The sequence below is a fragment of the Hoplias malabaricus genome, chromosome Y (genome assembly GCF_029633855.1).
Source record: "Hoplias malabaricus isolate fHopMal1 chromosome Y, fHopMal1.hap1, whole genome shotgun sequence".
Taxonomy (NCBI): Eukaryota; Metazoa; Chordata; class Actinopteri; order Characiformes; family Erythrinidae; genus Hoplias; species Hoplias malabaricus.
Genome location: NC_089820.1, coordinates 67,363,500 through 67,505,999, shown reverse-complemented (window position 1 = coordinate 67,505,999; position 142,500 = coordinate 67,363,500). Strand labels below are relative to the sequence as shown.

The 142,500-nt window shown below is 41.9% G+C and overlaps 5 protein-coding genes across 8 annotated transcripts in view; 1 reads left to right on the top strand and 4 right to left on the bottom strand.

Moving 5' to 3' along the window:
* Positions 1–55,924: 55,924 nt before the first annotated feature.
* On the top strand, positions 55,925–92,173 carry LOC136679655 (cytosolic 5'-nucleotidase 3-like). 4 transcript variants are annotated; one of them, XM_066658299.1, is made up of 15 exons: positions 55,925–55,978; positions 57,495–57,556; positions 59,170–59,304; positions 73,060–73,368; positions 73,487–73,571; positions 74,127–74,476; positions 75,925–76,144; positions 85,283–85,381; positions 85,718–85,787; positions 85,866–85,912; positions 86,006–86,091; positions 86,292–86,381; positions 89,514–89,676; positions 90,189–90,389; positions 90,765–92,173. In XM_066658299.1, the coding sequence occupies exons 7-15, from the start codon at positions 75,962–75,964 to the stop codon at positions 90,864–90,866; spliced, it is 1,041 nt and encodes a 346-aa protein (XP_066514396.1). In that variant the 5' UTR covers positions 55,925–55,978; positions 57,495–57,556; positions 59,170–59,304; positions 73,060–73,368; positions 73,487–73,571; positions 74,127–74,476; positions 75,925–75,961; the 3' UTR covers positions 90,867–92,173. The 4 variants fall into 4 exon arrangements, with proteins under 4 accessions (XP_066514396.1, XP_066514400.1, XP_066514397.1 ...); XM_066658303.1 differs by lacking the exon at positions 75,925–76,144; XM_066658300.1 differs by lacking the exons at positions 55,925–55,978; positions 57,495–57,556; positions 59,170–59,304 and adding an exon at positions 71,187–71,409.
* Positions 56,517–61,978, bottom strand: LOC136679656 (frizzled-7-B-like). The gene is made up of 8 exons (XM_066658304.1): positions 61,823–61,978; positions 60,861–61,211; positions 60,179–60,242; positions 60,047–60,090; positions 59,689–59,836; positions 59,162–59,275; positions 57,519–57,589; positions 56,517–57,256 (listed from the first exon to the last, which is right to left on the bottom strand). The coding sequence occupies exons 1-8, from the start codon at positions 61,904–61,906 to the stop codon at positions 57,233–57,235; spliced, it is 900 nt and encodes a 299-aa protein (XP_066514401.1). The 5' UTR covers positions 61,907–61,978; the 3' UTR covers positions 56,517–57,232.
* LOC136678863 (sorcin-like) lies at positions 62,674–68,411 on the bottom strand. The gene is made up of 8 exons (XM_066657031.1): positions 68,193–68,411; positions 65,954–66,022; positions 65,648–65,717; positions 64,925–64,968; positions 64,109–64,256; positions 63,774–63,887; positions 63,302–63,360; positions 62,674–62,886 (listed from the first exon to the last, which is right to left on the bottom strand). The coding sequence occupies exons 1-8, from the start codon at positions 68,235–68,237 to the stop codon at positions 62,860–62,862; spliced, it is 576 nt and encodes a 191-aa protein (XP_066513128.1). The 5' UTR covers positions 68,238–68,411; the 3' UTR covers positions 62,674–62,859.
* Positions 92,174–98,042: 5,869 nt separating the features above from the next.
* Positions 98,043–120,375, bottom strand: LOC136678264 (BMP-binding endothelial regulator protein-like). Its single transcript, XM_066656248.1, has 14 exons — positions 119,860–120,375; positions 118,159–118,244; positions 113,687–113,786; positions 112,116–112,198; positions 110,181–110,271; positions 109,186–109,268; positions 107,530–107,629; positions 106,409–106,653; positions 105,993–106,097; positions 102,759–102,804; positions 101,772–102,098; positions 100,640–100,976; positions 99,693–99,823; positions 98,043–99,198 (listed from the first exon to the last, which is right to left on the bottom strand). Exons 1-14 carry the CDS (start codon positions 119,951–119,953, stop codon positions 99,017–99,019), a joined length of 2,010 nt encoding a protein of 669 aa, XP_066512345.1. The 5' UTR covers positions 119,954–120,375; the 3' UTR covers positions 98,043–99,016.
* Positions 120,376–122,776: 2,401 nt separating this feature from the next.
* LOC136678265 (nucleolar protein 58-like) overlaps positions 122,777–142,500 on the bottom strand; it is a 70,806-nt gene continuing 51,082 nt past the window's right edge. Inside the window, exon 3 of the mRNA XM_066656249.1 lies at positions 122,777–124,851. Coding sequence (XP_066512346.1) covers positions 124,583–124,851 — 269 coding nt within the window. The 3' untranslated portion in view covers positions 122,777–124,582. The remainder of the gene's footprint in view (positions 124,852–142,500) is intronic.

Here is a 142,500-nt window from a genome sequence, read left to right as displayed (position 1 = left end):
TGTCGTAAGGAGTTGACACAACAGGGATGTGCTGACACCTCACTAATGCATGATGTGTACTGTAGAGTAGAAAGATAAATGAAGAGGGATATAACGCTGCGCTACATAACGCATACGACAAGGACGCCAATTTGAAGCTAATCTACCAGGGGGAAAAAAAATGCAGGGTAATCCAGCAAGAGTCACATCAGGAAGCATATTTGTGCTGTATTCATGCGCTTATTCATCTCGCTAATTATTGCTTGTATAATGAGTGCATACCCCGAGAAGTGCTGAGTAAACACTTTTATCAGTTAGCGTGAACACTCCACTCTGTTTCTCAGCCAACGTAGGCGAGGGGGACTTTCACAAAGCCTCACAAACATTTACCTACTGGACAAGTTTCCTACCCACTAAATCCCCACACACACACACACAAACATGTGTCACCCAATGATAAAGCTAGCCTGGTCAACCTTAGCAACTAACAGTATATGGTCTAAGCTTCGTTGAAAAACACTGCACTGTTGTCGACTTCATTCTCGCCCACACTTCACCCTCACCCTCCTTATCACTCTCTCTCTCTCTCTCTCTCTCTCTCTCTCTCTCTCTCTCTCTCTCTCTCTCTCTCTCTCTCTCTCTCTCTCCGTCTCTCCTTTCCTCTGAGGTGTCCATTGATGAGAGAGTGATTTGGCCATCATTAAGTGTAAGTGATAGGTCTGAATTTTTCATGCTGGGTGTGACAGCGGTGTGAGGCTCTGGCAGGTGGAACAGTGTTCTACTGATTCTTTGCTGGGCTTTAGGTAAGAGTCAAACACACACACACACACACACACACACACACACACACACACACACACACACACACAATACAACTTAACATATTTTCAGGGAACTCTAATAAGTCAACTTCACACAAATATTGCCTCCATTCCGTGCCATATCTTCTGCCCAAGCCATATTTCAGTGTTATTTCTCTTGATATTTTGAATGAAGCTAAAGTAGTGGTTGTATTTTCTATGACTCTGCACAACTCTGTTACTGTTTCCCCAATATGATCAATTTCAGTGAAACCATAACCCGCTCTACCAGGTCTTGCATGATTGTTATGAGTCAAATATTTCTCATAATCTGTGATATAAACTGTCGGCGCATGACATTCAACATGCCGTGTCTTTAAACTTAACTTGTTTGATATTTGCCAATGTTTTCTTAAAAATGCAGTCACCCAAAAACGCCCTCAGTGCTGATGATGAGTGAACGCTATTATGTCACCAGAGTTGAATAGGTTAAATAAACTGCTGTGGAGTTCATTTTCCCAGTGTGAGGTAGTTTACCGCTTTGGGAACCACTTTAACGATGGGATTTTGGAAGCCCTTTGCCTTTGTGCTTATGAGTTCCCCCTAACTCCACTGCCGTGTTGAACGACCGACACCTTTTCTTTGTGATGACCTGAAGTACTCGTCTTATTCGTCTGTCACCCAGAAGCCCCGCCCTCTCGGAAAGAGCGGCTCGTAAACCAAGAGGCCGAACAGGGTTCGCTTTCATCTCATTTCATTGCGAGTCATTAGGACTCGAGGCTTAATTAGAGGTGAGAAGCCAATAAAGGAAATTCAAACTCGGGCCTAAATCAGGAGCGTAACCCTAGAGCTGTTTGTCTTTCGCTGCTTTTCAATAGAACTGGTCCGGAGCAAGGGCGATGAGCTGATGGAAAGAGGCCGAGGATGAATGGATGGAGAGAGGAGAGCGTGAGCGAGAGAGAGAGAGAATGGCTTAGCGGATGGAATATGATCCTGTGAAGCCACCGCAGCCCTATTGAGTGAAACACACTACACCTAGAACACCCAAGGGAGCGGTGGTCTTTACACCTCCAACCTGTTAAGACATGGATAGACTGTTATGCTCCAAAAGACCTCTGTTGGACCACACAATCAAGCGCCGTGACCAGATACGAAGTCTCCCATACACCTCCTTCACTCCAAAGTCATCCAGAATCCATCCTTCGTTTATAAGCTTTCCAGGCAATCGATCATAGTTCGGGAAATGTTCCTCAACAGATACGTCAAAGGGAACGGGACCTGGAAGCCTTCAGAAACAGATATCGTTGTTATCTGAGGGTGTTAAATGTATAAGAATGTGATTCACATCACTGTTACATGTCATTAAATATCATTTTAATTTACTGGACACAAAGGGAATATCCTGGCATTTTCATTGAACACCAGATGTGACAACACCACTTTGATGAAGCTGGTGTTTCTCGTATTTCAAAGCCTCAAAATACCAACAAACCAGTGAAAAGAAGAACGGAATGAAAGCAGAAGTCAGCTTGGCTCTTCTCTAACCACCGCTAGCCACGCTGTAACCAACTAAAGCTCACCGTGCTAGGTTAGCTTCCTTCCCCCAGTGCAGAAACACCTAATTATACTCAAAGCCACAAAAGGAGATGTGTACAAATAACCAAAGCAGTTATCTTCAAACTCCAGGAACCACAGAAACCAATTTGATCTCAGAGCTGCATGAACATGTTTACTGAACAGCCTCTAACTCTGCTGTACTTTACTGCACTGCACTTCACTACCTAGCATTACTTTATAATACTTAGCTCTATTATACTGTTCATTATTTCGCTTTACCTTACGGCACTCTGCTGTACTTTACTGGGCTTAGCTTTCTTTTACTTTAATCATTTCACTACTTTAGTTTGGGAATACTACTACTACTTTAGTAGAGATTCTTTACAGTTTAAAACTATTAAATGAACATTAACAGTGATCCAATGAGGTATTTCAACCGTAGAGAAACTCTCTCAGCCTTTTGGGAAATCCAACTGAAGATAATCGTATTTTAATATAACCTTTATAAGAATTTTACTGCAGCAAACAAAATGCATAGAATCCAGTGTTTATTGTGTCCTCCATTTTACTGCAGACCTTTTCTTTTGGAGACCCACTTTCATTTTCTCAATCAAATCAACAGGTCTATTTTTCTACACCACCATGTAGGTAGAATTTCCAACCCCGCACTAGGCACTGTGAAGTTAGCTCTGGGAACATCATCAGATTTTGTTTGATTTTGATGTGATTTTTGCACGTTTATTTTTTGTTAAATGTTAAATGCATTCACTAATTAATTCATTCATTTTCTTATATGTGAATCATCCTGAGGGTCTCAGAGGGTCTGGAGCCTGCCCAGAATCATTGGACACAAAGCAGAAACAATCCCTGTGCAGGGAACCAGTCCATCACACGGAGATGTTAGTTTTTGTAAATGAATAAAACTCAGGCACTAAAATTTCAATGCAAATTACAATATTTTTAAGTTTATTTTTGAGTTTACATTTCATCCACAGAATATGCTAATTAACCAGGGGTATTCCAGCCCTCTTCGTATGACAGCGTCAATGTTAAGTAAAGCATCAGTTAAAGGTTGCTAGGATGCACTAACTGCTCTAAAATAATGTTTAAATGCATCATTAGATTTTATTTTAACATGTTCACTAAGGACATGTACATCCCCCACCCCCTGAAATCACAACACACTCGACTGTGGTTTGTGAATCTGTAGGTTTCTTAAGAACACTCTCTTTTTGGCTGGCAGTTGTTTTTAAGGACTAAAGAAAAACAGAGGAAACCCAGCAGTTCCCTTTTGCAGGGATGGGGCTCTACTCTAGCTATTTCAACATTTTGTGTGTATTTTGCATAATGACACATGTATGTCAAACCTGTTAATGCCGAATGTATCCACACAGGGCCAAACCACAGGAATTTGATTTTCATGGATGTGAACCGCTAAATGAATGCATCTCACGAAAGATAAAGAACAAAATCACACTTCTAGATCCACGAAGTAGCTGATAAACAACCACAGGTGATAACAGTGTTGAAGCATGGAAGTCCCTGTCACTTTTGCTCTTAGACAAACGATAACACTCTTTATTAATTACTTGCATAAATTAAAGAAAAGACAGTTTGCCTGGGAGTCCCTGCAAGACCTAGACTACACATACCATCCTTAATAATGAACATTCCTCAACATATTTACTCTGTGAGAACAACACACCAATCATGTGGGTCTGAAAGGATGTGGAGTTGTCAAGAGGCCTGCACTGAGGAACGGAAATAGACTCAAAATCAAAACATGTCTAATGAAACTGAGAAGATGCTATCATTCTCAAAATAATCGACAATTCAAAGCCCCAGAGCCCAGACTTCAACAAATTTCAAGTTAATAAGACTGGAAAGCAGACATGTGACCAATTACTACAAACCGGATTCCAAAAAAGTTGGGACACTAAACAAATTGTGAATAAAAACTGAATGCAATGATGTGGAGATGGCAAATGTCAATATTTTATTTGTAATAGAACATAGATGACAGATCAAAAATTTAATCTGAGTAAATGTAACATTTTAAAGGAAAAATATGTTGATTCAAAATTTCACAGTGTCAACAAATCCCCAAAAAGTTGGGACAAGTAGCAATAAGTGGCTGGAAAAAGGAAATTGAGCATATAACGAACAGCTGGAAGACCAGTTAACACTAATTAGGTCAATTGACAACATGATTGGGTATAAAGAGCTTCTCAGAGTGTCAGTGTCTCTCTGAAGCCAAGATGGTAAGAGGATCACCAATTCCAACATTGTTGGGCAGAAAGATAGTGCAGCGAAACCAGAATGGTGTTACCCAGCGTACAATAGCAAAGACTTTTAAATTATCATCATCAACCGTGCATAACATCATCAAAAGATTCAGAGAATCTGGAACAATTGCTGTGGGTAAGCGTCAAGGCCGTAAAACTCTACTGGATGCTCGTGATCTCCGGGCCCTTAAACGTCACTGCACCTCAAACAGGAATGCCACTGTCAAGGAAATAACAGAATGGGCTCAGAAATACTTCCAGAAAGCATTGTCAGTGAACACAATCCACCGTGCCATCCGCCATCGCCAGCTGAAACTCTACAGTGCAAAGAGGAAGCCATTTCTAAGCAAGCTCCACAAGCTCAGACGTTGGCACTGGGCCAGGGGTCTTTTAAAATGGAGTGTTCCCTTTCAGAGAAGACCTAGCATTTTTCAACAAGATAATGCCAGACCACATTCTGCAGCAATCACAATATCATGGCTACGTAGGAGAAGGATCCGGGGACTGAAATTGCAGCCTGCATTCCAGATCTTTCACCTACAGAGAACATTTGGCGCATCATAAAGAGGAAGGTGCGACAAAGAAGGCCCAAGACGATTGAACAGTTAGAGGCCTGTATTAGACATGAATGGGAGAGCGTTCCTATTTCTAAACTTGAGAAACTGGTCTCCTCTGTCCCCCAGACGTCTGTTGAGTGTTGTAAGAAGGGGGGATGACACACAGTGGTAAAAAATGGCCTTGTCCCAACTTTTTTGGGATTTGTTGACTCCATGAAATTTTGAAACAACACATTTTTTCCTTAAAATGATACATTCTCTCAGTTTAAACTTTTGATCTGTTATTTGTGTTCAATTCTGAATAAAAGATTAGATGTTGGCACCTCCTCATCATTGCATTCAGTTTTTATTCACAATTTGTTTAGTGTCCCAAATTTTTTGGAATCTGGTTTGTAAAACTGAACTTTGGATTTATAGAAAAAGTTTCACAGCAGTGGGTGCACCATAAAACAGCTGGATTAACTAAATAAAGGAGTGTCCAGAAATGTTTGGACAAATTATACAGCACTCCTAAGACAAGTTGACAGCTCATTGATTACCAGTGATTTTTGGTCTCATTAATTTTAGTTACTATTTCCAGCTCCATTCACTGAATGAAAACAAATATATGTTTACACAACGTCTGTGAGAAGAACTAAATTATGAGCCATGATCAAATGATTCACTGAAATTAGGTCAAGGGAAACTTGCGTAAGAAGATTTGATGGGTAAAAAAATCTTCATGAAACTTGTGCAGAAAGTGATTCAGTTGCATTTGCACTCTTGAAAAGATCACAAACTTCTGTACAGATCATGTGGCTGTAGGACGTAGATGTAGATGTGTCCAGAAATCATTGCCATATAAAGTAAAACACTCCAGCTCTATGGGTTCACACCACAGTTGGGTCTGACATGTCCAACCGTTTGTGGACAATACTTTTATGTAGTGAATTCAGCTTCTTTACGGAGCACCTACTGCTGACACAGGTGTTCAACTGAGGAACATTAAAACAGGGAGTAAGATGTTCAAGAATATCCAAACCCTAATGTTTTCAAGTTCCCAAGTTGTAGTGATCTATAGTGGTCCTTCCACTTCCCCTTCTTTGCTCAGTGTGGATGGCTGTTGGCTTATATAAGAGACGGTCATTAGTGTTCTTCTCCAAGCGTGTTTCTGTTTTTACACTTGGTTTGGCTGCTTTGGGGAGATAGAGTTAGTGGGTGGAAATTTCTCATGACTATTTTGGGGATTTAATAAGTCAGACCTTACCATGACATCACGGGGTTCGACTTTTGACTGAATCCAAGTATTAAATGAACACTAGGTAGTACTTATTACAGCTTCAAACCATTGTGATGCTTCACTGAGCTGTAATGGGGAAACTAGAGCCTCTGCTGTTGCTTCTGTAATCTCAGCACTGCAGACACTGAACTATGTAACTTCAGGAGGAGGGTAGAAAACAGTTGAGGTGGAAAAGTCGGTTCAGGTGGTTTGGGCATCTGATCAAGGTATGGAGGTATACCAGGCACGTCCAACTGGAAGGAGGCCCTGGGGTAGACCCAGGACACGCTGGAGGGATTATATCTCCTGACTTGCTTTGGAACGCCTTAGGATCCCCCAGGAGGAATTGGTGGATGTTGCGAGGGACAGAGACGTCTGGGCTTCTTTGCTCGCCCTGTTGCCACCGCGACCCTGAAATGGAAAAGCGGAAAAGTAGATGAGATGGTAGAAAACCATACCCTCCTTCCTTCCGCCTTCCCCTTGATTTGCGGACAGTGCTGTAAAACTAAATGACACTCTGCAGCTCTGCATGTGTGCTCACTGCCCCCTAGTGTTTACTGGTGTGTGTGGAAATGTGTGTTTCACTGCACGGATTGGGTTCAGTTCAGAGAACAAATTCCTCTGTGTGCAATTACCGTGACAAATAAAATTATTCTAATTCTGATTCTAACTAATGTAGGATATTGAAGATGGCTCTTGAAGTGTTATTAATTAATGACAGTGGTTCTGTGTAGAACCATACTTTCTATCAAGAACCTTTTGTATGCTTTAAAAATGGGTAATAATGGTAATGGGTAATGTGTTATATATAACACAAGAAAAAAAATCTCATTGTTATCTAGGCTCTATGCACAGAACCACATACTACACATATACGTGTAGAACCATTTCACCATGCACAAATGCTAAAGCATAAAATGGTTCTAGATAGGACCATTCTAAACTAAAGAACCATCTTCGAGACTCAACACAAAATGGTCATGGATCATTCAGACCTTCTACACACTGTCTTAATTTAATTTCAGACTGAATGTGATGCAGTGCAAAGTCAAAACAACAACAAACATGTAGTTCCAGATCAATCAACCTCTCCACCCCACAGTGAACTCGAGAACTGCTGAACTGCTGAACTGCTGAACCAAAATGCATTTACAGTATGCACCGCATGCATATTACCAGAAATATGCAAGTCCCATGGGATGTTCTGGTAAAACAGCTCGTCTTGGTCCAAGGCATTAAACTTTGGGTTTCCCCAGCATTCCATAACGATCAGCTGGCGTTCAAACACAACAAAACCTACGTCATTCGACCAGCCACCTGAGACAGCACCTGAAATCAATTAGCTTTCTTGGTTGAAAAGCATGTGTGCATCCCCTCTTCACTAACCGGATTGTTTATGGAAACTGGAAGTCTTCTGGATGCGTGAAATTGTAATTTATCGATTGGGGAAGGCATTAGGATGGTTCCAATTTTCGGGAAATATTGATGTGGTCTTTTGGCTGTGTTGCAGGGATGGTGCCTTGGGATCAGATGTTTATTGGCATGTGGGATGTTGTGATTTAGAAGCTGAAGAACGTCTGTACACTGACAACGTCCAGCTTTCAGTTCCTGCATGTGGCTTCGGCGTGTTGGGCAACAGCTGATCAACACCACTGAACAAAGCAGAATTTCAGAGATTTCTCAACGGCAACTGGCCTCTGGGAAAACTACTCCAATGCATTGCTGAGAAAATCCATACTCATCATGAAGACGCATCAGTCATCTACGCACCTCAATCCTACGTCATAAGAGTGGTCAGTTTCCCACTCCAGGAATCTAAAATGTGTATCAATAAAGAAGTGCTCTAACTATAGGCATGGCCTGACAGTAATTCCATACATTCAAAACATACGCCTTCAGTATCTGTGTGATGCCAAATTGTGATGCAAAAATGTGTCAAATTCCAGTAGATATTTTGTAGAGTGACTAACAATGAAACTTAACATCTGTTAGAGCCCATTGAAAAGTATCTAAATGTCAACCATGCAGATGCCAGGCTTTTAATTTGTATCAAGGATATAGTTCATAAATAAACAGGGGAAATGTGATTCTGTTTTGAATTTGAAGGAAGTTATTACGTACATTTTTTAATCTATATTTATGTATATTTCCTATATTCAGATGAAGTGAAATTGGGAAACTGAATGCTAAAAGCTATGATTTCACACACAACACATAACGTAAAAGGTCAGTTTGAGGAATTTGCTTGTCGTAACCAATTTGTTACGGTGTTATTACATACATAACTATGTCATTGCACAGTGAAAAATAATGCTATATATATGATATTAAGTAGATCATTTACACATCTGTTTTATTCAGTTTCACAGTTCATCCCTTAACTATTGACCTATTTAAAACTGCAGGGTTCCAACAGGCTTGAGGTCAGTTGTTTAAAACAACGGTCACTTTTCATAGCTTATGGTCAAGTGAGCTATCTTTGAAGTACTAGGGTAAGACTGATTTAGAAGAGGCTGTTGGAAATGAAGCAATGGTGAGGTCTTCTGTAAATATCCTGAATAAAAACTGACTGCAGATTGAGGTTGAGTTACAGCAGCTGGTTTTATGAATATCAGTATTTTCAGATGGGTTTCAGTTTAATTTACATATAAATGACTATAAACATAAGGCAATGTAAAATGTCCATGAAAGATTTAATCATCAACTATAAAAACTGGCGTAAATTTTCTGTCAAAGCAGATTTGAATTATATTTTTATGTTCAATGACAATATTTGAAAAGGAAAAACAAATCACTTAGATATAATGATGCTATAAATTAAAACGAGTATTTTTGCATTAATATGAACTGTACTGAATGTACTTGTGAAACGTTAAATCATTAGCTGTTTAAAAACAGCAGTTTCACCAGGTCTAGTCAGGGTCTGTGTGTAAATGAGTAATGCATGGTACTTGGGGTCATTTAAATATGCGTAAATGTGAAAGCGTGCAACAGATGGATTAAGCCCCCACCAAAAAAACAAATCCCCAAACACCCCCACACACATGGCCACCACTCTTCTGTTGCCACAGCCAATTAATCTGGCTGAGCGCATCCCACACTAATCACTGCTGTTGTTCCGATACACTCCAGTTTAACCCCCTATTGTGTCTGTACGCGTGCACAAGCGTGTGTACGCGAATAGATATACACAGGCAGGCGAAAGCGAACTTCCTTTATGCTCCACTTCACATTGTTTTGACGTGTCACTGACTTTGTCTCGCGAACAGCATAGGGTTGGACATGTATGGTTGATTTATAGGCATCATTTCTGGCAGGGGATTTGGGGGTAGGGGGGTGATACAAGTTTTACAATAATGGAAAAATAAAAATAATTGTAATTTTCTTTGATAACAATTATTCAGTAATAAAATGTGATATAAATACAGTTTTATTTACAATAACTTCTACTGTAAATGTTTTTGTATCAAATTAGCATTATGCATTATGGAAAATATAAATGTATATTGCATTCTGCAAGACTCTCGTGAAGAATAAACCAAAAGAAATAAAGTTTTAAATTTGCTGTTTTAGAGATTTTTTATTTTTACGGTTTTTGTGTAGCATTAGCAATCTTTTTTCTTGGATTTCTTTTGACGTCTGACATTTCCCTTTTTCTCACAACCCCACCCTCGCAAACGCACACCCCCGGAACCCCCAAAAAAGCTCCCGTTCATCCCCTCTCCAATGTGCAGCCCACAGAAAAAGAGGACATGTCTGGTCAAAAATAGCACATGTGGTCAATAATGATGCTTGCATCTTTTCCATAACTGAAAGTGACTAATAAGATATTTTTGACATGTTTCAAATGTGCTTTTTGGGGACCAAAGGAAAAACTGCAAAGATTTTAGAATTTGAAAATAAGGATTTTTCTTGAATGACAAATTATTCAAGTCCTACATGTATCTAGAAGTTGGCATCATAATTTAAATTGTAACTAATGACAGAACATATAAAATATTTCTGTGCCATTATTATTATAATTTTTATGAGCTGGAAATAGTAACTCAAATCCAATTCTTCTTTTTACTCCAATATACTTTCAGAAAAATCCTAAAAAACATTGAAAAAACATTTCTGAACTTTGATGTCTGTTTGAGAGAATTCAGTTCGTCAAACCATTGATTAAAGATTGGTTTGTTTTTGGTTTCTACAAAAAATACTTGATTACTGAATCTGCCCAAAGATCATTGCTGGTTGGTTGGGATTCTCAAAACGTACCGTGAAACCGTCAGGATACTTACCTGCTCAGAAAGAAATTCTAAATATGTTTCTCTTATAACTTGAATTTTCTACTTTTTTATTTTTAAATCCACCACACAGTTAATAGCTGTTCTTTGGGGTGGATGTAGTTAACTGAATGTTCATTTCATGGCATTGGTTCCTGTTGGTCGGGTTAAGACTCATTGTATTACATATCTGCCAGTGTCAGACAATTTATGAATGCTATTGGAAATATCCCTGCTGGACATTTTATAAAATTTGTATAGGCAAAGATCCCCAAAAATTCCCAAAAAGTTCCATAAAAATGCAGGAATTTTTCATTCACATTATTGACCTTTCTAAATCATAAGTTTCAAAATATTAAAATCAACAGAACATTAATAACACAAGTGGAAACTTAGTGTAATGCCATGTTCATCATGCAAAATAGTCTTTCCATGTTTTATTTCCTTTTCTACATGATTTGATCAGAGGGAATGTCTTTTGCATTGTGTGAATGTTTAATGAGGAATGGACCAATAGGGACATGAACGCATGAGGGAAAATAAACGTAAGAAGTAGTGGGAGTTATTTTTCTGTGTATCGTAGGGTTTTAGAGTTGTGTTTTATTTTTTTTTTGCAGGTTGCCTGTGGAGATCAAGGCGAAGATTTGCCGTGAGACCCAAACAATATCAGATCAGCAAAACGCAGCCCTACGTCAGCATTTCAGTGAAGAACTACAACTTTCACTTCCTCCGGTCTGACCACAATCAAGCAAACTTCTGTGTGTACTAGCGGGACATGGATCAACATTCACTTTCTTACACTTTCACTTCGTGTTTTATTTCACACACACATCATTAGAACAAATAAAAGAAAAGGGAAAAACTTGTATTGTAGATTATGAGGCCAGTCGGTGAATGTAGCAGGCCTTCCCAGGGGATTCTTCATAGTAATAGATTGAAACAGTGCTGTGAGGATCTAATGGTGGATGAGTGTTTTGGATCATAAACAATTACATAAATGCACCGTGTTCCATCACTCTACATTCCAGTGCTGAGGGGGCTTTGTAGCACTCTATCCCATACATGGCACTGAGTGTGGTGACTTCAGGCTCCCATACAAACCTGCAAATAACCAGGTGAAGAGCTCAGAGTAGAACTGTTGCACCTACACATTGAAAGCAGCCAGTCAGTGTGGTTTGGGCATCTGATAAAGTTCCCTCTGTTTGCCTCCCACTGAAAAATATACCAGGAACGGTCAACTGGGAGAAGGCCCTGAGGTAGACCCGGGACACACTGGAGGGATTATATCTTCCAGCTGGCCTGGGAACACGTAGGGATCCCCCAAGAAGAACTGGTGGAATTTGCATGCGACAAAGATGCCCAAGTTTCTTTGCCTGCCATGTTTCCACTGTGAGGATTCATGCAAATCCAATACCATTTTTATTACAACTTTGCATGTGGGAAAGGGAAATGAACCCTTATAAACATCATCAAACTGCCTGTTACTATAGAAAGACCTGTGGCTTACATTTAAAAAAAAAAATTAATTATTTAAATTTAAATTTAATTTGAATATTTGGTCAATTTGGCCATTTATACTTTGAAACTATGTTGAATTGTGAAAGTTAAAAAAAAACATTCTGTAAATTAGAACATAAATTATTTGGGATTTTTGCTCATTAGGGCTGTTGGCAAATGCGAATCAGAATTCAAAATGTAAAAGCACTTTTAGAATGCACAGAGCTACATCTCAAATGGGTTCAGTACTAAGCCCTGTGGTACGCCACACCAAATTTTAGCTTTTAGTTTTGGAAATATTCCACATGACGGAAGGTCTTTATTTGGTGTAAAGCAAAGAAAGCCAGACTACTAAAACCCCCAATTACTTCTTTTTTTTAACTTCCTTTTGCTTTACTTTCACACCTCTTTACTTTTTACTGGAAGCAGCTATTTATGTTATGTGATATACCCTAAAATCTTATGTTTTGCAACACTGTGCCAAGCACCCTGTCATCGTGCAATGAACAAATTTAGTGAAGTAATGCACAAATCTCCAGCTTTAAGATAGTTAGACCTATAGTGTGTGTCACCGGCTTATCTCAGTTTCAGTCTAATACTGTTTCACTCTTTAGATAAGTGTCAGCTAATATGCAGCAAACATTAGAAAACACTGCTAATTGGGTCTGTGTTTTGCTTTCTTTCTTTCTTTCTTTCTTTATTTATTCATTTATTATTATTTTTTTTTGTCTTTTGCTACTATAATAAAATACATTAAAAATATATAATTGGGCCCGAATAATCATAGTGTTTAATCCATTGATCTATAGATTGTTAAAGACAAAAAGTACTGAGTTGTGAACAATGTACTCAAAAAAGCACTTCTCAAAATCTATCTTTATCTCTGTCTGTTTATGATCATATATGACATTGGTGAGACACCCAACATTATGAAACGTTAGCCCAGTAACTTTATCATCAGAAATGGACCACGTTCAAATAAATTGTTCCCTCATGTTGTGCAGCAGTGTTGGGAAATGTTGTGCTGGAGTGTTGTGATTGCACCAGAGCCCTGGACAACTGTCCATTCCCAGACCAAACAAGGGCCTGTGCGTGTGAATAAAACGGAACTCATCTCATGACATCATACTCACGCCATCTCTCTAAATAGTCTGAGTCTTTATTTCTTTATTTCCCACAAGTCTCTGCTGAAGTCAAGACAAAAGCAGAAGTTTGTACTTTTCTTTGAAAGTCTGGACTGTGCCGGCCAGAGCGGTGGATTGAAAGCCAGGAAACCTGAAAAAATTAAATAATATGATGCCAACCATGGCAACAAATATAATGCTAGCTAATGTAATGGGCAATCAATAAAATGGCAACCAAAGAAATGGCAACCAAAATAATGGTTATTGTATAACGCCAATCAATATGATCAATAGCAAACATTAGAATGGCAATCAATATAACGCCAATGGCAACCATTATAATGGCAGCAAATATAACAGCAGTAATTATAATGCCAGTCAGTGAAACAGCAAGTAATTAAATTCCAACCCACAATTGTGTACAAACAGGCTTAGCATTCTGCTGAGCTTCTTAAAGGAGCTGAATGGCTTTGATAGTGTATGACTCAACTCAGTTAGTTCATCTGAACAGAGATTTGTGAAATGCAGGCAGATGTGCAACACCCCTCATAAAGCTGTTCTTATGGCTTGTGAAATAATCAGGGAATTAAACGGTCTTATCAGCCGCTACCGTCCATAAACTCACCAGGATGGGACAGATTCACTTATATTTGTGGAAGCTTCATAGTTTTATCTGCACTTTCTCCATTCAAGGAGGATGTCTGGCTCTGCAGCAGACGCGTGGGACGTTCAAAGAAAGTCCCAATTAACCTCAATTACGAAAGCCCTCCTTCTTGGAAGGCGCCTTTTCTCCCAGACAATTTTCAAGTATCCAGCCTGAAGCATTGGGAAATCACAATGCAATGTGAAATCTGTAAAATGGCTTTTTTTTAAATGCATTTAACAACCTTTGTCTATACCTTCTCTTTACACATTAGCCACCGCTTAGAATCCAGAGATTCCGCTCATTTCAGAGGCTCCCGTTGTGAACATAAATAGTGTAAATGACATACAAAAGTGTGATATAGAGCGCTGTGGAGCAGCCCCACATGAGGATCATTAGTGATCAAGAACTAATCATCAAAATTCATTTTCTGACCTGTCTATTGCTTCTATAGTTGAATGCTATCAAATCCGCACAGCCATGTTCCTACATCTACATCCTTCCCAGTAGAATAGAAGCTGTTAGCAGAATAAATGTTCAATGGCCTGGTGTTCACAAACATTTATCTATATAGTTATAGAGTCTATAATTGTATGTGTTTGTATTGAATGAATCAATGAACCAATGTTTTTAATGTTTGTTTCAAGGAATAGAATATGGTTTGGATGAATAATAAAAATAGTACAGTGATACTGTTAATCCTTAACAGTTTAATAATAATAATAGCAATAATAGTAATAATAATAAAGCTTTACATAAGCTATGCAGTTATGACAGCGATGAACTGAAACAAAAAAACAGAACATGTCACTCAACCAGTGCTAATATTTCACGAGGAACATTTCCTCCACTAGCACCATTATCAATGTCATCAGGACAGTAATTATACGCAATTAGGCATTTGCTACAGTGTAATAACCATGTTATGAATGCATCCAGTCAGAATACAAACCAGGATGTGAACTCTTTTGGCATATAAAGTAAAAAGTCTCCACATGTGCGTCCTGTGCAGGTTTCTTGGGGTGGCAGCATAAAAGGGGGGTCTGAGGGTCTTTGGAGGAGGGAAGGAGGGGTTTGAAGGGGTTTGGCGGTTAACCCCAAACTCTGGAGGAAGAAACATCCCTCATGTGTGTGTGGGTGCTTTACGGCTCTTTCAAGAGGGGCTCCAGGGGAAGTGAGGGGGAGGAGGAAGTCCTGTAACTGCCCCCAGAAACATGTCGCCAGGAAGCAAGGAGGAGTACGGACCACCCAGAATGAGCAAAGGAGGGAGGGTGGGTACAGGTACAGGAAGAAAGTGCAGGGGAATGACAGCAGAAGGAAAAAGAGGAGGTACAGTAGATGTACAGAAATTTCAGTGTAGACACAGAAACGACTTTTTTAAAAATGTGTTTAATTAATTAGTAAAAAAAAAATATGCATGCAAGGATTCATTGGGTGCAAGTAGGAACACACCCTGGAGGGGGTGCAAGTCCTTCTCAGGGTGACACACACTCACACATTCATTCACACACTCACACCTATGGAGTCACTAATCCATCTACCAATGTGTTCCTTTGGACCATGGGCAGAAACCGGAGCTCCTGGAGGAAGAACACATTCAGCTCCTCACAGACAGTCACCCGGAGCTGGACTCCAACCCACAACCTCAGGCTCTGTTTAAAAGGGATATTATGACATCATTTAACACGTTATTTATTAATCTTTGATACGCTACAAAGTTTTAGCAGATCCAAGCAACTACAGAACTGTGAAAATATCCATAAGGAAAACAAGCTTCAGTGAAAATACAGTGTTGCACGTGTAATTAGTGACAGGAAGTGAGTGGGCTCTGACCAAGCTCCATAAAAAAACAGCAGGTTGATTACAAAACATGTGGCCCCACTACTTCAACCACACCAGTCACACTGGGAGAGACCAGCAGCACAGTCACCTGACCACCGTCCAGACCCGAGGTATCAGCTGACAGATAAGAGATCTGATGTTAGTAAATATTTCATAACAAAAACGTAAAGGTGATGGGTGATTTGGAAACATTAGAAGAATATTACATAATTCTGTTCATTTTATTCACACGACACAACCCACATGTTATCTGTCATCTGTACAAACCAACAGTTCATAGGAATCCGAACATTTTCTATCGGATTCGTTCATTCTCAGCAGAAAATACATGTTTCTCATCAATGTGGAGGAAGGTCTTTGGGCTTGTAATCTCCAATAGCAACTAGATCACAACAACACAAGGCTACACAATTCTACATGAAACTACACAAGACCACACAACACTACACTATGCCATACAAGACTACTCAACACTACAGAAGACTACCACATAACACTAGACAAGACTACACAACATCTCACGACACTAACCAATACCACAAAACCCTACACAAAACTACAGTGCTACTTAAACTACACAGTGTTAGACAAGACTACACAATAGTACAGTAGACTTTGCAACACTACACAACACACTACAGTGCAAAGCTCTGTCACTGCGATGAATTTGGGTCCTTAAAATTTATTTGAGAGCCCCGCTCCGGGTGACTGTCTGTGGAGTGTGGTGTGTTCTCTCTGTGTCTGTGTGGGTTTCCTCCGGGTGACTGTCTGTGAGGAGTGTGGTGTGTTCTCCCTGTGTCTGCGTGGGTTTCCTCCAGGTGACTGTCTGTGAGGAGTGTGGTGTGTTCTCTCTGTGTCTGCGTGGGTTTCCTCCGGGTGACTGTCTGTGAGGAGTGTGGTGTGTTCTCCCTGTGTCTGTGTGGGTTTCCTCCGGGTGACTGTCTGTGAGGAGTGTGGTGTGTTCTCTCTGTGTCTGCGTGGGTTTCCTCTGGGTGACTGTCTGTGAGGAGTGTGGTGTGTTCTCTCTGTGTCTGCGTGGGTTTCCTCCAGGTGACTGTCTGTGAGGAGTGTGGTGTGTTCTCCCTGTGTCTGCGTGGGTTTCCTCCGATTGACTGTCTGTGAGGAGTGTGGTGTGTTCTCTCTGTGTCTGCGTGGGTTTCCTCCGGGTGACTGTCTGTGAGGAGTGTGGTGTGTTCTCCCGGTGTCTGCGTGGGTTTCCTCTGGGTGACTGTCTGTGAGGAGTGTGGTGTGTTCTCTCTGTGTCTGCGTGGGTTTCCTCCGGGTGCTCCGGTTTCCTCCCACGGTCCAAAAACACACGTTTGTAGGTGGATTGGCAACTCAAAATTGCCCATGGGTGTGAGTGAATGTGTGAGTGTGTCGCCCTGCAAAGGACTGGTGCCCTCTGCAATGTCCAGTGATTCCGTGTATGCTTTGGACTGAATAAGCGGTTACAGATAATGAATGAATGAATGAAAGAATGAAAAAATCTATTTGAAGGTCAACAGTGACACTCTGAGATTCAATAGGCCACTTTGAGATTCTTGGTTTTAATGAACACAAGCATTCAGCCAGTCATTTGGATTATTATAATTAACAGTGGTGGATTTAACTGCTTCAAGGTGCACACAGTGTGAACACACAGCTTCTGTAATCTACACCACAATGCACGAAAGCAGTTGCACTTGCGTAAGGTCACCAAGCTCAGCGCTGAGTGTTGGCTAAAGGGCTATAGACGGGGCTTGATCTAATACCAGTGCCTGACCTTTGCTGAATGCAATCAAATTCCCACAAAGTCCCCGAGAGGGACACAGCATTCATTAATACAGCAGATTTCAGCCGTCCAGGAGGAGCAGGTGTGCAAATTCGTTTGGTCACACTGTATAAACTATGCATCCTTCCAACTCTCCTTCCGACAGCAGCGTGAAGAGCGGAATATTGCTGACTGCTCTCTTTTTACAAGTCTTGTGTCAATATGGTTTGCATAATGCAAAGAAGAACCAGCTTATTTTGGTTTGGAGGACTCTGGAGGCACTTTGATGAACTGTCACTGGGTAGAAAGCTTGACGTGCTACGTGTGCTGCACGCTGCCAGGGTACAACGGACAGAAGGCAACTGGAGTGCAGCCATCTCCCGTTTTCACCGTAGGCTACAACGAGAAAAAAAAAAGGTTTGATCTATAAATCAGCGATAGATTCTGTGCAGATCAAAGCTGACGGGTTGGGTAATGTCAGAGATCCTGTTTTGAAGCAAAAGCACAAAGGGGTGTATCAGTCTTTGATTGATGGATGACTGTTTTGGAATGTTTTACACGGCTGTTTAATTAAGAGTTCACCGTAAATCCTTTGAAGACGTGCACCAGAATCATTTACTGTCATTTGTTACTGGGCTTCCTGTTGAATGTGTTGTGGTTGCTCATGGGTCCCTTGTTGGAGGGGGTCTTTCTCAACACAGGGAAAGTTATGAACAGTAACAAGCAACACATTATCACAGGAGTTGAATCACACACACACACATGAGCCCTTACACGTCTATGCCTGCAGGTGTTGTGACTTCATTTTCCTGTATTTAACTCCTCTGATATTTATAGATATCATTTTATAACAAATCTTATACTCTGTTTATTCACAGCAGAATATTTTACTGCTAGATCACTCCCAGAATTCAACATGTACACATTGTAAGTATACAATGTGTACCTAATATAGCTGGCTTTCATATGAATGCCATAATGAAACATAATGAAGTATTTATTAAACGGTTAAATTAGATATTGGATCATAATCTTAAATAATACTGATCGCCCACAAGGAGAGGTTTGGGTAGGGTTAAATTAACCCTTCACACACAGATCAGTGATACTTACAGCAATACTGTTTTTTGTTTTAATTCCAATATTAGGGGGTTGCCTGTTTGTTTGTTTTGAGCAAATTAATTCTTAAGACTGGTTTCTCAGTTAGTGATTAAGCATCGTCTGGCACCACACAGAATTTTGAATTGTGATTTTCCATTGAAAGGAGCACTCTCAGGAAAACTGTAACTGTACATTTTCTTCGGGAATGTAACTGTACCATATTATTCATTCATTCATTCATGGTGCATTCAATGGACACAAGGCAGGAACAAACCATGGAGGAGGAGCTAGTCCTTTGCAGGGTGACACACACTCATACCGTCACTCACACACTCACACCTATGGACACTTTGGAGTAAATAATCCACCTTTTTGGACTGTGGGAGGAAACAGGAGCACCCGGAGGAAACCCACGCAGACACAGAGAGAACACACCACACTCCTCACAGACAGTCACCCGGAGGAAACCCACGCAGACACAGAGAGAACACACCACACTCCTCACAGACAGTCACCCGGAGGAAACCCACGCAGACACAGAGAGAACACACCACACTCCTCACAGACAGTCACCCGGAGGAAACCCACGCAGACACAGAGAGAACACACCACACTCCTCACAGACAGTCACCCGGAGGAAACCCACACAGACACAGGGAGAACACACCACACTCCTCACAGACAGTCACCCGGAGGAAACCCACGCAGACACAGAGAGAACACACCACACTCCTCACAGACAGTCACCCGGAGGAAACCCATGCAGACACAGGGAGAACACAGCACAATCCTCACAGTCAGTCACCCGTAGGAAACCCACGCAGACACAAGGAGAACACACCACACTCCTCACAGACAGTCACCCGGAGGAAACCCACACAAACACAGGGAGAACACACCACACTCCTCACAGACAGTCACCCTGAGCAGGACTCGAACCCACAACCTCCAGGACCCTGGAGCTGTGTGACAGTGGCACTACCTGCTGCATCACTGTGCCACTCTAGATTCTATAATAATTGTAATTTCTTTTTTAAGTTGTATTCATTTTTCTATTGTAACAACCCTGATATCATAACAATAAAAGAACCTTTTTTTGGTGCTACTGAGAGCCATCTGTAGCACATTCTCCAACAATATGAAGAACCCCTTCATGATGCAAGGAACCTATGAATCTTTCATAAGCCCTTCAAGTGTTCAGGGTTCTATAAAAAAATTTAATAAAGAACCTTTGCGCAACCCTCATATTTAAGTGCGAGAAGAAAAAAGTGGCGTCACTAATTCCTCAACCCCAGCACGTACAGTATGGACTGATCTGAAAGCTGACGGTTTGTTCAAATGTTTGCATTCCCACCCTCACCAGTGCCAAGTGTTGGCCAGAGGGGTGAAACATTTGAATTTGCTTGCCACTACTTTTCAGTTCAAATAAGAAAACATACCTACATATTTTCCTTTATGCTTAACTTCAACCGCCACCGTCGATTCATGTTCACACTTATTTCAAAGAGTTATAAACATCTGAAAGGTCTGATTATAACTGGGTGGGATTTGAAATTAATCCCAAGTTTGCGTTGTCACAAATCTTCCGTCTGGTATTGGTCTTAAGTTCATATTGCTATAAATGTGTGGAGTTTTTTGCATTCCCTCTATTCCTTGCTGTTCCTGTCTCAGTCGGAGCGACATGGATTTACACCCAGTCTCAAGATAAATGTGTACATTTATAACTATATAAGACCATTACAAAACAAATAATAGCTCACACAGAGTACAGGAGCTCTCTATAGATGCTGTAAAATATCTACAGCTCAAATTTATCTCCAAATACCTACAAAAAACAAAGGTTTTGTTAGATTCAGCTTCAGCACCCTTTGGTGTTTCATAATCATCATTTTCTTTGATGATATGAAGAGCAGGTTTTGCTTTGACATCATTTTACATCATTTGTCATCTCCAAATTACAGCTAGAAACACATTGAAAAGAAATATTAAAGTTGAAAACGAAAGGTTAAACTCCACACAAAGGTGAATGAGTTAACAATCACAAGTAATTAAACGTCTGGAATCGGTTTACAGTGAACACAGCTGGTGTGTTATCGGCACAAGGCAAGTGTGTGAAAACTTCCCAATGTAGATGAATGGAAAGGTGCATTTCCTCCGTTCTTCAAAGTGTTGACTGGGTGCAATATTATGAATTCGTTTGTAATTACAATTCATTTATTAACAGTTTATCACCAGTTTTCCAGTTTTGTTAAGAACACATTTGATGAGTTCTGACAAAAATGCGTGGGCTTTGGCAGTTTTCCCGACTTGCATTGTCACAAATATTTACATGTCTGGTAATGTTTTCCCACAAATCTGCTTTGTTTTAGTCATATTTTAAGCTACAGTTTGACAGAAGCCATGTGTCCGCATTGTGTAGATTACTAAAGATGTGTGGAATTGTTTGGGATCTTAATTTCCCCACGCTGGCGCAAACAATATGGATTTGATCTGTAAGCTGAGGGTTTATGGAAATGTTTGCGTTCCTCTCTGTTCATGTGTGGGACCGGCCGTGTGGATGAGAGCTCGGCAGCCCTGGAAAGTCCCACTGACTCTGACTAGGATGGCCAGTTCCACTCCCTGAGTTTGTTTCCAGCCATTGGGCGGTGAGTCACTGAAGCATCATGGAGCTGAAACACAGTCAGGTGACTGAGAAGCTGAGGGTGGTGAGGCTGATGGGGTGTGGGGCGTGAAGAATACGAGGGGCAGTACTTGATGTCTCTCTTTATCTTACTGGCTTTGGTTATTTCCCATGATAAATCTAGTTTGGAACATATTTTTCACAATCCTATACCAGTTTATTACTATACACACCTTCTGATACCAAGGGTATTACTATGTAACCCAACTATTTTCCAAAGAAACTCCTTTTTTTTTTTTCCTTGCGACATGTGCCATAGAAACATTCCAGTGGTGGTAGAGAACCATTACTGAGGTCAGATACTGATGCTGGATGATTAGCTCTGGCTTCCAAGTCATCCTAAAAGTACTGGATAAAAGTCTGGATAATACAGTTCCACAGCTCCACGGTCCAATGCCTGGGAGATTTACACTTTCCCTCTGCACTGAGCTCATGTGCAGCAGCTCCAGAGCTTATGACGTAATATTTAAATGTAAAAACAAACAAACAAACAAGCAAAGATAGTATTAACTAAGTAATATTTTAAACATAAAGAAGGCATAAGAGAAAACACTGTGGCTTGGCTCTAGTCAGAGGATGACAGTGAGTTTCCGGTTCTCTTCTGAACACTGCTGCACCACCTGTACAGGTAAGACACGTTAAGGTGGCTTCCTCACTTGCTGTGGGCGGTTTAGGTGGAAGAAGTGAGTGTGACTGAGTTACAAAATCAGTGTGTGTGTGTGTGTGTGGGTAGACGCTGCTTCCAGAAACAAGGCTATATTCCAGACAAGGATTAAACACTGGTCTATGACACATTCCTAATGGAAAATTGTTCGGAATATTATGGCGGTGTTAATGTTGCAGAAACAAGGGAACTAGTTCATTGTAGATGACTCCAGGCTAATATTTCTGCACGTTTTAGCTTTAAATTAGCGTGGATAACATATTTATTTAATGTTTTTTATTAATTGTTTAGATAGTTGTTACACAAAAACATAATGTAAACAACTTATTAAAGTATAAATAATTAAAAAAATAAAGAAGTAGTACTTAAATATTTACTTACATTATTTTTATTATTATTATTACCTCTGCATTAACCTTTACTATGAGTGATGAATATAATAATAATTGTTATAAACACATTATTATGTATTTACTGCTCAAATAAAACATAATACATTTACTATCTTTAGAACCATAAAATAAATAAGGTATTATTTCTATTATTCTAAATAATTACATTTTAAATGTATTTATATTAACTATTATTTTTAATAAGGATATTATAATAATTTAATCTCATAACTCAATAGATTCAGATTTATCTAATGCTCTAAAAATGTGTAAATTTGACATCCGTGTGTAAAAAATGTATCTGTCAGTGAGCAAAAGGTGCATAGTTCTTTATCACTTTATATTTCCCAGAGCTAGATCTAAACAATGATTAACATTTAATAATCTGCTAATATTGTAACATCCAGACAACACACTTCTTTTTAACTGTGGGCGTTCAGCACTGGAGGGTCCATGCCCATCATCACCATCCAAACATTTGTTTTGAAGTCTCTGCGGACAGAAGGGAGTGCCCTTAATCTCACCGATGTTGAAATGTTTATTTGTCATCAGGCACCTCAGGCCACAAGCAGCTGCTAATCAATTGAGGGCCCTAGAGGAATGACTTTACCTTTTGTTACATAGTTTTTACACTGTTATTACATGATTATTACAATTAATAATGTCCAATAGGGTAAGTGGAATTTAACGGCACTGAAAAACTCATTAGTATATAATAATATTATATATTTATTTATTATTATAATATAATTATTATATAATATAATAGTATTATATACTGACAACGTAAATACATTGGAATCTTACGTTATTTTTTGTTTTATTGTTCTTACATAATTCATATATATTTTTAAATAAAAAATAAACATTTTACTACTCTTTTTTTTATTTCTACAGAGTTATTCTGAATAAACTCACCTGAAAATAAATGTGTGCTGTGTTTTTGCATCATGTTTAATTCCATTTATGTTCAAAATTAAATATTGGATGCATCCTATTTGATATTTACTATAGTTGTATGTCAGATTTGTAATCGTTTGGCCGAGTATAAAGTCCCCGTCCCCATTGGAAATTACGCCTGTTGATACTGTGCACTCACTTAGTTTCATGTTTCTGTTGTTGGACTCCAAACTTGTTGGAACAATGCTAACTACTAACCTGTGGTTCATGAGTCTGTTATAAGATCCAAACACTGAGGCTGTTTTCCCCCACTTTTCACGCCATTGTTGTAACAATTCAGGTCTGGTTTCATTTCAGATGAAAAGGCATGTGTACATGGCATGTGTACATCCACCCACCAGTGACATGTTATTGATACGCTCTAAAATCATTAAATGAAACTTGCTGAGTGTCTTCTGTTCCCCGTGGTGGAGGTCAGACAGTGAGTCTTATTTTCCCTCGTGTTGTTGGAGCATGAAAACACAACATGACTCAGCCTCGTTTTGTAACTCCCTTGTTTTCTCGTCCTTATTAAATATAATTATCATCTCCTATGCTCAGTTAGGGCTTGGAGCGAGAAAAAAAAATCATAAAAGCAGATGTGGTTTGGTTACAGGCTCAAATTGACCAGAAGACGATTTGTTTCCATGGTGACAAGTCACTCACTCCTCACTGTCACTGTCAGCTGTTGGTCAGTCACCAGTTAACAATACATAGTGGTTATGAAGCTTTATACCCTGTTTATTATAGCCAGCAATAAACACCAATTATTGGACCATGAGACCTAGCCACAGCTGAAGAAACATGGTCCCGATGCCAGAAACCACCAGGGCACTACAAAGAAGGTAGAAATCAAGGAACAACAACGTTTCAGACATGATTTCATTAAAAGAACTTTTTTAAAATCTTAGAACGTAATTATTGACCAAGGTACAATTAATGCCTTTTAACTTCAGTGTTTCTACAGCAAATCAAATGTGCATTTAGCAAGAGTTTATTGCAAAAGTGTATTTAAAAGCCTGGTGTCAAGAGGGGCGATTGGGTTGGGACGGCTTAGATAACAATACTGCTGTCCACAACATGGCAGCCTAGAGTTCAAATCCCAGCTTGGGCAGGAATGCCCTGTTAAGGCCTGTAAAATTCCACTGTAATAGCATCACAACACGTTTAAATCAGTACATCACTCCAGATACAGTCCTTACAGTTCTTTTGTACAGGTATATTTATATATATATATATATATATATATATATATATATATATATAACATTATTTGACAGATTTTTCAATTTAAAACCAGAAAAGATCCCGAAATCATAGCAATTTGAGTCAGACTGGTCTCAAATATTTATTCATTCATTCATTATCTGTAACCCTTATCCAGTTCAGGGTCACTGTGGGTCCAGAACCTGGAATCATTGGCCGCAAGGCAGGAACACACCCTGGAGGGGGTGCCAGTCCTTCACAGGGCAACACACACTCACTCATTCACTCACACACTCGCACCTACGAACACTTTTGAGTCACCAATCGACCTACCAACATGCAAGTTTTTGGACAGTGGGAGGAAACCGGAGCACCCGGAGGAAACCCACACGGACACAGGGAGAACACACCACACTCCTCACAGACAGTCACCCGGAGGAAACCCACACAGACACAGGAAGAACACACCACACTCCTCACAGACAGTCACCCGGAGGAAACCCACACAGACACAGGAAGAACACACCACACTCCTCACAGACAGTCACCCGGAGGAAACCCACACAGACACAGGGAGAACACACCACACTCCTCAGAGACAATCACCTGGAGGAAACCCACACAGACACAGGGAGAACACACCACACTCCTCAGAGACAGTCACCTGGAGGAAACCCACACAGACACAGGGAGAACACACCACACTCCTCACAGACAGTCACCCGGAGAAAACCCACACAGACACAGGGAGAACACACCACACTCCTCACAGACAGTCACCCGGAGGAAACCCACACAGACACAGGGAGAACACACCACACTCCTCACAGACAGTCACCCGGAGGAAACCCACACAGACACAGGGAGAACACACCACACTCCTCACAGACAGTCACCCGGAGGAAACCCACACAGACACAGGGAGAACACACCACACTCCTCACAGACAGTCACCCGGAGCGGGAATCGAACCCACAACCTCCAGGCCCCTGGAGCTGTGTGACTGAGACACTAACCTGCTGCACCACCGTGCCACCCTGCTCTGAAATAATTAATTAATATTTTACCAAAAGCACATTTCCATGAATCATAAAATGTGTACTAACTATAACTGCCACTTGTGGATGTCTGCATGAATTTCTGCAAACCCAGCAAGGAAAAGCAACATTAAAACTTAACCCTGCCTCTTAACCCTGACCTTAAAGCTAACACTAAACTCTACAAGAAACCTAAATGTTAGAAACACAGCTACATAATAGAGAGGATGAGGTTGAGAGCTCCACCATTCACAGCAGTTTACTTATAGATCATAACTGTTATTTTGTTTTATTTTTTCAGAGAATGTGGCGTATTTATGTAGGCGTCGCTACTGAAAGGAGTATTCCACTCCATTTCTCTCGGATAAATCCCTACAATGACACAGTGGAACTGCCCGGTCCACACCCTCAGAGCTGCCCTCTTCACGCAGTCTGGAGGCTAAGCTGTAAATCCGGCCAGGATTTGTCGCCCTGTTGCCATTCTCACTCTAAGCCTGGGGTATGTCTGTGTTTTGGTAAGAGTGGCAAAGGGATTAAGCTCACTGTCTTGTACCTAGAACAGTTTCTTTCTAAGGAACTTGAAATGAGGTGCTTCTTTGTTCTACCGTGAAAAACTACTGATACATTTTGTCTTCCTAGTGTTTCTGATCACTTATAAAACCGCCTTCTGAGCCCACTGACTGTGATATTGTATATATTTGGACATTTGCCTCTTAAACCCTTTTAAAAGTACAATATGGTGGTAAGTCAGTGTATGACCACCAGTTTAGTTCTTTAATTTGATATTAAATCAACCATTAGGTACAAGATATCCCACTGAAGGTGATGATGACACTGAAGAAAATCCCATCTGTGGTGAGATTAAGTAACAGCACCACCTCCAATGTCATACAGCTTTAATACAACAGTTCTCCAAGCACCATGTATTATAACCCAACACTGTAAACCCTAATGTTTAAAGTAATTAACTGGATTGAGGGATTCTAACTTAAAATATACTGAAAAGTTTCACTCAATCAAACAATTCAATTATTTTCAACAATTTCTTCTTTTTGAGTTTGTGAAACTGCAACATTTTGATTGAGCAGAGTCCTGTTTTATTCATTCATTCATTCATTATCTGTAACCTTTATCCAGTTCAGGGTCGTGGTGGGTCCAGAGCCTTCACAGAATCACTGGGTGCAAGGTAGGAATACACCCTGGAGGGGGCGACAGTCCTTCACAGGGCAACACACACACACTCACACACACCTACGGACACTTTTGTGTTACCAATCCACCTACCAATGTGTGTTTTTGGACTTTGGGAGGAAACCTACGCAGACACAGGGAGAACACACCACACTCCTCACAGACAGTCACCCGGAGGAAACCCACGCAGACACAGGGAGAACACACCACACTCCTCACAGACAGTCACCCGGAGGAAACCCACGCAGACACAGGGAGAACACACCACACTCCTCACAGACAGTCACCCAGAGGAAACCCACGCAGACACAGGGAGAACACAACACACTCCTCACAGACAGTCACCCGGAGGAAACCCGCGCAGACACAGGGAGACATTAGGAAATATTTACAAGAAAGTCAGCTACATAAAAAATGTTAATGATAGCACAAAAATATCTGTAGACACCTACAAATATCTGTGTAACCTACCACTAACACATATAACACCACTAAAGCAAATGCATTATGGCACCAGTTATGCTAGGCTTATTTATGTGAGTTAACAAAGGGGCAATGATAACAGAAGCTCGGTAACTGAGATTTAATGAATGAATGTAATTAATATAATATATCTGTTCTACATTTATAATCCATGGCAAAGTAATGCCCACTTTAGAGTTAAATCACTTTATCTATTATCAGGTTTCATGCACATACGACGGATTTGTAAACAGAGGGGTACAGCTGGGCCTCTCTGAATTCTATATGAGCCCTAGTACAATAGTGTAGAAATGCTCCTGACACATGGAAGGTCTCTTATCCAATCAAATTGCTCACATTGAAGTAACTGCTGTGATTTTGAAAACTTTAGGGAGAGGGTCAAAACTAAACTGGCCCTTTTATTATTATTTATTTATTAAAAACAAATAAACAAACAAACAAACAAACTTTGCAGTCATATTGTTCCAAAGCTACATCTTGCTTCCACTTCAAAGAACCCCAAACCCTCGTATCTCATGTTATGAGCACGCCAACAGCTTTCCTGTTTGTTTTGGAATGGTTCTTCCTTTTTGTCTATTTCCTTTTTTTTTCCACAGCTCCACTTTTAAGAGGAAGATGGCCTTTCAAGTTATATCATAGAGAACTGATTTAACAACCATAACTGGAGTTATGATATGACAGGGCTGGTTATGACATCACAACATTTCAGAGCTGAACAACACTCGTCTACGATTTGTTCATTTCACCATTTCCCAGAAATGCACATCAAAGAGAACTGGTTGCTGGGGTAAATCACAGGACCTGCATCAAGCTGGGTTTACTCAATCAGAACTCGTCTGTCATCATCTGGTCCACCTACATCTTCATGTGATTTCAACACGGATGACTTTTTCCATAAGTGCCGTGTCATGGCAAGAGAGCCATGGTTGGGTTCTGGATGACACCTCTGCGGTATGGAAAAAGCACACCAAATTATTAGAAATGCCTCTAGATTGAATCTCAGTTCTCAGTTGAATCCCGCCCCATTATACTCAGGCCGATCCCTAAATGTGATCTGCACTCACTAGTAGCTATGTGGACACAAATGGCATGTATAATCATGTATGGTGTCACTGCACACACAGCTTGAAGCAATGGGAGGCCAGTGTTTAGGCCTTGCTTTGGTTACATGAGCGAGGGAATCCAGCAAATACCTGCACAGAGTGGTAGAGCAGCTGCACATGAGCCTTGGCAGTTAGAGGGATATAAAGCCTCCTAACGCTGAGGAGCAGTGAGAACGGGGTTCACTGGAGTGACGGAGATAGAGTTACAGCAAGTACATTGGGAATGTGATTTGGTAGCGAACTAATCATCCAACTTCAGTACCTTTGCCTGGCTGAATGCCATCAAATCCCCATATAAATGTTCCATCATCTAAAGCTTTCCCAAAAAGGAAAACACTGTAACTGAATCAAAGAAGGTCAAACCTCCAATCACCTTGATATCAAAATGAAACATTATTATTAAAATCAATTTCTGACGAGTTAAACGACCTCCTCCTTCCTTGGACAGCTGGTTTATTGTTTGTAATCTCTGTTTATTTAAGCCAACCTTAAGAGACACGTTTCCCTTTCTTTCAAGAATCGAAATAAATCAAAATCCAATCAAAGCCTAAACTAATCCAATCTAAGGCACTGTACTGAAGCAGTGGCCCCCCTCAGTGTTAAGAGTCTTCATCTCATTGTTGTGGTCACAAACACAGGCTCTTTTCAAAGAGAAAAAAAAAGCCACTAGAAAGTTCTGTCGTCTTTATTTGTTGTGTCTTCTCCTCTTCGCCGTACAATTAGAGAGAGACCCCCTTTCATCATCAGCAGAGGGGGTGGGTCTTTTGGGGTTTTTTTTAAGCTGGCGTCTCTCCAGAAAAACAGCGGGCACACACACCTGTAGCCTAAATTGCCGGTGTTGTCCCCTATGGCCCCTCCCTTTGCTCCCTTCCTCCTCCGTCCCAAACGCTTCCGTCCACACTTCAAAGACTCCCGCAATCAAAAGTAGCAGGCAGACCACATAGGCCTTTGCTGAGGAGAGACAAAATATAGTTTACCTCAGCCTGGCTTCCTCCTGCCTCCCTCACACACACACACACACACACATGCAAGGCCAAAACACAGACACCTCAGATACTGATAAAGATACACACACACACTGATATCAGACACTCAGCGACTAGACTACACTCAACAAGACCCTGTCGGAAACCACATAATGGAGGGATACTGAGCATGTGTGTGTGTGTGTGTGTGTGGTTGTGAGTGAGAGAGTGAGTGAGTGAATGAGTGAGTGAGTGTTGTCTTTCAGTGTGTGGGGTTAAAGGTCAGCTGAAAGGTGTCACAGATACAGAGTTCTCCAGTTACTTTACTGTAAGAATCTAGTGTTGTTTACCTGTGTGTGAATTCATGGCTCTGTGTGTGTGTGTTTGTGCAGTGCTGTGTGTTTACAAGAGTGTGTGGGTTCTGCAGTGTTGTGTGTTTACAGGAGTGTGTGGGTTCTGCAGTGTTGTGTGTTTACAGGAGTGTGTGAGTTCTGCAGTGCTGTGTTGTTACAGGAGTGTGTTGGATTTGCAGTGCTGTGTGTTTACAGGAGTGTGTTGGTTCTGCAGTGCTGTGTGTTTACAAGAGTGTGTGGGTTCTGCAGTGTTGTGTGTTTACAGGAGTGTGTTGGTTCTGCAGTGCTGTGTGTTTACAGGTGTGTGGGTTCTGCAGTGCTGGGTGTTTACAGGAGTGTGTTGGTTCTGCAGTGTTGTGTGTTTACAGGAGTGTGTGGGTTCTGCAGTTTTGTGTGTTTACAGGAGTGTGTGTGTTCTGCAGTGTTGTGTGTTTACAGGAGTATGTGGGTTCTGCAGTGTTGTGTGTTTACAGGTGTATGCGGGTTCTGCAGTGTTGTGTGTTTACAGGAGTTTGCAGGTTCTGCAGTTTTGTGTGTTTACAGGAGTGCGCAGGTTCTGCAGTGTTGTGTGTTTACAGGAGTGTGTGGGTTCTGCAGTGCTGTGTGTTTACAGGAGTGTGTGGGTTCTATAGTGTTGTGTGTTTACAGGAGTGTGTGGGTTCTATAGTGTTGTGTGTTTACAGGAGTGTGTTGGTTCTATAGTGTTGTGTGTTTACAGGAGTGTGTGGGTTCTATAGTGTTGTGTGTTTACAGGAGTGTGTGGGTTCTATAGTGTTGTGTGTTTACAGGAGTGTGTGGGTTCTATAGTGTTGTGTGTTTAAAGGACTGTGTGGGTTCTATATTGTTGTGTGTTTACAGGAGTGTGTGGGTTCTATAGTGTTGTGTGTTTACAGGAGTGTGTTGGTTCTATAGTGTTGTGTGTTTACAGGAGTGTGTGGGTTCTATAGTGTTGTGTGTTTACAGGAGTGTGTGGGTTCTATAGTGTTGTGTGTTTACAGGAGTGTGTGTGTGTGTGTGTGCACTGTAAAAAATGTCTTGTAAATTTTACAGTAAAATACTGGCAGCAGAGTTCCCAGGCATTTACTGTATTTTTACAGGATCACTACTGTATTTCAAATTTACAGCATATTACTGTAATTGAATAATACAATAATTTACTGTAAATACTGCGATTTACAATAAAATACTGTAGCAGACTCACTGTAAATTTACAGCAATTTTTACAGTGTGTATAAGTAGATTATATATTAGTGATAATAGTGAGACTGCTTAAACATCTCACCATAAACTCACTCAGACACACAGGTCAGACAGAGAGAGAGAGAGAGAGAGAGAGAGAGAGAGAGAGAGAGAGAGAGAGAGAGAGAGAGAGAGAGAGAGAGAGAGAGAGAGAGAGAGAGAGAGAGAGAAAGAGAGAGAGAGAGAGAGAAAGAGAGAGAGAGAGAGAGAGAGAGAGAGAGAGAGAGAGAAAGAGAGAGAGAGAGAGAAATATAAATGACATTGTTATCACAAAAAACCTTGTGTCTTAGCTTACTTTTTCAAAGTTATCCATTACATTGTCTTCCATTTTACGATGAATGAACCAGGAACAGTCTAAAATGGCTTCACTTCTATTTGACAATAAATCATTCAAGAAATTAATATTATTTTGCAGTGTTTTTTTGCATATTATGCAGTGGGTTTTTAAACAGTTGCCTGCAATTCTGGGCAATTTTTCAAAGATTTCTACATAATATTTATATGATGGGGGGTGTCTATGGAATTGCACGAGCGTGCATGAGACTGTATGTGTGATGTGTGTTGGGGAGAGAGAGTGTGTGTGTGTGTGTGTGTGTGTGTGTTTCATGAATGTATACATGTGAAAACAAACCATTTTATAAAAAAAAATATTCTTCTTCTTCTTATTATAAATATTATTATTATAATTTTAACCAAAATCACAAAGCAAATCCTTTACGAATCTAAAGCCCATAAATATTTGAAGCCTTTCACGTGTGTGGACCACTACGAAAGCAAACACATGCCGGAAATGTCACTGAAAATCATGTGCAGGGAACTACTTTCATTTCTGAGCAAGAGAATGGAGTGAAGGATGCCTTTCTGTTTTATACTGGTTCTACATACATTAGTAAAATTAGTTCATTACAGAATAGGAGCTAAAATAATGTAGAAAATGTGGTATTAGTTAAATCATTACATGTAATAAAGTAGTTATAAAGTAGAAAAAACAAACAAAAATAACAAAGTTTTATATGATTTTACACGTTGTTTATGGCATCAACATTGCACTGTTATTGGCCTGTAATTACACTGATATAAACTGAAATAATATACTAAATATAGACTGAAAAAAAGGGGATTGGCCTTAATCAAGCCCTGGACCTAAACCCACGGTAAATATTATTGACCAGAACAATCCATTGAAAGCAGACGGTCACAGCTGCAGTGGTGCCAGTCATGGTCATGTGTTCCGTCTGCAGATGTGTTTATGCATCGTGGATGTTCCTCTCACTCGGTCTCACTTTTGTTTATGCTATGTGTGTGTGTGTGTGTGTGTGTGTCTGAGGGGGGTGGGGGATTTGCTGTATGTATGAAATGTTTGAGAAGTGACCATATAAGTGTCTGAAAGTGTGTGTGTGGTTCAATGAGTGTGTGTATGTGTGGAGGGGATTGTATGTGTGATGTGTGTTGGGGACATACATGCATACCTCAGTGTGTATGTGTTTGCATGTGTGTGTGTGGGCAAATGGAGATCTTGAAGTGTCAGAACCCAGCCGTCTGCTGCTCTGTCCATTCGTATGCGCTGTCTGGCGATGTGTTTTGAATACGGTGCATGAGACACAGCCTGTCATTAGGCTCACGTTTGTACTCACGCATTCTTACGTCCGCCCACGAGTCAGAGCCGCGGGGATTTCAGCCATCGCTCATGACTTCCTCAGAATATTCGGACCTGATGAGAGCCTGATGCCTGGTCTGAGTGCTTACACCTGTCTGCTGTTGTTGTACTGCAGCATGTAAATCTAATGATGTCACTGGCATGGGTTGGAATAGAGTTGCTTTCAGTTTTTCAAACACACCTCTCTGGGCCTGGACATTGTATTCTTCCTGGAACACGTTGTGTATATTTCCATTGAGGCTTGGTACTGATTAAAACATTAAAGGCTTCTAGTAGAACACCGTATAATGTTCAGTGAAAATACAACAAAGAAATGGCAAAGGTTCACAGTTAAACTTTAATTTTTAGAATGAGAGGCCTCCAAAAAAAACAAGCTGAATGAATGAATGAATGAATGAATGAATGAACAAAGCTGTAATTGCAGGAGACCTTTTTTTTTAAGGTGGCCATATTGACTTACCTTCTTCAACCAGCAAATTGACCTTTGTCTGTGTAAAAGCCCAAGTTACGGCCGTAGATGAGTGAAGGTGACTCATGAGGAAGTGTTCACCTCCAGGTGCCACCGAGTCTGAGCGATGTGAGCTGTCACTGTGAACTGTCACCTGCCAATCACCAGGTTCAGCCCCAGTCTCCATTAGAGCGTCTCCTGTCATTAAACAGGCCTTTTAGCCTTGTATCCACCTGAGTATTACACTTTCAAATTAAAGGCTTCTCCCTTCTCTTTCTCTCTCTCTCTCTCTTGATCTCTGTGTCTCACTGTCTCTCTCTGTCTCTCCCTTATTTGTATTAGCCTCTGAAAGCTGTAATTGACCTGCATTTAGACATGTCTCCGGAAGTTAAGCCTTGATTACAGCATCCTCAGTGCAAAAATAACAGCATCAGTCCTGCAGAAACGCTGCTGCTCAGGCAAGTTCAAGGAGTAGCCATTTCTGTCAGCCACGAAATTTGGTGTAAAGTTACAATCCCTAAAACTCATCTCTCTCTTTGAAAATGTCGTTATTTAAAAGTTATTATTTATAATTGTTCCCTGCCCGTATCTCAAACCCCTTTCCTCCACTGCTCACCTGGAGCTGGAACGAGGCTGACCACTTATTTCAGTTAGACAAACAAGGGTGTCATTTGACCAGGGGTGCCCACAGGTTTGCACACAACTCTGTCTAGTCTCGGAAATGTTATGAAATATTGTATGTCTCTGCCATTAAGGCATATTTCCCTTTTACAGAAAGCATGTGATAGTCCGGACTGTTTTTGCTGTTCATTGTAGTCTCAATGAGCAAACAATACTTCCATTTTTCAGCCTTCATACTTTCACCATCACAGCTTCATACCAAGACGTTGGTGTAACACGTTATGTTTCAGTGACAGTGACCAGTCCAGGCAAATCTGTCATCGATGTTTAGACTCGACTATAAAGTTCAACAGATGGATAGGACACAGCCTCAAATACTATTAGTGTTGTCTTTCAAACTGTAGAAGTCAAACCCTTAAAAAAGCCTTAAAACTATCTCTAAACCCAAGTCTAAAACTTAAATATCATATAAATTGAGGAGACGTTGCTTTATAGAATTCTTAGTGGTTTTAGAATCACTGCTGGTGATTACTTCAATACAGAGCTGAACACAACAGAGTTCTCTGTTATAGATAACATGGGGTTGCCATATTTATTCATTCATTCATTATCTGTAAGCGCTTATCCAGTTCAGGGTCGCAGTGGGTCCACCTACCTGGGAATGGAGGGGGCGCCAGTCCTTCACAGGGCAACACAGACACACACACACATTCACTCACACACTCACACCTACGGACACTTTTGAGTTGTCAATCTACCTACCAACATGTGTTTTTGGACTGTGGGAGGAAACCGGAGCACCCGGAGGAAACCCACGCAGACACAGAGAGAACACACCACACTCCTCACAGACAGTCACCCGGAGGAAACCCACGCAGACACAGAGAGAACACACCACACTCCTCACAGACAGTCACCCGGAGGAAACCCACGCAGACACAGGGAGAACACACCACACTCCTCACAGACAGTCACCCGGAGGAAACCAACACAGACACAGGGAGAACACACCACACTCCTCACAGACAGTCACCCGGAGGAAACCCACGCAGACACAGGGAGAACACACCACACTCCTCACAGACAGTCACCCGGAGGAAACCCACGCAGACACAGGAAGAACACACCACACGCCTCACAGACAGTCACCCGGAGGAAACCCACGCAGACACAGGGAGAACACATCACATTCCTCACAGACAGTCACCCGGAGGAAACCCACACAGACACAGGGAGAACACGCCACACTCCTCACAGACAGTCACCCGGAGCGGGAATCGAACCCACAATCTCTAGGTCCCTGGAGCTGTGTGACTGCGACACTAAGCTGCTGCGCCACCGTGCCACCCTATGTCTCATATGTACACACTTAATGAATCCTGGAAATGCTTTTTAGTAAAATATGTACAGTTTCACTTTAAACATATTGTAGTCGTCAATAAATCTAACCACACCCCTAATCTCAATCTTAACCCCAGCCATTACTTTAACGGACCCTTACCCTAAATCAAATACATTTTCTTCAATGTACATTTTTCCCAACATTTTTTCCCATTCTTCAGGCACATCACAAACAATGTGTTTGGAATTAGTGAAACAGCACCAACAACGAATGTTAAGGAATCATAACACAGAGAAATGTTAGGAATATCTGGGCCCCTCCTTTTCCAATCGTATATGGAGTCATTGTTGGCACTCCTTTCCCCTGGTGTTATGTCTGGTTGTTAAATGAACTTTTGTCCTTTTCTCTTTCATTCTTACACACACATTCATTCCGTCACTCTTTCTTTCACTCCCACAATCCATCACTCAGACCTGGGCAAACACACAGCGTTGGCGTGTGTATGGTGTGTGCGCGATGTGTTTGGGTTAGGAAGGGCTGTGTTTGTGCCGAACACTAACGTGAACTTGTTTCTCAACTCGGCCTTTCACTTTTTCAGCTCGGCGCTGACTCTGCGTCTTAAGGCGGATTAGACCCGTAGGGTTGAAACGACCCGCACGCTCGTGTGTGAGTGTGAGTGTGATTTTGTGTGTGTCTGTGTCATCTTTGGTTTCTGTTGGGGTAATTATGGAGCATTACAAGCCTGTGAGAGCTCGGGGCATGTGTGTACATGTTTGTGTGTGTGTGTGAGAGAGAGAGAGAGAGAGAGAGAGAGAGGAGAGAGAGAGAGAGAGAGAGAGAGAGAGAGAGAGAGTTACACTGCTACATGTGTCTTGTAGGGCCTTGTAATGAGTGTATCATTACTTGCTCAAAGGAAGGAAATCGGGAATAATGCACTTACAGGAAGCAGTGTGTGAGTGTGTGTGTCTGCGCTTATTCACAAAACAGTGAGGCTATGAGACGTGCTTTTGTGCGTGTGTGTGTTTCCTTTGTCGGACATTTTATTTCTTCATTAACATAAGCAAGAATATTTTCCTTTGTTTGTTTTTGTTTACTGTGAATATACAGAGGTAAACAATCTCTGGCTCTGTCTCCTTTACAAAGCTGTAAGCTACTGAGGGCACATTTTACAATCCTTCATTAATTTGATTCTAGTTAAAATGGTTTCAAATAATACACTATTTATTTTTCAGGACAGATTTCTTGATATAAGAGTATTCTCTAACATTAGGAAGTTGAAGCTGAAGCTCAGGAAATTTCCACACAGAAGATGGAACTCCTCACATCCACGCAACACCTGAAATCACCAACCACTTCTCATCTTTGGGAGATAACAGAAGAGCTGACAAGATCTAAACGCATCCACAGGTGCTTGCGTCCATCCTTCCTCCGTGAGAAGGCCGCTCGTCACGTCTGGAAGGATGTGGAACCATCAAGAAGGCCTTGGTGAGAAAAGGAAGTGGACGCAAAGGAAGAACAAAGACACTGCTGTGCTGTCAGAACAATGGACTTGTCGCCCTCAGCATCACGGAATGAGTTTGAATTTAAAGTTCAGAAACTGAATCCAACTTCTGAGACTGAACTTTGAAGGTGTGAAAAGATATATGTTGATTTCTCTCTGCTGCCGCTTCATTCTGATCAGGGTCATGGTGGATGTGTCCTGAAACACACTGAACAAGGCACCCGTCCACCACAGGGCATCACACCCTCACCAGTCTCTAATATCATACACCTTGGTATATAAGATATCTTACACTATGGTATACATTATATTAAGGCTTATTATTATTGTAAATTACAGTCAAATATGTGGATTTAATTAACGCAGTGTGGTGTTGGTTTCTTACACTCTTTAAAAAATACATGTGCTACAAAGGTTCTTTGCCATCGAAGAACCAAATTTTAAATGGGTAAAGAACTTCGAGATCGAGTGATCGTTAAAATTAAAAGGTTCTTCACAATCACACGTCTCTTAAATAAGTATGGTTCTTTCTGGAACTAATAGTGGTTCTTCTATGGCATTGCTCAAAGAACCCTGCATAGAACCTTTACCTTTCAAAGTGTAGTGGTGGTCTTTGAAGGTTTTTGTCAAAGGAAATTGGCATAATTTGACTAATTGAGACTTAATATATGGTAACACAGGACTTGTTGTGTGTGTGTGTGTGTGTGTGTGTAGCATCCGCACTGACTAAGCTGTGACTTGTGTGTTGGTGAATCTCAGCGCCACTCCCTCGGGCATTGTTATTAATTTGAGATAACTTGTTGAAATGTGTTATTTTTAACCCCTTGCCCCTAAAACACACCCTCACTCACATACACACACACTCACATACACACAAACACCTCTTCACTCTTGTTTTTATAAGGTGTGAAATACAATGAGTCATTTCACCATCTCATGAAGGTACTAGCCCTAACTGTGTCAAATGTGAACCTTTATAATACTCAGTGTGGGTAACAATATGTTGTTGAGCAGTACACAGCAAATTCTCCAGTGTTAAATCAACGCTATGTGTTGAACACTATAACTGAGTGTTTACATTATTACGGTGTTCATTTAACACTAATGAATGTGCTGTGTAGTGATGTTAGCTAGCCATTTAATGTTCTCCTCTGAGCATGTTAAGCTCCATTGGCATTGTGTTAGGTGTAGTTTGAAGAAGCATTGTCTGGCTTCATTTATTTCTGAGGAAGCATGCTTTGGCCTTCTCCCTCTTTGGTAGCATTGTGTGTTTGGGTAGATCTACATGGGAAGAACTGGGGCAGCCATGGCCTGGTTAGGGAACTGGGCTTGTAACCAGATGGTTGCTTGTTCAATCCCCAGAGCTAGCAAGTCATAATTGATGTGCCCTTGAGCGAGGCACCTGACCCCCAACTGCCATGGCTAGGGCTGTCCACTGCTCACTGCCACCTAGTGTTCACTAGTGTGTATATGTGTGTTTCACTGCACGGATTGGGCTAAATGAGGAAAACAAATTCCTCTGTGTGCAAGGCAATAAAGTGATTCTAATTCTAATTCTGACTGCCAATTGGAGGATTGAAATTCACATCACATCACCATTCTATGGTCAGCAATGTCCTGCATGTCCAGATGTTGCAGACCGAAAAAATCCAACACAAAAAAAAGAAAAACGCGGGTACGTGACATGGACATAACTGAAGAGGTAAACATATGGGAACTGCCCTTTTCGCTTTTCACAGAGGTCATCACCCAACTTCTCCTCAAGTGGCCAAGAGGATTAGTGTATAACCGCATCCTTCTGGTTGCCAGATAAATCACATCCGGCCCTCTGACTTCCGGACCTGCTTGAGGACTCTTGATTAACAGGAAGAAACCTGATGTCAGCATCTGATCCTCCCACAAATAATAACAACCTCGGCAGGACGCCTGGCCCAATTAATTGTCCCTGTTTCTCAGCGGTTCTGTAAACAGTCGAGCTTTCTCCTAAACACTGACGTCGCTGGGCCAGCCGAGTGTTTGGTCTGGGCTCATGTTTGTGGTCGCGAGGCGCTAGATTGTTGTTTCCATGGATGGATGACAGGGGCCACAACTGGTTCTGCCTGACTGCAAATGATGAGTAAAGGATTTTTTTTGGATCAGAAACGGGGAAATTTGAGAATGTGCCTTGACGAAGGCAGGGAATTTCAAGCGTTTAGCGCGTCACTACCGGCCAAAACTAGCATGTGATTTAAAAAAGGTTTAGTGTGGCTGCTAACCTCCATAAATCACAGCTGAGCGCAGCCTGAGGGGTCTTCATTCTGAAACTAATACTCTCTGAGTCATTTATGATCTGGCCTTCTGCCTGGAAGTAAAGCACCAAGACTAAAAGAGTGTTTGTTTCTTTGTGTGGGTGTGTGTGCGTGTGTTTTTTCCGGTCTGTGTGTGTGTGTATGTGATACCTGTCTGGGAATCTGTCTGAAAGGTGTAGTCTGGAGAGCGAAGGGAAGAAGCGATGGCTGGAGTGGACGAGGGCAGACGGAAGGGGAAGGGGGAAGTGAACAGTTGTTGATGAGGAAGGCCATGGGAGGACTGTCCAGCAGAGGCTTTATGAATCAAAACAACAGAAAGAGCTGTTATTTTCCATGACCATCCAAAAGTTTTCTAGCCACAAGACTAGAGAAATCAATAAATAAGCAAATAAATCAATAAATACTTTTTATATAAATGTCCATCACAGTATTAACCCCTTTTTAACAATTAAACTACTATAACATCTTCTGATTTTTCATTGTGCACTAGTGAGCAAGGCATAATAACAATATAAACAATAAGGTGAGGCATTGGTAACACCGCTGTCTCATGTGTTGTTAATGTGTAACTACACCCTTATTACTGACATTTCTCTATTTAATTGAAGAAGCTAAAATCTGATATTATTTCTATAAAATGACAAATGTTTTTCACCCAAATCTAGCAACAAGCCTTACATCTAAAGGAAGTGGGTCATCACTGTTACATTCTGCTGAATTCCTGACAATGAACACTGAGATGACGCTGGTGTGGCTGATGATGGTGTGAGTGTGTGAGAGAATGTAGAAAGAAAGAAAGAAAGAAAGAAAGAAAGAAAGAAAGAAAGAAAGAAAGAAAGAAAGAAAGAAAATGTAGGACCATATACCAGTGTTTTATTGAATATGAGGATAGCAGTAAACATTGAGAATAGGGTCAATCACAGAGAGAGAGAGAGAGAGAGAGAGAGAGAGAGAGAGAGAGAGAGAGAGAGAGAGAGAGAGAGAGTGTTTAGGATACAATGATACAATGTCCTTTCTTTCCTGCGAAAACTGACATCACTTCCTTCCTGCTATTTTTATTTTTCTCTATTTACGTTTGAAAGTTTGAGCGTCTGGATCAACATTACATCGGCAAAATCCACACTGAGTCAACTTCATTCACTAATTTTACATGCTTCCATTCATTTCAACAGAGCAGAGTCAATAGAGTTCATAACATTTTTATTTCAAAATCAAATCATTCCATTTTTATTTTTTTTAAATAAAAACAATGGCATGATGTTCATAAGAAAGAAAGAAGACTTCTTGCTTTCTTTCTTTCAATGGGTTTCTTCATTTTTTCTCTCTTCATCTTTCTTCATGAATGATTTTTTGGGTTTTTTTGGTGAAGAATATTTGTAATTTTATATGAATATTACAGTATTGTGCAAAAGTCTTAGGCACCTAAGATTATTATTATTTATCGTGTAATAACTGCTCCTCTCCATAATTATGGTGCTTTATAATATTACAGTAAATAGAAAAAACTAAAGGGTTTTTTTTCTTTTTCTAGTAGTAGCTACGCGACCCTGAAATGGAAAAGCGGAAAAGAAGAAGAAGAAGAAGATGATGATGATGATGATAGCAGTCCCTGTGTTGTGATCTAGTGTGAAAAACAAAGTTTGTTTCCAGATGTTCATCTTGATCGAATGGAGTCGTTAAATAAACAGCACATTTATTTATTTATTTATTTATTTATTTTCAAATAATAGGGGAATGTTTGGGGTTTTCTATTTTTTGTCTTTGGGGATTGAACAAAAATCTCTTACCTCTCCAAAACTTTTTTCAAACAGTTGAACCGTACTTTATGTCTAATTTTAGCTTTTTGAATTAAATTCTGTTGAAGAATTTACTTTGATTTCTTCTTCCACTTGCCTACACTGTAAAAAATGTCTGTGAATTTTATGGTGGAAAACTGTAAAACCATGACAGTAAACGACTGTTAACTCTAAAAAGGTTGAAAACAGTCTCTGTTAACAGTGAAATACTTTTATCAGCCAAAATACAGTATTTAACATCTCTTTACTGTAAAATATACATTATTTCACTGTTAAACACACACACCATTAGGGGGCGGTACAAGTGTCCAAGGACTGGGAGGAGCTGAGACTCATTAGGGAGCTCCCAGCATGCTTTGCTTCTCGATATTTTCTGTGATTTTCAGAGTTTCTTTGTTTTTTTCTGTCTTTGAGACTTACTGATTGTGGGTTTCATTGGGAGTGATCACTGTGTGTGTGTGTGTTTCTGTGGATATTATGTCAGGCGTGTGTTGGTCGGGAAAGTTCACCATCAGCCTGTGTTCCGCGTGTGGCGCCAGGATACCGAACATTTCTTTAGTCCTTTCAGCAATATCTCCTTTTAAGGGCTGAATACAGGATGCAGTTTGGCTTTATCTAAATACAGCTATATCTCAGTCTCCTTTCTCTAAATTTTCACACTATTTACACGTTAATTTTATAGCAAAACAATGTTTCTTTGTTATTTTTATGTAAATACCATGTTTTTTACAGTGTATATCTGTTTTTTTAACAGAAATGTACTGTAAACAAAACAGTCCTTAAATGTAAAATTTATGATTGAAAAAACCTGACTGTATATTTTACGGTGAAATTCTGGCAACCACAGCTTCCAGTATTTTACTGTAAATTTTACGGATTTTATTTTACAGTGTATAGAATGGGCCAATGTAAATATCCTGTTTTTTATTAATTAATTATATATATAAATGTTGTATTAAATAATGGCAGACATAACAGCACCATTTCAGGCACTGTTCCCCTCACTTGACTCACTTTCACTTTCATTGTTTTGGCTGGACATAAAAAAAAGTTCTTTAACTTCAGTTTCTTGTTGTTTACATTCAGCCTGTTACCTCATTTTTATTATTTTTTTCACATGGGTCAGCTGATAATGAGTTAACAACATGCACGCACGCACACACACACACACAAACTGGCCACTTCCTCACACACATGTTTTTTTAGCTCCAGAACAAACTTGGAAAAATAAATAAGTGAAAATAATAATCATTTTTTTAAAAAATGGAATAAAGCTGTTTGTTGGTAAAAAATCATTCTCAGATGAAGCTGTGGTGACCTGGGTAAGATTATCACTTCAGTAAAAGTACCTTCCCTATATGTATATGTTGGATTGACATACTATGAGAACACTCCACTGTAGCAACACTCCCTACTTCACCCAGTTCATTGCACTATTCATTTTCATGATAATCACATCTGAATATACAGTAGACAACACTCCCCACGTCTTCTAATCCAAGGCCACAGTCAGCCTGCATTCATAACTGTTACTTAATCCTGGGTGAGCTGTTGCTTTCACTGTTGTGTTGTCTGTCAGATCACATCCAGGCCCCGAGGAGCATCTGTGCACTGCCCACAGGAGGCCAGCTCCCAGCCCAAAGCATGACCAGACAAGCAGCAGCTTCAGGGTGAATGGCACTGCGGTTCCGGATTGACAAATGCTGCTGAATTGCGGGAATGATGCACACCTACTGGATTAGCCCCTGCGGCCACCTCTAATTTCAGAAATGAATTGAGAAAAGCACCGTTTCATAATGACGCAAAGGTGAGAGCCTTGGCCTATTGTTTGCCTACGATGTAATGTCCTTAACGCACAGTGGACCTTCTGATGGCTGTCAATGGGGCATTTGAAATCCACAGGGTTATTTTTGACCATGGATGGGTTGAAGTGTAGATCTGTTGTTTACAGTAAACACATGTGTTGTGCATGAGGCAGCTATGAGTCAGCATCAACAAGGATTTGTAAACATGAGCTCACCTCAGGTAGGGCCTTTTTTTTTTATTTCGCAACCTTCAAATGCCTGCTATTGCCACATGCCAAGGTTTTACCTGATATCATCACCACCCACATTTAAAAAATACCTGTGTAACATGGCGTTACGTGATTTTCACTCTGTTGTTGTATACTGTACATGATATCTGTAGCATCTCTCTCTCTCTCTCACCCATTCGCTCTCTCTCTCTCTCTCTCTCTCTCACCCATTCTCTCTCTCTCTCTCTCTCTGGTGACTAATAAACAGCCCTATAAATAACATCAGAGTGCTGCGAAAAACAGGGGGGACTAGGACTTTTGTTGTGGTTTTTTGTTTTGTCGCTGGAGGATCCTGCAGACACACAAACATCCAGGCCAGTAATTAGCGTCTGAGGAGGCCCAGAGCTCTCGAGGGCCACTCGTCCATCTCTCCGTTAACCCTCCAGTCCGTTAAAAAATGCAGAATGACACCCAGCTCCCTCCACATCCCCAAACCGTCCAAAGCGAGAGTGAAAATAAGCCTTAATTAAACTCACAGACTGAGCGGTTTGGGCCTGGCCTTTGGTCTAGCTTTCATTTTCCGTCGAGGCTAGCCGCAAGCGTTCCTCGACAAAGAATTTACGCTCTCAAAAGAAGCAGAAAATGATCGTTAACATGAACATCTGCTCTGAAAGAGCGCTCCAAAATAGACCGTCACAGCAGACAGATTCCAACTTTATAAGAGAGAGCTCTGGTTTGTCTGGTCACTTTATAACTTCCAAATTCAAAAACAACATGCAACCCTGTGAAATCAAGTGTTATTACAAGTTATTCATATGTAATTACATGATAATTACAACAATGTAACATATGTGGACCTTTTTAAATTCATTTACTACATTTTCAGTCAGAACTGACATTAACGGAACATTTGTATGCGTCAGTAAATAAACCTGACATTCTACATTCCTGCACATTGCTGTGAGGACAGGACTGCATTCAGCCACATAAGCACCGGTGAAATGAGAAACCGATGGCTCACACTTTCAAACTCTCGAAAAGCTACTGGATAAACATCTATCACGCCAAAGAATGGAGTTCCATGTCTCCACAGTGCTGAGTCTTGGCATCGGACATGGTGACCTCGGGGTCATTTTCAGTGTCCGACTACATTTTGATGCTTGTGTCAGCAACGAGCGCCCCCTCAACATAGCTGTTTCTTTCATTAGGAGGACTGTCCACATGTTTGTACCCACACTGGATCAAGTTCCACCAGGTTTTTGTTGTGACCAGCTATAACTGTTTATCTGTAAACATCTGGAGAAGCAGATTCCATCCAGTATGAATTGGTCTGTATACTGAAATGAACAGTGCTGCTCTACACGTCTCCAGCTGAGAGTAAAGGAGGAACCACTGGAGGATCTGAGGACCTTTGGGCTGGTGGGCAGATGCTGGTAAACAGGAAGAAAGATGCCATGGTTCAAGTGGTGGACACACACACACACACACAGATACAGAGAGAGAGAGAGAGAGAGAGAGAGAGAGAGAGAGAGAGAGAGAGAGAGAGAGAGAGAGAGAGAGAGAGATATGCACTCTTCTTACGTGCAGGAAGGCAATTCTGTAGTACCCCAGGGGGATAGGAAGCTCCTCTTTATGTGTTTGTGTGTGTGTGTGTGTGTGTGTGTGTGTGTGTGTGTGTGTGTGTGTGTGTGTGAAAGGGATAGAGAGAGAGAGAGAGAGAAATAAGTGCTAATTCCAGATGCTGTTTGTAAACATCTCTGCTAGTTTCAGTGACTTTACAGCACCTTTAAGATCAACTTGTTAAAACACTGCCCCAAAATTAGACCCCACAATGCAAGAAAAACACACAAAAACAACCTTGTTTTCCTACGTGGTCACACAGATGATTCCCTTTTGTATTGTGGGTTATATGTCCATGACCATACACATGTATAACTCTGTCGTATGGATCTGAAAGGATGTGTCACTACCAAGAACACATTACGGAGAAAAGGAAACAGACACTTACGAACATTTAAAATTCAAACAAAGGAGCTGCTGTTGAGCTCAGAACAATGGACCGACTTCCCCAGCAGCACTGCTGTGTCTGATCCACTTGTACCAACACAACACACACTAACACACCACCACAAGGTCTGTGCAACTGCAGCGCTGAGTAAGAGACACAGCACAGTATTCCTGCTCTGTGGTGGTCTCGTTTGGGGTTGTGCCCTGAAGAACAAGTGTGATTAATATGCGTATGATTTAAGAAGATAAATTCTCGAATTAGTCTTAACCTCAGAAACCAAAAAGAACACACACACACTCACAGAGGCTGTGCAGGCACCTGTATTGTGACTATTGTTTAATCCAGCACCTGGTGCCATTCTCCCTAATTCTTTGTCCGGTCTCTCTCTCACACACGCACTCACACACACACACACACACACACACTGGTTGGGGCTAAAACACAGCTCTGAGAATAGCTGCAGTGGAAGAGGAAATCTAAATCTGGCTCTGACAGGAAGAAAAGTGTGTGAGAAGTATAAACAAACCAGGAAGCACTGGACTCTGAACACCCCCAGCCCCCCCAGACCACCGCCTACTCTCTCTCTCTCTCTCTCTCTCTCTCTCTCTGAGACTCTCAGTCCTAATCACACAGCAGTAGATCTGTCTTTATACTCTCGGCCTATATTTTATCCCTGTTCTTTGCCTTTGGCACATTTCCCCTCTCACTGAACTGAACCTTCTAAAGCTTTTGGAGTGCTGACCTGAGGTCAGTATTTACATCACATACTGTAATGAATTAAGCCTAATGAGCAGATACAGGACCAGCTGTTTTAAAGCCACCAAACTGCAATTGAATTTCATTGATTTCATTTATTTAATCATTGGGTTGTTTATTAAAGCATCATTTAAGCAATAGTTGATTTTCATTTATTAATAAATTTGTATTTGCATGTCTATACAACACAATCTCCGGTATCTAAAGCAGTAACTATGATTTGTGATGCTTCAGAGTTAGTTTACTGTTTGTAAGCTCCCATCCACTGGCGGCGCTGTTTCGTTAAATCCATGCAAACTCTCTGTAATATAAGAAGATGTATTACAGAAACAGTGCTGTAACCTGCTGCAAGTAAGTCCTGCTGCTTTTAAAATACTGGAACTGAATTTAGACCTAAAGTTAGGCTTAGAATTATTGTTAGGGATCAAGGCATTGTCACAAGATGCTTAGTGTTTAGGAGCAGGGGCAAGTTCAAGGCTAATTTTTCACACTGAATAGGCACCAAAATTTCACATGCACGGTACATCTACAAAAGGTAATTATATTTTTATTCAATCATGCACTCATTCATTATCTGTAAGCGCTTATCCAGTTCAGTGGGTCCAGAGCCTACCTGAAATCATTGGGCGCAAGACGGGAATACACCCTGGAGGGGGTGCCAGTCCTTCACAGGGAAACACAGACACACACATTCACTCACACACTACGGACACTTTTTTGAGTCGCCAATCCACCTACCAACGTGTGTTTTTGGACAGAGAGAACACACCACACTCTTCACAGACAGTCACCCAGAGGAAACCTATGCAGACGCAGAGAGAACACACCACACTCCTCACAGACAGTCACCCAGAGGAAACCTATGCAGACGCAGAGAGAACACACCACACTCCTCACAGACAGTCACCCGGAGGAAACCCACGCAGACACAGGGAGAACACACCACACTCCTCACAGACAGTCACCCAGAGGAAACCTATGCAGACGCAGAGAGAACACACCACACTCCTCACAGACAGTCACCCGGAGGAAACCCACGCAGACACAGGGAGAACACACCACACTCCTCACAGACAGTCACCCGGAGCGGGAATCGAACCCACAACCTCCAGGCCCCTGGAACTGTGTGACTGAGACACTACCTGCTGCGCCACCGTGCCGCCCTCTATATTTTTACATTTAAAAAATACAAATTCAATACCTGTCTGGCCTATATCCATCTTTTTCATGCTTTTATTCAATAAATTATATGAATCTCCTGATTACACGTACTGTGATGTGATTAGATTTTTCTTTCTTTAACGAAACACTACTTTTAAAAATTACAGCTTTAAATTACTTTAAAAATTACTTTAAAATTACAGCTTAAAAATCATTGTGACCTTTCACTGAGCTGTAATAAGGAGAATACAGCCTCTGTAAATACTGCTCTGGGCTCAGCACTGCAGAAACTGCATTATGAAACGTTTGGAGTAGGGTATGACTCATTGTAGCCTGAGTTGGCCCTCCAGAAATGATCATCTAAAATCAGTCCCTGATCTCATTAAAGAAATGGCTGAGAATGACCCATGCTCTGTTTGAAATGGCTCCCTATGCACTATTCCCTATATTACTCACTGTATAAGTGCATTGTTATAGGGAACTGAATTCAGGAGGATAGTAAATGATTTTGTACAAGGTTTTTAACCAAAGAGAGCAATGCATCATGGGTCCACTAGTGTCAGCTACTGTAGGTTGTACATTGTCTTTTGCAGTGTATTGTGGGATTGTTGGAGTGTACTGGAAATGATCCACTATTGTTTTGGACACTACTGCAAAATGGCAGAACCCCAAAATACTGCACTAGGGCAAAGTTTGGGACACAGTGCCAGACCCCTTTACCACCCTTGATTTCTGAGGAGACACTGGATGAGTAGGAGGCTACAACCTCTCGTCTAAACTAACGCTCTCTTGAGGTCTGGGAAACTGGCGCAGAGTGTGATTGTTGTCATTAAAAGAATGAACTACCATTCTTGATTAAAAATTGCTTTGTTAACTATTGTTTATATTGTTCTCCGTCAGGTGCTAGTCTCCGTAGCAAAACTCAAAGCGAGCGCTTTCCCTCTCGTCTTTCCGTGGACGTCCGGCTCGGCCTGCAACTCGTTTGTTCTCCAGCCAGGTGTTGTACGGAGGGAAGTGTATCCCTCTTTCCATCTCCATTCCACTCTCTCTCCCTCTTTTCCGCTTGCCTTGCTCGCCCTCGCAGCTGGCCCTGCCGACACCTGCCCCGCTCCCTCTCCCTCTCCCTCTGTCTGCGTTCTCACCCATTCACACGGCTGCCATTGTTTCTGAGGAAGAGGAGGAGGATGTAGCTGGCTTTCTCCACAGCTGTGTGTGTGTGTGTTACAGTTTCAGAATCGCATTATTGTTTTTGTACAACTGAAAGACAAATATGTTCTACAAGTTCTTTGCATACTTTTACACACTTACATACACACTGCACATACATGTACTTGTATTTCTGCTTTCTCAGACATAGATTAAGCCTAATATTGGACTTTATGAAAAATGAAAAGACCAAGTATGAGAAATATTCACTTAAATTTAATATTTCAAAAACAACACGGGTTGCAAATGTATTACCTTTACATTATAAATCATTATCCGAGACATATATATATCCCCCTCCTTTCCTTGGTTCTGCTGTGACACCAAAACACAAACATACAAATCGAGCACAATGCTTCTGACCCCTGAAGCTGATGTCCAGTAAAGGGTCGAATCAAGAACAGCTGCTTTGGCCTTTGTCCGCTCTCTGACCCTCTCTGCAGAAAGACGAAGAGGAGAGCGTGTCCAAGGCTTCACCAGCGTGTCCTGTCGCCACCTACTGGATGCACGGGTCCTGTTTTTTGTATTGTTTTTTTAAATTCACACTATTCACTTTCATAGAGATCATAACAACTCTTCCACACGTCCCAAGCAGAGCCCAATGAAGAGAGGCGCTCAGACTGATACCCGCTGTGATGCTCTACCAGTTAGGCTTAGCACTGTGACACTACTTACCGTCTGTCTCCTGTCACCTTGTGATCATATGACCTCATTAGTGCCTGCTGCACTCTTCCTACCTCTTTCTCTCAGCTTCTCATCTTTCTTTTTTTGTCTAACGCTCTTTATTTTTTCGTCTTTGCCTTCATCTTTTTATCCCCCTCTCTCTCATTAAGAGAGGGGTCTGGAAGTGTGTAATCATATGGCTGCCAGAGTGATGAGTCTGCGTCCAGTCTCTGTCCGTCTGCCCACAAGCACTGCACGCGCACACACACACACACACACACACACACACACACAGAGACCCAGAAACAATAAAACTTTACAACCATGACGCCACACACCAGACCACTTCTCATAAGCCCCGTGAGCTGTATATCAGAGTATACTATGTTTGTATGTGTGTGTCTGTGTGTGAGTGTGTGCGCATGAGTGAGTGTGTGGACATTAATGAGGATTGTAGAGGTGACAGGAAGCAGCCTGTCAGGAGTCACATTATTCTGCTCAGTAATAAGTGGGATGTTAGCAGTGGGGTAAATTCCTCCAAACCTAAATGAAACACTCCTCCTTTCCTCAAAAAAGTGACCTGTGAGGACATCTAGCTGATGTCTAGCTGAAATGTATACTTCATATTGCTGGTAACTTTAATGATAAATGGACCAGTAGAATTGCTCCAAATTATTTGGACTAAAATCTTTTTTAAATCGACTCTGACTGACAGTTAAAAGGGATTTCTGTAAAATTAAAATTTGGAAGATACACATTTTTCTTTGGACAGTAAGAATATGTTCACAGCGGCCAATAATATGATATACTTTTGGAATTTTTGTTTTTTGGACATTTCCCATTCTATTTTTGAGGCTTTTCTTGAGGTGTTCTAGAGTAAAAAGCAGGGCATTCATCCACAGCTCAGTCGTAGATGTCTGTTGCAATTTTGGCTCCCACAATCCCCAAGCCTCTCTGGGTGTGGACGAAGCTGGGCCAGTCCATTGCTCTGAGAAGACCAGCAGCTTCTTGGTTGGATTTACACATGCTCTTTTTTATCAGTTTACCATCAGTTTATCACTACGACCCTGAGCAGGAATGACGTTCTGGTAGATGATGAGTAAATGAATTTGCATTTGAATTATTCCCTTGAATTAAAATTCCTTTATTTAAACGTTTGCTCAAATTTAAAGTGAATATTTCGCCTGGTCCTGACACACGCAGGTCATTACCAGCATCCTCAGTCATGTCAGGGTATCATCAGAGTTCCGGCTCCGAGCAGACTCGATGATTATGTTTGTAGGTCACGAGCAGGCTGCTATCAGTTGGACAGGACCACAATCACCACCACCACCGGGGCAGCAGCATCAGCGACCCCCCTCCTCCGGAACCTAACGAGGTGACACAGTGGTCAACAGCAAAACATATCAGAGAGTCCATAGATCAGACTTTTATTAAGAGGAAGTCATTACGGTTGGCCTGACCCCTCCTTGACCCTGAGGGCAGATTAAACTATAGCCAGAGGTCAGGGCGGGGTCTCGGCCTCCACCATGGACTGTCCAGTGAGTGGCCGTTCAGTGCAAGTTCTTCAACGTGTAGGATGAGGGGGCATTTTTCTTCCTCCATTCATTTGGATTGATGTCTATTGACTTGTGTGTAAATATTCTGATACTGGAGAATACATATATGACCACAGGGCTTTAATTATGAAAGGACTGTCCGATGAATGTCCCGTATGTTTGCCCTGTCCAATGAAAATGATCTGTACATCATCAGATATTACAAACCGTTCCTTGCCATAGCCACGAAGCTAATGCTAATAAAGACTACTTTGAAAGTAGATTTAAGAATACATTGTACACACACAGACATCCAACTGTTTACACACAGGTAGTAAGCTCTTCATAGAAATGCATAAAACGAAATTGGACACTCTGGAGAGGCACAAATTAGCTTAAGCTCATCATCAGGTATAACCTCACTAGCAGGAGTTATGGCACAGAATGCCACAAAATCTGTAAAAGAAATGTTGGCTTGCCAAAAGACAGTAGCTATTACAGCAACAGAAAGACAATCTCTGTTGTGATCCTCTTGGTTTCAAAGGAAACGTTGCATGTCCAGGTGTCCACCATCTTCTGGCCATACCTCCCTAGCTTTAGAGAAGGTGAAGCTCACATATCAGCTATTTGTATTAGTGTCTGATCTATACTCACAGAGTTCACAGAGTAAAAGGGTTATGTGTCACAGGGAGAGGGATAGAAGGCCAAAGGAATCAGGACAGGGACGAAGGGGCACCTAAATGCCCCCAGGCCCCCGATACTCAGCAGAAAAGTGATGACGGCTCCTGCCCGCTGTCGCCCACACTATCACCCGCCTCGGCCTGACCCCTGTCAGGAGGTGACTGTGGAACCCTAATAGCCGACCTTTGACCTCTTGACTCTCTGAAAGTTGATACTGGGGCAGGAAGGTAAAGCCTGTGTCAGGACAAGGGGGATGGCCTCTGGACCGTCCACTCACACACCTCAAGTCCTCGAACAATAGCCCCTAGAAGACCACAGTTATTAGCATTGTGTTGTTTCACTATTTAACCCTTGAATAATGCGCTGTTTGCAATAGAACAAGACTTTTTGGTTGTGCCTCTTTAAAAATCAAACCCTAGATGAGGGTTATAATGGATAAGCATGTGGAATTGAAGCTTTGTGTGTTGCCATGTTGTCTATCACTATGTAAAAGAAGCTCAGTGTTACCGTAAGAAGTATCGAAGTTGAGTATGATCATGATGGACATGATTTTCCCCAAATCCATGGGAAACAGAAATGGAGGAGCATCAAATATCTGGAAAAACTTGGCTTTGTAAACTTGTAAACTTTGTAAAATGCTACCACACCCAAACAGTGCAGTGAATATTAGACAGAGGGACATGAACCTTATATGAAATATAAATATTACCTGACATACAAAGACCAGCATTATTTTATGACCTACACTGTGCACTACGCAGTGTGGAGGAAGATATTTGAGTTTCAGACTTTGATTGGTTGGTATGACATGCATTGTCATAGCAACAGTTCATCATGTCCTGTTAGTAAGAAACAGTGTAGTATGTAAATATTTTGTGTACTAGACTGCCCATCTCAGACTATTAAAGTTACTACATCGAATATACTGTGTAGTGTGTAGTACACAATTGGGACACAGCCAAGGCTTTTGTTATCTTTCAGCTTCATCTTCCAAGCACTTCACTTCAGGAATGTTCTGGAATGCTACTTGATTCTTTGCTGATCTTATTCCCCTGAATTAGACCTGAAGACATGTTGTTGTTTTCTTCAGAAAACACCCAATAAACTTAGTGGAGTGGCTCCGTGCCTGTGCGCACGAGCTGTTTACAGTTTGGAAGGAAGGGGAGGGAGGGCGGCGGCCATTTTGAGACTGTGTTAGTATGAGCCGGTCACCGTGATTTAGTGTGTGTTGTGCAACAAGATTGGACTCTCTGCCTCCTGTAATCTTTATTTGTTCTTTGTTGCCCTCATGGAGAGGGCTCTTGCTCTTTATCATGGCTCAGATGAGGCACTTTGATGACGCATTAGCGCTGTGATTTACCGCGTTTTCTCAATGTACTTTCCACAGAGGCTGTTCGTCCTGTCCCTGTGAGACGGGAACAGTAGTTAGCCAATACCTCTTCAGTTTCAGAGACGGATATTGCATACAAATGTGTACCTTCTCATGGTTTACTCACTTCACAAGAAGCCTCCATGCTGCGATGCTTGGACCACAGAATAGAGGGTGGGGGTCACTTGGACTTGACTCGTTTTTTTGTTTGTTTGGGTTTTTTTTTTTATTAGTTAGTGTGGGCTGAAGTACTTTTACTAGCCAATCTTTGTGCAATTATCAAACAAAAGGGACAGTGTGTGAAGTATGCTAGTAAAACATAAGAATAAATAGAGACTTCTGGGTTATTTTTGAAATTAAAGTTGTATGCAGTTGAGAACTGAAGTGGACCAGTCCAGTTGCCCTGTGGAAGACATGATATACATAGTCGTGAGCTAGTACGGGGCTCTGTGATTGGATGGGAGCTGCTGTGTGATGTATAGAGCTGCTGATGGAGCTCCTGATGACTCTGATAGCCCCTGAGAGAGAGGACACTGCAGGGTCGCAAGGGGGAGCGGACAGAGGGAGACACCATGGTCATGGTGATGACAGAGGAGGACCAAGGGGGGCTGAAAGAGAAAGACATGATGAGGGACGCAGTACGGCAGGGGGAAAATCAGAGAGAGAGAGAGAGAGAGAGAGAGAGAGAGTGAAAGACTGAAAAGAGTGGGTAAGAATCAGGTCTGGAAGGCAAAAATTAAAGCAAAAATGTGGACATGCACTGTGACCTTCCATTCCGAGGTCAAACAGAGAGGGAAAAGGCGGGCACTATGCAATCTTAACCTGTCACTATTGTGCAACCCCATTCCAACACAATAAACCTATTGTATGAATATTAAAAGCAATAGTTTGGATGTTTTCTCTCAACTTAAAGGTGTTCTTTTAATTAAATTATATAATTTAAATATACATTATATAAAAAATAATCATGTTCCTTAATATCCATCCAATACTTTCCAAAAGGCAGACTGGGGTTCATTTCCCAATGTAGGCAACCATACCATAAAGAGTCCTTGGGCAAGACTCCTAATACTAGATTCTCCTACATCTGCAATGTGTTTGCTAACGTAAGTTATTCTAGAAAAGAGCCTCTGCTAATGCAATGAAAACGTCCAGTTGAAATTCACCTAAAAACTGCTTCAAAACCAACTTTGTACATCAACAGGCATCATTCACGAAAGGGTTAAGAAACTTAAAAAGTTTTGTCAGCCTTGGGAAATGGAGAAGACTTTGTCCGAGATGGACCGAAAGTAAACAGCCTAACCGAAGGGTGTGCATAAGAAACAGAAAAGAAAAAGCACCTTGACTCATGTTATCAGTGGAGCTCGAAAACCGTAGTTGGAAACTGGGTCCTAAACAACCCCCACCCACTCTGTAAACGCAGCAGATACACCTCCAGAGCATCGAAAACCAATTTGTCACACATTAGCCTATTAGTGATCGCACTTTATTGCGCAGAGCTATCAGATACAAGAGCGATGAGGAGAAATAATGGAAAATGAGGAGGAGACTTCATCGTTCGTTGCAAAAGTATAAAGACAATTACAAAGTGGAGAATAAATAAGCTACAAATACAGGCCTAGCACTAGTCTTTATTTTTCACAAAAGCCTGAATAAGAAGACATTGTAAAGTGATGTAAAATTGTTAAACATGAAGGCAAATAAACATTATAAAGTCCAGAAATTGGTAGAATTTTTTAAAACTGGATTTAAAAGGGATTTTAGAGATTTTAGTACTTTATACTTAATCATCCATAAGGTGTTGGTGTGGTGCTTGGACAAACAGACTGACAGAAAACTAGCAGAGAAAAAAGAGCAGGCTCCCTAGCTCTGGTATGCCTGTTAGATAAGCTTTTGCTTAACATGGATTTAACATGGCTTTTGTTTCCATGTGGCTTAAACCCTTAGATATAATGATTCTGAGATTTAAAGGTGTTACCCAACAGTTGTGTGTATAGGCCTGTGGCAGACCTCTGACAAGCCCCATGTTAATCTATAACCCCCCCCCCCCCGAAAACAAACCCACACTCACACACAGACACATACCAAGGATCATGTCTGGCGCTATAGAAACTGCTAGTTTTATGGCAAACACACAAGAGTCATATACGACCCTGTCTAATTAAGCGAGCAAATAGGTCTTTAAGTCGTTAGGCCTTATCTTAGTTGTATTCTGTTAGATATTGTGTTCCTTTCTCCCTTTTTGAATCATCTATGGTGCAAGAGCATGACATGTTCACACATGGGTTGAATGAGAGTACATATATTCAGCAAACAGATAAATAAATAATATATTTAGACACACCTCAGGAACTTCCACAGTGGTAGAAGGACTACGTTTTGAAAAGTATATGTCCAACTGAACAAAATTATCAATATCATTACATTTTTAAGGCTGGAATAAGGACTAATTAAAGTTTCCCTATTGTTTCAAACAATAGCAGAAGGCCATTTCAAAAACACCAAGCCCAACTTTATAGTGAGGTGCTTTAATACACTGGAAAAGTTACAATCAAATGATCAGTGAGTTCAAATCTCTCCACAGTTGTCCAAAGCAATCCTAGTAAAACTTTATATATCCAGACATTTCCAGAGTCGTCCAGTCAGGTTAAAGGCATATGTTAAATGTGTGATATCTGAGCTCTTTGCAGGTCAAAACGCTTAGCATAGCAGAGCTCCCATAATCAGAGATACCCTTATGGGTCAGTCTCTGTTTCATCATCAAAGTGCTGGAGTCCATCTGCAATTAGGCTTTCCCTGCTTCCAGGGAGTGAAGATGTCAACAAACACAGGGTTAATGTGTGCTAGACTTTAACACAGTTGTCTCTGGAGTGGGTCAGGGTCACTATTAGATAGGTCTCCTCAAATATCCCCTTTATTAACACATGAAGTTGTTAAACACACACCCTTGTGAACTCTCTCTTCATTGTGTGTCCCTCTATATCAATTCTCAACTCTCACTTGAGGCTGAAACTGAAGCAACAGTGCAACTGCAGTCGACTGTACTTTGCCCAGATTGGTTGTCCGCTAAACAGCCCTTTTAGCTACAATTCCATTACAGGAACCAGAAGCAGCATGAATGCAATCCGTTTTTACAAAACTGTCCAAATTATTTATATTTTTGAATTTTACTTTAGGTTTAGACTTTTAAAAAAACACCAATAATATAAAATTTCCATCTAATTTGAATGTGTTAACATTAAGGCAGACATTTTAGTGTGTGAACGCCATTTTAAACAAGCAGCAGAACAGGAAGTAAATAAACTCACCTTCAGAAAACTTGCAGAACGCCAAAGACACTGCCTTTCTATTAAAGATTATTTTGTGTTGTTCTAAAGTAAACATAAGCGGGGTTTTATCGTTAAACATCTAAAAACGAGAGGAAGCCTGTTTTTGAACACCTTTATAAGGGCCTTGCAGATATTTCCCCAAATATAAGAAGTTAAATATATTTTTATAGCAAAAACATGCCTATGATGACGACATATTCTCATATTATTAAAACACAATATTTGTGACATGATTGTGTTTTCATGGGGGGAGAAACAGCTCCTAAAGTCCGCCTTTAGCGACAGTCTTGTGTGTTTTCTTATATTTACAGCTGCTCTAGTGAAATAAAATAAGGCATTTATCGCCATCTATCGGTCAACAGAAGTTTTGTGTGCACAGCCAACCATAATGCTAAACTCACTCATTCTAAGAAAATGACCTAATAGACTCACAGACAGTAACACCGAGCTTGTGATTTTATAAATGACAGTCCCAGATACCTCAGTTTGATAACTTAAGCTACGAGAACGTTCCTGAGGAACATTTTCCTTCATTCCTCGTCTCTGGACTCATAGCTAACTCTGGAATATCCACCAGGTGGAGCCGTTGCTTTATTTACTCCTTCTCTCCACAACAAAGCTGTTAGGCGCCATATTTGATGGGACTATAAAATAACAACAGCGCCCTTCTAACAAGCTTGGCACTTGGTATGATTACATTACAGTTCACTTTTTCTGGAAAGTCCCATTTTAATAGTTAGTGCTGTTGATGTAAACTGAGCACACACAATTGAACGTTTCTGTCCATGGAAGAGTTCCCTTAAAACGTTGAATTCACTAGTAATAAGTGGTACCCCAGTAAACATTTAGCCGTTGATTCAACGTTGAAATAACGTAATGACTGCCGTCTAATCAACGTTCTCTTAAGGTTGAAAATGAAAGTTGAAAAGACGTCCAAACACAGACATTGAAAAGACGACTATCAGACGTTCAAGATTGGTCACCACTTAAAACTAACTTATTAAGATGGGTTTTGGACGTCCATTGACGTTTAAAATATGTCCTTGACGGACAGACTACTTTTAGACCTATTTTGAACGTCCAGGGACGTTCCTTGTTTACTGGGACACAACCCTTTGGACACATTGATTTGAAGAATGTAAAATAAAATGAAGCTTAATTTGTTGTTGGGATGAAGTTTTTATTTTCAAGATGCAAGTTCGATTTTTCTTTACATTTTAATGAGTAAAATAGCAAACCTAATTGCAGAATAAGTTCTGATAGCAGGAAAAGCACATTACAGATAGAACCCACTCACTCCATAAACAGATCTTAACATTCATGCAAGTGTCGTTGTCGTACATCTCCAGTGTTGTGGAGTTGTGGGTTCATAACACCTCAGGTCTGTGTGGTTTTCCTCTGGGAGATCCGATTTCCTTCCACAGTACTACAACTCATGTTGGCAGGTGGACTGACTGTTAAAAACTCATTTCTAATTGTGAGTGTGTCAGTGACTGGGTGAGTGTGTGATGCCCTGTCCAGGTTGTGTCTCTGCCTCGTCCCCAATGATTTCACGTAGGCTCCAAACCTCACAACTCCAAACACGAAGACATGGTTACAGTAAATAAAGGAACATATATGGAATTACATAGATTTTAGTTTACATAGATTGAATTTCTACAATAATGAACTTTTTCATGTGCATCCATATATTTCTGATATCGATGCATATGAAACTTCATTTTTATTTCTTCAAAGAAATCCATACTCAATACCACTGGAATGTTTATGTTAAACATAGTGGGTTTTTTTAATTCGAAGATCATTGCAATGTTTTCTGTAAATTCAGCACATTGTTAAAGTCGATGCCATTAATTGTAGTGACACTGTGTTAGTAGATACTGACATGTCCACTCTCCAGATGTGAATCTAAACGGCAGTTTCTCACATCAGATGGACGCTTCACAGCAGAGTGTCTCTGATGAACTGAAAAACAGGAAAGATCGGTGTTTTAAAATATCAATTTAAAAATATGTATTTTTTTGTTTTTGCCTTTTCAAACTTGCATTGTAAAAACTACACCCAGAAGAACCAAGCAGCTTAGAACATGGCTGTTTTGTCATTGCAATGTTAACTAATTATGTAGTGGAGTTACATGTTTTTGGCCACCTGCTTCTCTATTCACTAATTCAGATTGATGTCTTCATATGTAAATCCTACACAGGTATTTCAGAAGATTGGAACTTACATCGTCCAGTGAAAAGCTGGCCATCACGCAATCGCATGGTAAGTTTGTCATTCGATGAGATTTGAAGCGATCTAAAATGGTGAAAATAAAATGGATTAAACATGAAAGGTCAAACAAAATTTTCACATGAATAAAATACATTATATCGACACAACATTTGCCAGAGGGCGGCACGGTGGTGCAACAGGTAGTGTCGCAGTCATACAGCTCCAGGGACCTGGAGGTTGTGGGTTCGAGTCCTGCTCCAGGTGACTGTCTGTGAGGAGTGTGGTGTGTTCTCCCTGTGTCTGTGTGGGTTTCCTCCGGGTGACTGTCTGTGAGGAGTGTGGTGTGTTCTCTCTGTGTCTGCGTGGGTTTCCTCCGGGTGACTGTCTGTGAGGAGTGTGGTATGTTCTCTCTGTGTCTGCGTGGGTTTCCTCCGGGTGACTGTCTGTGAGGAGTGTGGTGTGTTCTCTCTGTGTCTGCGTGGGTTTCTCCGGGTGACTGTCTGTGAGGAGTGTGGTATGTACTCCCTGTGTCTGCGTGGGTTTCCTCCGGGTGACTGTCTGTGAGGGGTGTGGTGTGTTCTCCCTGTGTCTGTGTGGGTTTCCTCCGGGTGACTGTCTGTGAGGAGTGTGGTATGTTCTCCCTGTGTCTGCGTGGGTTTCCTCTGGGTGACTGTCTGTGAGGGGTGTGGTGTGTTCTCCCTGTGTCTGCGTGGGTTTCCTCTGGGTGACTATCTGTGAGGAGTGTGGCGTGTTCTCTCTGTGTCTGCGTGGGTTTCCTCTGGGTGACTGTCTGTGAGGGGTGTGGTGTGTTCTCCCTGTGTCTGCGTGGGTTTCCTCTGGGTGACTATCTGTGAGGAGTGTGGCGTGTTCTCTCTGTGTCTGCGTGGGTTTCCTCCGGGTGCTCCGGTTTCCTCCCACAGTCCAAAAACACACGTTGGTAGGTGGATTGGCGACTCACATGTGTCCGTAGGTGTTAGTGTGTGAGTGAATGTGTGAGTGTGTGTTGCCCTGTGAAGGACTGGCGCCCCCTCCAGGGTTTATTCACGGTGGGTTCCTTGTGACCCACCGTGACCCTGAATTGGATGAGCGGTTACAAATAATGGATGGATGGATTGAACATTTGCCAGAGGTAAGCAAAACATTTGTGATGTGATATCATGTATTTGCAAAGAAATTATGTGCAAATCTCAAATTTGGGACACTCCTTGTGAAAGTATTGCTGAGTGTTTAAGTGAAAATAACTGAACAGATGCATTACAGAGAAAAGACTTACATATGGCATGTTTCCTGTAGTTGTAGTTAAAAAAAAAAACACTGTGGGGTGTGTTTTGTTTGTTTTAACACAAAATCAGTATGTTTATATACAGTGTACCATAAATTTGGTTCTGGCAACAGTGCCCAAGTAAAAGAATTATAGAGTTTATATGTCCATAACGTTAATATTAAAATGTCTTTGAAAATGTCTTCTTTTTTTAGTATTTCCATTGGTCCATTTTTTAAAGAAATTGAAAACCTGTTCAAAAGAAAAGAAAAACTGAAAACTTTACTTTGGATATTAAACATAGGCAGTGGGTTTCATTAAGTGATTCAAATTATTTTATCCCCCACTGCTATGAACAACATCACTGCTCCTGCCCTTTCACCAAGGATGTTTACCCTTCAAGGTTTCCAGTCGAGCGAGAATGGCCACAAATTCGTCAAAGTTGACCTGGCCAGCCGTGTTGTATCTGTTCCAGAGCAGGCCAAAATTGAGGTCATTTAGCCGCAGGTCTACATGGAAGCAGAAAAGTTTCACAGAGGTAAACTCATTAAACATTTACTATTGACCACAATGCCACAAGCATGCCACACCTGACACGAGTGAAAATACTTCACATCAAAGACTACCCATCATTCATTTCATTACTCGTCATATTGTTAATTTCTCAGATCAGGAAAACACAAAAAGACCATTCCATTTTTGCCTTTTCTCAAACTTTGGGTCCTTTCAGGATTCCTTCAAAGAAATGTACATTCTTCCACACCTCAAAAGCCAAAGCTGGTTTCCCTCACGCCATGCTACCAGACACTGCTTTTTTAAAACTTGCTTTTTACACAAAATAAATGGAATTTAACACACTTGAAGGACACAGAACACAGTTTACCATGAAAGAGATGCAAGATGCATTTATCAATTATCTCACCATGGGCTTTGAGGGCACTCTTCAACATTTTTTCACTCACTGCGCCGTCTTTCACTTGTTGAATTTCCACAAATTCTTTTTTGGCTGCCGACACGTAACTCTGCAGCTCTTGAAATCTGTGTTCGTCCAGTTTTCCTGACCTTTCATCCTTCACAAGCTTTATTAAGGAATGATGAGGTATGCAAAGGAAACAATTAAAGCAAAGACGGACATCTGATTGAAGATATGTTAACAGTAGAGTTGTAAAGGTGCATGGTGATAGCTTGGTGATATTGTTACCTCCTAAATTACATCATATGAAGTAGCATCATATTGCTACTTTCAATATAAAATTAAATAATATCAGAAAAAAAGATACGTCCTTCAGGGACATCAGAATTCGAACAGTCTGAAGACTCAAAACTGCAACAGAAAGGAAGAAAAATGATGTAGCTTCGGAGATTTTTGGGAGTGATTTAACTGATTGTTCTTTCTGAAGCCCTCTACAGACCTTGGTCTCCAACAGTGTGGCCCATTTGAACCAGTTTCTTTTGGATTTGAGAAGCACTTAAGTACTGTGAGGGGAAAAAGATGTTAGTTACAGCAGTAGAAGTGAAGCGGAAGTGTAGTATTCCCTTCATAAGTGTGCTAACATGAAGGAAAAGTCATGAAAAACATAAATAATCTTTTGATATTTGGTTTGATCTTGGGATGAGAAGGATTTCTTTTGGAGTTAATGTAGGTTCTATTTGTCATTTCAGTCTTGGCCAATTTAACGTCTGTTTGAATAAGTATAATACTTGTAAGTATCGTAGAATCTGTGTTAACGTTACTGTAAATAAGTTGGCTTGTATTTAAACACATTTACAACATTGAAAGTAAATCCACATAACATTTTTACTTTTAAATAAGAGTTTCAAATTCATTGTGATTTCCCACTGAGTTGTAATAGGGAGAACAGAGTCTGTCATTACTACTCTGTTCTCAGCACTGCAGAAACTGTACTATGTACCTTTTGGAGGAGGTTAGGATACCATACCACTCTCACCTTCCCCTTAGATTTCAGTACAATGCTGTACGAAATAATTAGAATTGGGAAAGCCCCAGTCTTGCCCAAGGACAGTGGTGTAGTAAACCCTTGTTTGCTGCACTGAATTCACACATTCACAAAGTTGCAAACCAACAGAACGTACCTCTTCACAAGACTCAGTGGTGAAGGTCTCACACGCTAGTGAACTTGGCCACACGAAGCCAAACTTTCTCATGAGTGGTTCGCAGCCCATTTTCGCAGTCTCACAGGTGGTCTTACACACCGGCCTTGCAGTCCCGTTCACACACTGAGGGCTATAGACGGAGCAGAGGAGATTCTTCATTTCAGAGGAACACTGCACGCTCACCAGGGGGTAAAACTGATGGACCTCCTGACCGGCTTCTTCTTGGTTCTTATGTCCTAGTATGTTTGGCATCACAGTGAAGTGGTAGTGCAAGCCTTTGCACATTGGAATCTCGATGGGTTCACATTCCCCAGGTGGTAGAGACCTGCCCTAAAACAGTCATATTCATTTCTTAATTACATAAAAATATTAACGTGGTTAATAATGAATAGAGGTCAGTACCGGCTTCAGTGAAGTTGTAGAACTAGTGATGGTTGACCAATGTTACAAAGTCTCCATATATTTATACTCACCTCAGTTGTGATCATTCTCATGCAAGTATTTTAGAACTATTCAACTGCAAAACAAACCATTTATGCATTCTAATCTGAGACAATATGCAAAAGCATGAATCTAATTTCACCATGCTCAATGCTTAGTGTTGGCTAGAGGAGTGTAAACCTCCCTGATGCATTTGGTAATGCACTAGAGAAACTAAACTAACCTTGATTTCAAAAGCAGTGTTGGACGAGCCTCTGTCCAGGTGTCTTTACTAATGAAGCTGATTATAAAATATATATAACGTATGTCCAATGGTTTGTGGACACCTTCTCATTCTACATTTCAGAGAAACTCACTATAAGAACCAAGGAACCCTTAAAGAACCCCATATCATTAATTATAAATGCAACATACAACAGCCAAAAGCATAGTTTCATCATTATACATTTATTCGTAGGGCAATTCTAGACAACTTTTTTTTAATAATGGTATTTGCTCACCTTCTCAGGATGCCCCAAAGATGCTGAAAGCAGAAAGCCCAATATAAAAGCTATCTTCACATGTACAGTATGAACTTCCTCCATTTTCAGGAGCCTGGATTTGTTTTTCTTATCCTCACTCTTCTGCACTAAACAGCACTAAACTTGAAGGCTCCGCAGCACAGCTGGAGAGGAATTCCTGGGCTTCTTAACAGTCCCAAAATGACCGCGCTGTCCAATCCCGAACCAGCTCTGGAGCACTTCCCCTTTAACGGGGGTCTTAGGGGCAAACAGACACCATTCTCTTTGTCTGTAATTAGAAATGTATGTGCTGAGAAACCATCTGTTTCAGAGCCAACAAAAACCTACAGAGGATCTGGAGGAAAGTTGTGGGAAGTATTGTGGAAAATGTGCACAATATCCAGATGAATAAACTGTAAATATTTGCTGTTTCACATTAAAACTTCGAACAATTGTGTGACAGAATAAAAGACCATGTGATTAATATCAAGAAACTAGGAGACTTCATCAACTTTGGTCTGTGGAGCAATGCTCCTCTATTCTCTGGAGTGATGGAGTGATGGAGCACCCTCCAGTACACTTCGGGTGAGTTGTTGTGTGTATTGTGAACTCAGACTAATCACACAACACCAATCCCTGGCCTCACTAATCTTCTTGAAGCTGAGAGATTATTCTGAATTTTGTGCACTGCCTTCCAAGTAGATAAACTGTTGTGGCAGTAGTAGTACAATGCCAAAGTGCAATCAAATCCTCACTGATATTTAAAAAATAGCTTTCAATGATTCAGTCAAATATAAGTATGAATATTTAAGCAAATGAAGGAGGTCAAAATAAAGGCATCAATTGTCATCAATACAGTTCTTTATTGAGGTTGATTCAAGTACATGGTGAATGTTAATACAAAATGCAAGCAAATTAACTGGTATAAAAATAGCTATGGCATGGCTGTATGTGTTATATAAAAAAAGAGGGGGCTATATGAAAAGCTAAATAAAGTCATGCACTATAGAAAGGTCCTGGAATGTGAATGGGACTTCTTAGGTGCTCATAGTGCATCTGATGAACTGAAACAAGAGAGATAACATTTGTGTAAATATTAATAACATTCATAAAAGCTGCACATTGTATAATATACAACAGTACGTTTAATTTGTTTTAAATTACAGTACAAATCATAAAAAAACAAAGTGAGAAAAGAAAACAACAAAAAATATTGGTGCTATTGAATTTTTTAAAGAAGTTCTTATTCAGAGCAACTTCCTCTTCCAGTGGATTTTGGAGGAAGAAAGTACAATAAGTCCTTTACTTTCCCCGCTTTGTATTTACTGAAATATACTCAATATTTAATGTGAGTTACAAGTCAGTTCCATGTATCCTTATCTAAAAAGTGATACAAATCATGACTCCTGGCTTAGAGTTTCTGAACCACCATCCCACAGGGCTCCATAGGATAATTCTATTGTCTGTTAATAAACTTACATCATCGTATTGAAATGTTGCCATTCCCTGCTGGGCCTGGTCCCTTTGCCGGAAAATATCTGGACAAAATACAGTTTATGAATCCAGTGCAAATGTGCAAGCACATCAACCACAGTTAATGAACAGGCGGGGCATGTTGTTTTGCTTTTGACCACAGTGAATGAGTTTGGAATGCTTTTGTATCAACTGTTAACCATCATTCAGTTCTGCACGACCGTTTCCAACCCCCAGGCCTTTTGATACTGTGCATTTAAGACTGATACATGTGAAAGACCTTTGTTTTGGTCTATTGTGGCTGTACTCGAAACACTATACATTCAATGTGACACTCGATGTCAGTGAAATAACTGTTTAATCACCTGACCAAACTAATGAAGGCTATTATAAAACCACAGGATTACTTTTTGCGAATGTTACTACCTGGAAAACATTCTTGAGTTTAGAACGGTGCAACAGAAATGTATGAACTTACCAGTTAAGCTTCTCAGTTTGACACAGCATGCGACGTAATCATCAAAGGTGATCTTTCCCTGAGTGCTGTAGCGCGTTATTATGGCGTTCATAGCCTGAGGGCTTAGCCTGTACCCTAAAAACAAACAGAAAGACAGTCCTGTACACACCTCTAATTCCAGAATACATCTCTTTTCAGTTATTATTCAGATTTCGTATAATGCTTGTAAAACATTGAAGAAAAATCCACGCTACACTTTATACACTACACTTTCAAATCAAATACACTGATTACAACAAAGGATACATATGTTCTATTTCAAATGTAATAAATAAAAGTGTTTGAGAATCTGTTACCCATAGAGGAAATTGCCTGGTTCATTTCCTGGGGGTCCACTGTCCCACTCCTGTCTTTGTCCATGTTCATGAAGTGCTGCTTCCAACCATTGATCACAGCCCACAGCTCCTTGAACTCAGGAAAGCCCATAGAACCGGACATGTCCCGCTAATAACAATGTATTTTAAGGAGAAACAATGCCATTCAAATGACACGGCAATTGATTAAAAAAAAACTTTTTAAAACTTTTTTTAAAACTTTTTTTTAAAACTTTTTAAAACTTTTTAAAATTTTCAAAGGATCTCTAAGACAATAATAAGCCACAGTGAAAAGCCTGGGGTACAACGCTCTGCTCTGTGAGTAACTGCTATAGTGCATCCAACAATAAATGCAGCATGGCGTAGCAGTGGGCGATATGGCCCTAAAATAATATTACAATCTTTCAGGGCATGTTGGCAATAGTGAAACAGATTAGTTGTCACAGACTTCTTTCATTTCTTACACAATAGCATGGATTATCATACTTCTGATATTTTGTAACCAAACCACCTCCACTCCCCTTTTATTGTCAAGCACATTCCCACACTTCAGAGTCACTTTCCCCCGTACTTCACTGAGCGTAAGTGACTCATGTAAAGAACGTATGCCATACTATGGGTAACTGCATGAAGGTACTATGTAAGCACCTCAGAACACCACTATTATCACAGCATTGATTTTTAAATATCATTTGAAAAATTAGCGTAGCATAGCTAGCGTAGCCCTAGCATGGAGCTCATTTTACACATTAGGTCCATTATTGATCCTGTTAAAGGCACGATGGCTGTAAAGGATACATCAAGCATGCCGACCATCAGCCTGCATGTCTCCAAGTTGAACGCTGCAAAAAGATGCGATTTGATTAGACATGTAATGCATTTATAATCCCAGTCTACGGCCAGTCCGCAGTAAAAGGTTTCTTAGCATAACAAGCATTGTTATATTACATTAAAGTAGGTCTCTCAGAATGAATACACATCCTGATTGCTATTATTTCCACAGTTGTTAGCTCAAGTTGGGGACATCAGCAGCAAGTTTGCATTAAAACGTAGAAGAGCTATGATTCATTCATTCGTCCATCTTCTGTAAGTACTTCATCTTGACTAGGGTCCTCACATACTAACCCAGTCACTCACACCTGTGGACACTTTCACACACTCATACAGTCACTGACACATTCATACATGTGGACTATTTCGCAAAAGGCCAATCCACCTACTTTTGGACTGTGGGAGGAAATTGGAGCATCCAGAGGAAACCCACGCACCACATTCCTCAGAGACAGTGACTCAAGGTGAAGATCAAATCCAGGAACACAAAACCCTGCAGCTGTGTGGGGGTGACACTACCTGAAGCATCAATAATAATCCACTTTAAACACCTTCCCTTTCACTGAAGGGGGAGAAGCACGCTGAAGAATCCACTTCAGAACCCCAAAAGTCTTTTAAAGTTCCGCTTGCAGAGCAGCACCTTCTGGAAGCATTTTTAACCTTGGAATTAAATGCAGATGTGAGCCTTACGTTTGTAGCCACCAGAGAAGTTAGCTTGAGTCAAGCAGGTCTGGAGCTCCTCGGCAGAAATCTGACCATCCTGAAGGGAAAGAAAGCCAGATATTTTCAGAACTGTAGTTTACACTAGGATAGGTTCAACATAAGTGTTGTACACTATCTGAGTTTATTTTTCACCAAACCCTTGCTGTAGATAATAACAGAACAAGCCCAGATGCAAAGTCCTCCCTCCAGCAGGTAGACATAGTGCACAATGGACTACTTGTGATTAGAACAGTGTTCTTGAGAAATGTGAGAAATGAAGAGCTGTCCACGCACCTGCCCAGCAACTGCGGTGAAGTATCCAAAGAGAGGATCCTGCTGCTGGCCTGGGAATCCTCCAGGATACTGCAAACCACAATTAACACAATATAACACACCAGTCCACTAGTTCTGAAGTGAATACAACTAAACTCATCTTTCAGAAAAGATCACACTTCTTGCAGAGTAATGCACAACAACTTTTTAGTTTGTGTTTTTTATGACACCTTTATTTTCTGTAAATCGTTCCTCCAGACTAAATATTGCCTATATATTTCCTTGTGATTTAAGCCCAGGCCTTTTTTAAAAGTGTTTTTGCAGGAGCAGCTGCACATGAAACTAAATGCACCATGCTCAATGCTAAATGTGAATACCCTAGAGGGGTATAAAGTTCCCCATTATCCGTACCTGACCTAACAAATCTTTTTGAAAGAATGTGAACATTTGAGTGGGCGGTATTTTGGTATTTTGCTTGAGGTAAACTTCATTTAAGACAAGGCAAGGCAAGTTTGTAGGACATTTTGTACAAAAAGAGAGTCCAAAGCTCTTTACACAAAGGGTATGGACATATTACATAAGAATTAATGTAGTGAAACATATAAAACAGAACAAGAACACAAATTTTAAAAAGACAATTAAAAAATATATATATATATATACTGTTAAAACTGTAAATAATAGTGCAAATAGAAAAAATGGTGGTGCAGCAGGTAGGTGTTGCAGTCACACAGCTCCAGGAACCTGGAGGTTGTGGGTTCGATTCCTGCTCCAGTGTGTTCTCCCTGTGTCTGAGTGGGTTTCCTCCGGGTGACTGTCTGTGAGGAGTGTGGTGTGTTCTCCCTGTGTCTGCATGGGTTTCCTCCAGGTGACTGTCTGTGAGGAGTGTGGTGTGTTCTCCCTGTGTCTGCGTGGGTTTCCTCCGGGTGACTGTGAGGAGTGTGGTCTGTTCTCCCCGTGTCCACACGGGTTTCCTCCGGGTGCTTCGGTTTCCTCCCACAGTCCAAAATCACATGTTGGTAGGTGGAGACTCAAAAAACCGTAGGTGAGTGTGTGAGTGAATGTGTGTGTGTGTGTGTGTGTGTGTTGCCCTGTGAAGGACTGGCGCCCCCTCCAGGGTGTATTCCCGCCTTGCGCCCAGTGATTCCAGGTAGGCTCTGGACCCACTGCAACCCTTAACTGGATAAGAGCTTACAGATAATGAATGAATGAATGTTTTAACCCGAGCTGTATGTCTGCTTAAATTGGAATATTTTTGGTGTGGATTATTGTGTCTAAATTCGACTTCTACTTTTCTCTGTCAACTGGTTAGTTGGCTTAGTAACAAATCTCTCCTTCTCCATGCTTTTTCTTTACCTGAATCCGATCTAACTGACTATGGCCAGGATGAAGCATGTATCAACTAAATAAGAGTGGCCCAAGAGTCAAACCCTGGGGGACATCATAGGTCACTGGCACAGAACCACTGTAGGATGGAGTATATTTTTATTACATTTTAGGGTCAACAGTATCAAAGGCAGCACTGAGATCAAGAACCAACGGAAGAGATATTTTCAAGGCACTGTATTTATGAGGATGTCATTGATAACATTAATTGGAGCTGTCTTAGCATTAAGATTAGCCTAGAACCCTGACTGGATCTTTTTACAGAAAACTAGTAAAACATTTCCCAATTATTTTACCAAATGGTAATTTTGAATTTGGTTTGTAATTACTTTTTCATATCTGCTACTATTTTTTTCCTGTTTGGAAGAGGTTTTATAACTAGTTTTTAATTAGCTCAGGAAATCTCTCTTTTTTTTTTAAGTTCAGTTAAACTTAACTTCCTCCATGTCTTGCAAGAGTGTGACTTTCTTTTACAATCACTCATCACACAAAGACTGTGTGTAGTTTTAATTTTAACATATTAACATAAGGTTCACAGTGTCATTTCAAATTACACACTGGAGCAAGGCCTCTGTTTTAGGACCAGCTTAAATCTAGACACTAGTTTAAAGCCAACAATGAGCAGACAATGCTCTTGTGTGCTGTGTGACGTCACTGCTGGCTTTCTGTGTGAAGGTTTTGGTCTCATTTGTAGCTTTGTAAGACTAAAAACAAAAATATATCATGGTTTATGAGACACTAATCTTAATTCACGAGACCACAACGAGTGTATAGACTGTAAGAAGCTCTAAATGCCTTCAAACACTATTCTAAAATCACACGCACCGAAAGTAAACATTACGTGCACTTGTTTTAGAAAGACATTCACACTCACAGCTCCCGGATGTCCGCCGGGTGGAGCGCCATAGCCGTAGTTCATCCTTAAAGGCTAAAGCTGTTCTTCAAGGTCTTCAAAGAAAGAATGAAATTAATTCAGAGACAAACAAATATCACGGAACGTTCGCCTTTCACTTTTATTTCATTAAAGCCGCTCCTCTTCCAGAGTGGGAGGAGAACAAGGCTGTTATCTTTTCTTGTGTACACCCGTTTTCAGAAAAGCCCCACCCCTTTTTTTTGGCTCGGCTCTTCATAAAGAGTCGGCTCTTTCGGCTCCTTGTTTTACCACTTATTTCCACTGGTACAGAACAATATTACCTACATTTTACATGACTATATGGACAAAATATTATTGTTCAATATTAAAAATAATAAACAGTGTTGCAATGGACAATTGTTTTTATGGCTGTCTTGTAATAACTCACTGATTGCACTCACACATTCAATTGTATAAATAACTGGATTTTTATTTAAACACCTTAATAAAAATCACTTGTAAACTCTGAAATACAGCCAATGGAACCCAAAAGTAGGTATTACAATAGCTTATTAAATTAAATAATTATCCATTTCTGGGAAATAAAATAAACAAATACTCTGCAAAGTGCAAAACAGCAGCTTTCAACGGTTAAAACAACCAAAACTGTCAACAAACATTTAACTGATTTAACATCTTCTTCAACTATTTTTTGGAAGGCAGATTGGCATTCAGGAAAACCAAGTGTCTCAGCTCGGAGGAGTTGGAGGATTGGAGCTTGCTTGTTGTTCTCTGATTGGTTGAATGACAAGCCTTAGAAAAAAATGGCTCGGTCTTAGACGGGAACCGGCTCTCGTCGTTCACTTACAAGAACCGGTTCTTTGAATCGGTTCGTTCGCGACCGACACATTACAAGTTCAGACCACTGATTCAAACACAACATTAAAAAACCTCGTTTCCACTCATTGCCCAATTCACCAGCTTCACTGACCACACAGGAACACGTTGTAATTCTACACCTATAGAGTGTTGTCCATTTTTTTACCCTTCATACTTTGTTACCCCCCCTTTCACCGTGTTTGTTCAGGACTAGGGTGGAGTCGATAAAATGGACAGTGAGAGTAGAAACGAGATCATATGTACCTCAGTATTGTAGTCATGTTAACCCCACTAGCACATTCATTTACATAAATGTATACTGCTATATGTATGTTTCTTAATTTGTATCCAGTGGTGGACAGCAACGAAGTAAAATTAATTCGTTACTGTACCTAAGTAGTTTGCTTGTGTATCTGTACGTTACTGGAGTATTTTTATTTTGAGGGACTTTATACTTTAAATTCACTACATTCCAAATCAAATATCTTACTTTTAATATATGTATATACATAATTTACATTCTACTATACAGTGATCCCTCGTTTTTCGCGGGGGATGCGTTCCAAGACCACCCGCGAATAACGGATTTCCGCGAAGTAGAGAAAATATATTTATGTATTTAACGAGTATTTGGACTTTTAAACCCCTCCCTGTTGCTGTTAACAACCCACCCTTTGCATTAAACAGTCATTCTATAATGTTTTTCAGCTGGAACTACATGTGACATCCTACCAGTTTCTTTAATAGAGTCGTTCCTAAGCTGTGATTTAGCGTTAAGTAAATTTCACTCGGATGTGGAAAGATGCTATTCATCTTTCACGGTTTTCCTAGATTTTCCCTCAATATCCGCGATATAGCGGCCATAAGCCCCCTGGAAAAAACCCGCGAAGTACCGAATACGCGAAAGATGAACCGCGAAGTAGCGAGGGATTTCTGTATATTGTTAGATGTCCCTAAAATGTAGAATTTTGTTATATAATAAACATTGTAACACTGCCCTCTGCTGGATATGGACTTAAGGTACATTGCTATATAAGCGCCAGTGACGTCTTGGAGAACTTCAGGATTCACTGGCCATGGTTGAAAAATGTCATACCTTGGGCTGACACATAAAAATGCAACAAATACCAAGTGTTTCCAATAAAGTGTCCAGTGATTGGAAGTACAATGTAGACATTGCTAATATGATATGGCTAATAAATTGTCCAGTGAGTGCAAGCGTGTGGTTGAAGTAACTTATAAAGTAGTCAATAAGCTGAAAAAATAAGTAGATGTTTCTTATAATGAGGCCAATAAGTTGAAGTACAGAGCAGTTGTTTGTTTGTTTGTTTTTAATTTAATTTCTCAGTGGGCGGCATGGTGGCGCTGCAGGTAGAATCACAGTCACACAGCTCCAGGGACCTTCGATTCCCGCTCCGGGTGACTGTCCGTGAGGAGTGTGGTGTGTTCTCCCTGTGTCTGCGTGGGTTTCCTCTGGGTGACTGTCTGTGAGGAGTGTGGTGTGTTCTCCCTGTGTCTGCGTGGGTTTCCTCCGGCTGACTGTCTGTGAGGAGTGTGGTGTGTTCTCTCTGTGTCTGCGTGGGTTTCCTTTGGGTGACTGTCTGTGAGGAGTGTGGTGTGTTCTCTCTGTGTCTGCGTGGGTTTCCTCCGGATGCTCCGGTTTCCTCCCACAGTCCAAAAACACACACTGGTAGGTGGATTGGAGACTCAAAAAATGTGTGTGTTAGTGTGTGTTGCCCTGTGAAAGACTGGCGCCCTCTCCAGGGTGTATTCCTCCCCCCTTGAGCCCAATGATTCCAGGTAGGCTCTGGACCAACCGCATCCCTGAACTGGATAAGGGTTACAGATAATGAATGAATTTCCCAATGTTTTTCTAATAAAGTAGACAGTAAGTGTGTATGTAAAATTTAAGGATGAATAGATTCATTCCACAGAATACTAATATAGTACAACATAAACGTGTGTATGAAATTGTACTGCAATCATTATATTGCAGTTGAAGATGAAGCAAGCAAAGTTAGGTCACACCCTATTTGGACAGGAAACAGGAAGGTCGTGCTTCATCTTAGAAAGAGTGGGTGGCTTAGAGTGTTGTCTAGTGATACAAAGCACAACCTACTCTCCATCTGCAATCTGCTGACTGACTCACAGCAGAGGAGCTGAACTCTGAACATCACCAATCTGCAAATCTTTAAAATGTATCAACAAACCTGGTGTCCGTCGGCCCCGATGCCCATCTGTACACACATCTGGAGGAGACACTCTGATGGATTTGGCTATAGTTTGTGTGGGCAGCAGCAGGACGAGATGGACAATGTTGCGTGGAAGCAGGAACAACACACAGTGTGTTACTGCACAGGTACGACATGAGAATACAGGAGATTCTTCATGTTTAACAAATACGTTATTTATTACTATTATGGAACATTTTATTGATCATGACAGTTATTCACATTAAAGCTAATCTCATCAATGATTTATAGTGGCAATAATTAGATGTTAAAAACATATTTTGTGACTTGTCTGCCCTATTCACAATATCCACTACTGGGTCAAAAGCTTGTGGACTCCAGTTCATTCAAAATCTCTTTAAAGATCCGGAGTATTGAAATAAAAAATCCCCCCAGCTTTCTACCATTCTGGGAAGAGATGACAGCAGATTGTTGTGGGGATTTGAGATATTCAGCAACAACAGCTTTAGTGATGCTGGATGATATGTTTAAAGTGGCTTTATTAACAGATGTTTAGGGTCGTCTCAATTTTGTACATAAAAGGTACTGTAATATGTAAGTTGTGCAGTTATAAAAAGGTCTGATAATATGTCATTATTACACAGATAAATAGAATATGCTCCGGTATATTCTATCTATCTGTGGTTTCTGCATTTGCCAGCATGAGCAGAAGCCTGTGGTGAAGTGCCATACTCGATCACAGCAGGCCACTGGCAAACACTCCAGAGAACTGGACAAATGGCATAACGTCATGCTGCAAAACAAACAGCCCTGTCTTTCCTCATGATGTCACAAATAATTCAGTGTGATACATGTAAAGAAAATGTAATACACCAGCTTGCATTATTCAAATGCAGAAAGATGAGCTTAAATAATAGGTCATTAATTTAAATTGCGATAATTAACAGTGGGCGGCACGGTGGCGCAGCAGTTCGTGTTGCAGTCACACAGCTCCAGGGGACGGGAGGTTGTGGGTTCGATTCCCGCTCCGGGTGACTGTCTGTCAGGAGTGTTCTCCCAGTGTCTGCATGTGTTTCCTCCGGGTGACTGTCTGTGAGGAGTGTGGTGTGTTCTCTCTGTGTCTGCGTGGGTTTCCTCCGGGTGACTGTATGTGAGGAGTGTGGTGTGTTCTCTCTGTGTCTGCATGGGTTTCCTCCGGGTGACTGTCTGTCAGAAGTGTGGTGTGTTCTCCCTGTGTCTGCGTGGGTTTCCTCCGGGTGACTGTCTGTGAGGAGTGTGGTGTGTTCCCCCTGTGTCTGCGTGGGTTTCCTCCGGGTGACTGTCTGTGAGGAGAGTGGTGTGTTCTCCCTGTGTCTGCGTGGGTTTCCTCCGGGTGACTTTCTGTGAGGAGTGTGGTGTGTTCTCCCTGTGTCTGCGTGGGTTTCCTCCGGGTGACTGTCTGTGAGGAGAGTGGTGTGTTCTCCCTGTGTCTGCGTGGGTTTCCTCCGGGTGACTGTCTGTGAGGAGTGTGGTGTGTTCTCTCTGTGTCTGCGTGGGTTTCCTCTGGGTGCTCCGGTTTCCTCCCACAGTCTAAAAACACACATTAGTAGGTGGATTGGCGACTCAAAAGTGCCTGTAGGTGTGAGTGTGTGAGTGAATGTGTGTTGCCCTGTGAAGGACTGGCGCGGACTGGCGCCCCCTCCAGGGTGTATTCCTGCCTTGCGCCCAATGATTCCAGGTAGGCTCTGGACCCACTGCGACCCTGAACTGGATAAGGGTTACGGATAATGAATGAATATTTAACATTGATAACATCATTCCTGACCTTTGTCCAGCAGGTGACAGTGACCTCACCCATGGGTACTTTGAGATCAAGACAGATTCCTGCATGCATCTTGATGGACATGATTTTGAAGAAATCCATTGTGCACAGCTGGATGAAATTGACGTCTGCATGGAACCATCTCACCACACTGAGGATATCAGAGAAGACATGACAGAGGTGTCTCGCTCTGTAACAAGTCCGAGAATAAATGAGACATTAGAACAGAGTGATGAGTGTTTATGTCCAGGCAGGACTGCACATTGTAGATGGGACAACGGGGGAACAAATCAGTGTCTGCTTTTGCCTCCTATATGTTGTAATGGTCAGTATCAGTCTCACTTAGAACCATTTATAATTTTTAAACATACAGATGTTTTGTTGATGTTCTAAATGAAAATTCATGAATTAAATTGTTTGTTTGTTTGTTATTTTCTGTTTAGTGAGAGAGACACTGATCGTTGGTGTTGAAGTGGAGGTTCTAGAAGAGTTTTATGAGGATGAAGAAATCCTGCACACGGAGACAATGTGGGTATAAGAAGGAATTGTGTGAATTAAATTAAAAAAAGATTTACAGGAATGTCCAACATTACCTTAAGATTCAAGTGAGCCTCAAAAATGCTTTAAATGATTGAATGATTCACATAGACCTCTGAAGTCTGTGATTCTGTAGTGTTTGTCATATAAGGAACTCAGAGAAAAAAGCCACATGAAACATAACACTAAAATACACCACACAAACTCATAATGGTTTTGGCAGCACAGGAGCCTATAAAAGAATTTTACAGAAGCAGTTCTTTCATTATTCCTCTTAGAGAAGAACATTCTAGAAACATGAGTTCCTTATATGGGCAATATATTGTCTACAAAATTACAAAGGTTTTTGGTGCATTTTTGTCCTACTTTCTTCTATAATCTATAATCTTGTACCATATATCCCCTATATTTTTCATAATAATGTGTTTTACAAAGAGTGTGAAAAAGTTCAATAAATAGTCATAGTCCAAATGTGAATTTGAGTAGAATTCAAAACATTTCCCAGTAAATATGCTCATTTTGTTCCCATGTATCTTCATGTTCTAGGTTTGAAGGAACCCTGGAGAACAATCTGATGGATTCCACTTCATTTTGTTGTGAATAGTTGTTTTTTTAATTGATAAAAAAAAAACACGTTGTTGTTGTTATTGTTTTATTTTTGCATTCTTACACGTTGTATGGCTGCTATATTATTTTACAAACACAGGACACATTTGTTTTGTTAACGGAAAATTAATGGGTGAAATCAAATTTACTGTTGTTTCAAACGTCTGGTGACTTTTATTACGCCAAATCCATACGCTGCGTTGCCCTAGAGATGCGGGACGGAGCTCTCTTTTAAAGGAAAGCGATTTATTGGATAATTTGAGGATTTTAAGCTTCTTAAACATAAAATGGTACGTCAATTGTAAGTCAATTACTATGAGAAACGTATTTATGGCGATGGAAATTATTAATTTAGTAAGCATTTTGCTTTCTAATGGGTTGTTTTGTTTCAATGTAAAGAACTAGAGAACATAAAAGTCCCCCTATCCTAATTACAAGGCTTTGTATTACTTTAATATTAAAACCATATTCAGTGTAATACCGTTAACCTGTATGCGAAATATTTTGTATTCGAAGAGAATCTAGTTTATTTTATCATTTTGTAATTTGTCCGTTTTTAAATTGATAATTAATTTACTGATAATGAATTGCTGTCATTAAAATATACGTTATTTATAATAAACACGGTTTGACTTGAATATGTCTAAATTATTATTTATTATATTTTATTACTAGAGTTTTATTAAATTGTAGTTGTTTATTATCCTTATTTTTAGTATTGATAAAGAATACATAATTCCTGCACCGAGATTTTACAACAAAACACGTTTAAATATTTCTAAAATGTGAAATATATATTACAGTTTTTTTTCTGGAAATATGTAGCTAGATTTAAATATTTACAAAACATGATTGAAAATAATAGGGTCTCGTGCGGGTGTACGTTTCCATGGAAACGGAGCATACCATTTTTTAAACTGTGGGTAGTATGGGTTATAATATAATATAATATAATATATTTTAGTACAATAGTGTTTCTTGTTCATGGTTCTGGTTGTGGTTTGTTTTTCATGTCAAAATTATAGCGTGATGTTCAAAATTGAGTGTTAACAATTTCTGAACTCTTTGATCCCAAATGTTTACTTAACACAACTTATGATTGCAAAATGAGGCAAAATCTCAGATGTCATTTCTTTAAATATACAAGTTCCGATCTCCCTTTTTATTGTTGCATTTCACAGAGAATGACTACGCTGTGTAATGTTAGATGTAAGCCCTGAAAGCTTTATCACTACACAGCCACATTAATGTAAAAATTTCAGCTAATTACTGAGAGATTCATATTTTATCTATAGGTTTGGCATGCTCAAAAAGTCACGGTAGCTCTTAAAGATGTCGGTTGTTTCATGAAAGTCTGAAAGTTGGTCATTTTATTTATTTATTTATTTATTTATTTATTTATTTATTTTCAAAGGGAAATATCACAAAGTAAAAAATACGGTTGATTTAACATGTGAGCGCGGATTGATTTTACAGTATTTTTTGTAAATGTGACATAAGGTATGCAGGGAACTATTGTCGTCAGTAGTAACCAGTAAATACATTTTAATTAATAAAATAACCCGTTTCTAAAATGTTGTAATGAGATGGTGCACTACCACCTGTATTCAGGGCATACTTTCGCTACCATTGGCTAATAGGGAACACGTGGTGAACGTTTTAGCCAATAGCAGTGCAGGAAGGCGGGACTTGTTTGAATAGGGGTGCGGTAACAACACTGGTATGTCGTCGTTATTAGGACCGTACCAAACCAACACAGGAAGAGGGAGCCGTATATGAGTGTGTATGACTTCTCCTGGGCAGTAAACCGACTACCAACGATGGATAAAACAGCTGTGGTGAAGGTCGGGGCAATGGCGAGCGCCAGCCTTTGCATCCTGTTCGGCGGGGTGGTTCTAGCTCAGTATATCTTCACCAAGAAGAAAAGAGCGGGGAAGAAAACCAAAATCATCGAGATGGTGAGCACGTTGTTTCTGCTTCTGAGACCAACACCAGGCTCCGTAGAGGTCACAGATACACCCCGGAGCCTTACTGACCCAATACAGACAGCACACACCGGCTATAATTCAGCTCAGTATTATTTATAAGTACAACACTTGTTCACCCATAGCCTCCATTCTGTACATTCCTCGCGAGTGTAGAATTGTGCATTTACTTTCCCTGAACATCCACAGTTCACTTGTACGGGACCGTTTAGACCAAGCTTTCATTGTCTGTCAGGAGACTGATGTGTGTAACATGACCATTCTTAGCTGAAGCACTCCCTATGAGTTTCAGCATCTATGGGCGGGTCTTAGTGGCTATAGGCGGGGATATGTAAATACACTGGACAGGAAATCATTGTTCAGTCATTTTGATTGCTACTGTAGATTCGTTTTCATATCGGATGGACTGAGGGGACAGTACTGAGGTGACTGATGTTTTAAATGGAATCACAGTTTAAAAGAGTGCACTTGTCCTACTGCAAGGACTGGGAGGGGTTTTTCCAAAAGCCAGTGTGGTACAATATTCTTAGGTGGTGGTGTTGTTGTTAGGGGTGTGGCCATAGTACTGTGGTGGGCATGTCTATGTCTAGGCAGTCAAAAGACAAACATGGTTCAGGAGGCTTGGCTTGTGTGACATAACATATATATGAAAATATACAGAAAAAACAAACAGTCAAATCTGTTTTGAATAAAGACATAAAAGTGGCCTAGACCAGGTATGTGTCATCAGCTCACAACACTGCTCCTTTATGCTACGGTTGATTCATACTGCTTTATTGCACTGTTCATAGTCCAGCGTTATCTTTTATTGAGGCAGTGATAAGTCTTTGCTTAAAGAATGATAATCATGCATCTTCTAAGATCATAGGAGCCTGTCAAACTCTGCTTTAAAACACACAGATTCTTATTTACTTAATTGTGTTGCACTTTATTGGTCAGTAAAATATAAACTGTATAAGCGCAGCAGGTTAGTGTCGCAGTCACACAGCTCCAGGGACCTGAAGGTTGTGGGTTTGATTCCCGCTCCGGGTGACTGTCTGTGAGGAGTGTGGTGTGTTCTCCCTGTGTCTGCGTGGGTTTCCTCCGGGTGACTGTCTGTGAGGAGTGTGGTGTGTTCTCCCTGTGTCTGCGTGGGTTTCCTCCGGGTGACTGTCTGTGAGGAGTGTGGTGTGTTCTCCCTGTGTCTGCGTGGGTTTCCTCCGGGTGACTGTCTGTGAGGAGTGTGGTGTGTTCTCCCTGTGTATGCGTGGGTTTACTCCGGGTGACTGTCTGTGAGGAGTGTGGTGTGTTCTCCCTGTGTATGCGTGGGTTTACTCCGGGTGCTCCGGTTTCCTCCCACAGTCCAAAAACACACGTTGGTAGGCCCCCTCCAGGGTGTATTGCGCCCAATGATTTCAGGTAGACTCTGGACCCACCGTGACCCTGAACTGGATAAGGGTTACAGATAATGAATGAATGAAATATTCCAATGGTTTGGATGAAATTTATATTTGAAACCATCCAGAAACTGAGGATGATTGCAGTGAGAATTGTGTTGTTTTGTAAGGATTTATTATTCACTCCTTTTGTATAAAATCATGCACGGGTTTCCTCAGTTTCAGTACAGATATGTTAAAAAAATAATTAATTTTAGGATGGCTCTCAACTATGGATAATCAGTTTAGCACGTTTTCCAGTTCCACCCTGAGCATGTCACTCCTTACCTGTGGATCTGTTTAGGAAAAAGCCTCTTGAGTGTAAAATGCTTGTACAAAAGCATGTTCTTGAAGCTGGGGATTATCTGTCAGCCTCTGCAGGGGTTTGTGGGGGCTTTACCTGCTGCTCTGCTAAAGCCAGGTCCAGAAAAAGCTCACGCAGATTTATTTCAAGCTAGGCCTGTCACCGTAGTTATATTGTCTTATCGTAAAATACACAGACATTTCCTCAATCATTTTTGCTGACCTCACGATTGCCCTTTGTGTTTAACGGACATGTTTGTTTGCACAAAAATGAGCTTGTCCAATATTTTAACTAGTTTCTGTGCTCTCTTTTACTTACATGTCATTCTGTTATTTTATATATATGTATATAATTTTTTATTTATATAATTGTTATGGTACAATTCCAATATCTGAATAATATTAATCATTAATAGCTTGTTGCTGTTTTATAGGGTTGTAATTACATTAATATATTCTTATATTATTATAATTATATCTGTGGTATTTTTTGTCACAATTATTTCTGGGACATAAAATAAACAACAAAAAAATTATTATAGTGACAGGCCTGCTTACAACCGACAGGAGTGTACCAGATTTAAACATGAGCTGTATCAGGAGGGGGCGGCACGGTGGCGCAGCAGGTAGTGTCACACAGCTCCAGGGACCTGGAGGTTGTGGGTTCGATTCCCGCTCCGGGTGACTGTCTGTGAGGAGTGTGGTGTGTTCTCCCTGTGTCTGCATGGGTTTCCTCCGGGTGCTCCGGTTTCCTCCCACAGTCCAAAAATACACGTTGGTAGGTGGATTGGCGACTCAAAAGTGTCCGTAGGTGTGAGTGTGTGAGTGAATGTGTGTGTCTTTGTTGCCCTGTGAAGGACTGGCGCCCCCTCCAGGGTGTATTCCCGCCTTGCGCCCAATGATTCCAGGTAGGCTCTGGACCCACCGCGACCCTGAATTGGTTTACAGATAATGAATGAATGAATGTATCAGGAGGAATTTCAGCTAATGTAATCAGGTTTCTGTGAAGATTTTCAATAATCAGTTCTGCTTCTCAGTTCTCTATACGTGCACACGCACACACACAGAAACCCACGCAGACACAGGGAGAACACACCACACTCCTCACAGACAGTCACCCGGTGGAAACCCACGCAGACACAGGGAGAACACACCACACTCCTCACAGACAGTCACCCGGAGGAAACCCACGCAGACACAGGGAGAACACACCACACTCCTCACAGACAGTCACCCAGAGGAAACCCACGCAGACACAGAGAGAACACACCACACTCCTCACAGACAGTCACCCGGAGGAAACCCACACAGACACAAGGAGAACACACCACACTCCTCACAGACAGTCACCCAGAGGAAACCCACACTGACACAGGGAGAACACACCACACTCCTCACAGACAGTCACCCGGAGGAAACCCACGCAGACACAGGGAGAACACACCACACTCCTCACAGACAGTCACCCAGAGGAAACCCACGCAGACACAGAGAGAACACACCACACTCCTCACAGACAGTCACCCAGAGGAAACCCACGCAGACACAGAGAGAACACACCACACTCCTCACAGACAGTCACCCGGAGGAAACCCACGAGGACACAGGGAGAACACACCACACTCCTCACAGACAGTCACCCAGAGGAAACCCACACAGACACGGGGAGAACACACCACACTCCTCACAGCCAGTCACCCGGAGGAAACCCATGCAGACACAGGGAGAACACACCACACTCCTCACAGACAGTCACCTGGAGGAAACCCACGCAGACACAGGGAGAACACACCACACTCTTCACAGACAGTCACCCGGAGGAAACCCATGCAGACACAGGGAGAACACACCACACTCTTCACAGACAGTCACCCACAGGAAACACACGCAGACACAGGGAGAACACACCACACTCCTCACAGACAGTCACCCGGAGCGGGAATCGTGACTGGGACACTACCTGCTGCGCCACCGTGCCGGCCACATTTGGACATATTATTTACTGTTATTTTATATGTCGAATAGTTGCTTGACCTGGTTTTACTGCGTGTACTCAAGTGACGCAAAGATTAAAATGCATTAATAAAGCCTTTGTCCTCTGGTCAGTGTTCGTATGGACTCAGCTTATCTTCAGCCTCTGACAGAGATAGCTGTAAACATTATTTACTGGGAATTATTAGGCAGTTTACAGACTGTGTTAGAAACACTTGTAATTTCTAGTAAGGTGTGTTTCCAGCTTTTTCTTGTAAATTACTTTTGCAAAAAGAGTTTTAAGCAAGGGTCTCTGTTTCTGTGGAAAGAGGAAGTTACGGCTACATCCTTATCTTTACTTCGAACCCAGCTTCTGATTGTGACAGAGGCTTCTGTTGAGCAGCTATGCAGTTGAGCTGCTCTGAATGGACTTGTTTTTAAAGAATTTAGTGCTTTACCTTGTAATTCATTATCACCATTATCACAAAAGTCAATGCTTTGCTGCTTGGGTCTTGTGGAGGAGATATGTTCACAGAAGGTCTGCGGAAGCTTGAAAGGATGACGATAATGAACGGCATGCCTCAGCAGTGGAGTTGCGGAATGCACTTTGTTGGAAATCAGGTCAGCAAGCACCGGCCAGGGCGTCTCAGCCTTCTAATTGTGTGCCGGAGGCCTGGCTGTGCTCTGTGTGCTTCAAAAAGCTGATGTACATATTGTTGTAACTTGTGTTTACATGTTGTGACAAATACGAACCAATACTTCAGTTTATGGGACACGGTTGACAGAGAAGAGGCAAACAAGAATAGGTGAACGAATGGGGTTAAGGGATCGTTGGCTTCTGAAATCACAGTTCTGTAATGAAAGATGACAGATATCCACCTCCTTATAGAGAAGAGAATGTAGTGTACCTTTAGGGAACTCAGCTGAACTTTAGCACCACTGCGAGTACATTTAGGGGCAGTATTGTGTTTTTTTTTTTTGTTTTTTTTTCTGAAAGTGTCAGACAAAAGAAAGGGGTTCTTTCTATTGTTACAGTGTCAAGCTTGTTACAATAGAACAAAGGTTTTCGGTGCCGTATGTAACCCCTTTCATATAGTTACTATAAATAACCAACTACAGCACACAATCTAAAGAATCCTTTCACTGTGCAAAGCGTTCTTTAATGTGTTCAGGGTTCTATTTAGAACCATGTTTTTTTTACTAAAGAACTATACATTTTAATCGTGGATTGACCAATAGCTAGAAAGATCATTACCTAGTTCTTTTGCTCTAAAATTGTTAAGACAATATTGTGTTGATTACTGCCAGCCATCACTGGAGATATTACTATTATATTGCTTTGTTACACACCACTATGTAAGGATTTCTACACAGGCTGGGTCATGGCTGGGTCCAGTATATGGTGTTCACTCCAATGATTGGCGACTCAAAAGTGACCGTAGGTGTGTGCCACCCTGTGAAGGACTGGCGCCCCCTCCAGGGTGTGTTCCCACCTTGCGTCCAGTGATTCCAGGTAGGCTCTGGACCCACCGCAACATAATATAAAAAATAATGGACGTATGGATGGACGGATATGGTGTTCACTGGTGATATATGGATAAATGATATTTCAGCAGCATTGAATCCATTGGGAAATATGTTTGCTTTGACACTGCAGAGACATTCTTGACAGCAATTAGGAAATGTCTGCCGTAGCGCTCACTGTGCATTCTTGACTTTGGTGGGACTTTAGTAGTTGGGTTCGTACAGTGATAAGATTTAGCAGAATCAAATAAAAGCTAAACCACGGTAGCCACCTCATTGAACTGTGACCTTCTGAACCCTGGCATTCCATAAATGCACAGGGTAAACACACACACACACACACACACACTCCATAGAGAACATCAGGTGCTGATTGACAGATGATTATTGATTAGATTATTTTTAAAGGAATATATTATGATGTGCACGTTAATTAGGGGATAAAGAGTTTACAAACACACACTTAATTAGATCAATCCAGTCAGTTTCTAGTGATCAATCAGAAACCGTGCCCGCCCACTGGTCAGTGTGTCTCCAATCACAGCGCTAGATGTGAGAGCGCAAAGACAAAGTTAATCCGTTTAAAAACGGATACAACGAGCAGTGGGAAATAGCACTGTGTAAAAATGGAGAAAACGACAATGAAAACTAAAGAGATCAGAGCTAAAGCGGCTTAAAAAAACGAACTTTTGCTGCTGTGCACTTGGGTCGGGGTGAACAGCGAGCGGCTTATTATCGTTAAAAGGAACAGACGCTTAAAGACGCCTTTCTGAATAGGGTTGTTTAAACGGGAAAGAATGCTGCTGTAAGGTTTGATCCTTGTGGTGTTTTGATCAAAGCAGGTCAGATGTTTTATCAAATCCAGAACTGTGCTCCCTTATGGAAAAGGTGGGGGTGGGGGGGGGTGTATGTTTCCTTTAAAGCTGAGGACAGAGATTTATGTGTGAGATGAGCTAAGCACTTACTATGAAAAGACCAAAAAAAAAAAACAATGTAGGCCAACTACACCGCTCGGTATGTGTCAGTAGGCCAACATAATAGACTGTTGTACATGTTTCAGTTCAGCCTCATAATAGTGCCCCTGTGTTTCTGACTGCCTTCGTGTCAGTAGTAGTGCAGTGTACTTGAAAGATGAAAGGTCTAAATACCTCTGATAGCACAGTTACTCTGTGCCTTTTTGCAGATTGAAATAATAGACTGTTCTGTATGTGTCAGTGTTCCAAAATAATATATGAATATATTACAATATAAACAAAACCCTTCTGAACATGTTTCAGTGGTTTTAACCGTTCACTGCCCTGTGTTTATTAGGGATGTAGTACAGAATGGATTCAGGAGGTCAGAGCTGCGGTGTTTTTGTGTTTCATCTGGCCTTGGGTGGCCTTTAGCCCATTGCTCTATCCATCTCCATCTCTGAGAAGTGTGTGTATTTGTCAATGTTTGTTTTATTGTGTTTATGTCTCGTGTGCTTGTCTCACCGGCCTCTCTGAGAGGGGTGGGGATTATCTGTAATCTATTTTGAGGTTACACCCTCTCTGTGGCTGAGCTATATAAGCCTGCGTTTGACAGGCATATCTTTCTTCTCTTGTTTTTCTCAAAGCTGTGAGGACACACTGGAGAGGTAAGCTATAAAACAACTGGTCAGAGACGGGGAGAACAGGGGCACAAATGTATTGATGGGGTTCAAATGGTTTTTAAGGCATTTTACGACCGTTTTTGACGTTGTAGAGTTGTAATTGTGCAATGATTGTACCTACAGATTTCCAATGTTTGCTAAAACCTAATAATAGGGAAAGCATATCAAAGACAAATATTTACCTCCAAAATATTACCTTTACAGGAGAATGAGTGGGAAAAAAAACTTCTTAAATTTCAGTGGAAATCAATGTTAAAATAAATGTTGGAGCATTTCAAATTGGTCACTTCTTCATTATTTTTTTCCCCTTTCCTTTGGAGAGTGAGGATATTAACAATGTGTATGTGAGAATTTACTTACGCAAAACTAACAGTCTTGATTACATTACATATAGCAACTGTATCTCCTTCCAAACAAACCAAGGGCTTATAAGGGAAAGGTCGTCCTGTCCAAGTCCATTAAGCTTCCCAATACCTTTCCACAGAATTACAAAGGCTTTCAGGGAAAGCTGCTAATCCTCCTTTCATCATTGTCAGTGATTGTTCTGTTGTTTGAACTGTGGTACTTTTTACTGATCCAATCAACAGCCTCAAGCATCTGCTGTATTTTCTAGTGTTTTCTGTTGTTTTGCTGTTACAGTTAGTTATAAATACAGTATTCGAAATGTTGACCAGTGTTTAAGGTCATTTAAGGTCAAATGCACTCATTATTTATAGCTTTGCCGGAAAAAACAAAACTGTTTTACTGTGTTTCAACACCATTTGCAGGCTGTTTATTTGTTTACTTGCTGGTTATGCACACAAACATATGTCAAGGTCACTCTCTTAAAATACACCTGCTCTGATTACCACCTGGAATGTTTGAGTCAGGCTTCAGTGTATTTTTAAAGCATGCTTTGACTTTTCCATAGCACCCAGGAGTTCAGCTGGGTGTCAGAATTCAACACATTTACCAAACACAGTACTCCAGTCTTAAAACAGAAAAACATTAAATAGATGCAGAGTGGCTGCAAAAAACGGACTGCTGATTGGCTGCCCAAATTAATTTTTGTATGCTATATATGTTACTGAGTGGATTTAGGGCAGGTTTTATATAGGAATAGGTTTCAGAGTCAAGGTTTCTGTGGTGTTGTAATCACAGGCTAAAGCTCAAGACCCTCAGCGTCAACAGTGAATGAAGTAAACAATAGCAAACTTTTCCAGTCCACCTTAATTAGTGCAGACAGACTCAGCTGCATCGTTTAAGGTGGGACAGAAAATTCATAAAAGCTGCTGACAAATATGAAACCCACTGAAACAGACAAAGAACAAATGGTTAGTTTTGCGAACATGGCATTTTTATTGAGTGTTATGTTGTATATTTGAGTTACAATTTATAAACATCTAATAATAATAATTGAATCATTTATATAAACAATCATATACACACTTGTTTTGCAAAGTCATGCTTGTTTTCTGTTTCGTTTCATTACAAACACTTAAACATATTCGTGAAATATATCTTACTAGTCACGTGTAATTAGTCCTGGATTTAAAATGTGTCATTACCTGGCCGGTTGTGTTCCTCCACCATGGGCTTTGAATGGTGCTCCTGTCCACTCTGACCCTGTGGCCGGTGTTTGAGAGGGACCAGGCTGCCTGTGAGCCCAGGGTTTGTTTGGGTTCTCCTGTCTTATATCACAAGCCAAACAGCAGCTGTTGCTTGCAGCCTTTGTGTGTGTGTGTGTGTGGTTTAGAAATAGTTTAGGTCATATTTCTTAGCAGTCCAATGTCAGCCCCTTTTAAAGGCCCCCTTCCTCTACAGTGAGTGTCAATTATCAGGAAACCACAGTTATGTCCTCATTACATCATGAAGAAGGCAGAGCCATGACCATATAAGGGCACGACCAGTCTTTATATGGGAGTGAAGAGTACAGTTCAAAAGTTTGGATTCACAGTTTTTAAAACTGTAAAATGTGTTTGTTGGAGATTAACGTGCTTTTCATTCTGTGAATATTTAAATATTTTGACTCATATATTGATTCTAATTTTATATTTGAATTTTCCCATTGTTATCTCTACAATCATTAACCACATCATTTTTGATTAGCCTTGTATAATTATTTTTGAATGCCATGATGTTTAAATCTAGCTCCTGTAACAGGGCATATACAATTATGATTTTGTAGTTAATATTTAACACCAGATTCATACATTTATTTGTACACGTATTTATTTTGTGTGTGATCCACATCTAATAAATGTGTTGTTTTTTTCTTTGTAGATGCCTGAATTTGAAAAGAGCACGGTCCATATCCGAGACCCAGAGCGGGTGGAGCAAATCATCTGTAGAATGATCCATGGTGGAGCTTCCAAACTACAGGTGAGAGAGAGAGAGAGACAGAGAGAGAGAGAGACAGACGGACACACAGAGAGAGAGAGACACACACACACACACTCAGAGAGAGAGAGAGATTCAGACATTCAGATGATCTGATCTTGATTGTACACACTAATACAAGACAGTTTTTTATGAGATGTCTGATTTCACCATCCTTAGGAGCAAAGCTGACCCTGTCCCTCTAGAAAGAAACACTTCTGTCCAAACTACTCTGAATGACTTTGATTCCACTTAATGATTAAATTACGTACAGGAACCTGGGTTCAGGATGTCATTTCTGGTGTAAAGTCATTTAATAATGGAAGACTCTCCTTTCAGATCATCACAGATTTTGACATGACCTTAAGCAAATTTGCCATCAATGGAAAACGCTGCCCCACATGCCACAGTGAGTAACATTCCCTGAGTAACATTCTTGTTTTTAAAGCACCCTGTAGCACCAACTGACCCTGTTTGTCTTTCTCAGATGTTATTGACAACTGTAAGATGGTCACGGACGACTGCAGGAAGAAAGTATGCTGTCCTTGTTCTTATATTGCAGTAATATACACAGCTGTGTTTTGTGTCAAAGCATGAAATGCATTAACATTGACATTGTTTCAACAGCTGTACCATCTAAGGGATACCTACTATCCTATAGAGATAGACCCACAGCTGACCATGGAGGAGAAGTACCCATTCATGGTGGAGTGGTGAGTGTGCATATTTAGTTTTAGAGGCTGTGAATACTCACAATACTCACCATAATTATTACGTTCATTACTGTGGCTTTAAATATATCCCAGCAGGCATCAGTTAAGTTAAATAATGTCAGTATGTTTCTCTCTGTCTTAGCCTCAGTAGCTGTGGACAAAGCAATGAATAATTTACTTTTTCTGGTGTTTCCTTGCAGGTATTTTAAGTCTCACTCTTTACTGGTGGAGCAGCGATTGGAGAGAGAGAAACTCCCTGAGGTTGTGAGGGAATCAGATGTTTGCCTGAGGTGTGTTTTTCATGATCATTCATTCATTTATTCAAAATATTGTTTAATGAATTTTATAGAAATACATATGTATTAATTTTCAATCTTAAACCCTGTAAACTTTTAGGACCTGTGTGTTTGCCAGGACCTAACTGCCTAAATTACACATCAGTGCCATAATAGTTACTGATTGATAGTAGTAACTAATTGATAGTAGTTATGTATTAATAGTGGTTACATAATAGTAAATATTGAAATTAATATCTGAACATTAATCACTAGAGCTAGTGGAATTTGAACTTTCCTTACAGTGACTGAAGACAAATACACCTGTGCAGATATGCAGAGTTCAACATGAGATTGAAAACCATTCATTCATTCATTAACTGTAAGCGCTTATCCAGTTCAGGGTTGCAGTGGGTCCAGAGACTACCTGGAATCATTGGGCACAATACGGGAACACACCCTGGAGGGGACGCCAGTCCTTCACAGGGCAACACACACACACACACACACCTACAGACACTTTTGAGTTGCCAATCCACCTATCAACATGTGTTTTTGGACTGTGGGAGGAAACCGGAGCACCTGGAGGAAACCCACGCGGACACAGAGAGAACACACCACGCTCATCACAGACAGTCACCCGGAGGAAACCCACGCGGACACAGGGAGAACACACCACACTCCTCACAGACAGTCACCCGGAGGAAACCCACGCGGACCCAGAGAGAACACACCACACTCCTCACAGACAGTCACCCGGAGGAAACCCACGCAGACAGAGAGAACACACCACACTCCTCAGAGACAGTCACCCGGAGGGATCCCACACAGACACAGAGAGAACACACCACTCTCTTCACAGACAGTCACCCGGATTAAACCCACGCGGACACAGGGAGAACACACCACACTCCTCACAGACAGTCACCCGGAGGAATCCCACACAGACACAGAGAGAACACACCACACTCCTCACAGACAGTCACCCGGAGGAAACCCATGCGGACACAGGGAGAACACACCACACTCCTCACACACAGTCAGCCGGAGGAAACCCACGCAGACACAGAGAGCACACACCACACTCCTCACAGACAGTCACCCGGAGGAAACCCACGCAGACACAGGGAGAACACATCACACTCCTCACAGACAGTCACCCGGAGGAAACCCACGCGGACCCAGAGAGAACACACCACACTCCTCACAGACAGTCACCCGGAGGAAACCCACGCGGACACAGGGAGAACACACCACACAGTCACCCGGAGGAAACCCACGCGGACACAGGGAGAACACACCACACTCCTCACAGTCAGTCACCCAGAGGAATCCCACACAGACACAGGGAGAACACACCACACTCCTCACAGACAGTCACCCGGAGGAAACCCACGCGGACCCAGAGAGAACACACCACACTCCTCACAGACAGTCACCCGGAGGAAACCCACGCCGACCCAGGGAGAACACACCACACTCCTCACAGTCACCCGGAGGAAACCCACGCAGACACAGGGTGAACACACCACACTCCTCACACACAGTCACCCGGATTAAACCCACGCGGACACAGGGAGAACACACCACACTCCTCACAGACAGTCACCCGGAGGAAACCCACGCGGACACAGGGAGAACACACCACACTCCTCACAGACAGTCACCCGGAGGAAACCCACACAGACACGGAGAACACACCACACTCCTCACAGACAGTCACCCAGAGGAAACCCACGCAGACACAGAGAGAACACACCACACTCCTCACCGACAGTCACCCAGAGGAAACCCGCGCAGACACAGAGAGAACACACCACACTCCTCACAGACAGTCACCCGGAGTAAACCCACGCGGACACAGGGAGAACACACCACACTCCTCACAGTCACCCGGAGGAAACCCACGCGGACACAGGGAGAACACACCACACTCCTCACAGACAGTCACCCGGAGGAAACCACGCGGAGGAAACCACGCGGACACAGGGAGAACACACCACACTCCTCACAGACAGTCACCCGGAGGAAACCCACGCGGACACGGGGAGAACACACCACACTCCTCACAGACAGTCACCCGGAGGAAACCCACGCGGACCCAGAGAGAACACACCACACTCCTCACAGACAGTCACCCGGAGGAAACCCACACCGACCCAGGGAGAACACACCACACTCCTCACAGACAGTCACCCGGAGGAAACCCACGCGGACACAGGGAGAACACACCACACTCTTCACAGACAGTCACCCGGAGGAAACCCACGCGGACACAGGGAGAACACACCACACTCTTCACAGACAGTCACCCGGAGGAATCCCACACAGACACGGAGAACACACCACACTCCTCACAGACAGTCAGCCGGAGGAAACCCACGCAGACACAGAGAGAACACACCACACTCTTCACAGACAGTCACCCGGAGTAAACCCACGCGGACACAGGGAGAACACACCACACCCCTCACAATCACCCGGAGGAAACTCACACAGACACGGAGAGAACACACCACACCCCTCACAATCACCCAGAGCAAACCCACGCGGACACAGAGAGAACACACCACACTCCTCACCGACAGTCACCCAGAGGAAACCCACGCAGACACAGAGAGAACACACCACACTCCTCACAGACAGTCACCCGGAGTAAACCCACGCGGACACAGGGAGAACACACCACACTCTTCACAGACAGTCACCCGGAGGAAACCCATGCGGACACAGGGAGAACACACCACACTCCTCACAGACAGTCACCCGGAGGACACCCACACAGACACAGAGAGAACACACCACACTCCTTAGAGACAGTCACCCGGAGGAAACTCACACAGACACAGGGAGAACACACCACACTCCTCACAGTCACCCGGAGGAAACCCACGCGGACACAGAGAGAACACACCACACTCTTCACAGACAGTCACCCAGAGCGGGACTTGAACCCACAACCTCCAGGACCCTGGAGCTGTGACTGCGAGCTGTACCTGCTGCACCACCACCATGCCGCCTAGTTTGAAAACCACAAAGGAAAAATGCATAGTTTGATTTGTCACATAACTCTTAGTTCACTTCATGTTCAAACTGCATAAAGCTCCTGGATCGTAGATGTTCAGTGTGTTTAAATACCTGCTGCAGGGAGGGATACGAGCAGTTCTTTGATCGGCTTCATGAGCACAAGGTTCCCGTGTTCGTCTTCTCCGCGGGACTGGGGGATGTCTTGGAGGAGGTCATCAGACAGGCTGGAGTCTACTACCCCAACATCAAAGTCGTCTCCAACTTCATGGACTTTGACGAGAATGTGAGTATCAAGCATTCTCAGCGTCCCTCTCTTGGTGGACTACATACATTTTTTGGGCAAACGTTGATGAACATCTGCTCATCCAATATTTCATCTGAAGTGAAAGGCATTAATGAAATGTGACGCTCTGGAGCAGCTACACATGAGCCCAAGGTCACCATGCCCAGTACCAAGTGTCAGCTAGTGGGGTGTAAAGCCCCCATGCAGTGAGCACTGGAGCAGTGGAACTGTATTTTCTGAAGTGATGGAATACCAGCACCTTTGGGGTGAGCTGTTAGTAGTTTCTTTTGACCCAGAACTATTCACGCAACCTCATAATGTCCTCACGGTTGAATGTCATCACAGAAATGTGCCTACATCTCAGAGGAGCAGGTGCTGTTACTGCAGCACTAGGGATTAAACTCCCTATCCACAAACACTTAAATACACACACACACAGTGTAATTGTAACCAGAATGCCTTACGTGAAGGGTGGCGGTTGTGTGCTGACTCTAAGTGCTCTTGTTCGGCAGGGCATTTTGAAAGGCTTTAAAGGCGAGCTGATCCATGTGTACAACAAGCATGATGGAGCCCTGAGGAACACAGAGTATTTTAAACAGCTGAAGGATAACGGCAACATCATCCTCCTGGGGGACTCTCTGGGAGACCTCACAATGGCGGACGGTGTCCCGAACGTGGATAACATCCTCAAAATTGGCTTTCTCAATGATAAGGTCATTCATTTTCTCTCTCTCTCTCTCTGTTGTTAATTGGTAGGTGATGCTTCTGATAAAGGAAGGGATGAGTACTGCTTGTAATTAAGGTGGAAGTGAACATCTTACTGATAAAGTGGGCACTAGGAGAGCACACGTCCACACAGTTATAGTCTGAACAGCATTGATATTCAGGACTGTGTAAAAGTATAAGATTTTAATTTAATAATAATAGAAATTAGAATAAGAGCTCACTTCATTGCTCCATTTCAGTTTTGTCCTAGAATTATACATAGAACTGGCCTGTAACTACTTGACCCATCACTGCATCCTGTTACTATTTTCTTATCCTCCCTGCTTTAGCTGTTTTACTAGAAGTATGTGTTGTCTCTACAGGTGGAGGAGAGTTTGGAGAAATACATGGACTCTTATGATATTGTTCTGGTGAAGGATGAAACCCTTGAAGTGCCCAATTCCATTTTACAGAAGATTTTATGATTGAAAAAGACTCACAGCCAGACGTCACCGGATTAACACCAGCTCTGTGGGGGCCGTCTGCCACGTCAAGCACACACAAGCCATACACACCTCACGCCACTGTCTTTTAAACTCGTTGTCCCCTAAATGAACGATTGAAACATCCAACATGTCCCCGTGTCGGTTCTGCATTTTCTTCACTTCCTATCACCCTTGGTAAACAAAAACATAGAAGGAGTTTATATAGAGAGTGAACTTATTCAATTTGCACATTCTTATAAATGTGAATGTTCATTATTTTTATATTCTAAGGTTTATATTCAGTGGACAAATTTTGCAATAATACCTGGGATGGTGGCAGATCATGGTGATGGTTAACATGGGCCCTGCTAGCGTTTTTAACTTGTTTTATGGGAGTCATATCCTCCTTTTTTAAATAAAAATGGGCTGACAGCCGGGCCTAACCATGCACGTCTCCGGCTGTGTCCGAAACCTTCGGATTCACAACTGATGACCAAAAAGTACCTGAATTATACACTACACAGAGTGAAAATTCAACGTGTGCGAACCCTGGGCACTTGGGCTGGGCATGCGTTGGACTCCTGTGCTTTTACCTCTTACGTATTTTAAGTCTTGTAAAAATGGTAACACATATTATGGTCTTTATGTCACTTTATGTTTTAAAAGGCATGGTACTGTGTAAATTTGCAGGCACTTTATTTCAGCACATCAGTTCACGGACGCGGTAATAGCAAAGTGTCCAGAAGGTTCCACACGGACTTGAACAGGTTTCTAAGCTGATTACATGCACTATGTTTACAAATAAGTGTGTAATACGTAGCACCTGATTTCGGACACAGCCTGGGTTTCCATCTGTCAGTCTGGTCGGTACGTGAGAAGCGTTTGCGGAAAAAAGAAAACGCATGGATATTATTCCATAGCAATACAATATTTTAAATGAAACAAAGTTAATGAATGTACTGTGAGTTTTGTGTCAGACAGAAGTTTCTTTTTGAGGTGCAGTTACAAACTTGGGCCTGTTTTCTGTGTTTGCAGTTATACTACCTCTAACAGTGCACCAAAAAATGCCGACATGGCTTTTATCCGTTGTCAGAAATTGTAGCATTTTCCAAGGCACTGTTTATTTTTGTTTGTTTTTGTTAGTTTTTTAAAGCTATCACTTGTGAGGTGGACTTGCCTGTATCAGTTTGCACTACCCTCATCTTTGTTCAAGTTTTAAGTCTTGCTGTATATGTGCTACTCATTTGCATGCTGCCTTTTTTTTTTGTCCATAAAATGAAATGAAGAGGAGTAAATAAATGTCAGTGACAAGCACGTTTCATTAATCATGAATGGTTTGGAGACCTTAGGGAGACATTTTAAATACTGGGGCTATATAGCTGCTGTATGAACAATAATGTTGTCTTTAAAAAGTGATTTTACAGGAGGGAAAGGAACAATCTCGGCTTTTAATGGAAGTTAAAGAAACAAGAATTAACGTTCTTTTAAACACGACGCTGAAGTTAGTTACTTATTCGCCAGTTTCTTATTCGGATTCTCTGTTCCACCTTAAATGGTGCTGTAGTTGCATTCTGTCGCCGCTAGATGGCAAAGTATGAACACACCTTCCATAACATGGAAAAACTACACGTTTAGCTTCATTCATTGGACATTATCTCTTTATTTTCAAAGTGTCTCAGGAATGTGAAAGGCACAATATAACAGACTATTACTATCCTGAAGATGAAGAAATTTTACTGTGGAATTATTTTGAAATTATTTAGCCCTATAAACATAGCATTAGACATGATAGAATATGTGGAGAAATTTGGCTAAATTCACTGGATATTAACTCTTTATTTTCTAAGAGTCTCAAAAATCTGAAAGTCTCACTGAAGACACAATATAACAGACTATTAATACCTTGAAGATGAAGACATTTTACTGTGGAATTTTTATATAATGGCCCTATAAACATGATAGAATGTGTGGAGAAATTGCACATTTGGCTAAATTCACTGGATATTATCTCTTTATTTTCAAAGTGTCTCAGAAATCTGAAAGTCTCACTGAAGACTCTATATAACAGAATATTAATATCCTGAATATGAAGAAATTTTACTGTGGAATTATTTTGTAATAGCCCTATAAACATAGCATTGGACACTGTAGAATGTGTGGAGAATTTGCTTATTTGGCCTAATTCATTGGACATTATCTCTTTATTTTCAAAGTGTCTCAGGAATGTGAAAGGCTCACTGAAGACACAATATAACAGACTATTAATACCCTGAATATGAAGAAATTTTACTGTGGAATTTTTATATAATGGCCCTATAAACATAGCATTAGACATGATAGAATGTATGGGGAAATTGAGCATTTGGCTTAATTCATTGGACATTATCTCTTTATTTTCAAAGTGTCTCAGAAATCTGAAAGGCCCACTGAAGACACAATATAACAGACTATTAATATCCTGAAGATGAAGACATTTTACTGTGGAATTATTTTGTAATAGCCCTATAAACATAGCATTGGACACTGTAGAATGTGTGGAGAAATTGCTTATTTGGCCTAATTGATTGGACATTATCTCATTATTGTCACAGTGTCTCAAACATCTGAAAGGCTCACTGAAGATACAATGTAACAGACTAATAATTTGCTGAAAATGACGAATTTGTACTGTGGAAATTTTATATAATTGCACTATAAACATAGCATTGGACACGATAGTATGTGTGGAGAAATTGCACGTGGCTTAATTCATTGGTCATTATCTCCAAATTATCAAAGTGTCTCAAACATCTGAAAGGCGAAGATGCAATATAACAGACTATGTTATCTTTTTATTTTTTACTTTTAAAGTGTCTCAAAAATCTGAAAGGCTTATTGAAGACTAAAAAGACTATCAGAATCCTAAAGATGAAGAAATGTCACTGTGGAGTTATTAATTTTATTTTTTTTTTTTTGTCATGGCCCTGTGAACACGGCATGTGATATGAACATAGCATGTGGAAACATGAACTTTGGTTATACATTCATGTGAAAAGTTAGGACACCCCATGAAAGCCTTTGTCTTCTTAAACATTTAATTATACGAACACATGAGCTTCATTTGAACAGTACTGAGAGATGGAGCTTATGTAACTAAACAAATAAACCTGAAGAAATTACTTAAAAATATAAGATGTAAAACGGGCGGCACGGTGACAGCAGGTAGTGTCACAGTCACACAGCTACAGGGACCTGGAGGTTGTGGGTTCAAGTGCTGCTCCAGGTGACTGTCTGTGAGGAGTATGGTGTGTTCTCCCTGTGTCTGCGTGGGTTTCCTCCGGGTGACTGTCTGTGAGGAGTGTGGTGTGTTCTCACTGTGTCTGTGTAGATTTCCTCCGGGTGACTGTCTGTGAGGAGTGTGGTGTGTTCTCCCTGTGTCTGCGTGGGTTTCCTCCAGGTGACTGTCTGTGAGGAGTGTGGTGTGTTCTCACTGTGTCTGCGTGGGTTTCCTCCGGGTGACTGTCTGTGAGGAGTGTGGTGTGTTCTCACTGTGTCTGCGTGGGTTTCCTCCGGGTGACTGTCTGTGAGGAGTGTGGTGTGTTCTCCCTGTGTCTGCGTGGGTTTCCTCCGGGTGACTGTCTGTGAGGAGTATGGTGTGTTCTCCCTGTGTCCTCGTGGGTTTCCTCCGGGTGACTGTCTGTGAGGAGTGTGGTGTGTTCTCTCTGTGTCTGCGTGGGTTTACTCCGGGTGACTGTCTGTGAGGAGTGTGGTGTGTTCTCCCTGTGTCTGCGTGGGTTTCCTCCAGGTGCTCCGCTTTCCTCCCACAGTCCAAAAACACACGTGAATAGATGAATTGGCAACTCAAAAAATTTCCCTATGTGTGATTGTGTGAGTGAATGTGTGTATGTGTGTGTCACCCCTTCCAAGGTGTGTTCCTACCTTGTGCCCAGTGATTCCATGTAGGCTCTAGACTATGGACTTTGTATGTCCTATGGAATTTTTATTTTTTAATTGTTAGATTATCAAGAATCTGTAATTGATATGAGAGAAGGTGTAGTACAAATATAATATCACAAAGTGTAGAGTGTGTTTGTTTAAACACTGAATGTCAGTGTGTATATTCATGATGCCTGTTTATTATTATTATATTTTTATTATTATGCCATTTTATAGCAATTAGTCAGGTTGCCTGGCAACATATTAATATAAAAGAGGGCCTTACATATGAAAAAAATCTGTAAAAAAGACAAAAGGAATTTGTGGTTTTCCCCAAAAAATAAATCCCAAATAGTTAAAGTAAATATTATATTTTTGCGTATATTAATGAAGGTTGCTCTGAAGCAAGAATTAGCACAGTTTAGGCAGCTCGGCCCAGTGAGGCTAAACAAGGCATTGATAAGATTAAGTTTGCCTAAGCCCTAAAGCTTAAAATGTAAGAAAGTTTATTAAAGGGCATTATTGACCATAACAATATAGAAATGTTTAAAATTGTGAAAAGATCATTTAATTAAGTCATTTCACGATTTTAAACATTTCTATAAAATAATACTCTGATCCAAATGCAGGTCTTGACTGACCTTAGGCGAGTCCTACAGCCAAGATGTGCTCTCAGTAACATTCTTTATGTCAACGAGGCTTTTACTGATGCACTGGGCACAACTGTCATGGGTATCAAAGTGTTAAATATTATGAACCAACTTTTGAAGTTTCTCACAAACCATGTTCAAAATCTTCATCATAATCTTCACAGCTCGAGACATGAGAACGTATGAACACAGTTATTTATCATGATTAAGACCAGCTCTCAATAGTGATGATCTCAACAGTTAAAATGTCTTTTAAATAAACTTCCTTTCATTTTTCTTACTCTGTAAATAGACACTAGTCAGTTAGTCCTTGTTTGACCTCACTGGCCCAAACTACCCACGACTCCCTATTAACTAATGTTACACGTATACATTTTTCTCTTGGTACTTTGACTGTTTGGGATGTAATTTCTATCCACACACAGGTTTGGCCTTTCCCAGTAAACAAGGAACGTCCCTGGACGTTCAAAATAGGTCTAAAAGTAGTCTGTCCGTCAAGAACATATTTTAAACGTCAATGGACGTCCAAAATCCATCTTAATAAGTTAGTTAAGTGGTGACCAATCGATAACGTCAGTGAACGTCCAAAACGCGTTTTATACAAGTAATTTATTTCGGGACCAATTAATAACGTCAACGGACGTCCAAAATACGTCTAATAGTCGTCTTTTCAATGTCTGTGTTTGGACGTCTTTTCAACTTTCATTTTCAACATTAAGAGAACGTTGATTAGACGGCAGTCATTACGTTATTTCAACGTTGAATCAACGGCTAAATGTTTACTGGGTTAGGCCTTGTACTTGCAAACTTTGCCTTGTTTAGCCAAGCTGCCTTGTTAGGCTTTTTACACCATGTTATTCATATTTAAGCCTCTGTTTTATGTTAAAATGTTGCCAGGCAACCGGACTAATAAAATTGCATAATACGTGACGTTATGTAATAACACCACGTCATTTCCGCGTCGGACAAACTCGCTTAGTTTAGTTCAGGAGACGGATCTCGACTCGACTGCTTCACTACGTCAGGCCCTTTACTCCTCCCCGTTTCAGCCTCTATGGGCGTGGTCTGTACCAGCAAATAAGAATATAATAATACCGGAAATAACCAGGCATTGTGAATATACACACTGACATTAAGTGTTTAAACAAACATACCTGTGAATTAAACTTTACATTTTGGGATGTTGTATTTGTACTACACCTTCTGTAATATTGATTGCAGATTCTGATAATTAAAGAATAAAAATGCCATATACCCAAAGTTCATGTTTCTACAGATTCATCATGTGCTATATTCACAGGATTATGACAAAGCAATTCCACAGTGACATTTCTTCATCTTTAGGATTCTGACTCTTTTATACTGTGTCTTCAATAAGCCTTTCAGATGTTTGAGACACTTTAAAAGTAAAATGATAAATGTCCAATGAATGAAGCCAAATACGCCAATGCTATGCTCACGGGGAAATTACAAAAACAATTCTACAGTAAAATTTCCTCATATTCAGGATATTAATAGTCTGTTATATTGTGTCTTCAGTGAGAATTTCAGATTTTTGAGACTCTCTGAAAATAAAGAGATAATATCCACGGAATGAAGCTAAACGTGTAGTTTTTCCATGTTATGGAAGGTGTGTTCATACTTTGACAGACAGACAGAATGCAACTACAGCACCATTTAAGGTGGAACAGAGAATCCGAATAAGAAACTGGCGAATAAGTAACTAACTTCAGCGTCGTCTACGTAGCCGAGTATAATCTGAGACACCGAGTTTAGCGAGTCAAGCTAACGTTAACTAACACCAACTAAAACAGGCGAAGTGAGTGTCCTCACCCTGTTTACCTCCATGTTACAGAGGCTCTTGAACACCTTTCGTTGGTGTCCTTACATGCCCATAGTGTTGGAAAAGCGCCAGTGAAATGAGCTACAGATAACGGAGTGAGCGGATGGTCCTTTCCAAAGTGCCCGTTTAAAGTGGACAGATTTAGTCCATTTTCTGGATATTTTGGGATCTTTGGTCCATTTGTTCACAGATGTCCCACTGTACATTGAATGATTGCAGCCAAAAACAACACACCTTTTCCTCATTTTACATTAAATTAAGTGCAGCTTCTAGAGTGTTGTCCACCATCTACGTCACAGGCAAGACGCCTATCAGAGTTTCCCAACACCGTTGTGGGGGAGGGGGGACCAACGGTCTTTTAAACCTTATTCCTTCAATTAGTGAGAAATAACATGTTTTCTGACTCTCAATAAACACAAGTTAGGAACTCAAACTCCACTGTATTTATTTGTTTGACACTTTCATATCGCTGCTGCTTAGCCTTTAATAATGTTGTCCTGTGCTGAGTAGTGTCCGTGTGTCACGCTCTGTTTGAGCCTGTAGATGGTGCTACTTCTTAGATGGTAAATTAAAATGCCCAACATTCTCCACAAGGGGGCACCGTTAGCACACATAATAGTTGACGCTTCGTAACTGTAGCATTAGCACTGTGCACTGTTCCTCCTGTCGGTGAATCTTTTCCATTTTCCACAAAGACAGACAGAAATCTGAGCAGAATGTTTCCAATAACTCATTTAAAGTGAATAATTATTTTATTATTTATGCCTTTAAAAGCTTATCGACAACATCAGGTATCAAGTTGTGCCACGCTATAAATAAGGGAAGCCAATATGAAGATTTGGCAATTTCTTGTTTTTTTTTCTTTGTTTTGCCACCATAGGGGCAAATGCTAAACTTTGGCCCCTCTCTGCTGCAACATAACCTGAATAAAGTCCTGGGATCTTGCCACTCCTGTAGAATGCTGTTCAGGGCTAAAACATTCACAAGAGAGAAACTGCCTTGAGACACAGCAGCAGAAGGTAAAGGAGCCATTTTGTTCCTTTGAGAGGCTACAGGTCCTTAATGCTGTTTATAAATAATTGCTTACCAGTCAAGTAAAAAAAGACATTATTCACACACACTCACACACACACACACACACACAGTTGAGCATTTGCAAATGCACACACAAAAATACACAGTACATTTCCCTGTGAGCTCTCGACAGCCATGTCACATCTTGTTTCTCTTCCAGCATAAACAAAATAAAACAACAAATCTAAATAAACAAATACATAAATAATTCCCTTTAACTCAATATGAATAAAATTAACATTTTTTATCATTCCTTTTCCAAGTTGGTCTGATGTTCCCTGTTGGTTTATACACACACCCCTCATCGTCAGAGCTCAGTGAACAGTTGACGTCTTCCCTGTAGTTTGAGGTTCTACGTTGTTCAGAAGCTAGTTACCATTATCATCCTGGGATTATGCTTCGACCCACGCCGACAACTGCTCACGTGACACACGTGCGTATTAGGTTAGCGGTGACGTGGCGTGACGTGACTAGTTCCCTCTGACCTTTATTCGTAGAAATGAGCTGAGGCCCCTGCGCTCTCGGTCTGTGTAGTGAGCTGGAGCTCAAAGACCGCGGTGTCCTGTCCCAAACCTCACACTTAGGAAGGTCACGAATCTCTGGTTCATTCAAGGCATGAGCACTAGAGTTAGTCTTTGGCCTGCGGCGCCTTCAGCAACCTACGAGGGTCATCGTCCAGGGCAGGATGTGGGCTTGATGCAGCGACCCTGGTTGAGGATTAGATTTGCTGGACAGTGGCAGCCGGCCACACAGGGCTTGAGGCACGGCCCGATCTCGTTCCAGTTGTCGCAGGTTTTGGTGCAGCCGGGACCACACGTGTCATAGACTGCGCCGTGTTTACATTGGGTAGCTGGAAAGAAAGACACACCAGTTCGGTCATTGTAACAACATGGAGCACTGGGACACGTTTCATTCAACAGGACTCGGGTATTACTTGCACATCATAAAATCTGTGTTCAAATCAATCACATGACCATGGGATTAAATACATAGGTTGGGATCTACACTAAATGCTAGGGGAGGACTTAATAACCACTGCTTTTAAAGCAACACTAGGTAAGATTTGTGTAATTCACTTTTACAGCACTGTCATGAAATCAAGGGCGAGGAAAAGGTCCCTACCCTTCTCAAAATAGTTACATAGTGCAGGTTCTACAGTGCTGAGCCCCGAGTAACAACGGCTCTCCTTATTACATTTCAGTGAATCGTCACGATGATTTTAAAACTGTATTTTTTAATTTAAGGCAAAAATACTACGCAGTGTAAGTTACGAAACATTCACGAATAGGTGACGTCAAGAAAGGTGAAAAGAGAAGATACAGCATACTGTCGGTTATTACTCACTTATGCAAGACTGCTCTGGTTTCCAAAGCACAGGCGCTCCTTCCCTTTCACAGGCTCGACTGTAGGCGATGAAGGACTCACAGTAGCAGTTTTTATGCACTGGGCACTCGCACATGTCTGTCACACATGACCTGCACACAGAGGTCACACTCATTCATCAATGTTTGTGCATAATCAGACCTCTTTTCAGACATTAAAGAATGCTGTACAAAGGAAGCCATTAGTAAATATAATGTACATGTCCAAAACTCAGGGCGGCACAGTGGCGCAGCAGGTTAGTGTCGCAGTCACACAGCTCCAGGGGCCTGGAGGTTGTGGGTTCGATTCCCGCTCCGAGTGACTGTCTGTGAGGAGTGTGGTGTGTTCTCCCTGTGTCTGCGTGGGTTTCCTCCGGGTGACTGTCTGTGATGAGTGTGGTGTGTTCTCCCTGTGTCTATGTGGGTTTCCTCTGGGTGCTCCGGTTTCCTCCCACAGTCCAACGTTGGTAGATGGATTGGTGACTCAAAAGTGTCTGTAGGTGTGAGTGAATGTGTGTGTGTCTGTGTTGCCCTGTGAAGGTCTGGTGCCCCCTCCAGGGTGTATTCCTGTCTTGCGCCCAATGATTCCAGGTAGGCTCCAGACCCACCGCGACCCTGAACTGGATAAGGGTTACAGATAATGGATGAATGAATGTCCAAAACTCAGGAGTTCATTTGTAGATATGCAGCTTACATCTTCACAGAAATACACTCTCAATAAAATTAAAATTCTGGAAAATTTAAAAACAAAGTGTGGCAGTATCTATTAGAAATGATCCTCAGTGTAGGTTTATTCTGTGGAAAACAGTATATTGTGCTTGGAACATTTAGGGAACAAGGGCGACATCTAGTGCTCACTACAAGCAAGTGTGCACAATATTTTGGAAGCTTTATGCATGCTCTGCAAATTAAAACGTGAACAGTACTCACCTGTAAAAGGAGGTGAAGTCCACCACAGAGTGGCACTTTTGGAACTCCCAGGATTTGAGTTTGTGACAGGCCCTGTGCGCTCGGAGCTTTACTTTCACAGATGCGGGACAAAGGTATGGCACAGGTCTGCGGGGCGGCTGCTCACACACCTCGTTACCGTCCACGCGCCAGGACTCGGCAAACTCGTCCACGTCAAACTTAAACTGGCCATCGCCACCCATGGTGTCGTCCCGCTTGTGGCCGTTGTAGTTACCGCAGAGGCCGCAGAGCCGTCCCTTCAAGTGAGGCGCAGCTACCACCTCCACCAAGCTGTCTCCATCCCACGTGATTTCCAGACCTGAGTCAATCAGTCAGAGATGGAGAGGCAATGTTGAATCATATGTAATCAAGCCTGTCATCGCTGTTTAGACTGATATTCAGATTTAAGTGAATTAACACGGGTGTCCTCACACGCACTGCACATTTTGTGGGAATTTCTGGCACTGGCAGTTCTCCAGACATTTTTATTAATGAATTGATTCCTTGAATGCAAGATTAGGGACTAAGAACCACTTGCTTCTCACCAGGGTAGAGCAGATAAATTCATTAGAGGATCGATCTTCGTGTAATAATATTGTTGCTAAGTGTTTTCTTTAAGCAGACTTTGTAAATGTTATAGTCTTGAGTCATGAATTCAGTGTTTATTGTTCTATGAAACAAAATCAGTCTTAGATTGAGACACAGGAACTACTTTTCCATTCACAGTCATCTTCCATTCCTCACACACGTGCACACACACACACACACACACCCAGACAGATTGATTGCTCTCATCTAATGGTGGAAAGAATGCAAAGCATTGTTATTGGAGCTATTTCACTCCATTAAACCCTGTCAGTTTATTTAAAGAAGCATTAAGTAATTTTTTACAACCAAGAAGTAGAAATATGTGATTTTGCTGCACTCCCTAAGTGCCCCAGTTTACGCTCCATAGAGCAGGTCCCCCACATGGGGGCAGCCATGTCTTAAAACAGAATCTCTGATGCAGCTATACCGCTTGGTGTCTGTATGTCATATATAATGTCCATGGCACTGGAATCAGGAAAATCACTGTTATCACACATCCACCCTGCGAAGGAATGCGGCACCTCACCTACGATAGTGGTGAGCTTGAGCAGGTATCCGTCAAGGTCGATGTGCACGCCCGTGCTGTGGAAGGGCAGGGCGATGCGTGTGCCGTTCTGTCGGACGGTCAGATGTTGGTGTAAGCTGACGGTGAGGCCGGACATGCGCAGCTCCACTGACTTGGTCCAGGAAAAGGAGCGAGTACGCCTTGCGTCATTTTTCACCAGCACCGTGAAGCTGTCCGCCACCGAGCAGTCCTTTGTCAGCACATATTCACACGTGCCCTGGAAGTTAAACGTGCGCCCGTCGAAAGTGTTGTAGTGGGGGTCGCCAAAAACAGTGCACACGCCTGGTTCTGAGGAGGGGGGTATGGAGAGAGGAAGCCATCATGGTGGTGAAATGTCAACTTCCTTTTTACCCCTTAGAAGATGAATTAACCGTAGCAACAACAAAAGCATGATGTAATTTGAAACTTATAAGTCTCCCTCAGAGCTCACTGAGAACTTCTGTTGAACATGCCTTCAATCCACAGCACATTCGAGTTTAGGAAATAGACTTAAACTGTGCTGATTTACTTAAGTTATGTTCATTTGGAACCACTAACTTGCAGGTAATCTCTATAAATATTTAATTTTAATGATATTAAACTACACTTAATTACAATTCATGGGTCTTTTACCACATTTCTAGTACAATTTAAATATATTTATATTCTTTGTGTAGTATTAGTCATATACTACTGATGTATTGAGGTATTGTAACTTACTGGTCCATATTTTTCAGTCTGTGTTTGTATGAGTGACGTTTTATTTTATATTTTATTAATGATTAAGGCAATAAATTGAATGTGTTTTTGAGTTCAGGAGCAGCTCAGAGAAATACACGTCAGTTGTATTAGAAGAGTGGCAAAAATAAATAACTATGGAAAGTGTACTCAGTATACTTTAAATGTGACTTAATATAATTTAAAAGTCAAAAACATGAAGAGAAGCCAAGTGAATGTAAACTTACTCACTTTCAGTGCAAACAGGACAGCAGCCAGTCCGGTTCAGTATCTTATTCTGGGAGGAACATATAAACACAATCAGAGCTTAATCCTTTACTCATGAGGCAAACAAAAGCTGGTTTGTCTTCCCTTCTACTGTTATGTATCCTGTAATGTTCTGTAACCGCTTATCCAGTTCAGGGTCACGTGGGTCAGGAGCCTACCTGGAATCATTGGGCGTGTCAGCCCATTGGGAATACACCCTGGAGGGGGCGCCAGTCCTTCACAGCGCGACACACACTCACACATTCACTCACACACTCACACCTACGGACACTTTTTGAGTCACCAATCCACCTACCAAAACCACCAAAGTTTTTGCACCTGGAGGAAACCCATGTGGACACAGGGAGAACACACCACACTCCTCACAGACAGTCACCCGGAGGAAACCCACGCAGACACAGGGAGAACACACCACACTTCTCACAGACAGTCACACGGAGGAAACCCACGCAGACACAGGGAGAACACACCACACTCCTCACAGACAGTCACACGGAGGAAACCCACGCAGACACAGAGAGAACACACCACACTCCACACAGTCATTCACCTGGAGGAAACCCACACAGACACAGTGAGAACACACCACACTCCTCACAGACAGCAAATTCACCCGTGTTAAATTAACACTATTAGTGATGAATTAGCTGTGTTACGCCACTGTGCCGTCCTCATGTTCATTTTAATATAAAATATTGGCAACAGCAGCAGGTGTAAGATATGCACAAAATGGCACACAAAGGTCTAACTCCTGCTGATTTCTCTATGACAAACATGGACAGAAACTAAGACCAGCTACTCTGAACTGATTGAATTAATGAGCTAAAGCAGACAAAGGCCAACACTGAATGCAGGTGTCTCTGAGATACTAGGAAGGATAGGGTTAAACCGAGAGCAAAAAACAGACAAACAGACATTGTGTCTCAGTGAGGGAATGGAACAGGGCAGATTGTTTCAAGTGCCATCAGAAGTACACATCAAAGGTTTCACCCCCTCATCTACCTTGCACCCTCAGGGCAAAATACACCCCCCCCAACAACACACACACACACACACACACACACACACACACACACACACACACACACACACACAAAATGCCATACTCTCATCCAGAACCCCAGTCAATTCAGAGCACACAAAGCCCTGCGGTTTTAGAGACTGGCTTCTTGAGTCTAAATATAGGGTTCTGTTTCTTCAGTGTCACTCAAACAGGAGGTAAACTAGTCTAAAGTCAAAGTTAAAGGCTCTTCCTGCTGTCTGGCAGCCTCCCAAACCAGTCACAGGCGCATGATGGGAAATAGTTTGCTTAATTGTCATGTGAAAAGTGAGCACCATATATTTGAGCACAAAGGTATTAATGTGAGCAAGAAATGTACGTATTCCTAAGTCATTATCTATCACATGATATGATTTACAGCAAACACAGTGAACTAATTTTGTCATAATAAATTATCACAGAACATATACATTCAAGTATATATTGCTCAACTCTATATAAAAAGCCAGTGTGCATTTCCAACTAAGGCCATGTAGTAGGATCCCCCTTATGACAAATAAATTACAGCCACAGAGAGAGTAAATCACCACCCTGAGAATGCCACACAGGTAGATATTTAAAATGCTGATTAGCCACAGCCCATAATTCTCCTGAGAAGCTGAAGTGAGTGGACATGGACAGCTGGTCAGGGATAGACGTAAAAAGTGAAGACACTAGTGGAAAGAGTCATGTTTCAAGGCTGTACGATACGGGTATCATATTGGGATTGCATTCCCACATTGTCATTTCAGAATGCTCTGAGATATGACAAAGGCCAAGGGTTTGGAGTTTCCCTGTACTGTGGTCAAAGAGGGGATTAAAAGTCATTATCAAACTGTGTGAATGGCATCAGGATCATCTTTGACACTGGAGGGCATCTGGATTACCCGGGTTCATGAGTGGAATACCAATTCATATGTTACAGTCGTACTGTGAGCGCACTATTGCTCATTCTGTTGTCGTTACTGAACATTTCTTAACGGGACTGAACAACATAGAGGATTATCTAAGCAACCATGGGGTAAAGCAGTACTTACACATACTAAGTTTATAGTTCGTTTTCATGCTCATAAATACCCTCAATAAGGCCTTGATTAAAAAAGATCAAGATGATTCATTCATTCATTATCTGTAAGCGCTTATCCAGTTCAGGGTCGTGGTGGGTCCAGAGCCTACTTGGAATCATTGGGCACAAGGCAGGAATACACCCTGGAGGGGGCACCAGTCCTTCACAGAGCAACACACACACACACTTACGGACACTTTAGAGTCGCCAATCCATCTACCAACGTGTGCTTTTGGAGCGTGGTAGGAAACCGGAGCACACGGAGGAAACCCATGCAGACACAGGGAGAACACACCACACTCCTCACAGACAGTCACCCGGAGGAAACCCACGCAGACACAGGGAGAACACACCACACTCCTCACAGACAGTCACCCGGAGGAAACCCACGCAGACACAGGGAGAACACACCACACTCCTCACAGACAGTCACCCGGAGGAAACCCACGCAGACACAGGGAGAACACACTACACTCCTCACAGACAGTCACCCGGAGGAAACCCACGCAGACACAGAGAGAACACACCACACACCTCAGAGACAGTCACCCGGAGGAAACCCACACAGACACAGGGAGAACACACCACACTCCTCACAGACAGTCACCCGGAGGAAACCCACGCAGACACAGAGAGAACACACCACACACCTCAGAGACAGTCACCCGGAGGAAACCCACGCAGACACAGGGAGAACACACCACACTCCTCATAGACAGTCACCCGGAGGAAACCCACACAGACACAGGGAGAACACACCACACTCCTCACAGACAGTCACCCGGAGGAAACCCACGCAGACACAGAGAGAACACACCACACACCTCAGAGACAGTCACCCGGAGGAAACCCACACAGACACAGGGAGAACACACCACACTCCCCACAGACAGTCACCCGAGCGGGCCTCCAACCCACTACCTGCTGCACCACCGTGCTGCCCTGATCAAGATGACACTTACGTAAATAGAATAAAAAATCAACACCAATTCCTCATCCTCGGATGTTTACGATTCACTTATATGTGACACACTGAGTCAGAGAAGAGCTGTAGTTGGTGTTAGGTGCCTGAAGTGTGTGTTCGGTGTCTCACCGGAGGGCAGCTGGTCACTGGCACACAATGCTTGGGCTGACACTCTATGTTCCCTTTCACACAGGTGCACAGTGTACAGTTCAGCGATGACCATCTATCACCATCCTAACAGGGCAAACACATCCGGGATTAATAAAGCGCTATAGGTTTAAGGCTAAAGATTCAAGCTGTGTTCCCTGCATTAATCTAATCATCCATCCAGCCATACATTTAACAGTACATTATTAATCCAGCCACATATTCATATACATACTTTCATTCATTTAAATATCTAAAAGTTTATCTAATGCATACATCCATTTTCCCATTCAAATATTTATTACCTCTTTCCATCTAACTGTGTAATTTGCCTATTCATGTATATGCCCACCATCCATCCATCCATCCAGTGAACTGAGTCATCTGTTGTGTCTCACCCTGTAGATTTTGTTCTTGACTCTGCAGTACTTCACGTCCTCCGTCTTCAGGTAGGAGAGACACTCTGGGCAGCAGGCTTCACCATGGCAGCTTCCCGCTGGAGAACAGCGCTTTCTGCACACCACTGTGGAGTTCAGGCAGGTGCACATTGTGCAGTTATCAAAGCCGAAAGACGTGCTGTTTTCATAGACCTCACTGTGGAACAGGCAGCTGCCCAGAGAGAGGTCAAACACTTTCCTCTGACCTGGACGAGACAGAAATAAAGACACCGTCAGTGAATTCTGGGAATAGGATTTTTTTTTTACAGGTTACAGAAGTGTAGATGTTTTTTTAAAGTTTGTATTAGAACGGAATGAGCTGTTAACAGGTTCATAAGCAGAAACAGGAGTATTTTAGTTTCTTTTAAATGAGGTTAAAATGAGCATAATAAAGAAGAGACCTGCTTGACATATAATCATTCATTCATTATCTGTAACCCTTATCCAGTTCAGGGTCGCGGTGGGTCCAGAGCCTACCTGAAATCATTGGGCACAAGGCGGGAATACACCCTGGAGGGGGCACCAGTCCTTCACAGGGCAACACACACACTCACACACACACACACACTCGGACACATTTGAGTCACCAATCCACCTACCAACGTGTGTTTTTGGACTGTGGGAGAAAACCGGAGCACCTGGAGGAAACCGACACAGACACAGGGAGAACACACCACATTCCTCACAGACAGTCACCCGGAGGAAACCCACACAGACACAGAGAGAACACACCACACTCCTCACAGACAGTCACCCGGAGGAAACCCACGCAGACACAGGGAGAAGACACCACACTCCTCACAGACAGTCACCCGGAGGAAACCCACACAGACACAGAGAGAACACACCACACTCCTCACAGATAGTCACCCGGAGTATATGTCTAAGTATATGACAAATTAGTTTTATTCTGTAAGTCAACTGGTAAAACACGAAATCACTTCAGTGATGATTATTTTTATTCACGACAATTACATGATATTATTATTCGGTGAGACTATTTAAATAGGGAAAAGTCTTTAAAATAAATTAACCATTACATCTCAGTGGGTGTTGTTTGAACGGACTGTGAGCAAACTTACCCTGACACCTGGGGCAGCAGTGGCCTGGGGGTGTATGGCTCAGATGAGATGGGCAAGAGAGAACCGGACACACTTTCCTATGACACATTGTTCGGCCTCCCTGAGTTAAAAAAAAAAAAGACAAACAGGACAATGAATAAAAACAAATGGTGTTTCCGCATTAGGGAGAATTAACATGTCCACTTTAGTGTAGGATCCAGGCTGCTCTGGGAGATTTACAGGTCTCAGGCATGCACGCAACTAATGACAACTGCCAGCCCCATTCATCAGAGAAGGAAGCATCACAGAGGACAGAGACACTGATACTCGTGTAGCTTTTAACCAAGAACTGCCTCAAAAAAAAACAAAGTCGAACAGTTCACAGTGAGGTCAACCATAAATTAAACTTTTTGAAGGGTGTGTGAACAAAGATTAGCTCGGTGTGTGTTCTGAGTGAGTTTCTGCGGCACATGCCTCTAAATATCACTCAATAACTCAATATAATATCAATTTGTTCTATATGTGTGTGGGGGTAGGTGAGTATAAGTGGTAGTAGAGTTCTCAAAGATCAGAAGAGTGGACTAATTAAATACTATTAGATTAGAAGGGTTGTGGGGGGTCCGGAACCTACACAGAATCACTGGGCGCTAGGCAGGAACACACCCTGGGGGTGGGTGGGGGACAGGTCCTTCACAGGGTGACACACACTCACACATTCACTCACACCGATGGACAGTAGCTAATCCATCTACCAATGTGTGTTTTGGACAGCGGGAGGAAACCCACGTGGACACTCACCCATAGCAGGGCTCGAACCCACAACCCCAGGACCCTGGAGCTGTGCGACGGTGACACTACCTGCCACCGTGCCGCCCCATACCACAGATGAACTGTCCTTATCTCAGGGACTGCCGAAATAAATTAATTAGTGTTCCCTGATTTTTGCAAAACATTGTAAATGATAAGGGATATATTTATTATGCCGTATCAAGATAACGTATTAAAACAAACATTGTGTTAGTGAGTGTAGTATTTTCAGGTATGCCCACCACAGCAGTGTGTGAGGCAGTGGATACCATCTGTACAGGAATGTCAGGGCTGGAGGTGGGGTGGATGACTCATATGAACCCATGTATAGGGTTATAACACTGCCATCATTAAAATGACCAAACAAAGCCACGGAGAATATAAACCAAAGTCTCCAGAGAGCAGGAACCAACATCCAAAATAAGCCCTCTGTTTGGACAGCTTTCCAGAGTCCTACAATACTGGCCCAACACACACACACACACACACACACACGTACATACATTCACATGTGCCTTTTATAACCGCTAACTCTGTAATTGACTGGGAAGTGCAGTAAAGGCTCTAATGTGTTTATATTCAAAGTTTATTTATTGTTAAAAGGTGGTGAGACAAGCCCAGTGGCTCCCCAGAGAGTCAAAGACAAACCCATTAGAGTCACACGCAGCTCAGCCAACCACTTCAAAACTCATCCTAAAAGATGTAAGGCTGGGAGCAAGCCATTGCCTACTCCACAACATTAAGCACAGCAGATTTCTAAAATTGTAACTTTACGTAGGAAGGAATAACCAGTCTTAATTGTGAAGGAGAGTTGATTGAATATGAGCACTCATGTATTCTGTGGTGGATGTAACCAGAAGAGATACTCACAGTGCATGTGCATTGGATGCACGGTTTCCCCTCAGGCTGGAACTCCTCTTTTTCTTTATAAAGGCGCCCCTCAAAGATACAGCCTGAGCACAAGAAAGGCATTAAAAATGAGGGAAAAATATATGGATATTGAAACTAACACCCTTCTTTCTTTAATATAATATAAAATATAACATAGATAGTATAATATAACCCACGCAGACACGGGGAGAACTACACCACACTCCTCACAGACAGTCACCCGGAGGAAACCCACACAGACACAGAGAGAACACACCACACACCACACTCCTCACAGACAGTCTCCCGGAGGAAACCCACGCAGACACAGAGAGAACACACCACACTCCTCACAAACAGTCACCCGGAGGAAACCCACACAGACACAGAGAGAACACACCACACTCCTCACAGACAGTCACACGGAGGAAACCCACACAGACTCAGGGAGAACACACCACACTCCTCACAGTCACCCGGAGGAAACCCACACAGACACAGAGAGAACACACCACACACCACACTCCTCACAGACAGTCACCCGGAGGAAACCCACGCAGACATAGAGAGAACACACCACACTCCTCACAGACAGTCACCCGGAGGAAACCCACACAGACACAGAGAGAACACACCACACTCCTCACAGATAGTCACCCGGAGGAAACCCACACAGACACAGGGAGAACACACCACACTCCTCACAGACAGTCACCCGGAGGAAATCCACGCAGACACAGAGAGAACACACCACACTCCTCACAGACAGTCACCCGGAGCGGGAATAGAACCCACAACCTCCAGGTCCCTGGAGCTGTGTAACTGCGACACTACCTGCTGCACCACCGTGTCGCCCATCATGATAATATTTTAATATTAGATTCATTGCTGTTTCTAACTAATTGATGGTGGCTACTCAAATATTTGTGAGGAGTATTAGGGGGGTTAATCCTGCACGCTGATATGTACATATACATGCACAAATACCAACTCACTTGGACAAGAGGGGCAGCACTTTTTGGGATGGATCTTGGGATTCTTGCAGGGAACCACACACTGCATTTCTGCCTCGGTGATTACACCTTCCTGTCCCAAACACAAAAACATCAAGCTGTTACAAACTGAACGGCCACATCCTTCTTCAATCCTGGATTTCCCTGCTTACGTCCAACTGATTCAGTGGACTTGTCTGGGTAAGAAGGTTTCAGTACCTTTTTGGACACCACAAAAAAAGTATAAAACAACTGTTAATGGTAAAGAAACACACTAAATGTATTAAAGAGTGTAGGATTACTTTCATGAATACAACATCCACTGTGTTAGGAAACAGAGATGAGCTGATTGTCCAAGTAAACATCTTAAAACTGTGGCTACAGGTGGAGATGGAGATGCTGAGACTTTCCCAACTACTTTCTCTACTACTAAAGTCTCAAGCCTTTAAAGTTACACTACGTTGTATTTGTACAATACATTTTCAGCTTCAAAACAATTGTAATGCTTCAATGAGCTGTAACAGGGAGAATAGAACCTCTGCTGTGGCTACTCCAGGCTCAGCGCTGCAACTGCAGTTTCTTCTGGTGGAGGGTAGGACAGTGCTCTACAAGGGAAATTACACTCTGTGGCTGTAGGGGGAGCCCATGAGCATATATACCAAATCTTACCCAATGATCCTTTAATGGAGAAGCCCTTGGTCATTGGACTTATTGGTATTTGGCAGAGATTGTACATCTCTAGGCTAATTTGACCTTTTTCAATGTATCCTTATGGCAGGGCTTATATAATGAGCAGTATTAATATAATATTTAATGTGCTCAGCAGAAATCTCTCAGAATGCAGTCTCTCAGAATGCAAGGAGAGTGTTGAAATATTTAAACGGTGAAAGTGAATTTTAATTTTTCTTAGCTGAATCACTCACTCTGTGGCTACATGAGCGGGGCCCTTTGCCCATGACTTATTGACACTCGTGCCACAGCTGAGCATTTTCATACTGGCCTAAGCTCTTCTCTTTCAGTTTGGATCCTTAATGTTTTTGGAATCCACTCGGAAGTTTGCCCACACACCTGTGTTCTCCCCAAAGGCCAGACCTTTGCTGTGGCTGTGAAGCATGAAATAAGACAGCTTTGTGGCAGAGATGTGTGTGTGTGTGTGTGTGTGTGGAAATCGGGGACCCAGATGTGCAGAAGGAACAGCCAAGTTCACCTGTTTACCCGCTGCAAGGCAATAAGCTATAAATCTGTCCTCAGTCTCTCCTTCTGCACTTAACTAACACTCTTTGAGAAGGTCACTGAGTGGGATGCTGAAGAGGTAACTCCAGGCCAAACCACATTCAGTTCTTACTAAAACAGACACATCTGATCTAATAAATCAAATGCTTCCTATTCTGTAATCCGATTGGCTGAGCCAGGTTCACAGTGACGGGTTGGGTGCCTAAATGTGACACACAGCTTCATGTAACTTATTGCTTTATGTAATTTGATGTTAATATTGTGAAAGGGTTGCACAGTACACATCCAAGTCAAAAGAATGTGGATGTTGGGTCAGATTTGTTGTACCCTCTTCCAGACGTTACATAGTGCAGTTTCTGCAGCGCTGAGCCCAGATGCTCCTTATTACAGGTCCGTGAATCATCACAATAATTTTGAAGCTCTCATTTTAATATTTGAAAATATTACATAATGTTTACATTTCAAATGTTCATTAAAAATGTGTTTTAAACATTAGGTATGAACCTAATACCTTAATAAACAATGATCTAGGAACAAAATCCTCCTGCTAAAGCTCCGAGATGTTTGACAGGTTCACGGGTGAGCTCACTGCTCTAATTTACTCATCAATCTTCAGAACATTCTCAAACCACAGATTAATCACAGAGACAAGGCCCTCTCTAAACCCTAATACAGCAAAAACGGTCACATGAAATATTACTTCACCTGACATCGACGTGTGATGCATGGCTTGGTGGGAGTAGTCCAGGAATATGAGCTATTATAGGCTTTCCCTTCCAGCTGACAACCTGGAGAGAGAGAGAGAGAGAGAGAGAGAGAGAGAGAGAGAGAGAGAGAGAGAGAGAGAGAGAGAGAGATTAATTCAGATTCTGAAAAGCATCCCACTGATCTCAGTGAATTTGTCCTGCATAGTTTGAATAGACAACACATTAAGTCACTACTGTGTGGATGGAAACTCTACCCCAAGTTAAAGTCTGTGGTTTACCGTAAGCCCTTTGAAAGAGGTGAACCATGGGACAGAAGGCAAAGCCTGCCCTCCGTCCTATCGACCCCTTCGCCCTAATTTTACGCGTCTGTATTAAAACAAATTCAACATGGCCCCAAATGAAAGGAACCAGCATGGAACCGCGAGTTCTGGAGGGAACGCAGGAACAACACAAAAGATGACGGCTTGGGATTTTCCATTCAAAACTAACAAAAAGTGCTCTGACATAAAACAAAACAAAAAAAAGCCAGGCATGTTTAATAAACCTTGGCTCATAAAATAAAAAGAGAGACAGGGGGAGAGAGTGAGAAAGAAAGAGAGAGAGAGAGAGAGAGAGAGAGAGAGAAAGAAGCAGATCACAAAAAAACAAAGCCTTATACCCCTGCTGTGAAGCTACAACTCTAGTCTAAAGTGACCCCAGCTAAACTTGCGTTTCCTCTCTTTCTGACAAGAGCGTACGGGCCAAACCAGCACTGAAGCAGCGCAGACCTCATAAAAAAGAGGATTTTATTACTGTGCTCCATAAACCCAAGCTGCACCCAAGACTCCAATTCTCAACCAGCAACAGCAGCTGCTGGGTCCCTACGTGGATAGCAGGACTCTTTTAGCACACACACATGCCCTTTTTCTCATACACAAAAGACCTTTATGTCCACGGAGCAGATCTCTGCGCTTGAAGCCGAAGAGTGAGTTGCTCGGTTTGGAGCGCTGCTCTGATCAGGTACTCGTAAAGAAAGGAGTCACTCATGGCCGTGTGTTTTCTGATTTTGCAACATGTCTGGACTAAAATCACTGTAATGCACAAACTCTGGAGGCTGGCTGCCTTGTGGTAAGAGAAATGAGACAGCAACTGAAAAGGCAGACTGGGCATACACCCAGGACAGACTGTGTATTTATGGGTATTTATACAGAAATATAGTCCTACAGTCAAAAAAACGTATTTATTAATGTTTTTAAAATATAAAACAAAAAAATACTCGTGGGTGCAATGTTTTTATTTCAGTGGCTTCATGTGTCTCAACTAATTACACCCTAGAATCAAAACTATCGGTTCTATAACGCTCACTGCTAAAATGGTGTCTACTTCACTGTTATTTTGCAAGTCGTAGGAAATCTGTCATAAAAAGTAATGAAGTGAAAAAAAAAACGTTAATTGATCTGTCCACGAAAAACAATCACAGATACAATGTTGGCAAACACCTTTAGAAACAGTGTTGAATAATAGCACAGTACAAACAAGGCCTTATGTCTGTCATTGGTTTTTATTGTGAGTGTCTTTTGTCTTCTTCACCTTTACATCTTTCACAACAGGCTCCAGTCTGCTTTACAACCAGAGCGCAATCCTCTGCCACTAGAGGGCACTTCTCCTGCTTGCAATCTGCTTTTCCATCCTGAAAAGAGAGAGAGAGAGAGAGAGAGAGAGAGAGAGAGAGAGAGAGAGAGAGAGAGAGAGAGAGTATTTTTTGAGTAAATTTTAACATTTGATTTGATTAAAAAAAAAAGGCAGGCCTGAAAAAGTGAAGGGAAAATGGATATTTTCGGGGGGAAAAATTCAATAGCTTACTCTCAATGAGAGAGAAACAGAAAATTATGCTGAGCAAGAGGAGCAGTCTGGAGCAAGATTAGAGAGAGAAAAAAGAAGAGAAAGAAATCCATCAAGGAGATGGAAGGCTGGGGTGTGGATGAGGTAGAAAAGAGAGCAGACAACCAAAGGGCAGGGTTAGAAATCTGAAGAAACGATCCAAACTCCAGCTCAGACCACTTTGTTTTCCTGCTGATGCTGTCAGAAGAAAAACCTCATATCTCCAAAACGATATGTCCATGAATGGTCCATTAACATTCACATATTTTACAAAATATTTTTTAAATTATATTTAAAGAAATTCAATGTGTTACATTTGTAGATTAAGGGCTAAGCACCACTTAATGGCCCTCCATGAATATTTCACATTATTGTAGTTACTGACAGATATAAGTATGAATTAAAATGAAAACAGTAGCTTAATTTGCTTTAAAACTGACAATTTTATTAAATTGACGTAAAAACCCGAGCTCGCTACGGAAATTCTCGAACGCGACCGTGACGTCACTGGTGGACAACAGCCGAACAACGCCGCGGTAAAACACCGTTATGACTGACTGTTATGACAGTATCTAGCTAAATAACCAACATTATTCATGACAATAGCCTAGCAATAAGCTAAACTCAAATGTAGAGGTACCGTTATTCTTGTAAATGTGATCGAAGTCGAACTCGAATTCATCCGACACTATAAACCTCCGTAATGCAGCTACGTAGCCGAGTATAATCTGAGACACCGAGTTTAGCGAGTCAAGCTAACGTTAACTAACACCAACTAAAACAGGCGAAGTGAGTGTCCTTACCCTGTTTACCTCCATGTTACAGAGGCTCTTGAACACCTTTCGTTGGTGTCCTTACATGCCCATATTGTTGGAAAAGCGCCAGTGAAATGAGCTACAGATAACGGAGTGAGCGGATGGTCCTTTCCAAAGTGTCCGTTTAAAGTGGACAGATTTAGTCCATTTTCTGGATATTTTGGGATCTTTGGGCCATTTGTTCACAGATGTCCCACTGTACATTGAATGATTGCAGCCAAAAACAACACAGAGTTTAGAGTTTCCGAACACCGTTGGGGGGGGGGGGGGGGGGGGGACCAACGGTCTTTTAAACCTTATTCCTTCAATTAGTAAGAAATAACATGTTTTCTGACGATCAATAAACACAAGTTAGGAACTCAGATTCCACTGTATATGTTTGACACTTTCATAGAGCTGGTGCTTAGCCTTTAATGACTTTGGCCCGACTGCCTCTGTCAGTCGATTTGAACCAAATTTGTGTCAAATCTCTCCAAGGTCAGAGGAACAGCTCGAGCTGATAAATGTCCCAGGCAGCGGATTACAGGCTCAGTCAGAGAAGAGAGGAACTATCAGCTTACAACACAGCCAGCAACATCCCACCCTCCATTGATTTCCTTTCATAAAGTTAGACTCTACCGTAAGTCAATACAAGGAATTCATTAAGCCGTCACGTCGCCTCGGAGAGATGACAGCAGAAGACGAAGGCGGAAAACTCGAGAGTCCCTCAGAGACCCGTCGTCACCCGGTCTCTTTGACACTAACACTGCTTTCCCCCACATACCCGGCCGGGCTCAAATCGCACTCTAATACAGTCTAATCGTGTCAAAGACACACTGTTAGACTGGGGAGCTTGTACATTGTAGTGACTGTGGTTTCCCCTTGACCTTCTTTAGTTTGTGTGAAAGGCTGTGGCCTCTTCAGAGTGGCTCCTAGTACTTGCTCACTCTTTCTCTCCACACAATAAAAGCACTTCCCTTCTCCATTGTTACCTTACTGTACTCATAAAAGTCCAGCAAACCACAATGAATCCACAGTCAAGAACAAAGCTATTGTAATATCGTCACTGTCCAGTGAAAAACATGTATCTGTATTTGTGTGGACTTTAACTTTACTCGTCATTTAAACACTTTAAACAGTTTTCATGTTGTGTAAACACAATACAAATGTTCTAAAACTACGTAGTGAAATAATTTTAGAGAAATTATTTTAATAAAATCTTTTTACATTGACTTCCCTTTAAATTTACGAATGTTTTTTTCCCTCCAAAAGTTCCAAAGTATATGTTAAGCCTTGCCAGAAACTTAGCAACGGTAAGGGATGGACAAACACCCTATTTACACCATTCGTTTCAGAAGAAATGACAGGATAAGCGTATGAAATAGCCGATGGACAGTTATTTGATTCATCGGTGATAGATCCAGCACGGGAATTTTGGCACGTGAACCTCAGGACTTCAGAAAAGCCTGTGTCAGACATGCCACGCTCTTGTCCTGAAATTCCTGGTTGTAGATTTAGGGTTTGGGCATTAGCTTGTGTTTGCCCACCTGTGTTTTTTCCCCACTCAGTCATTAGCAGTAAGTGATGTGGACCGTAGGGACCTTTCTGAAAAAGGGCAAAGGTCAGAGGAGATTAAACTCGGAGCCCCCCGAAAGCTCTCTACATGAAGACTCCAGTCTCGGTCTGAGAGACGAGGTCTGGCAAACAGTTTCTGTACCTCATATAGAGAAAATCATAGATGAAACTACATTTCTGATCTGAGATTAGTTGTCGTTATTCTAGTGAGAGTGAGGGGCATTGTCTGATATGTGGGCCATGTCTTACAATAAGAGCGAGCAATATGGCAATAACCGTAACACTAGAACACATCTTCATGATATATATGTTTATGACGTATTCTGATGGAACACAAATGAGTACTATTTTCGGTATGAACCACTTACAAAGGCACAGATATTTTTTAACCAGTTACTAGCTATTCATTGATTGGCTCTTGATACTTGGTCTAAATCCACACTACACCAATGTTCTCAGTGTCAGAAAGACAGATGACTACTATTAAACACGCTGAAAACCACAATATGACACACTATACGTCAGTAATATAACATAAGAGACTTTAAAACTGATATGTAGACGTGCCAAAACAAGCTCATAAGTGTCTGTTGCTTTTCCCTCACGGTCTGAGGGAAAGTCTCAGAACTCTTAAGAGCATTTGTCCTCTCATGGCCCCAGTTAATGCCCCTGCCCTTGCCTTCTGACCCCTAACCTTTCTCTAAAAACATGCAGGTCATGACCTACACACATAAGCAGAGACTGTGCCGCTGCCCTCATCAGCACAGTCTTGAGAGAAACTTTTCACAGCATGTGCGCAGATCAGGGATCAGTAGACGCTGGCACATGTTGCTGATGAAAGCGGTGCCTTACTGATTAAGCACAAATTATTTTGTTTTATTATTACACTGACTAATATTTTATAGCTTAAAAAATTGCTCTTTTTCAAGTAGACTTGACACACCCCCCCGTATAGAAGCAGGATTTGGAGATACTGTATAAAGCTTGGTTATGACAGTGAGTATAGTGCTGCATTGCAATTAAATCAAAATAAAATGTGTTATTTAATAAAAGCAGCCCATTTCTGCTGGAATATTTCTGCAAGGCTGTTTGCATTCAAACATCAAACATCGCCTGCATTCACCCAAGAAGTGTGGAGTGTTGTTCTGAACCCCCACCCCTCTGCTTCACAACACCTTGCCTTTATACCAATCCAGCCGACACTTAGTTCTGGGCAGGTTGGCATTAGGCCCATGTGCGACTGCAACACAGATTCTCATTCTATTGATTAATGCCAAGGTGCCATGGACTGAATGGTTAAAGCTGTCTGTCTGCAAAATGAATGCCTATTTTATTCAATTCTAATCAGAAACTAATTAGACAAGGTGCTTCTGTGCTTTACCACTGTGTAAATGCAGGACAGTCGGAGGAGGTGGAAGAAAGACTGAAGCTGCTGTGCTGCTCACTGGTCGGCCATTAGAAGATATTTTAATGGGGTCTCGTACTCCGCGCCACAGCGTCTCTCCGGCCAGAGGGAGGCAGATTAAAGGAGGGCTGTGACCCGCAGCAGAAGGCCAGGGGCAGATTAGATAAGGCCAGGGGTAAAACTCACTTAGACCTCTATCAGAGGAGTCTGTCACACCTCAGGAGATTCTCAACAAGAGAGAGAGAGTGTGTGTGCTGGGTGGGAGCAGGAAAGAAGATGTGATTGAGAGATGTGACAGAGAGAGAATGAATACCACTGCCGAGTTGATTTTCATGCTACACAAATGGGATAGCATTAACTAGCACATGTGTTGAAAGACGGGTGGAAATAATTCTGTAGTTTCTCACCAGACACACACAGGAGATGCAGGGGTTGTCTGTGATATTGGGGATGTGAAGTACCTCTCCTTCATTATCACAGCTCGCCTCAGTACCTGCGAAAACACACACTTTTCTTATAAACCCGGAATAAATAAGTGTCTTGAACAGTTTGGTTTCCTTATATTTCCGTATATTTTCATATATATCTATCTTTTTTCATAAATGGTTAGAGAACCTTAGCCCATTAGCCAAAAAAAACCTTAAGTTTTATAAATCTGGAGTAAATTTACTCCAAATTTATAAAACTTAAGGTTTTTAAAAGCTTTGTTTTGTGAAAAACAGTAACAGAGCAATCTATAAATACACCAAACATAGTAAGAGAACCCAGGTGTGACAGTAATAGCTGCTCGTTAGCCATTTTTGCGGCTTTATTTCATTGTTTACAGCTACATACACCTCGGTTTTGTTCGGGTTTTCCCGCTCAAGCTCGCTCTCCTCGAGCAGAACTGTCACGCGCGTCAGTGTGGAGTTTAAATATTAACGGACGAAACGGATGAAACAACGTTCGATTTTATCATCAGAGTAAAAAAAATGGACAAAACGAGTTCATAGCTATTTCAGAGAGAGCTACACTGAGTTAGTGAGAGATTCACCTGCTCCTTAACTCAATTTAAAACGTTAGAGGTGACAAAATGATCGCTTTTACTTCGGATTTACGGAAGATTTTGTTATAAACGGGTCCAGTAAACGTGCTTACGTCATGCACTCCATTAAACAAAAAGCAAATAAGAGCCCAACCCAGTTCAGTAATGTTTATTTCAGTTAAGTTCAAATTAATGTGATTTTACAACGTTTGGAAACGTCACCTGCAACACTTGAGATAAATGATTTATCGCTCTACATTAACGTGTTACGTGTTTTTTTTTTTAATTATAAAAATTATGTAGGAAAACTTCCTTGTGTTAGTATCCACGTTGAAATTTTCAGAATGATTTATCTCTAGTTCAGTTCGACTGAATTCTGTACAGTTGTATTCATACGTATTTGTTATACATTGTTCCAGAGCCACAGAAATACAGAGAGGACTGGGAACACAGGAAATAAGACAGGGGAGGTGAGAAAATATTTTAAAGGTTTTTAGAAATTGCAGTGGAAATGTGCAATTTTTCAATATAAGAATTAGTCGTTGTACATTCAGATAACAAAGGTAAATGTACAAAAATCAACAGTAGATTTTCCAATCAAAAAGCGTCTATAAGCTGTGATATCTGAAATTTGCTTCTTTATTTTTGCCCATCTGTCTAAAAAACTTGAAGACCCTGGTCAAATTATATTTTGTTGAAACGTTAGTTCAGAAATGGACACAGACTTGGCATTTATATTTTTCTATTAATCATCTATGTAAAGAAACGTACAAGATATAATATGTCTATTTCAAATTTGCCATAAATTCTGCGTACCACTTGTAGTTTGGCAGTAAAACGCTTCGCTTTTGGCGCTATCATTGGAGCTGGTGTAGTGTGTGGTTTTGGAGGCTGCCATCGCTGCGGCACCGGTGGTAATGACCGAGTGATGGAGAAGTCTCTGTCTCTCTGTCTCTCTCTCTCTCTCTCTCTCTCTCTCTCTCTTTCTCTCTGTCTCTCTCTCTCTCTCTCTCTCTCTCTCTCTCTCTCTCTCTCTCTCTCTCTCTCACACACACACACACACACACACACACATCTCGCTTACCTGTGATTAAAGGTGAGATCCTCCGCGGGGTGTGCAGCACTAACAGCACGAACAAAACCCAGCAGGGGGCTTTAGTGGGCGGACACTTAGCCATCAAGACGCGCTGGTCATAAAACGTGGAGGGCAAAAATAGAAAAGAGAAAAAAAAAAGAAAGAAAGAATGCCAGAAAAAGAAAAAAAAACGAGAACGAAAAAGGAGAGAATAAACCCACTTTTCCAATAAGAAAAAGTGGTAGAGGAAGCGATTGCGGTTAAAATCCAATCAGTCTCGAGCGGCCGGAAGGGTCGGTGCCGGTAAATGGAGCTCTGCTCTCACTCATCATCGCGCAGCGCTCGCGGATTCCTCCGGTTGCTCCGCCGCGTAAATATCCTCAGACGTCCATCCACGAGGGCGCGCGCGCGCACTCGTCCTATAACACACCGGCGCGGTCACGCTCAGCCTCGCGACTGGGTGTGCAACTTCTGTCGGCACCAAGGTATAACTGCTACTGCAGCTACCACTGTCTCCTGCTTCTAACACTGCGGCTAATTCTGCTGCTCTCGCTTTCCTCTCCGCCCCAGTTAAACATTCGCGCGACGCAGGACCCTCCTCCTAGCGCTCAGATACACCAACCCCCCCCCCACCCCCCCAACCCTACTCTACACACACACACACACACACACACCTCTTCTGCTTCTGCACACAGTAAGCACACTTCACACATACTCAGTAAATCAATCAATCAATCAATCTATCTATCTATCTATCTATCTATCTATCTATCTATCTATCTATCTATCTATCTATCTATCTATCGTATACAAACACACCCGGTCAAATGACAGCAAGTTAACAGTTTCTTTGCAGGGCTCTTCTAAGTGTATTTTCTGAGTTTAACCAAAATACAAAACAAATTAAAACATATGTTTATTAAAATGTGCCTTGACATCTGGCACCGGTGATTTTTTTTATGTTACTTCATAAATATATTCATTTTAGAAAACACATGAACGGTGCCTTTAAAGTCGGGCCGTTTAAACCGTTGAGGGGGCTTTTAACGCGCTCATCAGCCACAGAAGATGTCTGTGATCGGCTTTCACTAAACATCCGGAATTCACTCGTATACGAGCTTCAGATCACGCTAACGAGCCTTTTACTTTCTCGCAGAAGACACAGCAAACAGTTTCAGGATTAACATAACAATCAACTGGGCGCACAAAGACAGAGTAAACATTTAGCAATGACTGTCACGGAGGGTTTTATTTACAGACCATTTCGCCTTTTACGAAATGTGACCTCATAAAATAACGTTATATAGTCTTGACTAAAAAGTTTGACCTCAAATCTGTGTGTTTAATTTGGTCTTGTTGTGAGGCAGGGTTAAGTTTCAGGTGTGGAATACCTCAGACAAAGGTAAATGACGTCATAGTCACATCTGCATCAAAAGCCTGCGACTGAACCAAGAGCCCACTGCAGTGTCATTAAACAGCACAAGTAATGACAACAGTTCCCCATGCCACGACGCTGCTCTCACACTCATTTTCTGTCATGCAAACTAAACTCCTCGGAGCTGCATGTGAATAGAGCCGGACTCTGCAGCACATCCCAGCAGCCGCAGCCAGGGCTGTTAATTGTAACCGGAGAACAAATAAAACGTGTCTTCAGAGGAGCGGTTAAAACGCAGGAGCCCCACCTTTTTAACTGTGGTCAACTGTTAGGAGACTGTTAGTTTTCCTCTTTTATTGCACTGCATTATTTTCAAGCTGAGGGAAGCCACACACCGCTGTGGGGGTGGGGCAGCATTAATATTAGGCGCTAGATGGCGCCAAAGAGCACTTTAGTTCTAAGCTCTTTAATCAGCGTGTGGTGGAGAACTGAAGGGCCAAAGACAGAGTGTGTTTGATAGCTCGGTTCATTTACTTATTTACATATGCAAACATGAATACATACTATATTTACCCTAGGGCATAATCAGTAATAGAAAACGTTTCTATCTCTGGCTTCTGTCATTAGTTTTAACGACTGCACGTTAATTTGCTCCTTTCGGCATTTGAAAACAACATCCACTGCAGGTGTTGCATTATATTTAGTGGTGTATTATACATTTTTATGTATACTTTTATTATTATTATATTCTATAGATTAATCATTCAAGGTTTAAAAGTCCTGAGTGTGTGTCCCCTGCTGTTGTAGGTGTGTTGGCTCAGCTGGCGGAGTGTAAAACCGGAGGCAGACTCTTGGTCTCCGTGCAGTCAGCTGGACTGTCTGGACTGGATGTGGGGGATTCACACAATAAGACTCGGACATAGAAGGCGTAAGGCAGAGTTGCTTGCTCTTACACTTAAAACAAACGTGACCTCTGACCACTCATAGGCTGAAGGGGCAGCGGCTGTGCCTGCCACGAGTTTTACATGAGTGTCTACAACAGCCACACTCTCCTGCTGGGCACACACATGCTCCTGCACGGCACACTGGCCAAAAGTTTGTAAGCAAGCGATGATTGATCAAAAGTTTTTAATCAAAATGGTCTACAGTAAAGTAAAGTGTGGCTACAAACCTACAGAGTAAAACTTTTCCATCTCGTTCCCCTCAAAATAGAATGTGTTTAGAGAATAATCAGATAGTTTCCACTCACAAACATCTTTTGCTGATTTACACTTTTTAATTCTTTACTAACTTTTATTGCAGCATAACACAGAGTTTATTGAAGTCTTCAGGAGCATCTTAAATTGGGGAATAATGTGGATCTGATTAGGGAAGCAATAAAACTCAGCAGGAGAATCAGCGGGAGCTAAACACATGAGGAATTACTTTGTTACAGCCTTATTCTGCTCACATTTAATCATGTTCTTTGCGGCTTTGATAATAACCATTTATTTTCTACTATCCATTTATCTTTAAAACATTTTTTCCCCTTTTAATCATCGCTTACTCCTCAACAACTGTAACGTAGTCCATTTCTGTGCGTCTTCTCTCAGAAATTTACAACAAATAATCGAGAGGAGGGTCTGAGATTTAATGATTACATTCTTTTATTTCAGTATCTATCTGACAGCATATATATAAAACTACTACAACTCTAATAACCTGGCTACGACAACTAGACATTTCTCATATAAAATGAACCTGGGAGAGTCTTGGTAACTTATTGTATATGGATCAGACTTTATTGTTATTATCATATAATAACTTACAACATTAATAACGTACTCCATTTGGCCGTCAAAAGCTGCTAAAATAATATAAATCATTCATTGGAAAGTGGTAACCAAACCCTTTGTTCTCTAAAAAAGAGACACCAATTCTAATCAATAGTTAAATTAACCACCCACCAATGACAAATGTTTATCTATGTACACACAGGTTTTATATCTCTAGCACTGACAAAGAGCAGAGTGGTATAAAGCCCCCCCTGAAATCTACACTCTATTCTGTACAATCTGAGGCTGCACTTTGCTATTACTTAGAACAACACAACAGAGCCGCGTAAGGACTGAAGACGCAGTTAAAATAAAGGTGCACATTTCAGTAAGAACCTGAATGAACCGCAAAATAACAAAGAACTAAGGAATGACACAGACGTCCAGCACACCTCTTCTCATAAAACACACATCACTAAGACTGAAAGCACATCCCAGTCTACTTTACGCACTGAGAGACGGGCGGAGACACACACAACATGTAAACTATCAGCGCCGTGCGTGGGATTGTCACTGCTGAGTTTGGTGCACCACATCTGCTGACTAAACGTCTACGGTCTCCAAAGACCTGGACACGGTTTCTCTTGCCTGTTTGTGTGGTGCGTGGGAAAGAGAAACATTTCTCATGTGTATCTCTACACTGCTGTCAGAGGTTTAAATCATAAGAAACGGAGAAAACAACAACAACAACAAAAACAAACATGAAACCAGTTCTAGTCCAGTGCAGCTTTTCCAATTCCAATTAAGAGCGTGTTGAGTTGTGTCCGGGATTATGAACGGTGCAGTGACAGAGACAGATGGAGGGAGAGACAGAGTGGTGGTGGTGAAGAGAGAGTGGCCTCAGTGGACCCGGGCTGGCCGGCGGGTTGGAAGCGGGTTATTCTTGGAGATGGGGGGAGAGGTGGCTTGGTGGGGTGTGGTGCCTGCAAGGGGGTGTGTGAGAGGGAAAGAGAGAGAGAGAGAGAGACATGAACACACTCTGGCAGACGTCACGCTGACCCTGCGTGGGTGGCTTGGTTAGCACTGTGGGACCGGGACTGGACAGGCTGTAGACTGCTGCGTCTAAAACAAAAATAAACCCTCATCCAAAAATAAAGGTTCCTACTTACTGTAGTTTCCCTCATGGAGGGGAAGTTTCACAGTGTAACGCGTGCTTCCGTTGCATGATCTCTCTGGCACTGGGCGAATGCAGCCAGACGCTGTTGACTATCATACACTAGCTCTGCTCTCACTGTCACAAACAAAGACTAAACTCGTAAAAATAAAGGTTCCAAAGTGGTTCTTGACCTAGACGTATAATGACATTATGTGGAAGACCGGACCAATTATCAACCACTTAAACATTTCAAAACTGCTTATTCTCTGGCATCGCTCCAAAGAACCCTTTCTGGCACCTTTATTTTACAGAGTGTACAGCTAACAAACATCTACACACATCCTGTACTCGAGTACAAACGCATACATACCCAAACATGAGGCCTAGATATGTTATCAGGGCAGGAAATGACTATTGGGTGTATATGTGTGTTTGTATTGCGTCTGGTCAGCCGTCCCCTGCCTCTTTCTTCTTCTCTTTGACCTTGACAGAGGGCTTTTTGGACACCTTAGTTTTTTCTTTTCCCAGCTCAGCGACCGACTCCTTCTCCTTGCTCGACTCCTTCTTCTCTTTCTTGGATTCTTTGGACGATTCCTTCGAAGACTCTTTGGAGTCCTTGGTCGAGTCCTTCTTTGACTCCCTGTCTCTGGTCGACTCTTTTGAGTCTTTCTTGCTTTCTTTCATTGAATCCTTTTCTTTCTTCTCTTTTGATGATTCTGTGAAAGGGAAAAGCAGAAGGTGTAAGCACACATCTAGTGATATTGTGGAAATGGATCAGTTTAGAGAAAAGCACTGACTCTGTTTAACACTGTATAACATTAATAACATGCGCGAGTCCCAGAAACACACGATAAAATGTAGTCAGCTAAAAAAGTTTGCAAAAGTGCAAAGGACGCCAGCAAGGTGAATTATTTCCACTACACAGCAGTTATCAGGTGAAGTCTGGGCGGCACATTTGGAGGTCAAAGATAACACTGAGTTGTGGAAGTTTAACCATTGTAGACACACAAAGCGGTGTAATGCAAACATTTATTAACACACACACACAAACACAGAAGCAGAAAAAAGCTTAGCTTGTGTGCCCACACTTGTATGTGTGTGTATACAACCAAATCCACACACATGCATTCGGAGAGTGTGTGTAGTGCAGTTGTCTGTCTGGGACTGCAGTGGGGCTCTTGTTTAATTAGACCAGTGTCTGCTGCCAGTTCCTGGGGGACAGTCTGAAAGTATGACATATTGACTCTCCCTCATCTCAGCTCACTCCTGGTGTTCAGAGAAGGGGAAAAGGGGGCATTCTCTAGGCCCAGAGACGCCAAGTGCGCAGGTGTGAGGATTGAGGTTTGTCTGTTGGGGGTTATGGGGGCTCTTTTGGGGGTCTATGGGTCAAAGCTGTCCGGTGCCACAGAGATAGGGAGCCATAGCATAGCATCAATGTTTGTATGTTCAAAAGCTTGGAATCTCTCATTTCAATGCTATAAAAGCAAATGTGATAAGAAAATATATACAGTATTATGATAGGACTCTGTGAGGAGTGTGGTGTGTTCTCCCTGTGTCTGCGTGGGTTTCCTCCGGGTGACTGTCTGTGAGGAGTGTGGTGTGAGTGAACGTGTGAGTGTGTGTGTTGCCCTGTGAAGGAGTGGCGCCCCCTCCAGGGTGTATTCCCGCCTTGCGCCCAATGATTCCAGGTAGGCTCCGGACCCACTGCGACCCTGAACTGGATAAGCGCTTACAGATAATGAATTAATGAATGAATGAATGAATAACTAATTAGTACTAAAAATATTCATAGTATTATATCATAACTTTGTAATTCCAGAACAAAACTAATGTTTAAAATCTTTTGACAATTAATTTGTGTAAGAGTTTAGATTTTTCTGTCCGATATTTGGTGAATTTTGACTCAAATTAGGTGAAGCAGTTTACTGATGAAGGTTTTTCACATCTTTGATATTGTAGTGGTCTCTAAAGTCATGTGTTTCCCAAATCCTTTTATGAACTTTTCAGAGATTCACTTCAAACTTAAAAAACCTTTGAACAGAAAGTGCTTCTGACTGAGACAGACGTTTCTATGTCTTCTGTGAGTGACAGAGTGACAACAGCACCTGATGCATTACAAAAGCAGCACACACACACACACACACACACACACACACACACACACACTCAGTCTTAGATCCCCCCCAAACAGCTGATGGTCTCAGTGAAAAGGTGAGGACAGGGCCGTCCAGTCCTGACGTTCACTATCACTTATTGACATGCAAATAGAGAAGGAAAGTGCTACATAACCCTTTTGCCTAAACTTTCCTAAAAGACTTTAGAAGGCTTTAAGAGAGAATTCTTAAAGCTATATTCTTAGTCCATAGACAAGTTGCTAATTCATCTCAAATAGACGTGTTTAGCCTTGTAGCAAAACCAGAAAACTAGACACCAAAAATTTCACAGCCACATAACTACATTTGCTGGAATAAGATTTTCATTCTTTTTACAGAGATACGAAGTTTGATTCTGATTTTGATTATATAAAGATTGCATTCGCACAACCACATGTTGAGCAAACCTGTAGGTGGTCCCATGTCAGGAAAACCTCAAAACCCAACGTAGTTCTGAAACAGATTCCAAAAACAGACAATGAGACATAAATAGTGTATAAAAACAAAAGGGAAAAATCAGGAAAAAGCAATGTGGGCCAGTGCTGCAAAACGACTGGTGTGATCTGAGGGTAAGAGGAGCTATAAAACTGTAGTCAGTATAAAAGCAGCAGTGGCTTAGTGTGTGTAAGAGCCCAGCTTCAGAAACAGTGTTTCCATTCCTGACCCACCGAGAGAGCCAGCACCAATTACCCACTACACACACCCTCAGACCTTTCACAATTACACACAGGACATGCATGAGCTGACTAAAATCTTTCTCTTTTTAAACACATGCTAACACACTTGTCCTGGAAGCCTATGCTATTCTTATGTTCAATTATAGATTCTTTTTTGTACGCTTGCATTAACTCAACATTAGGAAGAGGACCATGGGAATGAGAAAATGATTAACTCATACAATCACAAGGAAAAGTTTGGTCACCCCTGATTTAAAGACAGGGCGGCACGGTGGTGCAGCAGGTAGGTGTCGCAGTTGCACAGCTCCAGGGACCTGGAGATTGTGGGTTCAATTTCCGCTCCGGGTGTCTGTGAGGATTGTGTTGTGTTCTCTCTGTGTCTGCGTGGGTTTCCTCCGGGTGACTGTCTGTGAGGATTGTGGTGTGTTCTTTCTGTGTCTGTGTGGGTTTCCTCCGGGTGACTGTCTGTGAGGAGTGTGGTGTGTTCTCTCTGTGTCTGCGTGGGTTTCCTCCGGGTGACTGTCTGTGAGGAGTGTGGTGTGTTCTCCCTGTGTCTGCGTGGGTTTCCTCCGGGTGACTGTCTGTGAGGAGTGTGGTGTGTTCTCTCTGTGTCTGCGTGGGTTTCCTCCGGGTGACTGTCTGTGAGGAGTGTGGTGTGTTCTCTCTGTGTCTGCGTGGGTTTCCTCCGGGTGACTGTCTGTGAGGAGTGTGGTGTGTTCTCCCTGTGTCTGCGTGGGTTTCCTCCGGGTGACTGTCTGTGAGGATTGTGGTGTGTTCTCTCTGTGTCTGCGTGGGTTTCCTCCGGGTGACTGTCTGTGAGGAGTGTGGTGTGTTCTCCCTGTGTCTGTGTGGGTTTCCTCCGGGTGCTCCGGTTTCCTCCCACGGTCCAAAAACACACGTTGGTAGGTGGATTGGCGACTCAAAAGTGTCCGTAGGTGTGAGTGTGTGAGTGAATGTGTTGTGACTGTGAAGGACTGGCGCCCCCTCCAGGGTGTATTCCCGCCTTGCACCCAATGATTCCAGGTAGGCTCTGGACCCACCGTGACCCTGAATTGGATAAGGGTTACAGATAATGGATGGATGGATGGATTTAAAGACATGGTTTATTGATTTTCTGATTTAAGTCCATACTCTACATGGAAAACAATTAAATATGGAATATTTTGCCATTGTTCAGTAGTGTGATGGAGCTCCATCCAAATCTTTGTGTGAGCTAGGATTTGGATTTATTTACTTTAACATTAGGACCTCACCATAAAAACATACATGAACACTTGTGCCTTTTCTCAACACATAACTTCATGCGTGGGTATTTCTTAAACATCACTGAATCAGAGGGAAGAATCTGACGCATTCCAGTAAGTTGCTGTCCGATTGCCACACTTTTTGGCATCGTGTTCAGACTTTCTGCACTGCAGACCACATTGCACCATATACGGTGAAACGACTGCAATAATTACAAGTGGACGCATACAGCAGCAAAGCAGGACACATTCTGGGTATTGTGTATTCAAGGTTATTGTCATGTATCACGGGGCGGACTGACGGAGACGGACGCACTCGCTAAAACACAATACTTTTAATAAAACAAAAGATATAACAAAACAAAGACAGGCAACTACGGAAACGACAAGATCAATGAAATGAAACGAGGAAACGACAGAGACAAACAGACCAGACTAAGCAACATGATAGGGAAACATTGGAGACGAAATAACAAGACTTACAGGAAAGAAACGACATGACTGGGAATTGAAAGGAAACAAAATGACTAGACTAGGAGTGGGAAAGAAACAAAACGACATGACTTAAAAACAAAACGAAACGACTTGACTGGGAAAGACAACGACTTGACTCGGAGTAGGAAAGAAACAACACGACATCACTAGGAACGAGAAAGAATCAACACGACATGACTTTGAAAGAGAAAGACACAAAACGAATGACCGATACACGGAAGTGACACCAGGGAGCTTAAATACATGAATAGACGAGACACACCTGAAACAGATAACGAGGACGGCGTCCAAGGAGGCGGAACAAAGGCGGGACAAGGGCGGAGACATGGACAATAACAGACAGAGCCATGTGCTGAGAGAGCACATGGTGGGGAAAACAGGCATGACAGGACGAGGGCGTGACAGTTATTGAATTAGAAATGTTGGATGAGTAGGTGTCCAGAATTTCTGGCCATGTAGTGTAACATGTTATATGGTCAGGAGTGCCCAAGATTTATCATACAATTACTGACTAGACCAATGAATATTCATTAGTAAACATCATAGAGTATTTGACACCTGGAAAATGATATTGGGGCAGTCAATATTTTTGATATAGTTAATAGTTTTATACATAACGATTTGAATGGCAATCGCAGTAGAGTCACTGCCACATATCTCCAGGGTCCTGGGGTTGTAGGTTCAAACCCCGGCTCTAGTCACTGTCTGTGAGGAGTTTGGTGTCTTCTCTCTGTGTCTGCGTGGGTTTCCTTTGGGTTCTGCAGTTTCTCCCCACAGTACAGACTATTCAGACTTGTCCACAGAGGGTGTATGTGAGTGAATGTATGAGTGTGTGATGCTTGGTGCTGGACTGGCGTCCCCCTGAAGCCACTGGGCTTCAGTCTCACCTCGACCCTGAATATGAGAAGTTAGTAATGAATGAATGAACTGAGTACATAAGGATGTAATCACAGTGTTGAATTGTGTTTATATGGAGCAGCACTTGTTCTAGCTTAAGTGTGTGTGTGAGGTTGAATGGAACATGGCAGTGTTTGGAGGTCACAGGTTAATCCTGCGCTGTCAGGTAGGGGCAGGACTAATCCTGACTGGCCGAGCTGCTACTGTGTGGGAGAGTGCCGGGGCGAGTGAAGGGGAAGCAGATAAGTGAGTCACACATGTTCACAGTGCAGTATGGGGCCAAAAGTGTGTAGACACCCATTCTATTTTGATACACATGTTTAGTGATGTTGGTAGTCTCTCTAGTATCAGGTGCTGCAAACCAGTGAATTTGAACTGACCCTTCCTTTCAATTGAATGCCATTAATACCACTGGCTATGCACCTGTATTTGCAGGATGTATGATGAACAAGGACTAACATTGTTTTGTTTTGTTTAGTTTTTTATGAGGCTTAAAATTCAGATGCTATATGGGATAAAATGGAAATCGACTAGGATACACTTTTGTCATGAGCCCTACTTACATTAAGATGTATTAGAAAATTGGTGTGTGTGTGTGTGTTCACCAGGAATATATCATGTTGTGGGGACAACAACCTGCTTACACACGCCGATTTTGAGGATGTTTTGTCCTTGTGGGGACCACCAACTGGGCCCCACTATATAAATCATTACATTTTGAGGGGAAGACGTCTTTTAAGTTTGGGTCATGCTTAGGATTAACCTTAATGTTAAACTTGGGATCACTACCCACATTTCTGCTTGCACTCCTGATTGTAATTTCTACTGCATTATCTACCTGATATTGCCGTAGAAAGACTGCTTGTAATCCATATTGCTGTCTATTCTGCTGTCCGTGTATTTCTAAATAATTAATATATGTCCTGCAGCCTGGAAGACAGTAAACAAAATGTCGTTATACTGGTGTATTATCTAGGGTTAGGGTGAAGCTAGTGGTACTCATAGAAAAGTTAATGTTATGTAAGTTTCCACAAAATGAATGGAAGTCTATGTAATGTCCACAGATTCACAAGTTCACAGATAAAAGATTGTGTGTGTGTGTGTGTGTGTACCTGTCTGCAGGTGTAAATTATGTGACATAAACCATCAGCCATGTCCTGTGTCAACTCATGTCCAGTGTGTGCTCTGGCTTTAAAGTAGCAGTAAAGAAGATTCTGTGTGTGGTTCTCCAGTAAAGCAGTGATTTCTCAGGCACCGCCATCAGTGGATGCTAAAAAAGGCCAGCAGTAAACAAGTTGATAACTGCGTCCGAGAACAATGCTCATATCGCTCTTTCAAAGAGCTGATTTTCTGCTTGGCTATCTGTGAATGCGAATGGGCAAAAGACCCCACTGGAACACATAGGGCCATAGTCAAAACATGCACGCACCCACACAGAGCGCCTGCATGGCCCTCCGGACTGCCTCAATGCGGGAGCCTTGGGTGCTTTTCCCACTGTTTTAAAAATACCGCAGCTCCGCTGGCCGCTCTGTGTGGATATGTGTGCGCTTCAGAGCCACTGTGACCAGCTACAGGCTAAAAGCAGAGACCATGGGAACGACTGGGGTCCAGAGCGAGAAGCTGTCACTGCCGTCTTTCTGACTAAATCTAAAAAGATTCTCTGATCTTTTTCTATCATAGGTGGTTCTAAATTGGACATGTGTAGACGAGGAGATATTTACTTACAATGGTAGAAGTATGTGCTTTTCCATCTACATATCTGTGTGAGGCCATGTTTTAAGCTTTGACAGTCACCAAAACAAGAGTGTGTAAATGACTGGATGCCAGAGAACACTGCTTCCCCCATCTCCCACAGGTCTATCAAACAAGCCAGATGGTGTCATCTGGTGCGTGGTGTTGAAAAAGCTGGGGGTTGCTTTGCTGTACAGTAGATACGGTAAAGTGTTCAGTGCCTGTGGCTGCAGTGCCGTAGTAGTAAGAGAGTAATAGAGTTTCAAAGCAGTCACTGGAGTCTGAGTCACTCATATCTGGGACTTCTCAAACCACGCTCCCCCTGCTTCCCTTTTAGCAATGAACTCCAACATGGCAGCGTAAAAAAAGTGGACACACACTCAGCTGTCAAAGAGCATGGCATTCTTATGACGAGGAGTAAGAAACACGCCATTCAGGAATAATGAACCTTTGTTGAATTTCTGAGGTATTCAGGGTCAATTAAGTCAAAGTAAGGAGGTAGACGGTTGCAAAAGAAGGGAAGAGCCATGACGTGACCACTGGAAACCTGAGAAAATGAGTGGAAACTGGAAGAAACTGAAAAGTAAATGTCATGAAGACCGTGAGAACAACAAGCCGTGCGAGAAACGAAGCTACTGCTTGATATCTACAATCAGAAACATGGATGCACAGATCCTCTCATTAAGAGGTTCAGGTGTTTATGTAGAGATACTTGTTTGCCATAAGGTGCCCACATCGCTGACACAGATGACAAGCGGTTATAGCCCCTCAGCTTTGGTCTTTAATTTCAGAAGAGTTCTCACGCGAGCAAGTGTCCACTTTAGTGTAGTGTAAACGGGTCTCTCCAAAGTCGATTCCTTGACTCCAGCAGCACCACAAAGAATGAGTGAAATGTTAAGGACGATGGCGTGAATCTTCTCTCGCTCACCATCGGTTGTTGACAAAGTTTTGAGACATTTTTTTTGTTTGGGCAGTGTGCTGGGTGCTTTTGTTAATGAAGAGAGCAGAGCGAAGCAACTTCTCGGAAGCGACTACCTCACGACAGCAGGCACCAAACCAGACGGCTCATGGTTTGTGTGATTGGGCAGACTCTGGGGGTGGACAAGATGGAGGACGGAGGGGGGATCTGGCAAGAGAGGCAGACAGACATGCAAATAGAAAGTATGTGAGAGAGAGAGAGAAAAAAAAGAGGGAGAGAAAAATAAGAGAGAGGATGGCTGAGTTCTTTTGCTGATGTGGTTTCTTAATACTATTCCTGACCATGGAATGCAGTCATGGGGGCAGAGGAAGCCAAACCTCGCTTATTCATCTGCATAGTCCACTGACGGCTTCTTACCACTGGTTAATTAACTTTTTGAGAGCTTTTAGTTCTTAGATTTTAATTTACACAAACAAGTCGAATAAAAGGATGAGTAGTAATGTTTTTGGCTCCCAGTGTGTAGCCATTTTGTTATCCACGCTACACCCAAAAAAATTATTTTGAAGCATCAAGCCTCTAAATTTGATACTAAGAAAAGTCAGTAACGGGGCGGCACGGTGGTGCAGCAGGTAGGTGTCGCAGTCACACAGCTCCAGGGGCCTGGAGGTTGTGGGTTCGATTACCGCTCCGGGTGACTGTCTGTGAGGAGTGTGGTGTGTTCTCCCTGTGTCTGTGTGGGTTTCCTCCGGGTGACCCTCTGTGAGGAGTGTGGTGTGTTCTCTCTGTGTCTGTGTGGGTTTCCTCCGGGTGACTGTCTGTGAGGAGTGTGGTGTGTTCTCCCTGTGTCTGCGTGGGTTTCCTCCGGGTGACTGTCTGTGAGGAGTGTGGTGTGTTCTCCCTGTGTCTGTGTGGGTTCCCTCCGGGTGACTGTCTGTGAGGAGTGTGGTGTGTTCTCTCTGTGTCTGCGTGGGTTTCCTCCGGGTGACTGTCTGTGAGGAGTGTGGTGTGTTCTCCCTGTGTCTGCGTGGGTTTCCTCCGGGTGACTGTCTGTGAGGAGTGTGGTGTGTTCTCCCTGTGTCTGCGTGGGTTTCCTCCGGGTGACTGTCTGTGAGGAGTGTGGTGTGTTATCCCTGTGTCTGCGTGGGTTTCCTCTGGGTGCTCCGGTTTCCTCCCACAGTCCAAAAACACACATTGGTAGGTGGATTGGCAACTCAAACGTGTGAGTGTGTGTGTGTGTGTGTGTGTGTCGGTGTTGCCCTGTGAAGGACTGGCGCACCCTCCAGGGTGTGTTCCCGCCTTGCGCTCAATGATTCCAGGTAGGCTGGTGGTTACAGATAATGAATGAACGAATGAATAAAAAGTCAGTAATGCATTCTGTAAAAGTTATTAATTTGGCAAAATATGTTTTCATAAACATATTTGTTAGTTTCAGCAATTCAAAAATCCTAAGCAAAAACACTACATAAACAGTGCATTGAACATTATTGATTTTGTTGATAGTGCTGCTGAACAAGTCACTGGCATCACAAAAGCTTTGTTTAGTGCAGTGGAAAACACTGCTGTCCTACACACAGTATACTGGAGTTCCAGTCATTGCTCGGGCAGAAAAAACCATGGTATGCCAATAAGAATGCTGGGGCATTAGCCTACTTCTGTAACAGGATTGTACAGAAGTAGTATTGGTACATGTAGTACATCATTTGGAATAAGGATATCTGCCAAAAGCTATAAGAACAATATGAAATAATATGAAAACTGGTGGAACAGCAGATGGTTGGAAGAAAAAAACTGTTTGTAAATTGAGTGAGTTTACATGCCTTTAATAATGCAGTCTTAAACAGATTGCTGCAGTTGTCTGATTGTTCCAGTGGTCATGTATACAGCATACTCTGATTTCTGAAGGAAATCCTTTTAAGAGCGCTGGACTTTAGCTCAGTTATTGGATTTCTCAGAACATGTATTCTCATATGCTGATTTCTTTCATATTTCTCAGGAAACTTAACTGGGCAGCAGGGTTTTTATGTAACGTCCTTCTGTATTACTGGCTTTTATTGGCTATTGAAAAGCAATTATTGAAAAGCAGGACTTGTGAACTCTGAGTTTTTCAAGTGCATGTAAATGTGTTGATCAGAATACTCACAGATTATTAATAATTACTATCTGATTAAGTGCATGTAAATGTGTGCTAAATAAATCAGCAAGCTCACACATTAACACCACTACCCTTCTGACAAAACTGTGCTACATCATCTTAAAAGGTTGAATGGGAATTTTGCCAGTGTTCTCTAAAGCTTGTGCAATCACAGTTCAATTTCTTATTATTTCAACAACTTCAAAATGAGAGAGAAATTGTGTGTGTGTGTGTGTGTGTGCGTGTGTGTGTGTGTGAGGCTGCTCGCTGAAAGGAAACCGAGTGCTGGGGAGCTCTGGAGGGTGTGGTGCAAGTGTGATCATTCCCGTGGTCAGTGGAGATATTTTCTCTCTTCTTGTCTACGCCCTGGTACAAAACTTCTCTCCTTTACACACTGAATTGCGCGTGTGCACAAACACACACACACACACACACACTGAAATCAGGGTTCTGCCTACTGTCTCTTACAACTTGCAAAGTCTGCATTCTGCCCACACAGAGCTGAACCACATCTAAGACATGAGATTTAAGAGGTAGCCCTTACACACACACACACACATACACACACACACACACATATACACACACACAGAGAGAGGGAGGTAGAGAGAGAGAGAGAGAGAGAGAGAGAGAGAGAGAGAGAGAGAGAGAGAGAGAGAGAGAGAGAGACACTTAAAAACACAATTACACTTGAGTACACAAAAATGTATAAAGACACCACACACACAAACATACAAGGCCCAAAAGCACACACACTGGGTTTGTGCAGTGCTAAGCGGAGGCACAGTGTATCTGGTGAGCCACAGGCTTCCTTTGTTGCGGCAGGGGAGGCAGTATGTTTGAAAAAAAAAAAAAAAAGAAACGTTACAAGAATCCAAATGACTCTTTACCACTTTGCTGCTCCACATTGGCACCCACGACCCCTCTCAACCACAGGGCCGGCAAGTTTCACAGAAATCCGACCACTAGCACACACAGGGCCAAAAATATGCATGCCTGTGTTTACAAAAACATGTTTTTTTTGCTGCCTTGTTCTCATATTCCTGCATATTTTTCAGCCCCCCATCAGAAACCTCAAACAGGTGCTGTGAGCTAAAATGGAAAGTCCACAGACTATTTCAGTGTTTTCTTAAAAATATTCGGTTCGCTGAGAACAGCCCTGGTTCCTCTGTGCTTTAGCTGGTCGCTGCAGGCCACAGTGACCTCACGGGGTCAGGCTGTGTTTTAATATTGTCTGTGAGGAGGGTGTAGGGACAGGGAGTTTCGTCCACAATTCTGAGGTTCAACGCTTTCAACTTTTGCCAATGGCCAGCTGGTTTTACACCATGATAAATCTCACCTAAAGCTGGGTGCAAATTAAAGATAAGGATGAGATTTTCTGTACATCTTTCTGTTTGCTCTCTTTTTCTCATTTTTCCATCTATCTGTCTCTTTTTTGAATGTGTGTTAACACCTACTATTCTTGGGAACAGTCTTAAGCCCCTTTCACACATGCCCGGTAACCCAAAAATGTTTATCCAGAGGAGCTGTGTATGTGAACACCCGTGAACACCCGCTATATTCGTCCCAGACTTTACGCAGACTATCCCACTAGCCCCCTAGTAAAGACTCCAAGTCCATGTCAGTGCAAGTGATTACGGAGGTGCTAATGGTCAGGACTATTTCCTGCACTATTTCCTGTTTCTCTAGAAATTCTCCAGAGTTCACGTGTGAAAGAAGCATGTGTAAAAGAGTCTCATAGAAAAGTTCCTTCTCAAACTGTGAGCTTGGAGAAGGTGAAAGCATGCTTAGACTACACTCCAACATCAACACTGTCCCCTTAACTATCACTGAAATGGACTGGAAAAACTTGTTCTTCATTTTGACAACAATCGTCTTCATTCACCCTCCCAGACTGCCCTACAATTCAGGGGTTAAACTCCCTCTAGAAAAAAAAAAAGTACAAAAATTAAGTCAAAGACACCAGAACCACCCAGAGTTTTGAAATTCAAGTAGCTAAACCTGTCTGGGTGTTTTTGGTGTCTTAATCAGACCAATCAGATTAAAGTCAGTGAGTCAACCCACTCAGATTCTTGCTTGTGTTTCTGCTGTTTTGGTTTTGCCTTTTCCCACAGTCTTCCATCATCCTTCACAATGCAGCGTCTCAACGTTAGCTTCAATAACTACCATGAGCACTTCATAAAACACAGATATCATCGCTTGACCAATCGCCCAAGTGCCGGGAGAGCTAAGAAATGCTGGCCAGCAATTTTTGGCCAGACAGCCACTCTCTGTTTTTGGTCATGGCTGCTACAGCGGTCCATCAGCCGTCCCGTGCCAAAGACACGTTATAAACCACAAGGCCCTCTTAAGCGAGTGAGAGAGAGAAAGGGAAAAAAAGGACAGGAAATATTTCAGTCGAGGACGGAAACAAAAGCGACTTTATGTAGGGAGCCTGGAGGAACTGATCTACTCCCCAATGGTTGACTAAATCACACAGCAGCTCAAGTCCTGATGGAAGACTCCCAGCACTGACCATCTCCTTCCTTTGCCTCTATGCTCTTCAAGCTCCTCATTTATAGCTCTTTGTTTTCCTTGTGAGGGAAGTTGCTGAAAGTTAGTAGTCCCTGTTGCAAGATTAGTTATGTATGATCCAAGCCAAGGCTTCAGGTGCAAGGACTGTGTCTGTGGACGTATTTATCCTGCTGCATGTTCTACATGATCCAGGGTGGCTTTGATTGAGACTGGCTTTCAATACCAACAGCAGAACCACCAGAAAATGTTCTAAACAATCTAGGCTACTGGCCAAGTGGAAACATCATGGCTTCTAAAACCCGTCAATCATATGGTGGATTCCCTAAAAGACTGACGCTCAATCCCAATCTCTCATAGAAATAAGGAGAAACGTCTGTCATGAGTTTGGCCAAAATGGAGCCTCAACAACTGGCTGCTGTAGTAATTTCTACACGTTTCACACTGTTTTCATCACCAAGGGGTGATCGTTCTTGGACTAGGACATTAAACAAGCTAGATCTCCATCTCCTGAATGGCCTTTGCTTTAGCTGAGTGAGTAAGTCATTGCGCTTAGTGCTTTAAGCCTTGGGAGCATGGTGAACATGCTGTTTCTTTTTCCACTGCTTGTTTTCAAATTGCTGTTACTTAGCATGATAGAGGAGGATGAAAACTGCCCAGGTCTGTCACATCAGCACTCAGACAACCATGTTTGCTAGCACCATGAACAGAAAGATTAGAGGGAGAGTGGACGGTTCTATACCCACTCAGAGAATGAGGCCAACTGCGCTCTCTAATGGCATTTTTTGAACGTACACTTTTCAAATCTACTCAGCTCTACTTGCTTTTTGGTCCATTACCTGGTTTGTTTCCCACTATCACAGCACGTCCCTGAAATGGAGCCAGCGATGATGTAAACCCTATCTCTAGCAGGAAAAGCAGGCTTTGGAAACTCCAGCAAAGGGGTGGTAAAGTTAAGCATTGTTTACTCGTTCTATATTTGCGTGTAGTTGTTGTTTGGGACTGAACACAGCTCTGTCATCAGTTCAGAGTTTTTTCTTCCCTTGTTGCAGTGTCCAGCTCTCCTGTTGGCCACTTATCCAGGAGCGCTTGAACCTCAACGTAATTTACGAGCTGTCATTTTGAGTCGGATAAAAACAAATGCAATCTCTGCTGTAGCTTGGAGATTTTGCAGATGGCGAGTTTGTGCTGGACGTCTGCATTGCGTGGTGTAGAGTGACAACTCTCTCTCGTTCTGAATGGATTACACGTCACGGTTTAGTCCCTACTCTGCTCACTTGGAACCACAAGAGTGCAGGGACTAAAACAGACCATGGTTCCATGCACCAGGGCCAAATTTACCTAATGAAAAAGCAAAAAAGCAGAGTAGAAACAAGGAGAGTATTGTTGGTAGCATGCAGCAGAAAAGCACCATAAGATCCCCTGCTGAGGCATTATCTGTGTTTGTGAAGTCCAATAATATACTTTTCAACAAACAGCTAATTGCTGTGAAAAACAATGTACTACTTTCTGCCATTTTAACAAATCAGTAATCAACAGTCTACAACGCTGCTAACTTTTGTTGATTAAAGCAAACGTGACTGAGATGAACCCTAAGACAATACCATGGACAACATCTAGAGAAGATTCATTCTGAAAAGAGCTCTGTTTATCTTTTGGCTTTTTGATAAGTTAAGATGGGGTTTTTAGATACATCCTCTGCAGCTTATACGCACACTGACACACACACACACACACACACACACACACACACACACACACACACACACACACACACACACAGACCCACACAGGCTCATTATGCCATCTATCATCCTGGTTTGATCAAATCCCCTTGTAGACATGAGTAAGGCTGTCACTGGCCTAGACAGACAGACGACAACGGCCCCCCACCGCATGAACACACACGACTGTGTGTGTGTGTGTGTGTGTGTGTGTGTGTGTGTGTGTGTAAAATGTAGTGGTGGGTGCTAAGGAGATGAGGAAGGATTCCAAAGCGGATCATGTGGCCGTGAAAAGGCAGGAATGTCCAGTTCAAAGGTGTGCTTATTCCACCCCTCCCAGCAGGAGCAGAACCTACTGCTGAGGGAGAAGGAGACATACAGAAAGTGAGGGAGAGTGTGTTGAGGAAAGACAGAAGGTCAGGTGAACTGTGTCTCAGAATGAAGCATCTGGAGCAATACATTAACACTGGAGCAATACTGTATTACTTGAGTGATACTGTATTATAATCAATCTTACATCTGCAGTCACACAAACCTGTGAACAGAGTCACACACTCACCCAGTCACTCACACTCTCACACCTGTGGACAGTGTCACACAGCAAATCCACCTACCAACACATGCTTGGTTTGCGGGAGGAAGCCCACAAAGACAGTCGACTCGACACGGCTCGGCTCTGTTGCTTTTCCACTGGCCAAATCTGGTCCCTGGTCCCTGTAACCAGGCATTCTTATGGTCCCTACCGAGCTGAGTAGGTACGAAACAGTGACGTGTAAACCCTGTAGAGCACTGATCAGCCACAGACCTGTCAATCACCACGAAATGCAGCGCTCCAGCGTTCTCAGAAGTTACAGCAGCTTACACATTTGTTTGTATCTGACACACAACGGCAGCTCGTAACATTACTCATAGGGCTTTTGAAGAGTGTAACACTCTTTGGGGCAGTGGCCAAACGTGCAACAAGGAAACGTGATCTGTGAGAACTGGGGCGCAACAAACCCCACACGCAAATACACAAGTAAACGGCACCTAACTTTACTGCCGGCGTTGTTGTGGTTTTCAAAGCATGCAGTTCCCGTTAGAGATGGGGTTTTGCGATGTCACCGGCTCCATTTCTTGGGGTAGCTGTGGTAGTGAAAAAATGACCAGCTAAAAGTGACCAGAGCCGGGTAGAGCAGTGGAAAAGCGTGACAAGTGAATAAATCACACTCCTCACAAACAGTGAACCAGCTATCAGGATTTTTAGATCCTTGAAATCAGAATCAGTGACCAGATGTTTATTCCTTGTGTGTGTGTGTGTGTGTGTGTGTATGTGTGTGTGTGTTCTGGCTTTTACCCCAGAAGCCTGTTCACATATGAAGCAGACACACAGAAGGCTAGTTAGCTGTCCAGTTCCCAGTCTCTTTCTTGTACTAATGCAACAGTGCGCAGGCCAGAAAAAGCTAAATGGTAGTTTCTGGCATGACTTCTGCGCTGGGGATCCATAAGCAACAGCTGAGGAAAGACCAGCAACATGGTCACTCAATGTATGTCTGTTCCTCTGTGCCAGAGGCTATTAATGTTAGCAGAGCAAGAATTCTTGCAAAAACAGATTCATTATTGTGTGTGTGTGTGTGTGTGTGCTCAGGTGGAATCGCTGACCACACATAAGCATCGTTTCAGAAACCCACTGCCGACACATTTCCCTTCTTTCCCTCTCAACAGTGCTTTTCTTCATGCTCGTGGAATCTCACTTATTCCGAGTGACCAAAATTATTTGTGACTAATTGTTAACAAATGGTCAGATCCCAAAAGTGGAGGGGCATTTTGGGCCAAAGCTACTTGATACATTAGCTTTATGGAAAAGCAGGGGGAAAAAAATCAGAGTGACATCCATCTTGTACTGTGTTAATTAGCTTGGCAAATGGGCCAGAATGTGGCCTGGCTGTGTTCTGGTGTTATTCTGACTTCCTGAGTGGTGTTACCCATGTGTTCATGCACTTTCCTCTAGGGCTGGCTTTGTTTTGCATGAAGACGCGCATTTGAACACTTTTTGCTCTTTGAATATATGCATTTTGAAATTAATAATAATAATAATGAATAAGTTTAAGATCCATATATGTTCAAAAATCATCTGAGGTCTGACTGCATTTGGCACACTAGAGGTTCACCTGCAGTAACACAACAGCAGCGTGGAATTATATCTTCATTTCAAATGTTGTCTATACAGCTCTCCGCACTGTTATTTCACTTAATGCAATACACATGTCCCAACACTGTGAACGTGAAACTTGCTTTTATTGTCAAAGAAGTTGTGCCTCCACATTTAACACCCCCCCCCACACACACACACACACTAATGCACTGGGGCAGTGCGCAACAAACTCAAGAGGTTCTCACTCTAAATACTCTTAATGCCTAATTCCATTTCTATAGAACTTTGTCTTGCCTTGACAGGTGCAAAAACATACACACACACACACACACATACATACACACATACACATACACACATACACACACACACACACACACACACACACATACACACACACACACACACACACACACACAGAGTGAAGCAATGTGAATTTAAGTTTAATAAAAAAGAAAAGCACCAGAGTGTCTGGATGTTTATACACACAGTAGAGTCAAGACGAAGGTGTGTGTGTGTGTGTGTGCAGCTGTGTCTCTGGTGTGTGATCTGTGGTTACAGAAGAACAGAGCGTGCTTTGTGTGTTTCTGCACTGTTTTAATACCACAGAAAAACAGAGAGAATCCCAATTCACAAAGTCAGAGGGTCACACATTACCCTTCGTTTCCCTGTCATTTACATGGGAGTGTAGAACTAACCACGCTAGTGTCCAAACAGGAACAAAGTCCAGAACCAACTGCTGCCAAAAAAATCTGTCCTAATCTGACCATAGCTCTGACAAATTCTGTCCACATCTGACTGTATCTGAGTCCAGTTCTGCCCAAATCTGACAGTGGCTTGATCCGACTGACTTTGCTTTATGTTCAAATTTAACTGGGGCTTGACCACGTTCTGTCCTGAATATTCCTAAACACAGACACATCTAGACAAATGTTCTAGAAATTATGTTTGATCTCATCCGAAGATAGACATAACAGATCTTTTAAGTTGTTACATTTTTATATATGTTTATTAACATGTCATTTTACATATCAGATACAGAGGAAAGAATTTCTCAAGTGGACATTTTCCATTATTCCTTTCCATGTCCTCCACACACACACACACACACACACACACACACAAAAGAAAACACATGCTAACTAAGTGAATCATCGGAATAACGCTCGAGATGACACAATGCCCCGTGATTCCATACAGCAGGAGAATGATAGCCAAATTATCTGACACTCTATACACACACACTGCTTCATCTATTGTGCCACACCCTCTGAGATTCCCCACAGCGTGTGCGTTGTTTGCTTGCGTTGCTAGTGAGCAAAAACTTTGTTTATTTTACTGGCCTCTTAGTATTGTTCTTTCATCTTCAGATCAGCACTGTATTGTTTGTAAATGTCCTCAGAGACAGACAGGTTTATAGATGAAGTCAGGACCGTGTATATTATATAGTCAAGTGCAAATTATATAAAATATTATTCGGATTAGGTGTAATTTAGAGTCTGTAAAAATGTCGGATATATGTTGATTTAATAATGCTATTTTCCATATATATTATTTACATACACATCTACCTATACTGTATGTATGACAAGTACACACACACACACACCCACACACACTGTGCTGGTGTACAGTAATGGTGGGAAAAATGTGAGAGACAGATTAATCACTGTGGGGAGTATTAACTAATGCCAACAGAGAAAGTTCCTCAGGTTTAGATTGATGGCCCTGTGTTATTCTGACAGACCA

Coding starts and splice junctions, on each gene's coding strand:
- LOC136679656 (XM_066658304.1), bottom strand. CDS start 61,906: ATGGAGGAAGTTCATACTGTACATGTGAAGATAGCTTTTATATTGGGC. Junction 61,212..61,822: donor CTTTGGGGCATCCTGAGAAG/GTGAGCAAATAC, acceptor TGACTGTTTTAG/GGCAGGTCTCTACCACCTGG. Junction 57,590..59,161: donor TCGACTGGAAACCTTGAAGG/GTAAACATCCTT, acceptor TCACCATTTTAG/ATCGCTTCAAATCTCATCGA.
- LOC136678863 (XM_066657031.1), bottom strand. CDS start 68,237: ATGAACTACGGCTATGGCGCTCCACCCGGCGGACATCCGGGAGCT. Junction 66,023..68,192: donor CCGGCGGACATCCGGGAGCT/GTGAGTGTGAAT, acceptor TGTGGTTTGCAG/TATCCTGGAGGATTCCCAGG. Junction 64,257..64,924: donor TGATGGTCGGCATGCTTGAT/GTATCCTTTACA, acceptor CATTGTTATTAG/CGGGACATGTCCGGTTCTAT.
- LOC136679655 (XM_066658299.1), top strand. CDS start 75,962: ATGAGTGTGTATGACTTCTCCTGGGCAGTAAACCGACTACCAACGATG. Junction 85,913..86,005: donor CGGACGACTGCAGGAAGAAA/GTATGCTGTCCT, acceptor TTGTTTCAACAG/CTGTACCATCTAAGGGATAC. Junction 90,390..90,764: donor TTGGCTTTCTCAATGATAAG/GTCATTCATTTT, acceptor TTGTCTCTACAG/GTGGAGGAGAGTTTGGAGAA.
- LOC136678264 (XM_066656248.1), bottom strand. CDS start 119,953: ATGGCTAAGTGTCCGCCCACTAAAGCCCCCTGCTGGGTTTTGTTCGTG. Junction 113,787..118,158: donor GCATCTCCTGTGTGTGTCTG/GTGAGAAACTAC, acceptor CTCTCTTTTCAG/GATGGAAAAGCAGATTGCAA. Junction 112,199..113,686: donor CTGTTGTGAAAGATGTAAAG/GTGAAGAAGACA, acceptor CTCTCTCTCCAG/GTTGTCAGCTGGAAGGGAAA.